Source organism: Gorilla gorilla, chromosome 22, assembly GCF_029281585.2.
Source record: "Gorilla gorilla gorilla isolate KB3781 chromosome 22, NHGRI_mGorGor1-v2.1_pri, whole genome shotgun sequence".
Lineage (NCBI taxonomy): Eukaryota > Metazoa > Chordata > Mammalia > Primates > Hominidae > Gorilla > Gorilla gorilla.
In genome coordinates this window covers 15,648,192-15,767,350 of record NC_073246.2, presented here as the reverse complement: position 1 = coordinate 15,767,350, position 119,159 = coordinate 15,648,192, and the positions used below count along the sequence as shown (strand labels likewise).

General features: G+C 42.2%; 1 non-coding gene and 1 pseudogene across 1 annotated transcript; both read left to right on the top strand.

Annotated features, from left to right (window-relative positions):
• Positions 1-16,105: 16,105 nt before the first annotated feature.
• On the top strand, positions 16,106-85,602 carry LOC101138104 (ankyrin repeat domain-containing protein 18A-like; annotated as a pseudogene).
• On the top strand, positions 25,094-25,200 carry LOC115933458 (U6 spliceosomal RNA). The gene has a single exon (XR_004069299.1). It is a non-coding gene; the product is annotated as a U6 spliceosomal RNA (small nuclear RNA).
• Positions 85,603-119,159: the final 33,557 nt, after the last annotated feature.

Sequence of the window (119,159 nt, the reverse complement as noted above, 5' to 3'; positions counted from 1 at the left end):
ACAAAAAATACAAAATAAAATTTAAAAGTTGAACTTAAAAAATAAAAGTACATATACCTAATCTCCCAAAATGTTTCTCCAGGAGCATCAGGATTCCACAAATCAATGCTATCTGACTGACGAAGAACCAGCAGAGCCTGAATTTTTTAAAAAAGAGAAAGGCAAAGAGAAGACTCACTCAAACATGTTTGGTAAACATAACGCTGGAGTACTTATTGTATAAATGCTAAGAAATTGAGCTATTTCATTTGTAGTTTCAATACATAGTAAAAGATAAAGAGAGATAAACTCTGGTGAACACAAACCTCTAGGGAATAATATAGACAGAATGATATCATTTTATTCCCATCATTCTTACTCTAACTGGCATAACCATATAAAGCTAAATGATGAATTCAGAACAATATACAACTGTAAAAATTCCTTTAAGAAACAAACAAAATAATTTCAACAGATATTAAAGAACTCTATGAAACAAAAAGTTAATCCCCAAGTAAGAAGGGCTTGCCAAAATTAATACACACAGCAAAAGATAAGTAAAAATTGTCTCACCTGCCACAAAGTCTCTTGTAACAGAAAAGAGCAACTATTTTTCAAAATCAAGAGAGAGGAAGCAAAATGGATTTTGTATTTCATAGCAGATTATCCATTCTAAAGTATTTCAATGGACCATAGAACTGAAATTGGAATTTGGTTCAGAGAATATTAACAGGAATTAAATAATTCACTTACAATATATAACATATAGATTATTACATAAATTAAAACCATCAAAGATATAAAGAATAAAATGTAAACTCTTCCTTCAAACTGATCCTATCTTAACTCCAATTCTACAATCCCAATTCACATTCCTCCCACCCCCCTCCACCCCCAACCCAGCAGACACTGTGAAGCTCTGGACATTCCTTTCAGTCCTTGGTCAACTTATCAACGTATAAAGGCCAGACCCATATTATCTCATTTCAAACATTGTTATTGTAATTACTTTGAGATATTTAATGAAAATTGCAATTAATTGTGAGAATCTCAAAAAACTATTAATTTAAAGCTCTCATATCAAAAAAAACAACACAAATTAAAAATCAAATTTGCTACTATTGTACCAAAACTTGGTACAACTTACCGGCAGTAGCTTTTTCAAGTGACAAATTCTCTATATTTTTGTTTGATAAAACTTTAAAAATACATATTGAAAGAAAATGTGTTAGCCGTTTCCCTGCTTTGATTTTCTTTTCATGTTCCCTTTTTTTTTGTATTTTCCACGTTTTAGCAAAGCCATAAACACAGTATACTCACTTGACGTATCATGTTTTTCCATATTGCTATGTGATCTATATAGGTTTTTGTTGTTGTTGTTGTTGCTATTCTTTTTTGAGACAGACTCTTGCTCTGTCATCCAGGATAGAGTGCAGTGGCGCGATCTTGGCTCACTGCAACTTCCGCCTCCCGGGTTCACGCCATTCTCCTGCCTCAGCCTCCCGAGTAGCTGGGACTACAGGCGCCCGCCACCGCGCCCGCCACCATGCCCAGCTAATTTTTTGTATTTTTAGTAGAGACGGGGTTTCACCATGTTAGCCAGGATAGTCTTGATCTCCTGATCTCGTGATTAGCCCGCCTTGGCCTCCCAAAGTGCTGGGATTACAGGCATGAGCCACCATGCCCCGCAGATCTATATAGGTTTTTTTTTGTTTTTTTTTTCTTTGAGACGTGGCTTCGTTCTGTGGCCCAGGCTGGAGTGCAGTGATGTGATCTCGGGTCACTGCATCCTCCGCCTCCCAGGTTTAAGCAATTCTCTGCCTCAGCCTCCCAAGTAGCTGGGATTACAGGGGTCCACCACCACACCCAGCTAATTTTTTCTTTGTATTTTTAGTAGAGACAGGTTTCACCATCTTGGCCAGGCTGATCTTGAACTTCTGACCTTATGATCCACCCACCTCAGCCTCCCAAAGTGCTGGGATTACAGGCGAGACCCACTGCGCCCGGCCCTATATAGGTTTTAATGAATGTTTATCAGCTCACCAAGTTAAAATACCATTCTCATTATTGAATATTAACCCATTGTCCTCCTAGTAAAGTTCTTCTAATATTCTCCTATTGTAATCTAGAGCAATAAGTACCTATGTGTGCAGCTTTTTCCTTTTGAGTTATATTCATAACATTTTTAAACTTATAGAAATTGAATTATTTGTACTAAAAAAATGAAATGTTTGTATAGCTCATGCCAAATAGCGTTCCAAAAAGACTGCAAGAAATGTATCAATTTATGGGATCAATAGCAATGTACACAAATATGGAAGCAATGACTAAGTAATAAGTGCTAAACCTTTTTTTTTTTTTTTTTTTGAGATGAAGTCACACTCTTGTCTCCCAGGCTGGAGTGCAATGGCGTGATATCAGCTCACTGCAACCTCCGCCTCCCAGGTTCAAGTAATTCTCCTGCCTCAGCCTCCCGAGTAGCTGGGATTACAGGCACCTGCCACCGCACCCGGCTAATTTTTTGTATTTTTAGTAGAAATGGGGTTTCACCATCTTGGCCAGGCTTGAACTCCTGACCTCGTGATCTACCCACCTTGGCCTCCCAAAGTGCTAGGATTACAGGCATCAGCCACTGCGCCTGGCCAACACCTGAGAACTTTCAAAACTGGGTTGTTCATAATTAGAATTTTAAAAATCCACAGTCCAAATCTGATAAAGTTTTGCTCTCTATTTAGTGTCACCATATCAGAGTTGAAGGTTTCCCAAGTACCTTTTAATGATTTCACTTATTTTGTTTGATATGCTTTTGTATCTTGTGAATACCTCTCTTAAAGTATGTTAATATTTTATTTTAAGAAAAATGAAATTTTACAATATGAATAAATTTAAGATCAAAAGGTTTTAAAGTACCATCAAATATAGTCCCATCATTTTGTCAGTGTGCTATACTGGACTACAACATAAATACTATTACTTTTAACTTAAATGGTAAGGTGGCAAGTCAATGTATCAAATGCTGTGAAAGGGCTAAGAGTATTCAAATAATATGTTTGAAAAGCTTTGGGATGAAAATTTTATATTTTCAGTGCCATTTTTCTCTAGGGCTTTTGATCTGAATAAAATGCTTTAGATTTATCTTTCCAAAGCATCTTATTAACTCCATCTTCCTTAATATGGGCCCTTCGGTCAAGGCTTACTATGAAAAATACAAGTATTTATCAATTATCAAATATAATCACCATGGAGAAATTTTCCTATTCCATACATCTAAATTCAGAACCTTTTTGAAAACCAAGAGTGTGTTTCATAAAAATAAATATGTAAAGAAAATAATGAAATTTTTTTTTTTAGTAGTTTAGCAATGCCTATTGGACTTACATTGGTGATGATTTGATGGAGTGAATTTACCAGCACATAGTGAAATGTAGAATGTGAATTCTGCACCAGGCAGATCTATAGAAAAAGAAAAAAAAGCAGATTATTTCTATGAGAAAAATACTCAGTAATACAAATGAAGTCAAAAAGAACAGCAAATAGAAAGTTTTTTAAAAAACACTAAGTTTTTAAGGTCTTGAAATGAACATCAGTACGTAATAGTACTGCCTATAGAGATAATGCCTATAGAGGTGAACCTGTTATCCCTCTAGTCTTTCCATTTATAAAGGATAACGGCATCAGTAAACATAGTTAGATAAAAACCAATGCCCTCACCTTAAACTGTTGGTTGTTGTGAGGGCTTACACGAAGGCAAGAAACAAGGCAGTCAATCATAAGATCCACATCTGCAGGCTGACTGCCCCTTGAGAATGGCTTACTTGGATTAAAAAGCAGGTTCTGTAAAAACCCCAACAGAAAACAAAAGCCTTTAAATACCCATGCAGTATTTCTTTACTAATATGTAATAACATCAACACATTATCCACATAGATGGCAGTAAAATTCAGTTGCCAGAAGCAGCACAAAGCACCAATACTGTGGTTCATCAGTCTGATACAATTCTTCCTGTACCATATATAGGTTCCTTTCAAGCCCTGATTGCCACATTATTTTAAACCCAAGTCTGTATATTTATGCTTATTTAAGAAAACAGTGTTTTCTTCATATTCTCAGTCCATTTAGACTGATGAACGCAGTAACAACAAAAGCAAGTCCTATGAACTTATCAAAGAAGAATCAGAACTTTAATGTTAGCAATTCTCTTTGACATAATACTTATGCTAGAAAATTAATTTAATTTTCTTAAACTTTGTAGTAGAGAAAGAATAAGCATGTTACCTTAAGATCAACCACCATGGACTGAACAAGTAGGAAAATGACAGCGTTATCTTCCCAATTGATGTAAGTACTTGCTTTACACAGTTTGGCACAGGCAATTGCAGAACTTTCTGTCAGCTGCCTACTTCCTCCGTGGCCAGCAAGAGCTTTTCATAGACTGTCCAGAAACAACTTCTACAGAATTCAAATATAGCGATAAGATAATATATGAAGTTTCTTCTATTCCAGATTTACCTGATATGATAGCAAATTAACAACCTCTAAAACTCATACTATAAAGAGTGCATAATTTATATTTCTGGTTTCCAATTTCACAATTTAAGTAGTGGTCATCATTTAAATGTTTCTCAAATTAAAAAAAATCTTTTTTCTATTTTCTTTATTGAATTTTTAAGGGTATATCAAAAACAGTCCTTCCCAAACAAGGGAGCTGTTTTCTGAACTTTTTTTTTTTTTTTTTTCTGAGATGGAGTCTTCCTCTGTCACCCAGGCTGGAATGCAGAGGCACTATCTCAGCTCTTTGCAACCTCTGCCTCCTGGGGTCAAGTGATTCTCCCGCCTCAGCCTCCAGAGTAGCTGGGATCACAGGCACCTGCCACCAGGCCTGGCTAATTTTTGTATTTTTAGTAGAGACAGGGTTTCGCCATGTTAGCCAGCCTGGTCTTGAACCCCTGGGCTCAAGTGATCCTTCTGCCTCAGCCTCCCAAAGTGCTGGGATTACAGGCATGAGCCACCATGCCTAGGCTTCAACTTTGAATTCAGCTGATCATATCTTCTTTTTGATATTTAAAATCTAAATATTATACTCTCTTGGCTCTGGTCTATGATAAACTGTTCCATCCTTTTCTAACACTCCAGGCTATATTCAAACTTCAGCCTTCTAAATAAGAATATATTCAAGGCTGTTCTATCGCTCTAAATTTGTTTCTCAAAAAAAAAATTACATATTCTTGTGAATGTCAACCCCTCTTTACAGTTCATTAACAAATTTCTTCCCTTGGCTTTTCTCCTAAATGAATATCTCACATCTCCACCTACATGTATGCTCAAATGTAACATGTCAACACCTAAACTCACCCAACATCAACACAATATATTCTTCTCAAATGTACATGGAACATTCTCCAAAACAGAACATATATTAGGCTACAAAGTAAGTCTTAATACATTTAAAGAAATTGAGATCTTACAAAGTATGTTTTCTGATCATAATGGAAATGAAAAACCAACAGCAGATGAAAAACTAACAAATTCACAAATATGGGAAAATTTGTGAATCATAACCAATAGATCAAGGGAAAAAATCATGAAGGAAATTAGAAACCATCTTGAGACAAATGAAAATGAAAACACAATACACTAAAACTTACAGGATGCAGTGAATGCAGGGCTAAAAGAAAAAATTAAAGCTGTAAACCTTTACATTAAAAAAAACATGAAAATTCTCAACTCAATAACCTAACCATACACCTCAAGCAACCAGAAAAAGAGTAAACTACACCAAAGCTAGCAGAAGGAAGAAAATAGTAAAGATTAGAGTGAGAACAAACAGAGAACAGAAAAACATGGAGACAAATTATAAAACCAGAAGCTGATTCTTTGAAAAAGTTGAGAAAACTCTAGCTAGTTCGATTACCCAAAAAATAAATAAAGAGAGGCAGAGAGAAAGAACACCAAATTACTAAATATAGGTAAGTGGTGACACAGCCAGGCGCAGTGGCTCATGCCTGTAATCCCAGCACTTTGGGAAGCTAAGGCAGGTGAATTTCTAGAGGTCAGGAGTTTAAGACCAGCCTGACCAATGTGGTAAAGCCCCTGCCTCTACCAAGAAGACAAAAATTACACAGGCATGGTGGTGCACGCCTGTAGTCCCAGCTACTAGGGAGGCTGAGGCAGGAGTATTGCTTGAACCCAGGAGGTGGAGGGTGCAGTAAGCCAAGATTGTGTCACTGCACTCCAGCCTGGATGAAAGAACAAGACTCCATTAAAGAAAAAAAAAAAAGTGGTGACACTACTTATTTACAAAACTAAAAAGGATGATGATATGATACCATGTAAAACTGTATGCCAACAATTTGAATAATCTGGACAAAATGCAAATGTTCTTGACGCAGAAACCCCAGATTTGGGATTCTAGTCTATAGAATTAAGAGCATCAGTTAACAAGAATATATGAACAAGATATTTATTAAGACTTAGCTATGGTGTCAAAAAACTGAAAACATCTGAATATCCACCCATTCAGTGAAATGGTCGAGTAAATGAGGCTCATTAGTGTAACAGAATGTTACCTAATATTGAAAGGAATGTGTTAGATCTCTATCAACTATTTTGAGGAACAGCTAAAATATTTTCTTAAATAAAGCAAGATGCAAAGTAATGTGCATAAAATAATTTCATTTTAAAATACAACCACCACCATCCTATGTATGTATGTGTATTTTGCATTTGAATGTATGAGTAAGTAAATGTGAGTGGAAGGATACACACCAGCCAATAGCACTAATTAGCTCAGAGGGAATGTGAGTAGAAAAGGGTGAGAATACTATTTTATTTTATTATTTTATTTTTTGTTTTTTGAGACGGACTCTCGCTCTGTCGCCCAGGCTGGAGTGCAGTGGCATGATCTCAGCTCACTGCAACCTCTACCTCCCAGGTTCAAGCAATTTTCCCTGCCTCAGCCTCCTGAGTAGCTGGGATCACAGGCGCCTGCCACTACATCCAGTTAATTTTTTTTTGTAATACACTTTTAAAAATACATTTTTTTAGCCAGGTGTGGTGGTTCACACTTGTAATCCCAGCACTTTCAGAGGCTGAGGCAGGTGGATTACCTGAGGGTGGGAGTTTGAGACCAGCTTAACCAACATGGAGAAATCCCATCTCTACTATAAATACAAAATTAGCCAGGCATGGTGGCACATGCCTGTAATCCCAGCTACTTGGGAGGTTGAGGCAGGAGAATTGCTTGAACCCGGGAGGCAGTGGTTGCAGTCAGCCAAGATTGTGCCATTGCACTCCAACCTGGGCAACAAGAGCGAAACTCCATCTCAAAAAAAAAAAAAAAAAAATTAAATCCAGAAAGATTTAAAAATCTAAACTTTAAAATCTAGAAAATATCAGAGAAAAATTAAAAAGTACACTTCAAAAATCTTGGCACATGCCAGACAAAAAGGTCACATGCTGAATGATTCCATTAATATCAAATGTCTAGTTTAGAATAAGTAAATCCATAGAGACAAAAAACTAGAATAGTGGTTGCCAAGGGCCATGAGGGGAGAGGGACAGGGAGTGATTACTGATGGGTTTCTCTTTGGGAAGATGAAAATGTTCTGCACTGAAACAGTGGTGATTGGTGACTGTACAACTTTGTTAATCCAGGGCCTGTGCCAGGGAAGGGCCAATGCAAGGACAGGGCAGGGACAGGGTGGCACAGGGCCAAGACAGGGCCAGGGTGGGGCCAGGGCAGGGCAGGGCCAGGACAGGCCAGGTAATGGTAGGGCAGGTCCAGGGCAGGGCCAGGGCAGGGCCAGGTCGAATGCTAAGGCCATGCCCAGAGCAGGGCCAAGGCAGAGGCAGGGCCATAACATGGCAGGGCCAGGGTAGCACAGGGCCGAGGAAAGGCCAGGGCAGGTAGGAGCCAGGGCAGGGCCAGGGCCAAGGCAGTGGCAGGGCCAGGACAGGGCCAGAAGCAGGGCAGGGCCACAGCTAGGTCAGGACCAGGGCCAAGTCAGGGTCAGGGCTATCGTAGGACCAGTGGCAGGGTAAGGGCCATGACAGGACCAGGGGCAGGGCCATGGGCATGGCCAAGGCAGGGCTCCAGCCTGGGCAGTGTTGGGCTGGGCAGGGCCAGGGTAGTACAGTGCCCAGTCAGGGCTGGGCCAGGGCAGGACCAGAACCAGGGCAGGCCAGAGCCAGAGTAGAACCGTGCAGGGTCACAGCCAGGGACATGACAGGACCAAGGGCAGGGCCAGAAGCAGGGCAGAACCAGGGCCAGGGCAGGGACATGGCAGGGCCAGGGCTTAAGACAGGGCCAGGTCAGGGCCAGGGCCATGGCAGGACCACGGCCAGTGGAGGGCCAGGGCACGGTGAGGGTAGCACAGGGCCAAGAAAGGGTAGGGTCAGTGTAGAGCAAGGACCAGGCCAGGGTATGGCAGGGCACAGCCAGGGAAGTCTAGGGCCAGAGCCAGGTCCGGGGCATGGACAGGGCAGGGCCAGAAACATGGCAGGACCAGAAAGGGGCCAGGGCAAGGGCAGGCCAGGGAAGGACCAGGGAAAAAGCATGGCCAGGGAGGGGCCAGGGCAAGGGGAGGGCCAGGGCAGAACCAGGGCCAGGGCAGGCCAAATGCAGGGCCAGGGTAGGGTGAGGGTAGGGCCAGGGCGAGGTCAGGGCCAGGGCAGGACTAAGATAGCACAGGGCCAAGGCCAAAGCCAGGGCAGGGGCAGGAGCAGGCCTGCATGAGGGCAGGACCAGGGACAGGGATATGGCAGGACCAGGGGCAGGGCAAGGGCCAGGGCTGTGCCAGGACAGAACAAGAGCAGAGCAGGGCAGTACCAGAGCCAGGCCATAGAGAGGGTAGGGCAAATGCCAAGGCAAGGCCAGGGTAGTGCCAGGGCTGAGGCAAGGTCAGGGAAGGTCCAGGGCTGAGTCAGGGCTAGAACCAAGACAGGGGTAAAGGCCAGGGCAGATCTAGGGCACAAGCAGCGCAGGCTAGGGCAGGGCAATAGCAAGACCAGGCCATGGCAGGGCCAGCCCAGGATAGAACAGGACACAGGTAGGGCAGGGCCAAGGACGTGGCTGGGACAGGACAAGGACCAGGGCAAGGGTATGGCCAGGGCAGAGGTAGGGCCAGAGCCAGGGTCTGGGCAGGGACAAGGCAGGTCCATTGCAGGGCCAGAGTTCAGACCAGGGCCAGAGCAGGGCCGGGGCAGGGCCAGGGCCAGGACCAGGAAAGGGGAATGTCAGGACCAGGGCCATGGCAGGACCAGCAACAGGACTAGGGCAAGCACAGAGACAGGGACAGGGTCAGGGCTAGGGCCAGAATAGCATGCCAGGGTAGGGCCAGGGCAAATCAGGGCCAGGACAGGGTCAGGCCCAGGGCTAGGCCAGGTATGGCCTTAAGCAGCGAAGGCCAGGGCCAAGGTCCATGCCAGGGCCAGGGCAGAGCCAAGACAGTGGCAGCTCCAGGGCAGGGCCAGGGTTAGGACCATGGACATGTCCAAGGCGAGTGCCAGGGAAAGGGCAAGGGTAGGGGGCAGGGTCAGGGTCATCTAAAAACCAGAGACAAAGCTAGGCCCAGAGCAGGGCCAGGACAGGTACCTGGCAGGGCCAGGGTCTGGGACAGGGCCATGGCAGGGCCAGGGCCACAGCCAGGTCTGTGCTATAGCCAGGTACAAGGCAGGGCTCAGGCAAAGCTAGGGTGAAGGCCAAGGTAGGGCCAGGGCAGGGTCAAAGCCAGGCTAGGGCCAAGGCAGGGCCAGGGCAGGCAGGACGGGTCTAGGAAAGCATAGGGCCAAGGCAGGGCAGGGCCAGGCCAGTGCCAAGATCTGGGCAGGGCCAGGGAACAGCCAGGGCAGGGACAGGGCCATGGCCATGGCCTGGGCAGGACCAGGTTCAGGGCAGGAGCAAAAGAAGGGCAAGGACAGTTCAGGTTCTTGGCACAGCCGGGGTCCAGGACAGGGTCAGGGTAGGGCCAAGGCAGGGTCTGGGCCATGGTAAGACCAGCGACAGGGCTGGGGCTAGGATAGTGACAGGGTCAGAGTCAGGGCAAGGACCAGAGCAGTGCAAGGCCAGGGTAGGGCCAGTATTTCAGGGTCAGGACAGGGTCAGGGCCAGGGCAGAACCAGGGTAAGTTCTCAAGCCAGAAAGGGCCAGGGCCAGGACAGGTCCAGGGTCTGTGTTAGGGCACGAGCAGGGCCAGACCAGGGTAAGGGTCAGGGCCAGGGCCAGGGTAGGGACAGGGCAAGAAACACGGCAGGACCAGGGGCAACACCAAGGCCAGAGCTGAGCCAGGGCTGAGTCAGGGCTGAGTCAGGGCAAGGCATGGTATGGCCTGTGCAGGACAGGACCAGAGCCAGTCCATAGAGAGAGCAGGGCCAATGTCAAGGCAGAGCCAGGCTGGTGCCAAAGCTGAGGTAGTGTCAGGGCATGTCCAGGGTGGGGCCAGGGCCAGGGCCAGAACCGAGCCAGAGCACGGCCAAGGCAGGGTAAGGCAGGGCAATGGCATGGCCAGGTCAGTGCCAGGACAAGGCAGAACAGGACAAGGCAATGGTAGGGGCAGAGCAGGGACAGGCCAAAACAGGGTCAAGTCACTTCAGGGCCAGGGCAGGGCCAGGGCCAGGGATATGGCAGGACAAAGACCAGGGCCAGGGTCAGGGCCAGGTCTGGGCTAGGGCCAGGTCCAGAGCAGGCCCTAGCCAAGACTAGGGTGAGAGCCAAGGTAGGGCCAGGGCAGGGTCAAAGCCAGAGTAGGGTGAGGGCAGGGCCAGGGCAGGGTGATGACACAGCCAGAGCACGGCAGGGCAAGGTGGTGGCAAGACCAGGGCAGACTACTGCCAGCTCAGGGCCAGGGAAAGGCCAGGGCCAGGACAGAACCAGGAAAGGGTCTGGGTCAGGGCCAGGAGCAAGGCAGAGCAGGGCCAGGGCCATGGCAGAGTCAGGGCAGGTCCTTGGCAGGATCAGGTTCCAGGCCAGGGCCAGGGCACAGGCAGGGGCAGGGCCTGGATAAGGGCAGAGCCAGGGATATGGCAACACCAGGGTCAGGGCCAGGGCCATGGCCCAGGCTGGGCCATGACAGGGCCAGAGCCAGGCCATAGTGAGGGCAGGGCAAAAGCCATGGCAAGGTCAGGGCAAGTCCAGGGAGCGGCCAGCGCCAGGCAGGGCCAGGGCACAACCAGTGCAGTGTAAGGCAGGGCAATGGCACTGCTGGGCCATGACAGGGCAAGGTCAGTGCCAGGAGAGGGCAGAACAGGCAGGGCCATGGTGGGGCCAGGGCAGGGACAGGCCAAGGCAGGGCCGGGACAAATCAGGGCCAGGACATGTCCAAGGCCAGGTCAGGGCCAGAACAGGACCAGGACCATGACCATTGGCAGGGCCAGTGCCATGGCAGGGCCAGGGTCAGGACAGGGGGCAGGGCCAGAGCCAAAGCTGGGTCAGCACAGATTCAGGGAAGGTCCAGGGCAGAGGTGGGGCCAGGGCCTGGGCCAGGGCCTGAGCCAGGGAAGGGCAAGTGCAAGGGCAGGACCAGAGCAGGGACAGGGCAGCACAGGGTCAAGACAGGGCCAGCGTGGGACTAGAGCAGGGCAGGGCTGAGACAGTCCAGGTAATGGTAGGGCAGGTCCAGGGCAAGGCAGGGCAGGGCAGTACAGAGCCAGGTCCACAGCACGGGCAGGGCATAGCCAGGCCCATCGTGAATGCATCGGCCCTCCCTACAAGGCTCCTACCACCTGGCCACTGCCACAGCCTGGCCACCGCTGTAGGCCTGCCCCCACCCTGGCCGCAGCCGCCTGCCCTCCTACTGCTCCAGCATGCTGCAGTCTGCATTGCCACCACCAGCCCACAGAGAAGCGAGCTGTGGTGTTGCAGGCTCCAGGTGTCTCCTCCTCCTCCTGGCACGGAGCAGCTGGGAGGGCAAAGCCAGAAAATCCTAGAGGAAGATGCAAGGGGCGGTAGTGTCAGAGCCTCACTTTGTCATGCCAGCCACTGGGTGGCAGGGGCCAGTTTCAGTGAAGGCACTCACACCCACCCTTCAAAGTCCAGACTCTCCTTTTGGCCCAAGCTGGCCAGAAACTGGGGCCTGGGGTGGGTGCTGGAGACACCATAGTGCCTGGCTCCCCACTCCACAGGAACTGCTGGGCCCACTTGGGCTGCACTCCTCAGGGAACAGGAGCAGCAGAAACTCAGACCCAGCCAACCCTCTGCACCCAAGTGCCACTTCCTGTTCCGGATGCCTCCATGTACAGGGCCCTGTCCCCAGTGGTGTCTGCTACTCCATACTGGGGGGTGCCAGGCAGTCTCTGTGGCACAGACCCAGAGTGCATGGGCCCAGGAACCACAGTGGGTGTAGGGGCTCTGCCATGCTCAGGATTTCCACAGAAACACTGCCTCTGCCACGCTCCAGTATGAGCAAGAGTAGGTTGCCCTCTGGAGTGTGGAGTCCAGGGAGAGGAGAACCGCTCCTTCCTTGGATGCCACCACTGTCGCTGCCAACTCTGCTGACCGTCGCCAGCAGTGCAGCCCCCAACAGTACCCAATTTGCCCCCCTCCATGGCTAATCCTGCCCTCAATAGCGCCCCCCACCTCCACCCCCCCCAACGCCACCAGGAGCGTATACCCGATAGTGCCCTAACCTATTCTCCTCTATGGGCATTGCAGTCCCAGAGAGCACCCATAACATGCCCCCCACCATGGGCAGTGCAGCCCCATATAATGCTACCAACCAGTACCCCCAGTGCAGACAGTGACACCCTAGATAGCACCCCCAACCCACCCCACACTGTGAAAAGTGCAGCCCTGATGGCCCCTATCCTATCACTCTGGTCATGCTGCAGTCTCTGTCACCACCACCACCAACCACAGTGAGGCAAGCCACTGGGCCACAGGCTCTAGCCTCCAGCAGCCGGGCAGGGAGCAGCTCTTGCTGATGGCTGCCTGCTACTACTCCAACCACGCTGCTGTCTCCATGGCCATCTTCTTTGACTACAAAAGAATAAAACTAGGTATCAATAAGAAGAATAATTTTGGAAACCATACAGTCACATGGAAGTTAAATAATACCCTCCTGAATGAATGACTAGTGGGTCATTGAAGATACTAAGATGGAAATTGAAAAATTTCATGAAACAAATGGTAATGAGGACACAATATACCAAAACTTATGATATGCCAAAAACAGTACAAAGGCAGAGATTCATAGCTATAAGTGCCTACCATCCAAACAGAAGAAAAACTTCAAATAAACAATATATCTTAAAGAACTAGTAAAGTAAGAACAAACTAAACCCAAAATAAGAAAAGAAATAATAGAGATGGTGGCAGAAATAAAGTTGAAATTAAAAAAATACACAAAATTAAACAAAAAATTGGTTTTCTGGAAAGCTACACAAAACTGACAAACTTTTAGCCAGGCTGACTAAGAAAAAAGAGAGAAAATTGAAATAAATAAAATCAAAAAATAATATAGGAGACATTACAACTGATACTTCAGAAATTCAAAGGATCTTAACTGGCTATTATATGCCAATAAATTAGAAAGCCTAGTAGAAATCCTAGATACATACAACCTACCTAGGTTCAACAGTGAAAACATCCAAGACCAGAACAGATCGGTAACAAGTAATGAGATCGAAACCATCAGAAAAAGTCTCCCAGTAAAGAAAAGCCCAGGAACTGATGGCTTCACTGCTGATGGCTTCACACCACACATTTACAGACCTAGTATCAATACTACTCAAACTATTTTGAAAAACAGCAGGGAATACTTCCACACTTATTCTGTGGGGCCATTATTACCCTCATACCAAAATCAGACAAAGACATCAAAGAAGGAAACTACAGGCCAGTATCTCTAATATTGATGCAAAAATCCTCAACAAAATACCAGCAAATCAAATTCAGCAATACATTAAAAAGATAATTCATCAGGATCAAGTGGGATGTATCCCTGGGATGCAAGGGTCATTCAACACTCAATGTGATACATCATATCAACCAAATAAACGACAAAACAGTATGATTATGTCAACTGAATCTGAAAAAGCATTTGATGAAATTCAGCATTCCTTCATGTTATAAATCCTCAAAAAACCAAGTACAGAAGAAACATACCACAACATAATAAAAACCACATGAGAGAGACTCATAGCTAGAATCATATGGAATGGGGAAAAATGGAAAGCTTTTCCTCTAAGATCTGGAACATGATAAGGATGCCCACTGTCACCACTGTTATGTAACATAGTACTGGAAATCCTAGCTAAAGCAATCAGTGCAGCACCTGATACGGTCCCCAACCAACCCTGCCCCCTGCCACCAGCAGTGTAGCCCCCCCCCCCATAGCGCACCCAACACACCCAAACTGCCCCCTCTCCCTGCACCGTGGGCATTGCAGCACCCCATAGCGCCCTCAACCCGAACCCCCCCCACCCGCACCCCCGAGCAGTGCAGCCCTGGATAGCACCCTTAACCCACCTCACTGCTGCCGGCAATACAGTCTGGGATAGTGCCCCCAACTAGCAGGCCTAGCGGTTTTCTCTCATCCAATCAGAACATGAAGTCCAGGAACCTGGCTTGCATAACCTCAGTATATAAAACATGCTAAGGGGGAATTGCGCCATTGCAGGCTGTTGTGCCTCAGCGTTCCCAACCCCTCCGTTCGCACCTTAAAGAAGGCGAAAGCGGAGTCCCCCGCCACACGCTGGGGGCTGGGGGCTGGAGGCTGGAGGCTGGATCCTGTGGCACCAGGGCTTGGCTCTGCATAGTGTGTGGCGGTGATGGAGACAGGCGACTGGCAGCGAGAGCTGCTCCTTGCCTGGATACAGGAAGGGAAAGAGGAGGCACCTACCACAGGCTGGAGGCTGGAGTCTGTGGGACTGCGGCTGGCCTCGCTGGCTCGCCTCGCTGCCGTGGGTGGCAGCAGCGGACACTGCAGCTGGCCAGAGCGTAGAAAGGCGATTGGGTAGGTGCGCTATCCGGGGCTACACTGCCCGCCGCCGGGGGCCGGTAGGGGTGTTATTCCGGGCGTCACTACTTTAGGTGTGCTACGCCGGGCTGCGCTGCCCGCAGCAGCGAGGGGGCGGGTTGGGGGCACTATCCTGGGCTGTATTGCCAGCAGCAGTAGGGCTGGTTGGGGGCCCTATTGGGTGCTACACTGCCCGCCACAGGGGACGGGTTAGGGCCGCTACTGTGGTTACACTGCCGGCGGCGCCGGGGTGGGGGGACTGGTCGGGGTGCTGACTGGTCTGGCTTCATTGCCCATAGAGGGGTGGGAGGTGGTTTGGGGGCTGCACCGCCCACGGCGGGGGACTTGTTGGGGGCGCTATCTGGGGCTGCAATGCCCCCCGCAGGGGATAGGTTAGGGGCAGTATCCGGTGGTACGCTGCAGGTGGGGGGGGGGGCGGGAAAGCGGGGGTACACGGAGGTGATTGGAGGGAGTGGTTTCAGGCGCTATCGCGGGCCAGACTGCTCATGATAGAGGGGGGCATTGGGTGCGCTACTGGGAGCTACACTGCCAGCGGCAAGGGGCAGTTTGGGGGCGATACCCCACCGGTGGCAGGTGGGGAGGTGTGGTGGGTTGTGGGCATCATTAGGGGGCTGTACTGTGGTCAGTGGGAGCGAGTTAGGGGAGCTATCAGCTGCTGCACTACCTGTGGCGGGGATCAGGTTTGGTGCGCTATCGGGACCATATTCTAGGTAGTGGCATACGGGTTAGGGGAGCTGTCGGGGGCTAAGCTGTCCACGGGGGGGGGTGCGGGTTGGGTGCGTTATCCAGGGCATCATACCCCGCGGCTGGGGGATGGTTGGGGGTGCTATCCGCTATCTGGGACGGCACTGCCCATCGTGGGGAGCGGGTTGGGGGCCTTAAGGATCCGTGGCTGCACTATTCACGGCGGGGATCAGGTTGCAGCGCTTTCTGGGCCGTCACTGCCGCGGCGGGGGGGTTGGTTGGGGGTCCAATCCGTGGCTGCATGGCCCACGGCAGGGGGCAGGTTGGGGGAGTTATCTGGTGCTGCAACGTCTGAGGCGGGGACGGGTTGGGGGCGCTATTCGGTTTCTACACTGCAGCGGCGAGGGGAGGGTGTTAGGGCGCTATCCCGGGTCCAACAGCTGGCGGCGGGTTAGGGGCGCTATCAGGGGATGCCCTGCAGGTGGCGGCAGAGGTTTCAGCAACACCAGTGGCCTACAAAGGAGCCTTCCTTCTCTCCCCAGGCTCCAGACTCTAGAGGGCGACCTCCTACTGCTCCTGCTCCTGGAGCGCAGCGAGCGCACAGCGTTTCCACAGGAATCCTGAGAATGGCAAGGCCCGCATACCCGCGATGGTTCCCAGGCCCGCCCCCTCTCGCAGCTGCAGCCCCACCTGCCAGCGCGTGCCGCCTCCGAGGGACTTCCGGGAGCCGGGCGGCCACCGCGGTGCGGGCGCGCGCCCAACGGCTTTGCGAGGCTCACTCGGTCTGAGAGGTCGGAGGCTGCGAGTGTCGCTGCTGAAGGCTGTGGTGGACCGGGCTGGATCGCGGATTTTGGATTAGATAATAGATTTGGGATCGCCGATTGGGGGTTGGATCGCGGATTTGGGGTTGGATCCAGGTTTTGGGGTTGGATAGGGGATTTGGGGCTGGGTCGGCGGGGGCGGGGGGGGAGGTGAAAAGGTGACAGGGAGCTGCCCCTTCTCAAGAGCCGGTGGTTGGGGGTCTGAGAAGTCACCACCACGAAGTTGTTCGGCTTCAGGAGCCGCAGGGGCCAGACGGTCCTGGGCTCCATAGACCATCTCTACACGGGTTCCGGGTACCGAATCCGGTACTCGGAACTGCAGAAGATCCACAAGGCAGCTGTGAAGGGCGACGCCGCGGAGATGGAGCGCTGTCTGGTGCGCAGGAGCGGAGACCTGGACGCCCTGGACAAGCAGCACAGGTAGCGGGGGCTCAGCCCGGGGTGGCAGGGGGTCCCCAAGTCCGGCTTTCCGGCAGCCCCTGGGACGGGGGCCTTGGAGGTCGCCGGGCACCCTCTGAGCGGCGGAGCCAAACGGACCCTCAGCTGTTTTCCATCCCTTATAATTCCCTGGCTGGAGCAGTTGGTGGAGAATTTGAGTGATTTAACTCACAAAGTTAAACATATACGGTGTTGTTAATTTTAACGTACACGTTTAAAACATGGTTTATATACATTATAGGAGGTGCCTAATGAGAGATCTCATTCCCCTATCAAAAATACCGTGAGTTATTTTCAGTAGGCGAAAAGTTCTCAGATAAAACTGTCCGTTTTACATCCGTATCCCGCTGTGTAGGTAGGTTCTTTATTGAAGGTTCTTAGAGAGAAACTTGGAAGTGGGAGGTGGGTTCTGTGTTCTTGAATGGGAAGGCACATTTTTCCCAAAATGTGAGCTCTTTCTGTGTTAATCAATTTTACATAGACCGAATGAAAATATCAAGGTTTTAACATTTTTGTATGACACCTGCTGTCTTTCACTATTGTGATGACATTTAAAAAAATTTCATAATGGAGTGAAAAAACACTTGCTCCTCTAGATATCAAAATGTGCTATTTCTACAATTAATTGTTTACTAACAGCTGAAAAGACAAACGCATAGAACAGAATAGGCAACCCAGAAACACTGAAATTATGTAAGATATACGTAAGGATTAATGAGTAGGAAAGGATGAATTGTTAACGAAAAAATGTCTGCTGTTTGAGGAAAACTAATGAAATTTTATGTCACAAACATGAGTTCCTGATGGAATACAGATTGAAATTTTTACATATGAAAATGAGTAAAGTACCAGAAGAAAACACAAATGCATATTTTACAGGTACACTTTATGTTGACAAAAGCCTTCCTAAGAATGACCTCATAAGCAGACATTCTGAAGGTTGATTTAGCAAACTAAAAATTAAAACTGCCTGTGTTTCAGAAAAAAATAACAAAAGAGAGCTTACTTGAAAAATATTAACTATATTATATATATATATATTCAGATGAAAAGTGTGTTTTCATTTTAGAGGGTATTCATTATATTCTTTTTCTTTTTTGAGTCAGAGTCTCAAACACTGTGTGTTTTGAGATGTCGCACTACAGTTTCCTAAAAAGTCCTCTTACTCTTGTAGAACTGCTCTACATTTGGCCTGTGCCAGTGGCCATGTGAAAGTGGTCACTCTCCTGGTTAGCAGAAAATGCCAGATTGATATCTGTGACAAAGAAAATAGAACGCCTTTGATACAGGTATATTAGAGCCAACTCTTTTAGCATGACATGGATTTGATTTGCATATATAGAATTAAAATAAATTGATCTCAATTAAATATAACTAGTTGGTGAAACCTATGGAATGTGTATTTTGAATTTCTTAGAATTTACTATCTGTTTCTTGGTCTAATATAGACAGGCTGTCCATTGCCAGGAAGAGTCTTGTGCCGTTATTCTGCTGGAACATGGCACCAATTCAAACCTTAAGGATATCTACGGCAACACTGCTCTCCATTATGCTGTGTATAGTGAGAGCACCTCACTGGCAGAAAAACTGCTTTTCCATGGTGCAAATATTGAAGCACTGGACAAGGTATAGATCAATCAACTTTCTTTCCAAAATATTTGTTTTAACATTGACATAGGTAAGGGTCAATTTTTTATATTTGGAAGCTCAACCATTCCCTGAATGCAAATGCAAATTATTTTGAAATAATTGTCTAAGATTTTATTTTAAATATTGATACTTTTAAAGGAGCATTAAAGGGTACAGCTTTATAAAACACACTTTGGAAAATATTTGTGAATTTGTTAAAGGTAAAACCTTTTCAACTTTTTTTCTATGCAGGGTTATCTTTCCTTTTTTTCCCCCTAATTAGCATAAAACAACACAGGAAAGAAAATATGCCCTGGAAATAGGCTTTATCTTAAAACTCAAACAAAACTAAAGCAACTTACAATAAGTGGACATGTTGCTGCTGCTGATAATTTTCTGAAAAACTGATGTATCATCTCTCAGTGGCACAGGGCTTAAGAGGGAAAAATGGGAAGGGAAAAGGGGAGCAATCAGAAATATGCAGGTCACTTGGAAATTAGGTAATGAGGGAAAATGCTATGAAGAGTTTTTTTTTTTTCTCTTAGTTTGCTGTTCTTCCAGTTTATGTGTTGAGACAAGGTGCTCCTTAGCTTTGGGTCTAATAATTTTTGGTTTGAAAATGAGAGTGAGTTGAAACTTGCCTAGAGATGAATTTTAGGAAGACTTTGAGGAAACCAGATTGGCAGTGAATATGTGGTGGTGAACTGAGAAACACTTCAGCAGAAGGTGGAACAAATTGTTAACTGACTTATTGCCCATCCTGGCAGAAACAGCCACTTAGATAAGAGTCTAAAGACTCCTCTCAAACCTAGAATGTCTTGGTGGGAAGGTGGGAGATAAGGAGCTTGTAAATAGCAAAATCAAGTGGGATTTTGAGTTTACTTGTTTGTGTTCTACCCATACCCAGGAAACTTAACTGGAGCTTTAATAAATGACACTATCTCTTACTCTTTTCTCTTTTTGGCCACATGTCCAACTGATAAAGGGAACTAGCCATGCGGGTGAGAGATGAGACTGAAGTGATTGCTGCACTAATTCTCAGAATTGTGCATTACAGCGACCTGAGGACATTTTGTTAAAAATCTACAATCGTAGGCTTTCCCCTGAGGATTCTGATGTAATAGACCTAATAAGGCCTGAACATTTTTAAAAACGTTTTCTTGAAGCTGGGCACAGTGACATGTTCCTGTAGTCCCAGCTTGAGCCTGAGTTTAAGTTCAGCTTGAGCAACAGTGAGACTCTTGCCTCTAACAACAATAACAGCACACACACACACACAAAACCCCTCAAGTTTAGGATACACTCCTGATTAAGAACCCCAGAACAGATAAGTGCAACATATAAATTTCTGTATCTCAAAAACGTAAGAAATCTCTAGAAGAATTGGCATTTGATAGGTGCTACTTCCTTCAAAGTTCTCCTTTTCAGTAAATTAGCCTGACTTATCTGTCTTTCTCTACATTTGTGACTGGGAAGTGAAAGGAAATATTACTGGCAATATCTCTCAGCTTACAGAATAACACCTTTCCTTCCCATCATTAATCATTCACTGACATTCAGAGTTTTTAGAAATTTGCTTATGCATAATCTTTCAATAAGTAGAGGCTGACCCTTTCATGATTTGATGTCCCTTTGCCACCATGCACGTGATTACGTGTCAACAAATGTTCATTACAAGTTGGGCTTTCTCAATTAGAATAGTAGCAAATCCTAAACTATTTTTTTTAGTTGAAGTTGTATTATGAACTAGCTCAGTACGTTTGTTAAGTTTATAGAGCTTTGGCATAACCAAAATGTCAGTTTTAAACACTGAAGTCCATGGAGTTAATAAAAATACACATATGAATTCTTTAACAATTTAGTTTTAGCAGTCCTATGAACCAATTATCTATTTGGTTAACAATCTGGGAAAATTATATACAAATATATTTTAAAGGAATAAATGTTGGAAAAATTCTTGAAGCAGGTATCATGAGTCTTTTTTTTAGCAATTTTTATTATATATGAGAGCCTGATTTTTTGGTAAAACATATGATACTAGAGAAAGAAAATATTTTACATGCAAATACTTGGACTATACACAACCATTTAGTAACATATTAATAGCAAATATAAAAACACAAGGGCTATATCCTAATGTGGTACACAGATTTGTTTGTTTGCCTCTATAAGTTGAAGCAACATGTAAAATTTAGAAGACTGGTGTAGAAATCTGGACTTCAGGCTTATTCTAAAAAATCAAATCTGGTGTCCCCTGAGTTTCTATCACTGTTTGGTCTGCTGTGCAGAGGTTGCCCCTTTAGAGAAGGCATGTATTCTCCAGTTTGCTACCGTGCCCCCCTTAGTATTTCCTTTACTCAGGCAACCTTCCTTTGTCCTTGTAAGTATTTGAAGTTTACAATTCCTATGTTATAGTATATTTTGATAAAGATTTCAAGGTTTTTAAGTCAGTGCATATTTGTTATAATATATAGTCTATAGAGTATACAAATCCCTCAGTTATGGAGTTGAATTTTAGAATTTAGAAGTTTTTAAACTCTTTTCTTTATGTATACACCACAAATAATTATCTGCCCATAAGAATGCCTAGAAGACTTTTTAGGTTATTCCTGGTTATAGTTGGATAATTTATGAATATTGCAGACATTACATCTTTCTCCTCAGTGCTCTTCCTTAAAAATGCAAGTGACTTACTGGCTTTTATTATGCCAGAAATAATTCATGTGGATCAGTATGAGAACTTTTATTGATAAGCCATTATGTTTTTAATTCTGATTTATATTTTGTCTAAAATAAAAAATAATTTTAAGTAGCCCTTTAAGTGGAAGCCAATAAAAATGGATTTAAAAAGTAGAGCTGCCCTGGGGTCCCAGGATTACCATTATAATTGAGAATAGTATTTCTTACTGAGCTTTGGTTTTTTAAATATTTGTTCTTCAGTTTTTTAAACCTATTTCTCTTACACAGAACATACTGAGCTTTCTATCAGTAAAGATAAAAATCCATTCTCTTGTATTAGGGAAAAAAACCCATGGACTATTTAATAATAAGGAAAATAAGTGCATTTGAAGCCAATCTCTCTTAATTCAGAGCTCATTTCCATAGTGACCCATTTGGAGCAGGAGTGCCTGACATTGGCATCTGGGATCCTGACACCATTGATAGAAGTGAATCAAGCAAGTTTGTACCACCCAGAAGAAACCTCAACCTGCATTGGGAAGCTCTGGCAACTGTACCCCTAAAACTCTTAATTCCTCAAATGTTAATGTTTGCCACAAATAGTATTGTCAAATGGGGATTAGGTAAAATTCAAGAGATTTCTTGATTATTGGACATAACATACAGTTTTATAATACTTCTCAAATGCAGATGGTCATGGAGTCTTTCTCTTGGGGTATAATACTTCTGGTAAAGCAAATATTCTTTGGAATATATTTTAAGAAACACTGCTTTAGTGAGAATAATTTAGATCATTAATTTATGTAAAAAACTTATAATGTTTCCTACTGTGTTTTAGGGTTTTGGGGCTATAGAGACAAAAGATACAGCCCTTGCCTCAAGAAGCTCTTGGTTTCAGTGGGAAACAGTGAAATGATTACAATGTACCATGCTAAGTGCTGTGATCAAAGCAAGGATTCTTGGGACTGGTAAATGTTTAAAGTGAGTTTTGGCAATGACCACAGTTAATCCGGGGAGACAGAGGAGGGTTGTTTGCAAGGCAAAGAGCAGCACATCAGAAAGCACAGAGGAGTGAGAAGGAAGGGACTGCTTTTCATTTACTTCCTTTCTGTATTGTATGTTGAAGTTCAAAGCACCTTAGAGAAGATTTTCAGTTCAGTTGAGAAATATGTAATTTTCTGAATTATGAATTTTTTCTGCTTTTTTATAGGACAATGATACCCCGCTTTTATTCGCTATAATTTGCAAGAAAGAGAAAATGGTGGAATTTTTATTGAAAAACAAAGCAAGTACACATGCCGTTGATAGCCTGAGATGGTACAGTAGTTCTTTTTAAATAAAACCTGAGTATTCTAGAGTGGTAACAGTCACTCAAGTTAGAAATAGTAATAAGAAGATTAATGTAATTATTGGCATATAGTGAAAAATATCACCATGAATAATCAGATCAGCAAATATTTGGACTAAGTAACATAAAGAACAATATATAGTAGGATTCATCTTCTCCTATAATACAGAGTGTTTGTTATTTATAATTGGATGTTTTTGGTACTGTAATCTTTTATTAGCTAAAGGGTTTTGTATTAGCTTTATTAAATTTTTTTTGAGATGCAATCTGGCTCTGTTGCCAGGCTGGAGTACAGTGGTGTGATCTTGGCTCACTGCAACCTCCACCTCTCAGGCTCAAGCAGTTCTCCTGCCTCAGCCTTCCAAGTAGCTGGGACTACAGGCGCGCACCACCATGCCCAGCTAATTTTTGTATTTTTAGTAGAGATGGGATTTCACCATGTTGGCCAGGATGGTCTTGATCTCTTGACCTTGTGATCTGCTCTCCTTGGCTCCTCAAAGTGCTGGGATTACAGGCATGAGCCACTGCACCTGGCCAGTTTTATTAATTTTTTAAGTGTGGACTTTTAGTTTATGACTACTAGTATTGTCATCATCATCATTATTGTTGTTGTTGTTGTTTTCAGTCTGCAGATAGCTCTTATCTGACCCCTAGCTGATATAAATTACAATATATCAGACTAGGAAAGCAATGGGGAAATCTTCATCTAAATCTTTACCTACTTTACATAAGTGACCTCAGCACAGTTTCTTGGCTATCAAAGGACTATGAGTTAGCAACTTGTATTATGTCATACCCCAGTGGGACAAGAGGGTTCCTTGTTGTCGTTTTCTTTTAGCCTTGGTGACAATTTACAAAGATGAACACTTGAGCACTCTAGATGTTTATAGACCCAAGCTAGTACATGCAAAATGTTATTATGTCTACACTGACAGGTGGATATTAAATTGGTAAACTGTATCAAGCTAGCTATTTAAAAAAGTCTTTATTAAAGTTCTTGAGTGGAGTGATTTCTTTGTTATTTTAGAACATCCCTCATGCTTGCTGTGCACTATGACTCACCAGGTATTGTCAACATCCTTCTTAAGCAAAATATTAATGTCTTTACTCAAGACATGTGTGGACAAGATGCAGAAGATTACACTATTTCTCACCATTTGACAAAGTAAGTGTTTATGTTAAAAGGCCAGTTAATATTGAATTGAAGTTTAAAATAATTGTAACTATTCCATCTTACACATTAGGTGAGAGTTCCTAGTTTGGTTCAGATGGTTTGAAATAGCAATGAGTTAGTCTACCTTTTAGCCAGAAATCAAGCAGAAGTCTAGATTAGTTAGAAGTAGAGTGCAAGATGTTTTCAGGATTTTTCAGACCTTTATCCCTAGGGATCTCAATGTTGTTCATTTTATTCTAAGTATAATCCCCATGCATGGGATAAAAAGAGCCACACTTTTGACTTCTTTTCCTTTCTTTTCTTTTTTTTTTTTTTTTTTTTCTTGAAACAAGGTCTAACTCTGCTGCCCTGGCTGGTCTTGAACTCCTGAGCTCAAGTAATCCCCCTGCCTCAGCCTCTGAAAGTGCTAGCCACCATGCCTGGCCTGACTTTTCTAATTAGTTATTGGGTCTTGAAATGTCCAATTTAGCAGAAAATCTTGTATTTTCCCCTGGGGCTATCTCCTGTGTCTTCCTTCTTTGAATTTTCCAAGAAGCTAAGGGGTTTCCTAAGTCCAAGGAAGGCAATCTTTCTTTACAAGTCAGAAGAAGGGGGAAAAAGGCCATTCTGATCATTCTGTTGTTTCCATGGACTCACTTCCTGTATTGTTGCCATTGTAACCAGTCCTGCAATCTGATAATGATTGACCTTTGCCACCAGGATGCCTTTACTCATTCAGACCCCTCAGTTTTTGTGGTGATTCATACATAGAGTTCAAAGCTACGGTGTTTATTAATTTATGTACTTATGTTAGTCATTGTTCCCAGCACCCTGATCTGGCAGCTAGGCCTCCTAGCTTTACCCACACAAGTATTGAGCAAGTTGATCCTCACCCTACACTAAAAACCTTATTTGGAGCCCACATCTTAGCTAGACTTAGCCTAGGCATTCATGGTAAGTTATCCTTTGAGACCTGTGTTTGTCTGTTCCTTAACCAATATTAGTTGGGATTGCTCTCAACAGTCAGGCATGTTCAAATAATGTTGCAGGAAGAGATTAGGGTTCCCTTTCCCTTTTGCTATCAGATCTGTACCTTGAGGCTTTTTTACATCCTGTGGAGCAGCTTTGGTTAGATAGCAGAAGGTTCCATGTTATCTTTCCACCGAGTAGTGGGAACCAACTTGCAATTGGCCCCTCAAGTAATGTGTCTCTATGATAATGAAAATCTGGGCTAATCACAACTCTTCTGGGAGTTTTAAATATATTTTCAAATTCGACCTCACAGGAAGCCATTCAATAAAATTCTCTGAATCTAAAGTAGGTGAGTTGGATTTAACAGAGCTAAGCCTCATCCATGACTCATGACTATCAGTGTATCAAACAGGGCTTTGTACTTGTTTCAGCAGCACATATTTTAAAATTGGATCAATACAGAGCAGATAAGCATGGCTGCTGCCTAGGGATGGCACATAAATTCAGAAAGCATTCCATATTTTGCATAGTCCTGGGAAGGTCATTTGACTGTTTGTTGAGTAGCTCCAAGGAAGCAGTGTGAGTGAAACCAAAACAGAAGACACCCAATGTTGAAATTGTGATTATCATTATAAAACTATTGATGTAAGGTGATCTCTGAAATAACAGCAGAGCTGAGTAATAAGGGGATGTTACTTGTTGCTAGTACATGTCTTGGAAATGACAAAATGTCAACTTGCATTTCCTTCATGGAACTGAAAAACAATAAAAGCAGGGTTTTGTTTTGTCTGTTAGTTGGAGAGGACCATGGAGATCCAGCGTCCTAGCACAGATCTGCTGGCTCAGAGTTTGAGGAGGTAGAGAAGGAGTGGTAGTTGTCCAAGCCCAGGTTTTGACACCTATTAGTTTTCTGTCTTTGGTGTGATTGATGAGCTTAGTGATGGAAGACAATTAGGTAATCTATTTTAATCAGATTAGTTATGAATTAGGTAAAATGCCCTGAATTACAAGCCACAAAGAATACAACTAATAACCAAAATTAGCACTTAATAACATTTTCTGAAAACTGCAACAATTGAATATTAGAACTTATAGAAAAACACACACCAAGCAATAAAGTTCAAGAATAAATCATTGCATTGCTTTACTATTTCCTGAACATTTAAACATGTAATCTTATTACAACTTCCTAACAACCTACTGAAGTAAGGTAGCAAAATCCTTATTTTTTAGAAGAAACCATGGAGCCTAAGAGAAGCAACTTGTCTGAAAACAAAATATCTATTAGTTACAGAGTGAGGACTTATTCTGAGTGCAGGACACGTTACATGATGTCCAGCTAACTAGAGTTAATTTACTGAGCTATGCTTCCTCCATTTATGAGTACTTCACTTTTTTTCTTCTTTAATTATAAGCTTAATAAGCTTGTAAGGTTTAAAAATTTGAAGTGTATGGGACATTAAAATTCTGATATTAGGTCTGATATTGCCTGAAATGGTTTTAGAATTTAATATGTTTGGTAAATATTTTTAATTTCAGTATTAAAATAGCAATTTTATTTATTACTTTTGTATACATAGAATTCAACAACAAATTTTGGAACATAAAAAGATGATACTTAAAAATGACAAACCAGGTAAGACTTCTGATAGTGTATTTCTTATTTCTCTTGGTGGTCCTACTCTTGATAAGAAAGTAAAAAGTAAGATGTAAGATTAAGGTAGTGTTAATAAAAAAAGACCAGTTTAAATATATATGTAAATTAAATGTGCATATATGTATATACATATGTAAATTAATTTTTAAAATTTAACTTCTTTAGTTTGAAATTCAGATTTATTTAAGAAGGTATTTGTAGCTAACTTATAATCTCAAACATTATTGTCTGAAAAAATTCCTTTATTTATGATCCCTAAAATCCTATATAATATTTTTGCATAAATAAGAAAGATTTTTAAGTTAGTATGTTGTATGTTTCCTCTATAGTCACATCATAACAAATTGGACTTGTTATACAAATGGATCTTCTATTTCATTTTTATAATAAATTATTTATATTTAGTAAACAAATAATTACAGTTGACCCATGAATAATGTGGGGGTGAAGGACTCTGATCCCTGTGCAGTTGAAAATCTGAGTATAACTTTTGATTCCTTCACCTTAGCTACTAATAGCCCACCACTGACTGGGAGCCTTCCTGATAACATAAACAGCTGATGGACACCTATTTTGTTTGTGCTGCATTATTATATACTGTGTTCTTGCAATAAAGTAAGCTAGAGAAATGAAGCCGTTAGAAAGAAAATCATCAGGAATGATATATTGAGTTTTCATAAAGTGTAAGTAGATCCTGACAAAGGTCTTCAAGTTCTTCAGGTTGATTAGGCTAAGGAGGAAGAGGAGAGGTGGATCTTGCTGTCTCTGGGTTGCAGAGGCAGAAGAACATCTGCATATAAGTGAATCGCTGCAGTTGAAACCCTTGCTGTTGAAGGGTGAACTGTATTACATATTGATTTGTGTCACTAAGAAAGTAACTTCTTTAGAACCAGGAACTCAGCAATCCCTTTCTGGTACCATAAATAAATGGCAATAAGAACTGTAAAGCTGAACCAGCATGCACCCATACAAATAAGAGATTATTGTTTGAGGATAGCTACTGAGCACAGAAGACAGAAAAGCAATTCCTTCATGAGAAGCACAAGTTATATTACATATTCTTACACAAGCAAAATGGTTTTATCTGTCATAGTTTATACACATACACATACACACATGCACATATACACATACATATGTGTGCACGCATGTGCACACAGACACCAAGTTAAAAGTCCTGTTGATTCTTAATGACCAAATCCAACTGTTCGCGGGGAGTGGTAGATAAACACATCCTACAGTTTGGATGCAATTCTTTTGACTTTTTGACTTGTTCTGTAATGAACTGCCTTTAATGGGTGAATCATGTTTTTAGTTTTATAAGAAACAAAGAAAAAGATTAGAAGCAAGTAAACAGGAACTCTATGATCAGTAGTAGACTATTATAGTATATTCAATAGTCATATGTTTTTCTCCAGTTATACAATTTACTTGAATGATGCACAATTAATCAATTATTATTGTTATAGGAGATGGGGTCCCTCTATGTTGCCTAGGCTAGAATAAAGTGTCTATTCATTGGTGCAAACATAGCTCACTGTAGCCTTGAGCTCCAGGGCTCAAGCAGTCCTCCTACCTCATCTTCCTGAGTAGCTGGGACTACAGTTTTGTATGGTTGTATCTGGCCTGATACACAATTGTTTATTTATTTTTGATACAGTGCTTCCCTCTGTTCCCTCTGTTCCCTCTGTTGCTCTGCACTAGAGTGCAGTGGTGCCATCTTGGCTCACTGCAACTTCTGCTTCCTGGCCTTAAATGATCCTTTCACCTTAACCTCCCAAGTATCTGGGACTCCAGGCATGCACCATCACACTTGGCTAATTTTCTTTTTAAGGTTTTTTTGTTTTTTTGTTTTTTTGTTTAATAGATGAGGTCTCACTATATTGCCCAGGCTGGTCTGGAACTTCTGGGCTCAAGTGACCTTCCTGCCTCAGCCTCCCAAAATGCTGGGATTTACAAGTGTGAGCCACTGCACCTGACTTGCACAATTATTATAAAAAGGAATTAAGCCCAGTTGAGTTACAGAAAATTGACCACCTTTTCATTATTTTTTTCTAGAAACATTCATATTGTAGAACATATTGTCAATCACCCAGATTCTCTATTTTTTATTCAGTTAAAATAGGATTGCTGCTTATTCCACATTATTTTCTGACATTATTGTGTTATTTATTCCTTTTATGGCTTTATTCATGTGGATAGATATAGAAATACAAGAATCTCCCAGTCAAATATCAAGGGAAAAAAAGAAAAGAAAAACAGTTTAGGGAAAATTATTCTGTGAAATAGCCATCTGATTACAATTACATATATCATATCAACTTAATACAAATCTTATACAATGTATTTGTGTCAAGGTTTCCCAAGACCACCCCAGGTTTGGTGGTTCACTAGAAGGACTCACAGGACTTAGCAAATAGTCATATTCAGATCTTTAATTGATTACAAGAAAGGGGACAAGCAAAATTAGTAGAGGAAAAAGGTGCTTGTGGTCAATTCTGGAGGAAACCAGGCACAAGCCTCCAGGAGTTCTCTCCTGTGGAGTGCCCGGGATCTGCTTAATTCTCCCAGGCTCACATTTTGACAACATATGTGCAGTGATGTCTACCAGTACCAGAGTCTCATTAGAGATGAAGTATCCAAGTTTTTCTGTGGAAGTTACTCTCCCTTACATGTATGCAAATTCCAGATTCTTACAAGGAAAGCAGATGTTCAGAGTAACCACACTGTTTCTATAAACAATTTAGACACAGTGAGCCACTTTTCTCAGGGAATGGTGGAAACCATCTCAATTCCAATTTCCTTAACACCAGGCAAGGGCCAGCCTTGCATGCAGGCCTTTCTAAGGATGGCAGTCTCTTGCCTGCTATATGAAATCTTTCCTGCACAACACTTATAGCCCCAATTTAATTTTTGGTGTTGTTCTAAATTTTTATTTTAATAACACATAATATTATAAGATAAGGTAACTTGGTACTAATTTCTGTTGTATGATCCATCTTAAGTTGCAATGCTGGTTACTTTTTGGCTTTTGGTGACTAACAGGTATTTGTATATAAGTTACCATAGCAACGTTAGGTAGTTATAATCTGTCCTTTTTATCTCATTAAGCTTTCAGTAAAATTGTTAAATTAAATAAGCATAATAATTTCTGAGTTAAAATTAGAATAAAAATTGTCTTTTATTTTGATTACATGAATAATCTAGTTTTCATATTGTGCTAAATCCCTGTTTAGAATTATGAAATAAGATAAAATATTCAATCACTTTTATCAATATTTTCTTACCTAAGCATGCAATTAAACTTATTTATTTTATATATTTCATATACTTCAATTTGAGAAATATAATGACCACACGCTGTTACTTTGGTCTTCAATGACCTGTAATTTTGAGGGTCACCATGTCTTGCTTAAATATATCATCATAACAGGTTCAGTGAATATCTTTATTTTTTATTTATTTATTAATTTTTTGAGACAGAGTTTTGCTCTGTTGCCCAGGCTGCAGTGCAATGACAGAATCTTGGCTCACTGCCACCTCCACCTCCCGGGTTCAAGCAATTCTCCTGCCTCAGCCTCCCAAGTACCTGGGACTACAGGCATGCACCACCATGCCTGGCTAATCTTTTGTATTTAGTAGAGACGGGGTTTCACCATGTTGGTCAGGCTGGTCTGGAACTCCTGACCTCAGGTGATCCACCCACCTCAGCCTCCCAAAGTGCTAGGATTACAGGCATAAGCCACTGCACCCGGCCATATTTCTTTTATTATTATTTTAATTATTGTTCTGGAGATCCTGGGATGCATAAACAGTGAATATGTTTTTTTTTTTTTTTTTCTTTGAGATGGAATTTCACTGTCTCCCAGGCTGGAGTGCAGTGGTGCGATTTTGGTTAACCACAATCTCTGCCTTCTAGGCTCAAGTGATTCTCCTGCCTCAGCCTCCCAAGTAGCTGAAATTACAGGTGCCTGCCACCTTGCCCAGCTAATTTTTGTATTTAGTAGAAGTGAGGTTTTGCCATGTTGGCCAGGCTAGTCTTGAACTGCTGACTTCAGGTGATCCACCCGCCTATGCCTCCCAAAGTGCTGAGGTTACAGGCATGAGCCACTGAACCCAGCTGTGAATATCTTTTTTAAATCAATAACTTTATTTCTTAGAGGAGTTTTAGGTTCACAGCAAAATTGAGAGGAAGGTACAGAGATTTCTTGTATATTCCATGCCTCCAACACATGCATAGCCTCCCCCATTATTAGTATTTTCCACCAGAGTGTAGTACATTTGTTACAACTGATGAACTTACATTGACACATTATAATCACTCAAAGTTCATAGTTTACATCAGGCTTCACTCTTGATGCTGTACATTCTGTGAATTTGGACAAGTGTATAATGACATGACATGTATCTATTACTGTAATATTATTGACAGAATAGTTTCACAGCCCTAAAAATTCTCTATGCTATGCCTGTTCATCTCTCCCTTTCTCCCTAGCAACTTGTGGCAGCCATTGATCTTTACTCTGTCTTCATAGTTTTACTTTTTTCAGAGGAGTCATATAGTTGGAGTAATACTGTGGATATCTTTTTGAATAGTTAAAAAAATTAAAGCTCCATGGCAATTGAAGGTAGTCATTTAAGATGTTCTTTGTCCTTTTGTTTTTCTTTTGCTTCTTTATCATTGTAAAGAATGATATATGCTGATGAGGTATGCTTTACATACTTAGAAAACATGATTTTTATAGGTATTTGGCACATAATGGAAAGGGTTGAGGAAAAGGACACCATGCCGTACCACACAGCACAAACTGGAGCATCTTGCTTTGTGAGGTGGGTCCAGATACACTGTCTAGCAATGGAAGGGGACAAGCGCAAGGGGTTGTACTTTATAAAACTGGAATCACACAGTCTTTCATACTTACCTTCGGCTGGAAGTAAGACCAGGCAGTGAATGCTATAGGTAAATACATATGTTCCTCACTGATCCTCTTCCTTTGAGGGATGAGGTTGACAACAGCCTGTATTATGATGACACGACTCACCCACAACTAGATTCTGTTATGAGGGATGGCAAGGGAGTTTTGCTTTATGTGAGGTGAAAAAGAATTTTTTTCTCCTACTAGGGAGAACGGCGAGCATTGGAACATTCTGGTAGTAAAAGGGCATTGATAGTTTTCTTTCTATATATTTTTTACATGAGATAATACTGCCCAGCAGCCTGCCACACCTCCCCAGTGTTTCTTCAGCTTCTCTCTGAATGTGGATAAGCTCTTAAAGGAGTGATCTTTCCAGTGGTTCTTTCTGTGGGAGGTAAAATGGCAGGTGAACATGGGCCTTGTTATATGTAGGGCAGAGCAAATAGCTACAACTAAGGAAACCACCCAGCACCTTCCCCAGAAGAGTATTAGCCAGAGTAACACAGTGATCTCTCTTGAGCTCTTCTCCACTGGCAGCTGGAAAGTTTTTGCAAGGATTCCTGTTTCTGGTCTGATTCCTATGTTTTGCTGGCTTCTGGTGATAGGGTGTTTTATCCTAAACTGAACAGTTTGAACTGAAGAGCTGGAGAGGCTGTGTTGTGTTATAACAAAATAAGTGCAGTAGTTCCCCCTTAATTGTGGGGGATACAGTCCAAGACCCCCAGTGGATGCAAGAAACCACGAATAGTACTGAATCACAAACTGTTTTTTTCCTATACATACATATCTATGATAAAGTTTAATTTATAAATTAAATCTGATGTAATCTGAAGATAAGGTGTGAGAATTGAACTGTGCCATCAGCAGGAATGATTGCTTGCTTGTTGGTGGGGAAAAACTCTCCACACATTTGGTCACAGAAGCCTTCTTTGTTGATGATTGTTTCTGTGGTGTGAGAGTAGAGAAAAACATGTCAAGTATGTCTTTCCTCACATATAGTGGATAAGGGGTACTACTGTATCCTCTGTTTTAACGGCTCCTCATATTTTGGTCCAGAAATCATTCTCTTTGACACTGTTGACTCATCACACCTGTTCTGCTGACAATAACATTTTTACTCAATCTCATAGGGTTTGGCTAGGATGACTTGTATACTGCAGTTCACTTGTAGATACCAAATTTTAATAAATTTATTCTTCTTTGCATCTAATAAATACAAAGGGAAGAGTTCTTACTGCATTAATTACCTACCAATAGGTAAAATTAATGTTAATTCTAATAAGGTCCCAGGCATGCTCCCAAAGGAATTCTTTGTAACAAAGCATCAGTCTTATGCTTTTAAAAAACAAACGAAAACAAAACCACCACCACCACCACCAACAACAAAAACAGGATCTAAAGCATACACACAAGTGTGCACAATTTTTTTAATGAAGGTAGTGTCTTACTATGTTTCCCAAGCTGGTCTCAAACTTCTAGATTCCTCAAGTGATCCTCCTGCCTCATCCTCCCAAGTAGTTTGGATTGCAGGCATGCATCACTGTGCATTCTTATGCTTTTAATATTCTGTACATTTATTATTGATTTAAAATGCATTCTACCTTTTTCTTTAACAGATGTTGGAAGTTCTGATGAATCTGCAGTCATGTAAGATTTTATAGATTTAAAAAATTATGTAAACTAAGAAAATACAGATGGAAGAAACTAATATCTGTTGAGTGTTGTATTCTGGGCTAGACATCCTAATATCTTGTATGCATTTATCATCTCATAAAGCCATCACAACATCTGTGTTCCTATAACCTACTGTTTATTAAATAAACAACTATGGATTAGAGCAGTTGATTAATTGCCTTATAATCTCATAGTTAACAAAGTAGCTGACCTACAGTTTGACCGTCAGTCTGCCTGGCTTCCAAATCCCTTCTCTTGCTCCTCAGCATAGATTGATAGACATCCATGCAGCACTTGGATCAAGGTATAGGTCTGAATCAGATTAATCAGATTCATTAATTTAATTAATGTCTAAATTAATGAGAGTTTAAATACCTTAAATACCTTAAACTCTCATTTAAGATTATTGTTAGAATGTGGTTAGTCGAAGAGTTTGTCCTAATAAATTTGACAATTTCAGTGGTAACCAGTATCTTATTTTTACCATCAAAGGCTTTAGGGCAGATCTGACTTAGCTTTGGCCATAGGACTGTAAGTTTTACAAAAGCAAGTTTAGGCAAGTCTTAGAGAGAAATTATTTGACTTCCCAGTTTGGTTTTCCATTTTGGCAAATATTTCTGCCTACTTCCATAATACTTTTTTTAGTCTTGTTTCTTTTTCCATGACTTTTCTATAATCTTGTCCTGATTTTTTAGAACTTTCTTCTCTGCTTTTCTTGCTGTTTCTTTTGTTCTATTATTTTTTCAAATTCTGCTGGGTATGTATTCCCAGTTTTCCTTTAGACAGAATCAAGAGGACATAGAATTACAGAATTTTAAAGAATCTTAGGATGAATTAAAATACTTTCTAGTATTTTTACCTGTATTGAACATTCTGGTCAAGTGATTCTCAGAGAATGTGAGGCTCAAAGAGATTAGGATGCTTTTTTTTTAGACATAGGAATTGGCAGAAATGAGATTTGATCTCATTTTAGGGCCCAGTACTCTTCCTTCTTTTTATATCCTATTTGCATGTGCTTTAATAATACAAATGGGAGTGAGTCCGGTGCACCCAGTGGATAGTATGAGAATGGAATTAGCTGGTGAACCCAATGGAAGTAGATAAGAATGGAATGAGCAGGGGAAGGCCAAATTTGAAGAGAAACAACACTGGATTGGATAGGAGTATGGACTCTTCAATAAGAGATCAAAATATTAGGGTTTATGAGAAGTTTGATAAAGAGTTCAAGGGAGCTCTAAAAAGTTTGCTCCTTTTTTTTAAATCAAGGACTGACAAACTTGAAGATTTTTACTGAAAGATGCTAAAACATTTTGAGACACTGGGAGGAGTGTCTACAGCAGATAGAAATGTGGTGTCATCTACTTCCATCCTGACTTTCAGAGGGGTGGCTTAGAGCCCCTGGAGTACTAAGGGGCTGGAGATTGCTGGACTACATAGGTGTGTGGCCCAGGACAGGTGGTCTCTTCACCTCTGCCTCTGTTCCTGATTCACTGATGTCCTTCCCATGTCCATGTAGGCTGGGTCAGGGGCATGATTGGCTGGCAAATCAGTCATGGAGTTCAGTTGGGTAGTTGGTAGTGTGTCTATGCTGGGTGCAGGTGATGGAGACTCCAGTTAGCTTGTTTTTCAGGAGCAGGGATATAGAGGGCTCCTACTGCTGGTCATTTGAGGCCATCCTTTCAGGAATCTGTGCTTTCATAGGCTGAAGATTTGAGGATTGGAGACTTCTGTGGAGCCCTGCAGAAGTGGAATCTGGAAGTGGGAGCCCGTAGGAAGACAGATACTTAGATAGTACTTAGGGAAATAGAGGTACAACAGCCAGGACTCTGTTTTTCTGGCAGTCTCTCTCCTTGGGTGTCTGAGTGCCTATGAAAATTTTTAAGGGCTTGCTAGTTTATGTGGACCTGAATAAACTAGGACCTATAGAGTGAAAATAATGGGATTTTATAATTGTTAATATTTTAATCTTTCTGGGAAAAGTATTCTCAATAAGAACATACACCTTTGTTATTTGATTTTTGTACATGTAGCTTTCTTACCTTTCAAATATTGCCTGGGATTTCCTGTACTGATTTAGGGCAAAGGAAAGCAATAGGACATTCCTAAGTGGGTTCCATGTTGAGGAATCAAGACTGCCATTTTGAAGTGATGCAGATTAGTCTTTTAACCAGAGATAGATCATGGAAAAGAGACAGTGGATCTTTCTAACTTGTTTTAGGTCATCAGTTTTCTTCCAGTTTAGGTAACAAAATTTATGTCATCCATTAATTGAGTTTTAAGTTCAGCTTCAGGACAGATAATTTGTGAGGCCAAATTATTGTCAGGCTCTGCCAATATATTGACTGTCACTATTTGTTATGAAGCTGAAGGTTAGTTTTCATTGAATATTTTATAGATTTAGACAGGTGGAGGCAGAAATAGGTAACTAAAATCTATTTTTAGAACAGAGGACATTTTAATTATATCAAGAATCATAATTTAATATATAGATCACTGACCTTTCCCCAGATTATGTTTTCCTTTTTTGAGGGGGAAGCTGGATATAAACTGGCAGTTAAAAAATTGCAAAGAAATCAACTTGCTCATTTTCATTGTGTATTTTTGCTTGCAAGCATTTTCCATGAACTGTGTGTGGATTCATTGCCTGCATTGGATGACGAAGTCTTGAGTCTTGCTGCTAAGGTAAAGTGGTCTCTTGTAAAATTAATTTTCTCACTCTGAATGTAGTTTTGCATAGTATTTCTTTTCAAACTTAACAGTGGTTTACCTGTCATTGTTTTATGGTGGTAATAGAAAGTGGGTCAGAGAAAAACATATATATGGCTAGTTGATTGAAAAAATTTGTTTAACTTTGGTAACTAACAAAGATTGATAAGTACTGTGACAGGGTAGGAGCTGAAAAAAAATGAGCTGGAAAATAAGTAGTGACAGGAAAATCACATTAGGAAATGCTTTCTCCAATTGAGGAAATATGAAATTTGATTAAGCTTTATTTGAATAAATACTAATACTTTGACTTTTAAATCATATGAGTGTGACGTTCATAATATTTATGCCTGTATAACTCTTCAGTGGGTCAAATTATTTGCAGTAATCATGGAATCCCCCTGGTAACTTTTAGTTGCAAAAAGGTTCAGCACATAGCATATAGCTTTTGTTCTTGGAAACTTATTATTTTGGTATCATATAGTTTTTAGGAGAGATTGTTTCTCTACTTATATTATTGGTTCTGTAGTGAGACTAAAATAATATTAAAAATTGTAGAAAAATAGCTGAGTGTGGTGGTGTACACCTGTAGTCCCTGCTACTTGGGAGTTTGATGCAGGAAGATTGCTTGAGCCCAGGAGTTTGAGAACAGCCTGAGCAACATAACAAGACTGTATCTGATTTAAAAATATAAACTGTGGAAACGTAGAAATTTAAATTTATGTTCTCAAAATTTGTATTGCAAAGGGATTTTTCTGTGTTTTATGAGTTGTCCATGAAGAGTTTATATAAAACACTTCATCTAATTGAATAACATGTATTTTGCTGCAAATAACCAGTTCTAGAAGCAGAGACTCTTAATACCAATATGGTAAGACTTTATCATCATAATTTTGTCATTGTAGTTTTTTTAAAATATTTACTTGGCCAGGCATGGTGGCTCACACCTGTAATCCCAGCACTTTTGGAGGCCGAGGTGGGTAGATCAACTGAGGTCAGGAGTTCAAGATCAGCCTGGCCAACGTGGTGAAACCCTGTCTCTAAAAAAAAAAAAAAAAAAAAAAAAAGCACAAAAATTAAGCAGGCGTGATGGTGCATGCCTGTAATCCCAGCTGCTCAGGAGGCCACGGTGGGATAATCGCTTGAACCTGGGAGGTGGAGGTTGCAGTGAGCCAAGATCGCACCATTGCACTCCAGCCCGGGTGACAGAGCAAGACTACATCTTAAAAAATAAAATAACCACTCAAAGTCCTTATATCCTATTCTGAAATTTTGAATGTCAGAAGGTTTTCTATTTAGTTGTTTAAATAATCATTGGAAGCTCCTGCATACTATAGGCTACTGGAGGTCAGTAAACATATTTGTGTGTATCCTGGAGTACCTAGAATACAGTCTTCCATGTAAGAAGCATTTTACTTGTTGTTTTTTGAGATGGGGTTTCACTCTGTCACCCAGGCTGGAAGGAACTGGTGAGATCTTGGCTCACTCCGATCTCCATTTTCTGGGCTCACGAGATCCTCACCCTTCAGCCATCCAAGTAGTTGAAACAATAGAGCTATGTCACCATAGACCTGTGTCACCATGCTCGGCTGAGTTTTGTAGAGACAGGGTTTTGCCTTGTTGCCAAGGCTGGTCTTTAACTGTTGGGCTCAAGTGTTCTGCCTGCCTCAGCCTCTCAGAGTGCTGGGGTTACAGGCATGAGACATTCAGCCTTAATAGTTGTTTAATCTGAATAAATAGACAAATGAATTTTTATATAATGGAATGTTATAAGTAATATAATATACCTAATGTATCTAACAATTAAATATTGTATTTAAAATATTGCTTACATTTGTATTATTTTTTAATATTTAAGGGTGTATAAGTTTTGATGTGTTATGTTGAGAAATTATGCCATAATTAAAAAGGAAATAAACTCGAAATAGGTCATCAGTAGCAAAGAGGGTTACAATATATTTTCTAGTATCATTGAACTGGAATCTTAACATTGAGATTTTAGATTAACATTTCTTAAGCTTCTTATTAGTCCCAACTCAGGTTCTATTAAATATACCTTTTCAAACCATACATTACCCTTTATTATTATTATCATTATTATTATTTTTATTATATTTTAAGTTCTCAGGTACATGAGCACAATGTGCAGGTTTGTTACATATGTATACATGTGCCATGTTGGTGTGCTGCACCCATTAACTCATCATTTACATTAGACATATCTCCTAATGCTATCCCTTCCCCCTCCCCCCACCCCACAACAGGCCCCGGTGTGTGATGTTCCCCTTCCTGTGTCTAAGTGTCCTCATTGTTCAGTTCCCACCTATGAGTGAGAACATGTGGTGTTTGGTTTTCTGTCCTTGTGACAGTTTGCTCAGAATGATGGTTTCCAGCTTCATCCATGTCCCTACAAAGGACATGAGCTCATCCTTTTTTATGGCTGCATAGTATTCCACGATGTATATGTGCCACCTTTTCTTAGTCCAGTCTATCATTGTTGGACATTTGGGTTGGTTCCAAGTCTTTGCTATTGTGAATAGTGCTGCAATAAACATACGTGTGCATGTGTCTTTATAGCAGCATGATTTATAATCCTTTGGGTATATACCCAATAATGGGATGACTGGGTCAAATGGCATTTCTAGTTCTAGATCCTTGAGGAATCGCCACACTGTCTTCCACAATGGTTGAACTAGTTTACAGTCCCACCAACAGTGTAAAAGTGTTCCTATTTCTCCACATCCTCTCCAGCACCTGTTGTTTGCTGACTTTTTAATGATCGCCATTCTAACTGATGTGAGATGATATATCTCATTGTGGTTTTGATTTGCATTTCTCTGATGGCAAGTGATGATGAGCATTTTTTCATGTGTCTGCCGTACATTACTCTTTAGAATTCTGGTGACCAATTCTTTTTCTGGGTGGAACATTGATGGAAAGTTCCAGTTTTCTGTCTCTGTTATAATAATGTTCTTTCAGGTAGTGGTAGATGACCATATTTAGCTAATTGAATGTCTTACAGTAATAAACTCTATCACAGAAGTACTTACAAAAAACTAATTGTAGCATAAATATTAATTAGTATTATCAGGGATATGAAAGACAAAAAGGCTCTGTTATAGATCTATTTCCCCATGTACTTTATTGTACTTCATGTTGTTTCTTTTCTTTCCTGGCTTAAGCTCATATTTCATTGACCAAGTAGGCTTCTTTTTTGTTTGTATCTCTCTTCATTCTCACATTTTAAATTGATATTTTTGGGGAGTCAGGATCTTGCTCTGTTGCCCAGGCTGCAGTGTAATGGCATGATCTTGGCACACTACAGTCTCCACCTCTCAGGCTCAAGTGATCCTCCCACATCAGCTTCCCAAGCAGCTGGGACTACAGGCACACACCATCATGCCTGATTCCTTTTGGTATTTTTTGTGTAGAGATGTGTTCTCATTATGTTGCCCAGGCAGGTCTCAAACTCCTGAACTCAAGCAGTCCACCCACCTTGGCCTTGCAAAGGGCTGAAATTACAGGTGTGAGCCACCATGCCTGGGCAACATTGAGATTGATTTAAAGAAATGGATTAGGGCTGGGTGTGGTGGTGCACACTGCTTATCTCAACACTTTGGGAGGCAGAAGTTGAAGATTTACTCGAGCCTAGGAGTTTGAGACCAGCCTGGGCAGTATAATGAGGCCTTGTTTCTACAAAGATAACGATAGAAACATTAGCATGGCATGATGGTATGCACCTGTAGTTCCAGCTATTCAGGAAGTTGAGGTGGGAAGATTGCTTGAGGTCAGGAGTTTGAGACCACAGTGAGCCATAATCAGGCCCCTGCATTGTAGCCCTGGGTTGACAGAGTGAGACCCAGTTTCATAAAAAGTGATTGATACGAAACTCTTGATGCAACTCATTATAATTTTAAAATGGAAACTAATTCTTGATATTACCTTAGCAATGTGTCCCCGAGAAAGTGTCAGAGCCTTTATGTGTACCTTATGGAAAAGGAAACAGAATAGTCAATGGAAAAGGAGAAGGTGAGAACAGTATTTTATTTAAAAAGTCATTTGTTGGAGGCTGGGTGCGGTGGCTCAAGCCTGTAATCCCAGCACTTTGGGAGGTCTAGGTGGGTGGATCACGAGGTCAGGAGATAGAGACAATCCTGGCTAACATGGTGAAACCCCATCTCTACTAAAAATACAAAAAATTAGCCAGGTGTGGTGGTGGGCCCCTGTAGTCCCAGCTACTTGGGAGGCTGAGGCAGGAGGATGGTGTGAACCTGGGAGGCGGAGCTTGCAGTAAACGGAGATCGCTCCACTGCACTCCAGCCTGGGTGTCAGAGTGAGACTCTGTCTCAAAAAAAAAAAGAAAGTCATTTGATGGAATGTTTCTTTGAAAATATGAGCGCTAATAGAGTCTAATAGCTAAAGAAAATGTCCTATTAACTGTATAATAAGTAAAGGAGAAGTGAAATGGTGATAAGTTGTGTCTCTAACCAAGGGTCAGCAGTTGATTCTATTGGGAGTACCACTAAAGGAGCTGAGTTGTGAGTTCCATTTTAAGATACTCTAAGACCTAAGGCAAGTCAGGAGAGAGGGAGGAGGAAATGAATAAAAGAGAAAGAAAGATGAGGAGGGCAGAGTGTACATGGAATAAATAAAAACACATATGCGGATGTATGTAATAGAGGGTAGTAAAGTCAAATTGATCTGTAGAAGAAGGAAGAACAGGGTGTTAGAAATAGGAAGGAAGATAAAGTGAGCTTCCAGTACCAACATGTGTCAGAGAATTAGAGTAACATTTTCCTACTCTTGCTGTCATCCTCACTACTGGGGAGGCATTAAGGATTGAGGTATTTTACCACACAGACCTGTGTTTTATCTACCATAGATGAACATCACCATAAATGGTCAGCCATGTATGGCTATAATTTGACTTAAAGAAAATGTTGTAACCTCATAGGATAGTATCATATAGGCCAAATTAACATAATTGAAAAGAATAGTGTTAGGTGATGTATGGAGAAGAAATTAATTAGAGAAGGTATTACCTGATTAAAAGTTCATTAGAAACATTATGGCTTATAATGTAGTATTAAATTCAGAGACATAATAGGGAAGAAATTGAGGCTAGGCCAAAAAGGGCAATTAGGGTAAACTAATATGGAATCACATAAAGTGTAAAACAGGGCATTCAGATCGTCATGAATTAGTTGAGGAGCTTCTGGAAACTGCACATTCTGATTTAGCAGGTATGGGAGTCTGCATTTCTCATGAGTACTCAGGTGATGTTGTTGCTGGTCCTTGGACACAGCTCTGAATAGCAAGAGAATAGCCTTCCTTTAGAGAAATCTGGAAAAAGAACCACTGGAGAGCAATTTGAATAATAACAGAATCCAGGGAAAGTATTACTTTCCTTTTATTTCTGAGCATGATTCTAGGCACAGGGGAAGGAAAATGAGATGAAAAAAGAGAGATTGCAGGTGTATACTACTGCTGAATACAGATGAAAAAAGTGGTCACAATTATCCATAAAAAGCAGTTAGGAAGGGAAGCATCAGGATGACAGATCTAAAAATCACTTTTTCAAAGGAAGAGGGATTGTGAAAGGACACAGAGGGAGGAAAGAAAGACATTTGCTGCGGTCTTGGGAGTTAAAGCCAAGTAAACTTGAGACAACTCACTTCCAGTTGCTTCAGCATATGCCCAGTCCCACAAAAGAGGTTATTGCTGTGGAGAGTACGGGAGGCAGGAGGGAGTGCTAGAGTTGGGGTAAACCACAGCAGCTCATTTCACTTCATAATTGTCAGGCCTCAGAGAGAGAAGTTTCAATGACATGAGTGAATAAGATGTGATTAAGTTGCATATAGAAGCTTTGGCTAATTTTTTTTGAGGCAGCCAGTTCTTTGATATGATAGCTGCTTTATAAAAGTCCTTTACAGTGTAAGATGATATACCAAACTTAGTTAATTTTAGAAGTAATTGTATTATAAAATTCATTCTGTGAATACCAAAATTCTCATTTTCAATAAATACTGCACTGATTTTGAAATATAAATGTGTATTCGTATCCAGCAAGTCTGTGGTCATTCAGTGTTTTCTTTTTTGATAAATATTTTGATATTGGAAGCTTATTCCACATGGTTTATTTGATGTGTTTTATGGACCACCTTACACAAGTGGATCAAAGAGCTCTAACTCAAGGCCAAATGAGGGGACAGGAGAAATGTAGGTGCTGCAGTAGCCCATGTGATCATGGGAAAAATGAGTAGTTTGATTAGCTGTTATTTCATAAGTGTGTGTCCTAGCTGATCAATGTAGAACACTTTCTTTGATGAGAGGTGAATCACACATTCACCTGAACTGTCATCCCAACTGTGTATTTCCTCAGCGACAGGACAAGGGGAATTTGTTTGTGCTGTGCTGGCAGCAATGCCTCTGATGTGTTGAGTTAAAATACTCTGTACATTCACCATCAGCTTTGACATCGATTCCCTCAGGTTTGATTTGCTCCTCTGTTTAGTGGTCCCTTTTCTTCTCATCAGCCCACATGTTCACGGTGATATCCATGCTTTTCTATTTTAGGTATAGGCATTTGAAACATAATCTCACTACTGAAATGTAAGCTGTGTATTTTAGGAATCCTATATTCCTATTTTTCTCATTAGGTTTCTGTCATGTTGCTGTCCTAGGCAATGAAAAGAAGAAGCCAAGAAGAACCCTCAAAACCTTAAGTAATTATTTTTGTAGCCAGGCAAGAGAATTCAGCTCGATAGTAACACTGAATGAATGTTTGGTTGGCCCTGTCATACTTACATATAATTGATGACATATCCCTTTTGCTTTGTAGGGTCTCCTGCAAAACATCCTTCCTTGAAGGTAATTAATTATGTATATTTTTTGAATCACTAACTCTACATTGTATAAAATATATATGATTTATGAATCATTTTCTTTTAAAACCCATTCAGCCTAGCACTGAAATGGAAGATCCTGCTGTGAAAGGAGCAGTACAAAGAAAGAATGTACAGACATTGAGAGTAGGTACATATTCAATACAAATGGAATGCTGGAAATAAGTACATCAAATGATTGGAAGTACTCACATTATTCTTACCCCTAATTCTGTTTGTTCAAAATTGAATGGAAGGCATTGACATAAATGTTATTGTTGGTATCCATATTTGAATAAAAGTAAATTTAGAAGCATAAAAATGATTTTAAAAATGTAAGCTTTAACTCAGATATTTCTCTTTTAATGTTTTGAATAGCATGAAGTTTTCAGTATAAAATTTTTATACTTGTCAGGGATTCAAAGCACTGAATTTTGAGACTGTAAGATATTTCCATTGATTTATGTGCTAGTTGGAGTTCTGATCTTTACATAGGGGAAAGCTTTACTTATTAACGTGTCAGTTTCTGTTTTAACTTTAGAGGCTTGCTGCTAGTGTTATTACACTGATGATCTGAAGCCAATCAGATGTTCTAGTGAGCAAGACTGTGTGTGGATGTGTATGTATAGGTGTGTGTATGTGTGTGTTTGTGGCATCTTTGACTATTAAAAATGAGGAAAGTAATTATTCATTTATAACTGGTAGACACGGTCCTTTAAAATGGTGATTTTGAGACTTTTTGGTGTTAAGGTTTTTAAAACATGATTGCATAGAGGCTACCAACATCATAAGTTGGTTGTTTTTCATTTCAATGCCCTTTTGAAATCTTTAACTATATTGTGATGCTCAGAAATAATATGCAGAATTTTTTATTTGTGTCCTACAATGGTATGTGAGTGGTTATACACTTTACATACCTTTCTGCCACTTTCTTTGGTGTATTTTGTATTATATTTTCCAGATGTATCCACATTGATATGATTATCTCTGGTTTAATTCATTTTACACTTTTCATTGTATTCCCTTATACCACTTTACCACATTTAGTTAGACTCTCCTGTTGCTGACAAATGAAGAAAGAAAGAAAAATAAAAATAACGTCAGAGTAAGAGGGCTTTTCTTTAATCAGTTTGTATCTATTAATATTTACTATATGAGAGTTTAAAGTTGAAAAGTTCAGAATACAAGCATGCACCACCATATTTTATAAACGTCCTTAGAAATATGACTCGTGAGCCTTTAGCCTATGAAGTTAGCACAATTCATTTCTCTGAAGAAGTTTGCTGTGCTATTCTCAGAAAAGAAAACTGAAAATAGCAAATGATATTGTCTTATATGACCTCTTGGACATCCTTGAATGAAACTGAAACTCCAGTGATACTCAGATCAAAATTCAGAACTAATGTTTTGAACAATATAGTTTGTGAATGTCCAGTGATCATGAGCCCTTGATGGGGAAATGACCTTTCAAGTTTCACTTTTGCATTTTTTGCTCTTTTCCTGGACTTGTCTTAAAAGCTTAAATTCAACCGTTTTATTTTTACAGAAACCAGGAATATAACTTTTAAAATATATGTCTGTCCTGTCTCACGGTGTTGTGTACTCTTCAGATCTTTTGTGAACATAGACTTATATGGGAACAATTATGTTTTTTGTTTGTTTGTTTGTGTTTTTGAGACAGAGTCTTGCTCTGTCACCAAGGCTGGAGTGCAGTGGCTCAGTCTTGGCTCATTACTACCTCTGCCTCTCAGGTTCAAGCAATTCTCCTGCCTCAGCCCGTTGAGTAGCTGATACTACCTGCACGTGCTACCATACCCTGCTAATTTTTCTATTTTTATTAGAGATGGGGTTTCAGCATGTTGGCCAGGCTGCTGTCAAACTCCTGACCTCAGGTGATCTGCCCACCTCGGCTTGCCAATGTGCTGGGATTACAGGCGGGAGCCACTGTGCCAGCTACAAATAAGATTTTTAAGATTATTATATTTTATACAATTCTTTGGTCTATGTGAATTCTGAAGGTATTCATGCATTGAGGGAAGATTATATCAGTTTAATGAAAGCAGTTTTTAATTTAATGTATATTCATTAAAATTTTTTTTGAAGTTTTTGTCCCTAGTACACAGAAACACACAATATTGTCATGGGTATTTGACCTTAATGTGTTTATGCACAAACTTAGTTATTCAAATATTTTCTTATCCCTGAAGAATCTTAATTACTAATAAACAAATTTGTCATGGAAAACAACATATATAATAGAGATCGTTGAGTTATTGAAAGTAAATTGTAGTAAATAACAGAAGCTTAGAACAAGTGAAGTAAACTTGTCTGAGTTAATAGCAATTACAGGACTTTTAAAATATGTTAGACCATGAGGGAGTGGTGTGTTTGTGGGGTAGAGGACAACATGGTACTGCTTCAGTGAAGAAAGAATTTTTACACCTTATTACAATTTGTATTACTATTTACATTCTAATAAATAAAAACTTTATTTTCAGATATTTTAGACTATGTTTCTACTAGTTGAACCATCAATAGTAAGACTTTTCAAAGATTTGGGAAGTTGTGAGTTGACGATAAATATCTGTATCGCCATCCGTGATCAAAAATCAGACAGCAACTACAGACTTTGGACACGCGAACTTCATAGTTAAAGAAAGGATTAATTTTGGAGCTGTGTTTCCATCAGGGAATTATGCTCTTCATTACCTGCGTGAATCGCAGTTATTAGAGTAGAAAGAGAGCAAAGAAGGGAAAGAAGCATAGAAAATTTTATTCTAGATTACCTCGGTTGGCTTCATGCTACCATAGTTCTGACTTTTAAAAAGTCATTTTGTGGTCAAACATACTTTGTGTTTACTCCCCTTATGCAGCCTACAACCAAACAGAATGCTTCTTAGCAAGGCATTTGTATTCTTCCCTTAAGGAAAGCAACATATAAATAACAAAGAGAATGAGGAGAAAGAGTAATTTCATTGAGGTTGTTATTTAAAATAAATTTGAGTGTGGGTACCATGATTATATTTAGAATTTTGGGACAGGATGGGAAAACCAGCTAGACATCTACAGATTCCCTACTCAAACACAATGTGCCTTTGTTTTATTTTTACATCTCTAATTTTGCAATTATTCAGTACAACTGTATGCAGTGTCACTAAAAATACCTTCCAAAACCAAATATTAAATAATGCCTATGGCTTTCTGTTTTATAGTGTTGATTTTCCCAATATTAATGGGAACCATTGAGCATTTGCCTTGTGGTGTCTCCTCAGCTGTATTCACACATTCCATCACCTTGTCTTAATGGATAATCATATACTAGGAGTATGAGTTTTCAGAAGAGCTGTGTCATTTAAAGATAACACAGGAGCATCAAATTTAATTCTGCTAGAACACCTGGTCTACTGATTAACTGCAGCTAATATGGGGTCTACTTCACATACAAGTTAAATTCAGTGCCCTAAATCAGTCATATGATCAGGCCAACAGTAATAAATTATGCAATGTTCCCCCCCACCCCTATAGTTTTAATTTCTTTTTCCCCTTATGTCTAGAATTAACATTTTGTTTTATAAAACATGATGATAATCTTCTAGAGTAGTGATGACAAGCTATAAATCCAAAGTTTCTTACCTATGCAAATGACTTGTTCGCTTCTATTTTCTCATGAGCTTGGTAGATCCAGGAAACAGAACTTTTGAAACAAAATCCCCATATGTGGCTGGGTGTGGTGGTTCATGCCTGTAATCCCAGCACTTTGGGAGGCTGAGGTGGGTGGATAACCTGAGATTGGGAGTTTGAGACCAGCCTGACCAACATGGAAAACCCATCTCTACGAAAAACACAAAATTAGCTGTTCATGGTGGCAAATACCTGTAATTCCAGCTACTTGGGAGGCTGAGGCAGGAGAATCGCTTGAACCTGGGAAGCAGAGGTTGTGGTGAGCTGAGATCATACCACTGTACTTCAGCCTGGGCAGGAAGAGTGAAACTCCATCTCAAAAAATAACAACAATGACAACAACCACCACCACAAAACCCAAATGCATTTCCTTGGCACAGTAAAACTGAAACAGAAAAAGTGTAAAGTAAATACAAGTAACTGAAACAGTTTGTGTATATTATCTTACTTCTGATTTGATAAAATTTGTAAAGTAATGAGCAGAGTGTATTTCTCCAGGAACCTGGATATATACATTTATTCATTCAATAAAAATTCATTCTTATAATGGCCACTGATACTTGTATCCTAAATATTTCTGAAAACATCTCCTCAGGCCTGCATCATCTTTGCAACATTGCCTTATATTTTATCTTTGTTCATTTATTTATAAGCCTCAGAATTTTTTGCTCCTCACAGTATTTAGAGTTAATTATCTCTAATGTAAATAGATCCATGAACGACTCCTGAATACCTAATGTCCAAGCATCTTAAAGCTTTATATAAGGATTTCAGAAACTGACTTCTGGGTTGGGCACGGTGGCTCATGTCTGTGATCCCAGCACTTTGGGAGGCTGAGGCAGGTGGATCATTTAAGGTCAGGAGTTCAAGACCAGCCTGGCCAACAAGGTGAAACCCCATCTCTAATAAAATACAAAAAATAGCAGGTGGTGGTGGCACACACCTGTAATCTCAGCTACTCAGGAGGCTGAGGCAGGAGAATTACTTGAACCCAGGAGACCAGGTTGCAGTGAGCCAAGATCATGCCAGTGTGCTCCAGTCTGGGAGACAGAGTAAGACCTTGTCCCAAAAAAGGAAAAGGAAACTGATTTCTGCCCATATCTCCATCCGTAGCCCTTTCCCCATCTGCCTTTTTCTCTGGAATTACTCAGCTGCTGGTAATGGCCCCCTCACCATTCCTCTTTTGCAGAGAAATACATACTCTCTTGGAGGCTTCTCTCCCTCTCTTGTTGCTGCCTGGCATGTGCTCACCCTTTCCTGCCCTCTGCCTCACTTAATCTGGCTAACCTCACTCTTTAAGTCTCAGCTCATGCATGATCTTTAGGAAAGCCATCCGTGACAGCTTTTATGTTCCTTCCTTATACCCCAGTGCCTAACACTTAGCAGGAACTCAATAACTAATTATTTAGCAAAATTAAGACTGTTTATACAAAGATTATTCAAAAGATTGTCCTCTACAGTCTAGCAGCAAAGGGGATTGACATGTAAATACATGATGTGCAGTTCAGGTGGTAAAGTGACACTAGGAAAATTGACAAAGTACTAAGGGACCGCAATGAAACAGACACCTGTGTGTGTGGAGAAAGATAGCTAGAATCAAGGAAGACTTCACACAGCATTCTGAGCCTTTTTTTTTTCTTTTTCTGTTGTTGGAGACAAGTTCTTACTCTATCACCCAGGGTGGAGTGCAATGGCGTGATTGAGACTCACTGCAACCTCAAACTCCTGGGCTCGAGGGATCTTCTCACCTAAACTTCTTGAGTAGCTGGGACTACAGGCACATATCACCATACCTGCCTAATTTTTTGTAGAGTCAAGGTTATCTATGGTTCCCAGGCTGGTCTTACACTCTTGGCCTCGAGCAATTCTCCCATTTTGGCCTTCCAAAGTGCTGGGATTACAGATGTGAGCTATTACATCCAGTCTACTTTCTGAGTCTTAAAAGATGAAAATAAATTTTTCAGAATAGCAGGGGAAAACATTTGCGATGTAAAAAATGGGGTGCACACTAATTAAGATATAAACAACAATAATTTTGCAAATTATTAGTAAGTGCCAACTCAATTAGTGTCTTGTTAAAAAGATACTGTTATGTACATTGTATATTTTGACTGTGTTTCAAAATTTTGTTTTGTTTCCAACAGTTTTGTTGATTTATGTTGGGTGGAACAATTTGTGAGTGACCCTGAGATTTTGTACGGCTTGAACCTGGTGATATCTAGTGTCTCCCCAAGTGGTTTGTTGAAGTTTTGGATAGCTAGAAGTATTTCTTAAAGAAGCAAATATTTCAGTAAACATTAAGCTTCATTTAAACCCTCAAAATATAAAATACAAAGAAATATTTTTTCTATTTATTTTTATAAAGATTATAGTCTTATCTAACTGTTCTTAGTTCATTTGAACTAAACCAATGAATTTGTCAACAGAACAAGCCTTACCAGTGGCTTCAGAGGAAGAGCAACAAAGGCGTGAAAGAAGTGAAAAGAAGCAACCACAGGTATATGAAAATTTAAGTTTCTTGTTTAATATTAGGTTTTTTTTTTTTTTTTTTTGCTTTAGTAACAAAGCATAGTCCAAATGACATGACCTTTTGGACTATACCATTAGAATCCAATAGGTCATAATTTTATATTTAATTTTTAAAACATTTTAACCAGTTATGAAACTTAAGATATTCTTACTATCTCTAGTAACTATTCGTTATTCTAGTAATTCTTACTATCTCTAGTAACTCCTAGCTGTCTTTACCCTTGGAATTGAGGCAAGAATTTTTCACAATTATCTTGCTCTTTTATTTGTGTAACCTTACTCATAATACAGAAGGTAACATGAAATATTGGGTCATATTACTAAGGAATAGAAATTATGAACAATTTAACAACGATGGCCACTGAGTTAAACTAGTGTTAAAGGAGTCATCATTGCCAGTGGTTCAAATGTTGCAGTTTTATATTGCTGGTCACCAGTGCCGAGGTTAAAGATTTATTCTTTAACCAGTTGCCAGTTGACTTCTGTGTCGGTGTTCAGGGAGTGAATGGGGTCATAAAAGTCAACCCAGTTGCCTTTTAAGAGAATCCTACCCTGCAGAATGGGACCTTTGGTATCAGGGTACAAACAATAACTTTATTTCAACATAAATACATAGTAAATATTACTAAAATTAAAAAAATCCAAACACTATCACTAGTGGAACTTAAAATATATTAGAAGTGGATATAAGCAGAAAATCTATTTAGATACATAACACTATCATAGTATATCATTTGAATTAGAATTTAAAATTTTGCTTCTCTTTCTTATTGGTGTTCAGTTTGGCTCTTAATAATTTAGTGTTTGCCTAGTCTCTAGTTAATCTTCAGAAATATACATGCACTGTAGGGGCTCACTCTTTCTGGTATGCCGAGGTAAAGTCTTTGTAAGAGAGGAAGCTTTTATAATACTACCTATCATCTTTGAATTCATTTCTGGTAGACTTTACACATAATGCATTAAGTTTAGTCCAAACAAACACTGAGAGTTCAGCTTGCTGGTTTATGTTTCTGTCCTATGTTAAGCCAAGGCAAATTATTTTTCACTTTTTAGTTACAATCCCATAATTTAAGAGTGGCAACACACAGATTAAGTTTCACAGATAAATTTTAATTATTTTCTAATATTTCTTTGTTTATACTTGATTAAAGCTAATTTTAGAACATGCACTCTGACAGAAAAGACATCTGAGAAACAAAACAAGCAAATTTGTTTTCCATTTTGCACCTGCCAAAAAAAAAAAAAAGTCTCAAGAACCAGAACTGGGTAAGAATTGTGATAAAGGGAATCTATCTGTATATTCACGACTTTCTTTAAAATTCATTACAAACAAGTTCAAGCTGAATATTGGTAAAAGTTTTGAAAACTCCAAAATTACTGCTTGCCCTGAGGAAGAGCTTCTACATAGTAACTCTAAAGAGGGACGAATGAAAAAGGAGTGCCCTCTAATCTGATGAATCAGGTCCCTGATTGTGAGGAGAAAAATGCATCTGGAGGGTCTAACTCTGTGGCATTCCAGGCAGCGCCTGAACAGAGGAAGCCCATGTCAAATGTCTTTTTATTCCATTCTCACTCCACGTCCCTGAAATACACTTACCAGTCATCTTCTAAGCTTCATTTAAATGAAAATAAATCAGACTATAAAAATGATAACAAACCACACACATAGCTTGTTTCTAACACAGATGATGGAAATTTTTGTAATGATACAGAAACTGGAACATTAAGGAACCCAGTAATTATGATTGAAATGAAAGATGATTAAGAGTTTCACATGCAAATGGCAAAAAATATAAACCCAAATACCACTAATTGGAAATTAGACATTAGGCATTGGCCTCAGTCTAGAGATCCAGAAAGTCTTTTTGATTTGTGGTTTACCCACCCCAAAGAAATGAAGCATATGATTCAGATAGAAAGCCACTGTATTTCTGCTGCTACAGATACTTATAAAAACAGAAAACCGATACAGTGCTTACTCCAGAAGCCACTATATGACAATCCCAGTGCTAATAACTACAAAAGCATGAATCTTGAATTATAAAATGTGGGTTTATTCTTTGCCACATAGTGAGAGAACATCAAAAATATAGCTAGAAGACACAGCAAGATATTCCAAGGTCACCAACATGGCACATGTATACATATGTAACAAACCTGCATGTTGTGCACATGTACCAGAACTTAAAGTATAATAATAGTAAAAAAGAATGAGGTAGCATGTTACAAGTAGAGTTCCTGGCTTTGAAGAAAGAGAAAGTCCAACTTCAAAAAGACAAAGGTTCACTTGCTGCTGCTTTTTTCTCTTTATCAATTATTTGATTTAGTCAGATTTTCTATTCAAGAAAATCTCATGTACAGTTACAGTGGGGTTATCTAAATGTGTAATTATGTGTCAAAGTAGATTAGTTTTGCTATCTAAATAACTGTTCTGGAGAATGTTCTCATAATGTTTGTTCATTAATCAACCTAAGTCTCCCTATCAGTCTTCCAAGTGGCGTATGAGCTGGGAAACTAATTCAGCCATATACCATGTAACCTTCTGAACCAGATCAACATAAAGAAATTGCTAAAGAAATAAGCTCTAGATTCTAGATTCTTTTTTCTGTATTCATTTAGAGATGAATTACATTTATTTAATGATAGAATGGTAATACAATGGGAGGGATTGAGACGAGCCACAAAAACATGTCTAGACTTGAGAGTTGCAACGAATATTCCCAGCCAAATGAGTCTGTTTAATGTGTTTTCATGCATGCAAGTTTATCTGCTTAGCTCAAACTGTTTGAACTTATAGTCCCATCATGGTTATTTCCAATGTTTTGAAAACAAATATATACTTCCACATATTTTAAAAAATCACCACTGTCCAATATTTCTGTTGAATCAGACCTTACATTATGTTGTTTAATAAAGTATGGTAAGTTTTGGCATGTATGATTTTTATCATGTAAGAAGCATAATTTCTTAGCCAAAAATTTAGCCTTTGACTCTTTAATAGAAAGTTGAGTTCTGTACATTGTGTTCTAAAGACAGACAAAAATATAGAGATTTTTTCTTTCAAAGTAAAAGCAGATGAGGCCTTTTCCCACCCTCTGAGGCATTAAATTGCTTTGCTTAAGTTAGACTTTTAATGTATCTGACTAATCTGATAAATTTATCTGGTAATTTATGTAATTCAGCAATATGGAATTGTATCATGTTATTTGGTGCCATGAAATGCTAGGGAATGCCACTTCAAGAGCTCTGGATGAAACATTTAATATGTCTTGGTTGGTTTGACTCCCATTATCAGTAGATAATGGGGCTAAAGTAGGTAACTGTACCATATGTTTCCCACCTATAAACTTTTGTGGTAATAGAATGTGAAATCTGGGAAGCATCTCATTTTCCAGAATTCTGCACTAGAAACTCAGGAGTTTCACTCTGCTTCTCGTGTTGTGGCAAACTTTGGTTCCCATAGTTCAGGGAGAAACTTTACTTTTTTGATATCCCAGGATTCAAAAAAAAAAAAAAAAAGAGAGAGAGATAAAAGGCACTGGGGAAAAGAATAGCTTAGTGCAGAAAAGGGAAAACTTCTTTACTGTTCCTAAAGCCCCACAAAGTCACATCCTTTTAATCTGGCTATTTCATGTAAAATCCAGGTGGTAAAGACAGAAGACATATGTTATGCCTGTGTCCTTTTATTTCTCTGTTTCTGCCAGTCAGATAGCATAAACATTTATGTCAGATAGCAAAGAGTGGATGGGAATAAAAGCACAAAATGGAGAAGAGGCCTTTTTAAAATTTTGGAAATTTCTTCTGTTCACTCAAACAGAAATGAGCAGATGACAAAAATTTCAATGATAAAATGATGAGCACCTTATAATTATAATAATTATGTATAATGATAAAATTAAAGTAAGCACAAAATACTTTTATCATTAAAATGGTGATAGTTAACCTGAATCAAGTGAAAAAATCAGCAAAAAGTTCTTTTTATTGAACAAAATAATAATTATTATTCATATTACTTTTATTAAGGGTCAAAGAATGAAATAATACATACAAAAGTGAAAAAATACAACTATCAGAAAATATATGTCATAGTACATCTTCTGCTGCTGCTGACAGATTAACCCAACAAAGAAAGATTGGGAAAACATATCCTCAGCAATTTCCCAAGAAAATGAAGGAAGAGCATGATAGGTAAGTAAGCCTATAGCAGTGTGTTTGTTTTGTTTTGTTTTGTTTTGTTTGGGTTTTTTTTTTTTTTTGAGATGGAGTTTCTCTCTTGTTGCCCAAGCTGGAGTGCAATGGTGTGTTCTTGCCTCACTGCAACCTCTGGCTACTGGGTTCAAGTGATTCTCCTGACTCAGCCTCCCTAGTAGCTGAGATTACAGGCATGTGCCACCATGCCCGGCTAATTTTTTGTATTTTTAGTAGAAATGAGGTTTCACCATGTTAACCAGGCTGGTCTGGAACTCCTGACCTCAGACGTTCTGCCCATCTCAGCCTCCCAAAGTGCTGGGTTTACAGGAGTGAGCCACTGTGCCTGGCAACCTATAGCAGTATTTCACAGGAGATAATTGTCATTGTGCTATAAACTAATTCAAAATTGGACTAATATTCCTTATGATTAACAAGTTTTATATTTTTACCAGGGATATTTAGCCCCGCCTGGTAATCAGAAAAATGTAAATTAACATAAAATAAGATATATTTTGTAAAGTCATGCTGATATTTAAAAAGTAGTTACTCGTGTTGGCAAATGTGAGGAAAAAGGCATTCTCATACACTGTTGGTATATGAAATTGGTAAATTATTTCTGAAGGGTAACTTAGTGCTGTGTATCAAAATTTCAAATAACCTGACATCCCTTTAACTCAACAAATCCACTTCTGGGACTAGATTTCCCAGGAAAACATAACTTGTGTAAACATACACACACTTATTAAGGGCATTAATTATATATTACACATAATGAACAATAGGCTAATAATATATAAATATATGTAATAAGAAGGTGAATTGAAGGTAGTAAGAAAGAATTATAAAAACTGTGGGGTAACAGATGTTAGACTCTTTAGCCTAGTTTTGGATGACCGTCATTTGCAGATATAGTTTTTGTGAGAGACATCTTACTCTGTAAATCATTTGGAGAGACACCCACAATATTTCTTAAAGATGAAAATTTATTTCTAGTGAACTTATACACTTGTCAATAAATAGTAACTTTAAAGGCTTTTCCTGAATTACAACAAACTCAAAAGTATAAATTAAAGCATTAACAAATTTGACTAAATTAAAATGTATCAAAAAATTGCATTTACACTTTGATATCTGCCCGGCCGCCACCCCATCTGGGAAGTGGGGAGCGCCTCTGCCTGGCTGCCCCATCTGGGAAGTGGGGAGCGCCTCTGCCCGGCCACCGCATCTGGGAAGTGAGGTGTGCCTCTGCCCGGCCGCCCCATCTGGGAAGTGAGGAGCACCTCTTCCCGGCCGCCCTGTCTGGGAAGTGAGGAGCGCCTCTGCCCAGCTGCCCCATCTGGGAGGTGAGGAGTGCCTCTGCCCAGCCGCCCCGTGTCTGGGAGGAAGTGAGGAGTGCCTCTGCCCGGCTGCCCCAAATGGGAAGTGAGGAGCGCCTCTGCCCGGCCGCCCCGTCTGGGATGTGGGGAGCACCTCTGACAGGCTGCCCCGTCTGGGAAGTGGGGAGTGCCTCTGCCCAGCCGCCCCATCTGGGAAGTGAGGAGCGCCTCTGCCCGGCTGCCACCCCATCTAGGAAGTGAGGAGTCCCTCTGCCCGGCCGCCCCATCTGGGATGTTGGGAACGCCTCTGCCTGGCTGCCCTGTCTGGGAAATGAGGAGCACCTTTGCCTGGCTGCCACCCTGTCTAGGAAGTGAGGAGCGCCTCTGCCCAGCCGCCCCCCCATCTGGGATGTGGGGAGCGCCTCTGCCAGGCTGCCCCATCTGGGAAGTGAGGAGTGCCTCTGCCTGGCTGCCCCATCTGGGAGGTGAGGAGCGCCTCTGCCCGGCCGCCCATCATCTGGGAAGTGAGGAGCACCTCTGCCCGGCCGCCCCGTCGGGGAGGTGAGGAGTGCCTCTGCCCAGCTGCCACCCCATCTGGGAGGTGAGGAGCGCCTCTGCCTGGCAGCCCCGTCTGGGAACTGAGGAGTACTTCTGACCAGCTGCCACCCCGTCTGGGAAGTGGGGAGCGCCTCTGCCCGGCCACCCTGTCTGGGAAGTGGGGAGCACTTCTGCCCAGCCACCCCGTCTGGGATGTGAGTAGTGCCTCTGCCTGGCAGCCCTGTCTGGGATAAGAGGAGTGTCTCTGCCTGACTGCCACCCCATCTGGGAAGTGGGGAGTGCCTCTGCCTGGCTGCCCCATCTGGGAAGTGGGGAGCGCCTCTGCTCGGCCACCCCATCTGGGAAGTGAGGAGTGCCTCTGCCCGGCCACCTCATCTGGGAAGTGAGGAGCACCTCTGCCTGGCCGCCCTGTCTGGGAGGAAGTGAGGAGCAACTCTGCCCGGCCACCCCATCTGGGAGGTGAGGAGCGTCTCTGCCCGGCTGGCCCATCTGGGAATTGAGGAGCGCCTCTGCCTGGCCGCCCATCATCTGGGAAGTGAGGAGCACCTCTGCCCAGCTGCCCAGTCTGGGATGTGAGGAGCACCTCTGCCCAGCTACCACCCCGTCTGGGAAGTGGGGAGCGCCTCTGCCCGGCCGCCACCCCATCTGGGAGGTGAGGAGTGCCTCTGCCTGGCTGCCCCATCTGGGAATTGAGGAGCGCTTCTGCCCAGCCACCCTGTCTGAGAGGTGAGGAGCACCTCTGCCTGGCAGCTGCCCCGTCTGGGAAGTGAGGAGCGTATCTGCCCGGCTGCCCCGTCTGGGAAGTGGGGAGGGCCTCTGCCTGGACACCCCATCTGGGAAATGGGAAGCGCCTCTGCCCGGCCAACCCATCTGGGAAGTGAGGAGCGCCTCTGCCCAGCTGCCCCGTCTGGGAGGAAGTGAGGAGTGCCTCTGCCCAGCCACCCCATCTGGGAAGTGAGGAGCTCCTCTGTCCGGCTGCCCATTGTCTGGGAAGTGAGGAGCACCTCTGTCCGGCCGCCCATTGTCTGGGAAGTGAGGAGGGTCTCTGTCCGGCCGCCCCATCTGGGAGGTGAGGAGCGCCTCTGCCAGGTCGCCTCGTCTGGGAGGTGAGGGGTGCCTTTTCCCGGCCACACCGTCTGGGAGGTGAGGAGTGCCTCTGCCCGGCCGCCCCATCTGGGATGTGGGGAGTGCCTCTGCCCTGCTGCCCATCATCTGGGAAGTGGGGAGCGCCGCTGCCTGGCCACCCTGTCTCGGAAGTGGGGAGCGCCTCTGCCCGGCCGCCCCATCTGGGAAGTGGGGAGTGCCTCTGCCTGGCTGCCCTGTCTGGGATGTGAGGAGCACCTCTGCCCGGCTGCCCATAGTCTGGGAAGTGGGGAGTGCCTCTGCCCGGCCACCCCATCTGGGAAGTGAGGAGCACCTCTGCCCGGCCGCCCCGCCTGGGAAGTGGGGAGCGCCTCTGCCTGGCCGCCCATAGTCTGGGAAGTGAGGAGCATCTCTGCCTGGCCACCCGTCATCTGGAATGTGAGGAGTGCCTCTGCCCTGCTGCCCTGTCTGGGAAGCGAGGAGCGCCTCTACCTGGCCACCCCATCTGGGAGGTGTACCCAACAGCTCCGAAGAGACAGCGACCATCGAGAATGGGCCATGATGATGATGGCGGTTTTGTTGAAAAGAAAACGGGGAAATGTGGGGAAAAGAAAGAGAGATCAGATTGTTACTGTGTCTGTAGAAAGAAGTAGACATAGGAGACTCCATTTTGTTCTGTACTTAGAAAAATTCCTCTGCCTTGTGATGCTGTTAATCTATAACCTTACCCCCAACCACGTGCTCTCTGAAACATGTGCTGTGTCAACTCAGGGTTAAATGGATTAAGGGCGGTGCAAGATGTGCTTTGTTAAACAGATGCTTGAAGGCAGCATGCTCCTTAAGAGTCATCACCACTCCCTAATCTCAAGTACCCAGGGACACAAACACTGCCTAGGAAAACCAGAGACCTTTGTTCACATGTTTATCTGCTGACCTTCTCTCCACTATTATCCTATGACCCTGCCACATCCCCCTCTCCGAGAAACACCCAAGAATGATCAATAAACATTAAGAAAAAAAAAGGTACAAGAAAAAAAAAGATAAGTTCCATAAGACAAGAGATACTCTCAGAAAAAAGTCATTGGCTTTAGAAACTGTACAAAACGACCTAAGCCAAACACAGCAGCAAATAAAGGAAATGAAAGAGATGTATCAAAGTGCAGAAGCTAAAGTCAGTAAATCCACTGGAAAGTGGAACTGTGTGGAAGAGAGGATATGTCAACTCCAACGTGAAAATCCATGGCTTAAACAGCAACTAGCTGATGTTCATCAGATAGAGGATCATAAAGAGATAGTAGTTAATGTCCAAAGAGGCTTTATTGAGAGTAGAAAGAAAGGCCTCATGCTAGAAGAGAAAAATAAGAAGCTAATGAATGAATATGATCATTTAAAAGAAAGTCTCTTTCAATATGAGAGACAGAAAGCAGAAACAGTAGTAAGTATCAAGGAAGATAAATATTTTCAAACTTCTAGAAAGAAAATTTAAACATTTGGTTCTGGATACATGTTGAACCTAGTTGAATATAAAAATCATTCTATAAATGATTCTATAAATTTTTATATAAATATAAAAATCATTCTATAAAAAATTCTATAGTATGTAAATTATATTTCAACAAAGCTTTTTGATTTAAAAAAAAGGAAAAATGTGTTTACTACATCAGCTTAGAAACATACCTTGTTTCCATAGAGGTGAGAGATGATTTACTTTGAGAGAAGACATTGTGTCACCTATGACATTTTATTAGGCACAGAGTCATATTTTAAGGTAGATAGTCCTGTAGTGCTGAAATAATAATTTTAATGTCTTTATGTTGCCACATGTTAAGACCATGATGAAGGTATAAATGGAAATGTTTACACCTGAAATGAGTATTTTCAAATTAAAATTTAATTGAGTGATTTGCTTCAACACTTAATTCTAGATTTCCCAGATGAACTGAAGTGTATTGCTGTGTCTTGTAATATCTTGCTTTAAGTAGTTTTTTATATATTTTAGTTGGTATAGCTTTATTATTATTCATATTAATTTAACTTAAATCTGAAAATATGTCAGTCTCAAATTACATATTTTTATGACCACGTAATGTTTTAAAGGCACCTACTTGTTATAAAATTATAATTTAGTTTAAATGTGGTAAATTTTAGCAAAACTATATTTGATTTAGTCTTCCCACTGGTATTCGTAATTTACTTTGAATATTTTTATTAATAATTAGCTCATAATTTTTATTTCAAGGCTCAATGACTATCATTTGAATATAACTTTGTCCAGTACAAAGATACTGTAGCTGCCTGTGATTTATGAGTTAGGCATTAGATCCCTATTTTCAGACTAAAGAGGGGTGGCAGGCTTCACATACAGTGGGAATGGAGTAATTACAGGAGGGAGTTGTAGGAGCTTGAAGTCAGAGAGGGAGGTAGAGGCCTGTTTACCTAGGGCCTCAAAGGCCATTGGAATTTTACTTTTATTCTGAGACAGGAATCTGTTGGAAGGATTTGAACAGTTGACTGAATATGTTAGGAACTTTGAGGTTGAGTTGAGCTTCTAAGATGATTGAATGGCGGGATGAATCTGTTGTATTAAGAGAATAACAATTTGGCAGGAGGATAACACATTCTGCATCCCTCACTGAATTCAGTAATAAATAAAAATATGTACCTATGATGAAAAGAAGGTGAATTGATGTGTGTGAGATAATTTTCAAAGTAGGTATGTCAGAGTTAAATGTTATTAACATAATTTAATAATAAGGCAATTTATAAAATCAGTAACAAAAATATTTTATCAGGTGGTTGTGAGACAACTTCAACAAGAAGTGGCTGATTCCCTTAAAAAATTAACTATGTTAGAAGTCTCCACTGGAAGGTACATCATGTTGTCACATTAATTTGGATGAGCCACAGGCCTCAAAGAAGAAATTATTTCAAGTGGAAAGTCAAGTATGTATGGAATTTAACATGTCGACAGTTATTCTGTAGCTGGATGAATTATATAACATGTCTTAGGATACTAATTTTGGCAGAAGCTTGATTTTGTACTTTCATTATAATTAATTATTTCCATTTTACTCTCTTTATAATGTACTTTTTTTTATATTGTGACTTTTGTTCTACCATTTTGAAAAAGGATTGCATACCTTTTCTCTTACAATATGTACCCTTGGAAAAGTTGATAATTATACATCATTCCTCAGAGAAAATTGACTTTTTTCCTGTTAAACATACTTTCAAGTAATTTTTGTATTGCTATGATGAGGCAGGACAGATTAAATCAGAGGACAATGTTTAATGGAATGTTCCAGAAAATTGTCTTATTTCTTCACTTTTGTGAAAGGACACAGAATCTGTGTCTATTTCACAGATTATAAGTTAACTTGTATAGAAAGGCCATTATACTATTCTTTGAAATGTACATGTTTTATGTCAATTTACAAACTATTTGAAAAGTTAGGCATTTTCTTTATTTATCTTTTATTTAAAATATACTATAAAAGTATAGAAATATTTAGATCTGATATAGTATGTACATCAAAAATTGAGAGCTGAGAAAATTATCTTGATCCTGCCGCTGGATTTTAAAAACAGTTTCACTGAGATATAATTCATGTATCAGACAGGTCCACCATTTAAAATGTGCAACTCAGTATCTGTTATTATATTCACAGCAATTTTCATCACCCTGGAAAGCAATGCCACATCTCCTAGGCATGACTGCAACCTTCCTCCATGTCCCTCCACCTACCCCTGTTGTAGGCAAACACCATCTACTTTTGTCTCCATAGGTTTGCCTGTTCTGCATATTTCATATACATAGAGTTAGACAATACATAGTCCTTTGTGACTGGCTTTTTCACTTAGCTTAATGTTTTCAGAATTCATGCATGTTTTAGCACACATTGGTAGTTTATTTCTTGTTATAGTTAAATGATACTCTATTGCATGGCTATACTGGTTTTCCATTCATTTATCAGTTGATGGACATTTAGGTTAGTTTCCACTTCTAGGTATTATGAAAAATGCTGCTGCAAACGTTCACTTAGGGGTTATTATGTGGACACGTGTTTTTATTTCCCTGCCATTGGACTTTATCCTCAGAGTTAATTGGGCAGATTTCAGCACTTGTCTTGCTCATGCTATCCTTTCTGCCTTCTCAGTTTCTGTTCATCTAGCCTCATTCACTCAGACCTGGCAGACAATTTTTTTTGTTTTTTATGAAGCTTTCTCTGACTGTTCTGACTCTCGTTGACCTTATGTGTTAGGAATTGTTGTCCAGTCTGTGCAGAAAAACTTAGTCCTTAATTTTACATGGCTTTTTCTTTTTTATGGAAGATAATTTTGTCTCAGTATAAATTTGCTTAATGGGAGAATAATATATAATATGTATGCCACCTATCCTTGCATAAATTGAAAATATTTTAGCTTAGAAGTTTTTAACATACAATTAAATACTTTATACCATACCAATTATTTGTTCTTTGAGACCTTGATACAGTAAGGTTTATATTCTAAATGTATTTTTAGCAATTAAATATCAAATCTAAACCAATTAGTCTAATAGAGGAGACTCGTTCAATCACATGTTTATGTTTTTCTCTCTATGAAAAAGAATCTAAATTGGCCTTTTTTCACTATGCAGCCATTACTGTATTTCTGGACTGCTCCCAGTTTGTCAGCTGAACAGTTCTGGCTGCAGCTTGTCTGATGAAGGATAGCACAGCCCCTCAATCTCAGTGCTCCACAGAGTGCTTGTGAAGGCAGCACCACAGCAACAGTTGCTCAGAGGGAACAGATTCAGGAGCCTTGGTTTAGCAATAGAGTCCAGGGTTTTCAGTTCAGTGTCTTTAGCCTGTCTCTGCTGGTCATGTCAGTTATGTACTATTCCATCCAGGAGGTGCTATTTACATTGTAGTACATACATAGTCATTGCCTACTGAGTCATACACAGAGAAAAGTAAGTTATAAATTATATGCCCCCCATTTGCTGCAACTCTCAGTGGTGAGAAGAATGATTCAGTGCAGCTATAGGAGACTACTTCCATTGGCATGCCACCTGCCTAACATACACAATTTTGTTAAGATATACAATAAAATTATTATGCTAATAGCAAATATTTTATGTAGCTCACTATGTTCCACGTACTCTTGTAAGTGCTTCATGTTAGTCCCCAGTTAAACACCTGGTTGGGGGAGGTGGCTCATGCAAGTAATCCTAGCATTTTGGAAGGCTGAGGCAGGAGGATCGCTTGAGCCCAGGAGTTTGAGATCAGCCACAGCAATATAATGAGAAAGTGTCTTTAAAAAATAAATAAATAAATAAATAAATAAATAAATAAATAAATAAATAAATACTTAGAGGCATGGTGGTGCATGCCTGTAGTCCCAGCTACACTGGGAGGCTGTGGCAGGAGGGTCGCTTGACCTTGGAATATTGAGGCTGCAGTGAGTGTTGATCAAGCCACTACACTCCAGTCTGGGTAACAGAGTGAGACTCTGTCTCATAAATAAAACATTTTGTATAGGTTCCCATAGAAGTGAGTTAGACATCAGGCATAGTATTATTAGCCACTTTGATGTCTGCCTTGGGAGTAAAACGTATAATAAGGGACAGCATTAACCATCTCAGTCAGTAGCCTCCAACTTCTCAAGAAGGTTCTTATCTCCTGAATTTCTAAGCAAGAGACTACCTGGATGAAGATATTTGGTGGACACCGTTTTGAGATGAAGAATCTCAGATGGGAAGAAGGGAGATGTCTACTTGACTGGAGCTTCCCAATGACATATTTGAGTGTCCCCCGAAAGAAACTTAAGAAACTTCAGAAACTTTAGAACAAGACTTTCATCATGCCATATCTCTATGGAAAAGGAAACTCTTTAAAAGAAAACAAAGGCAAACAATTGATAATCTGATTCTTATGGGAAAGTTTCTATTATAAAAGAAAAAAAGGGCTGGGTGCCGTGGCTCATGTCTGTAATCCCAACATTTTGAGAGGCTGAGGTGGGTGGATTACCTGAGGTCAGGAGTTCAAAAACAGCCTGGCCAACATGGTGAAACCCTGTCTGTACTGAAAATACAAAAATTAGCCAGGCGTGATGGTGTGCACCTGTAGTCCCAGCTACTTGGGAGGCTGAGACAGGAGAATCACTTGAACCCAGGAGGTGGAAGTTGCAGTAAGCCAAGATGGCGCCACTGCACTCCAGCCTGGATGACACAGTGTGACTCCATCTCAAAAAAAAAAAAAAAAGAAAAAGAAAAAAATGGACAAAGTATACTGGTCCAAAAAAGAAGAAAGAAAGAAAAAAAGGACAAAGTATACTGGTCAATATCGTAATGGTGAGACTGTCCCCCTTTGAGATTAGAAAATAACGGTATACTCAAAGTAACATCAATAAGAACCAACATAAAATAGACAAGATTCACTATCTACAAAAGTAATCTGCACCAAGTAGCAATGTCTGAGCGTGTGGTTGAGAATATTGTCTATAATATGTGTACTAGAAGGAAGAGGCCTCAAGAAAAAGGTCAGAGCTGGAAATGTAGATTAGGGAATCTAGGTCAAAGTTTTGAGATTTTAGGAGTCCTGAGAGAATTTAAAAAGTGGAATAGCAGCCAGGTGTGGTGGCTCACGCCTGTAATCCCAGCACTTTGGGAGGCCAAGGCAGGCAGATCATGAGGTCAGGAGTTCAAGATCAGTCTGGCCAACATAGTGAAACCCCATCTCTACTAAAAATATGAAAAATTAGCCGGGCATGGTAGCACACGCCTGTAATCCTAGCTACTTGGGAGGGTGAGGCAGGAGAATCGCTTGAACCCAGAAGGTGGAGGTTGCGGTGAGCTGAGATTGTGCCACTGCACTCCAGCCTGGGTGACAGTGGAGGACTCCATCTCAAAAACAAACAAACAAACAAACAGAAAGGAATAGGACTGACGAACAGAGGTTGCTGCATTTAGAAATGAAGCGGGGTCATAGGAGCAGAGGGAACATTCGGTCACTGCTCGCAGCTGCTGCTGAGTAAAGCAGGATAAAGTCCTTCATGACCCTTGGACTTTTTATTGGAATTATTAAAAATGAGATTTCCATATTAAAAACACAATAAGTGATGAAAAATAGATTTCTGGATGAGACCATGTGTCACAGAGTCCAGTGGAAGGGGAGAAACAGGATAATAGAAAAACCACAAAAAGTAGACAAAAGTTGTGATTTTGTTTATTATAGAAAAAAACCTTATTTAAAGAGAAAGGGTTAAGAGAAAGGGAAAAACTGAAACCTGTGGGTGAATACTTACAGAGAATGACAGTATTTAGCTCAACCTGAAGACAGATGAGGATCAAAAATGTAATGGGAAATAGATAAGAGTTTTCTAAAAATCGTCTTAGATGTAATTTAAGAAAACTTGGAATATCTTAAACTATTAATGACAATGTTTCTAGAGCATCTTTAAAAAGTAAAATGTAAATATAACTACACATTTTTTACTAACCCTTAGTATTTTATGTGTAAAAACCCTTGTTTGTAACAAACATTTTTGGCAGTTTAAATTTCAGAAAATATAATGAAAGTATGTATCATTTTTAGCAGTTTTAAAAGTGACTATTTCTGAAATCTGCCCTTATTGGCATCAGGCTTATAAAATGCACTTTATACCCCTGCCTAAATACATATTACTCATCAACTTATGAGAAATAATATTTTTAAGATAAAAGAGGGTCTCTAGATTTTACAAAAATAATTTTAAACACTTTTTTTAAGCCTGAAGAAAAAAATGAAGAATTAAGGAAACTTTTTGTGTTAGTATCATCACTGGAGTATAATGTGAATCAAATAAGAAAGAAAAATCATGAATTAGAAGAAGAGGCAACTGGGTATGGTTTTCATATTGTAGAGCATGTTAATCATTTATTAATTGATTTAGCTCTAATTTTACTTGACTAAAACTGAGATACAAATTCATTTTATGTCTCCATTTTCATAATTAAATGAATTCTATTTTAAAATGTATTTCAGAAACTCACAACACAACTTTATAGGCGTGTGCATCATGGGGTTGGGAGTCAGCTGAGCTGCTGGGGCAAGGTTGGGATGAAAAAATTTGTATTAAAATATGTATAAAAGAGAAACAACATAATCTGAAAATTTTTTGAATGCCAAAATATTATACTTATTTATTTATTTATTTTTATTTTATTTATTATTATATTTTTGAGACAGTGCCTCTGTCTCCCAGGCTGGAGTGCAATGGCACCATCTTGGCTCACTGCAACCTATGCCTCCAAGCAATTCTCCTGCCTCAGCCTCCTGAGTAGCTGGGATTGCAGGCATGTGCAACCATACCCGGCTAATTTTTGAATTTTTTAGTAGAGAGGAGGTTTTGCAAAGTTGGTCAGGCTGGTCTCAAACTCCTGACCTCGTGATCTGCCTGACTCAGCCTCCCAAAGTGGCATGAGCCACCGTGCCCGGCCGCTTATTCTTTAATGATTTTGAAAACAATGACAAAGCCTTGGACATATAATATCAAGTCCACTCTTCATTATCTAGTTTGAATTTTTAGTTCTGAAGATATTTTTGCTGTCTGTGGTCATCTTTTCTTCCTTTTGTAGTATCCTCTGCTGCATTCAAATTCTTTAAAGAAGACCTATTGTGTCATTCTTTAACGTCAAAATTTATCTTGATATATAGCTTATATTTTGTTTTTGCTTCTTTTTCTTTTAGATATAATACATGGAAATTTACTCATTTTACACAGATACCTCCGTTGTATACATGAAGTATATATGTTATTAAACTTCTGTTTTACAGAAATAAATTTCATAAATATAAAAATATATGTATAACTTAAAACTAAAATGAGCATTCATGTTTTGATCACATATTTTTTTTTTAAAAGTGGAAGGTGTCTTTGAAACCCTGAACACAGCTACTTTTCTATTTATTTACTGAGCACTTAAGTTGGTTTTCTGATTCTAATCTACATTTTTCTGTCATTGCCTTTCTCTACATGGTTTTGTATCTCTTTCATTTTGTTGACATTATGTCAGCAAAGATCTCTAGATCTCTTCTTCAAAGTCTTTAAATCGTCACACATCTCTCTGCCCCTTTCTTGGTCTTCTCTTTTTCTATATTGAATAATGTCCTTGATGCTTTTTGTGCGTACTTTTTTTTTCTTCTTATAGACTGTGAATGGGTATCAAAATGTAATTTTTTGTCTTTTTCAAATGTATGTGTTTTACTTTTTTATCTTGGTTACTCATTTCTAGGTTATGGCTTACATTTAGTAATAGGTTATTTTATCTTAGCATACCAACATGGATATGAATAGTTTATTTACAAAAAGTGTATGGTTAGGCCAGGTGTGGTGGCTCACACTTGTAATCACAGCATTTTGGGAGGCCAAGGTGGGTGGATCATTTGAGGTCAGGAGTTCAAGACCAGTCTGACCATTCAAGGCCAGTCTGACCAACATGGTGAAACCCCATCTTTACTAAAAATACAAAATGAGCTAGGCGTGGTGCTACATGTCTGTAATCCCAGCTACTTGGGAGGCTGAGGCAGGAGAATCACTTGAATCCAGGAGGCAGAGGTTGCAGTAAGCCAAGATCACAGCATTGCATTTCAGCCCGGGCAACAAGAGTGAAATTCCATCTCAAAAAAAAAAAAAAAAAAAAATTTATGGTTGTAATACCACTTTACCTGCCATATATGCCATAAAATTGTTCTTCATATTATTTATCTAAGATTATAATTTCATATAGAGTGCTCCCAAACTATGCTCAGTTGAAACTGAAAGGATCATAGTTTATAGATGTGTTTCTTTGATATGCTATAACATAATATCGTTTAAACAATTATTAAATATTTATTCTTAAAAATATTTGACTTACTAATTCTGTACATTTCTGCAGATATAAGAAACTCCTGGAAATGACAATAAATGTGTTAAGTGTGTTTGGAAATGAAGACTTCGATTGCCATGGAGACTTAAAAACAGATCAACTGAAAATGAATATTCTGATTAAGAAGCTAAAACATAAGGTAATTTTTTAAAAAAAATTATCTTAAGGTCTAGATTATATGTGTGAGATGTGCAGGTTTGTTACATAGGTAAACGTGTGCCATGATGGTTTGCTGCACCTGTCAATCCATCACCTAGATATTAAGCCCCGCAGGAATTAGATATTGATCTTGATGCTCTCCCTCTTGACCCCAACAGGCCCCAGTGTTTGTTGTTCCCCTCCCTGAGTCCATGTGCTCTCATCGTTCAGCTCCCACTTATAAGTGAGAAAATGTAGTGTTTGGTTTTTTGTTCCTGCATTAGTTTGCTGAGGATAACAGCTTTGAGTTCATCCATGTCCCTGCAAAGAGCATGATCTCATTCATTTTTATGGCTCCATGGTGTATATATACCACATTTTCTTTATCCTGTCTATCACTGATGGACATCTGGGTTGATTCTGTGTCTTTGCTATTGTGAATAGTGCTGCAATGAACGTACAAATGCACGTATCTTTATAACATAATAACTTATATTCCAACATAGGGTAATTTTAAATCAGTTTTGGGATTAAAAATCACGTAATTTGGGAACATATTGATAATGTAAAAACCCAAATTCTGCCAAGATATGTTGAGAAAATAGAGGGTAAATATATCTTTTCAGACTTTAAATGCATCAGCCTCTTAGTTAATCTACCCCAGATCTGGGAAGACATAGAAGGGGAGAGATTGGGCTACATTAATGAGGGCCATTTCAATCTCTCAGCCCTGCAGCAGCCATTTCAAAATATGTCAGAAAAATATATTTGGGGGTTAAATATTTTGATTTCCTTCAGCTTCTTCTCTCTGTGATGCTGTACCAGAATCAGGTGAGAAAGCCACATTATAAGAGTTAATAAAACCCATCTGATGAGATTTAATAGTTTGAAGTGTGTGATTCTCAGACCCTTTAGATATAAATTGGGGCCAAAGAAAACAAGGTCTTATTCCTCAATATAAATCTCTCAGTGCTTTAAGCAGTCAAAGAAAGATTTTTCATTTAATTTTACAGAATCGATACTAGTGAAAAGGATAGTTTTAAAAATATAAACCTTTTTTCTATAAAAAGGACATGCTGTTGATTCTCTTATGTCTTTAACTCTGGCCAGTGATCTGAAACCAAGCAGTACCTGTCTCCAGACCACTAGTACCAAATTAATTTGGGGGTGCTGGGTAACAGGTTTATTGAGAAATAATGAACACACCATGCAAGTCACTCATTTAAAATATACGAGTCATTGACTTTAGTATTTTCAGAGAGTTATGCAGTCATCATTATGATCAATTTTAGAACATTTTCATCACCCTGAAAACAAACCCCACATCACTTAGCCATCTTCACTAGTTTTCCCTTCCTCCCTCAGCCGTAGGGAACCACCAACCTCCTTTATATAGATTTGCCTATAAGCCTCTGAAATAAAAAGCAAGTGGTCTACTGTGACTGGCTTATTTCACTTAGCATAATTTTTTCATGCTGCATCTGTGCTGTAGCAGGTATTGATGTGGGGTTTTTCTCGTTAGTTCAGCTACATCTGGGTTCTTCTCTCATGACGAGGAAAAATTAAGCACGCAGACACATTGAAGGGTGAGGAGGACAGAATTTATTAAGTGGAAGGAAAGCTCTCAGCAAAGAGAGTGGTCCTGCAAACAGGTTTCCACCTCACAATTGAATACCAGAAGCACATAAGCTGAAGTGGCCAGGATCCTCCCCTGCATAAGGCATGAATTCCTGGTGGCTCCACCCCATCCCTCCAGTGCATGTGGGCCTCTGGTCTGCTGCAGGCATGTCCAGGCAAGACAAGTCCAGGTTCCCGGCCGGGCGCGGTGGCTTACGCCTGTAATCCCAGCACTTTGGGAGGCCGAGGCGGGCGGATCACGAGGTCAGGAGATCGAGACCATCCTGGCTAACATGGTGAAACCCTGTCTCTACTAAAAATACAAAAAAAATTAGCCGAGCGTGCTGGCGGGCGCCTGTAGTCCCAGCTACTCGGGAGGCTGAGGCAGGAGAATGGCGTGAATCCGGGAGGCGGAGCTTGCAGTGAGCTGAGATTGCGCCACTGCACTCCAGCCTGGGCGACAGAGCCAGACTCCGTCTCAAAAAAAAAAAAAAAAAAAAAAAAGACAAGTCCAGGTTCCCTTATCTGCACTTAACATCTGGTGTAAACACTTGTGGAGCTGGTTGGAGATTCTCCAGGGACCCTTCCATATCTGCCTAGGCATTTTGCTGTCTCCTCCTAATACAGTATCAGTACTTAATTTCTTCTTATTGCTGAGTGATATTCCATTGTATGGATACATCAAACAGTTTATTTATCCGTTCACCAGGTGATGGACCTTTGGGTTCTTTCCCACCCAAAGGTGATGGACGTTCTGGTTCTTTCCACTTTTTGACTCATATTAGTAATGCTGCTGTAAACATTTATGTATGAGTTTTTGTGCTTGCATGATTTTTATTTTTCTGGAGTATATACTTATGACTGGAATTTCTGGGTCGTATGGTAACTTCATGCTTAACCTTTTGAGGAGCTGCCAGTTTGTTTTCCAAAGCGGCTGTGTCACTTTACATCCCCAGCAGCATTGGATAAGGGTTTTAATTTCTTTACATTTTTCTTAACACTTATTTTCTCTTTTTTATTGAACAAAGATTTTATCCTGTGGTGTGAAGTGATACCACATGTGGTTTTGATTTACATTTTCCTAATGACTAATTACATCAAGCATCTATTAATGTGCTCATTATCCATCTTTACATCTTCTTTGCAGATACATCTATTCAAAATCTTTGCCCATTTTTAAAATTGAATTATCTTGTTACTCATGAATTGCAAAGGTTCTTTACATATCCTATATATGTAAGTCGCTTATCAGGTATATGCTTTTCAAATACTTTCTTCTACTTAGCGTCTTGCCTTTTCACTTCTTGATACTGTGATTCTGCTGTGTCTTCTCAGGCACAGCAGTTTTCAATTTTGAAGTCCATTGAATCCGTTTTTCCTTTGGAGTCATAGCTAAGAAAACACTGCCAAATGCAGTCACAAAGATTTATGCCAGGGTTTTCTTCTGAGGGTTTTATAGTTTTAGCTGTTACAGTTAACTGTTTTATTTTGAGTTAATTTTTAAAAAAGATATTTGGTCCTAATTTATTTATTTTTTGCATATGGATACCCAGTTGTCCCAGCACCATTTGTTGAAAAGACTCTTCTTTTCCCATTTTGTTCTTTTGTTAACTTTATATAAAATCAATTGACTGTAAATGCACAAGTTTATTTTTAGATTATCAATTCTTACTTTGTTTATGTCTGTTCTTATGCCAAGGCCAAAATGAATTTACTGAGAAGTTTTTTTCAATCATGTTGCATATTACCAGTTGTCTTATGTTGCAATAAAAATTAAATTTAGTGGAATATCTTTAATTTCACCTTTTGTGTCTCAAAGGAGTCTCTGGCCAGCTTATACCTTACTTACTCTAAGACATGATGGGAAGCCAGGCCTATAAGACACACTTTATTTCTTTTTTCTCCATTCAAATCTTTAGTCTCTTTTCCATTGCCTCCTGCTATAGTTTTGTTTTCAGTAAGTTTTAGTCACAGGATCTGCTGACATAGTCTAATATTTAGTGCATTATGTTTTGCTAACTAATTATAATTCATAGAATCTTCCATAGATGTTTACCATCCAGGAAGGAGAAGTTTAAGTCTGAGCTGCCAGCTTTCCTCGGTGGAAATCAAGTGAAGTCATCATCTTGCAGTTCACAGATCCTCTTTCCACCTGGTAGCTGGTTCTCTTGGGTAGCACTGTGGCTAATCCTTTTCTTGGTGCAGATCTTGCATTCTCAGAAACCACAGTTAGCTGTATTGACCGCCTTTTACTGAAAGAGAGATGCACAGCTCTGCTTTCTAGCTCAGTAGAGGATTCTTGGAATATAAATTTTGACTCATTCCAAGAAAAGGTCTTAGGAGTGCAGCACTTCAAAATCAGGTAATGTTCAGGCAATTTATCAGAGACACATAGTAGATTACTATTTTGACTTTCAAAATTTCAGAGCCAAGTTGTGTGCTATAGAGAAGTCTTGTGGTATAGCCTAGAGATGGGATGGTCTTAACTTCTCCAAACAAAGAAGCTTGAAGTAAGGTAAAGGAGAAATTGCATTTGATTGCTTAACACTCAAAGCACACTATGTTTATTTTACTTCTGTGAAGACTAAAAATCATTTCATAATGTTCTCCTTATTTCCTCATTGAGAAAAGGAAAATAAAAATTAAATACTAGATTGATTAATAAATACTGAAAGCTTATCTTTTAGAATTTTAGTTAATTCAAATCAGGTAAATGTCTGATTTTGATTGTGTAACCAAGTATTTCTAGTTTTTTTTCATACCATATGTCTTCTTCTTGCTTCCCAGTCTTATTTCCTAACTTGAGGGGAAACCATAAGGAGACACCCTTGCCTTGTTATCAGAGTTCATAATTGAAGGAGTTTTAGGAAAAGTTCCTCCTCAGCAGCTTATGTCTCTGTCCTGGTTATCTGCTGCTTCTCAATAATGTTTGCCATCAATAAATTAACCTCAACATTTATTACTACTTTAAAGGAGACTCTTTTCTGCTGCATAAGTTATGTTTCCTGTTGTCTCTTTTTAAAACTTATTTTTCTAACAATTACCCAGAGTTTTGTGGCTTAAAAGAAAAATATTTATTTTGTTAATGAACCTGTGGTTTGGAAAAAGCTTGTCCAGGAAAGCTCGTCTCTACTCCCCTCAGCTTCCCTAGGAACAGCTATCAGTTGGGGAAATGGAATCTTCTGAAGCGTTGCTCACCCACGTGTTTGATGGTTGATGCTGGCCATTGGCTGGAACCTTGGTTAGGACAGGTAGCATGAACACTGACACTGGCACTGCCAGGTTCTCTTTGTGGCCTGAGTGCTCTCACAGTCTGGGGGCTGGGTTCCAAGGGAAAACAGTCTGAGATAGGTAAGCCACATGGTATCCCTTTTACTGCATTCTATTCATTAGGAGGAAGTCAGTAAGGTTGGCCCATATTCTGTTTTTTTAAATGGGATCAATGTAACTTCTCTTTTGTTTTAATTGACACATATATACATAATTATGGGTTATAGAGTGATATTCTGATACATGTAAATAGGGTGTAATGATCAAGCTAACTAGCACATTTTCTACTTCAACCATTTTTCATTTCTTTGAATTGTGAACATTCACAATCTTCTGGCTTTTAAAAAATATACAATAAATCATATTAACCATATTCACCCTACAATGCCACAGAACACCAGAACTCATTCTTCTTATCTAACTGTAATTTTATATCCATTAACCAACCTACCTTCCCCTACTTCTTTGAGTTTTTTTTGTTGTTAAGAGACAGGGTCTTGCTAGTGTAGTCTGGGCTCTGGGCAACTGTAGTCACCCAGATGGGAGACAGTGGTTTGATCATAGTTCACTGCAGCCCCCAACTCTTGGGCTCATGTGATCCTCACACCTCAGCCTCCTGAGAAGCTAGGATTATGAGCATGCACCATTGCACTCGTCTGATTTTTGACTTTATAGAAATATCTCCCTATGCTGCCCAGGTGCTCTGGAACTTTTGGCCTCAAGTGACTCTCCTGCCTTTGTCTTTCTAAGTGCTAGGAAATTACAGGCATCAGCCATGTTGCCCAGCCCTCAATTTTTCTTTAGCTCCCACACAGGAGTGAGAATGTGAAGTATTTATCTTTCTGTATCTGCACTTAATATAACATCCTCCAGACTGATCCACGTGGCCACGATCACAGGATTTAATTCCTTTATATGGTGAATAGTATTCCATTGTGTATGTGTGCTACAGTTTTTTGTCTTTTCATTTGGCGATGGATATGTAGGTTGATTCCATACATTAGCCGATGTGAATACTGCTACAATAAACATATGAGGACAGGTATCCTTTTGATCTATTGTTTTCTTTTCTATTGCCTGAATACCCAGTAGTGGGCTTGCTGGATCCCTCAGCAGTTCCATTATTAATTTTTTGAGGAAACCTCATGTTGTTTTCTATAGTGGCTGCACTAATTTACCTTCCCACTAACAGCACATAAGAGTTTACTGTTCTTTGGAACCTCACCAGCATTTCTTTTTATCTTTTCAATGATAATAATTTATTCAAATTGAAGCAAGATTATATCATATTGTAAATTTGATTTGTATTTCTCTGAGGATTAGTGATACTGAGCATTGTTAAATTTATTTATTGGCTATTTGTATTTCTTTTTCCAAAAAAAAAGTACAGTTAGATATTTTGCCCAATTTTGAACTCAGATTTTTTTTTACTGTCAAGTTGTTTGAATTTCTTGTACATTTTGGATATTAGTCCCTTATTAGATTAATAGCTTGACGATATTTTCTCCCATTCTACAAGTTTTCTCTTCACTCAGTTAGCTGGTCAGAAGCTTTTTAGCTTAATGTAGTACCATTTGTCTATCATTTGTTTTTTGCCTATGCTTCTGATATCTTACCCATAAAAATCTTTGTGCAGACTGTCCTCAAGGATTTTCCCTATGTTTACTTATAGTAGTTTGGTAATTTTGGGCCTTACATTTCAGTCTTCAATTGATTCTGAGTTTATGTTGTTATATGGTGTTACACAGGAAGCTAGTATCATTCTTCTCCATATGAATATTTAGTTTTCCCAGTGCCATTCATTTGAAGAGACTGTCCTTTCCCCAGTGTATGTTCTTGGCACATTCATCCAAAATCACCTGGCTGGAAATATGTGGATTTATTTCTGGGTGCTGTATTCTATGGCCTTTACCCCAAGAATCATTGCTTCTTAAAATGCAACTCAAATTAGCATGAAACATTTGCAGTTTAAGGAAAGGCTTATGGCATCAGAATACTTATTTATAGGATTCATTATTTTTTGTGTTTTTTTGAGATAGGGTCTTTGTCTGTCATCCAGGCAGAAGGGCAGTGATGTGGTCATAATTCACTGCAGCCCTGAACTCTGGGTACAAGCCATCCTTTTGCCTCAGTCTCCCAAATAGCTGGGTCTACAGACATGAGCCACCATGCCCGGCTAATTTAAAAAAAAATTTTTTTGTAGAGATGGGGGCCTCACTATGTTGCTCTGGCTGATCTCAAATTCCTGGCCTCAAGTAATCTTTCTGCCACAGCTTTTTAAAGTGCTAGGATTACAGGCATGAGCCACCATGCCGAGTATAGAGTGTTATATTATTTTCAAAGTCTTATTCCTAGAGCCATTTATTGACTTTGGCCTAAATAACTGAGTGTGATATTTCTGAAACTTTTTTTGACATATTATGGGGAATGATAATGAGGGAAGGGGGATAGACACTTTTTACTAAGAGATAGCTTAGTGCCACTTAAGGAGGAACACAAATAAATTTTCAGAAAAATAAAAGTAAGATGAAGTGCAAAAGTTCTGTGGCAAAGATGATGATAGTTAAATAATGTACTTTTGTGACTCATGGTAGCTTTAACTTTGTTCTTAAAATTCTGAGTAATTTAAGCGTGCACATTTGAAGAATCTACTGCACTACAGATAACAGCTTATTCCAAGTAAATGCATTTCAAAATTTGCTATTGATTTTGTATTAGATTATTCTCAGCCTACTTCATTATCAAGCTATACTATTTTATTCATGCAGTTTGATGATCTTACAGCAGAGAAGGAAGCTGTATCTTCAAAATGTGTCAATTTGGCTAAAGACAATCAAGTTCTTCAACAGGAGTTATTATCTATGAAAAAAGTACAACAGGAATGTGAAAAACTTAAGGAGGATAAAAAGATGTTGGAAGAAGAAATATTAAATCTTAAGACACATACGGAAAACAATATGGTAGAACTTAGTAAACTACAAGAATATAAATCAGAGCTAGATGAAAGGGCAATGCAGGCAGTAGAAAAATTAGAAGAAATCCATTTACAGGTTAGTTTTTTAAATCAGGTAAGTTTATCTGTAATGTGCTTTCCTTTATTTCACTGCAAATTATATTTTGGATATGTGTATATTGTGTTCCCTCTGCCTCTCTTGTAGCAATTTGCTTTGTAGAGTTTTAGGAAAAAAATGGCATCTGTTTTTTCTTTTAAATATTTAAATTTCCATTATTATTATAACAAAATCAACCTTTCAGAGTAATGATTCTTACTATGGAGTCATTTGATGATTAAGACCAGTTGGCATAAGAAAAAGTTGTGATTTAGAAATTATGTGATACTTTTGAATTGGTCTTAAGCTACATTGTTCGTTGATCACTTTTTAAAGTTATGAATGGATTCTATTGCTTTTTATACGACCAGATTACATTAATACTAACATAATTATGATTTCAAATTTTTATGAATCAGACTTAATTCTGAATTCAGTTATTAGTTTTGATACTGCTGATAAACATTTTAAGCTTCAGCCTCTTTTTTAAACATATTCAAAATTGCTCTTTGAATCACTGGCTCAAAATGAAAGGCAACAAACATATAATAATTAGGTTATAATTGTTTTAAAAGTATATTCTTTTCATTTGTTTTAGAAACAAGCACAATATGAAAAACAATTAGAGCAGTTAAACAAGGATAATACGGCTTCACTAAATAAGAAGGAACTCACACTTAAAGATGTGGAATGTAAATTCTCCAAAATGAAAACTACTTATGAAGAGGTTACAACCAAATTAGAAGAATATAAGGAAGCCTTTGCAGCAGCATTGAAAGCTAGCAATTCCATGTCAAAAAAATTAAAGAAGTAAGTCCAAACATACACTCATAGAAAATGAATTCAGCTCATTAATTTGTTTTGAAAGCCTAATTTTTAGTGAGATGGCTTCAGGATATTAGTAGGAAGTGAATGCTAATTTGACAATGTAATTTTGGAAAATAATGTTAGTAAGTAATCTTACCTTTAAAATGTTAGTCAAGGATAGTTTCTGTCTCTCCTCTCATTTTTTTTTTTTTGCTTTTGTATGGCTTTTTTCCCCTGAAAAGTCTCTTGTAGTTAATCTGTTAGTTTTTTACTAAGTATTTTTGAAGATTTATAATTCATAAAGTGATCTTGTTTTAAATTACTTGTCAGAATTTCCCTAAATAGTAATATTAATGAGTTAATTTTTCAGTAGATCACGACCTAAACCCAAAGTGTCAAGTGGTACTGCTACTCTGGGCACAATCATTTTTGATTGTGATCTTTAGTATTATCACTAGAGGGTGCCTCAAGAAAGACTATTTGTGTAACATATTCAAGATGTTATAGAAAGGCATCCTTATGAAATAGGGAATAATTATCACAGGAATTTAAAGAAGTGTAATTCACAAAGTGGTTAAAAAATAACACCTTGTTCAGTCTGAAGGGGTGTGTGGAAGGCAAAAAGAACAAGCCCCACCTCCAGTGCCTTGGTCACAGTGCTGGGGGCTAATTGCCGTCAGAGATGCTTTAGTTCTTTTTGATCAACAACCAAACAATCTAGTTCTCCCCTAGGAGTTGTTGCTCTGAATTATTCCTCATTACCAAATGTTTAATTGGTCCTAGATAATTGGTGAAATGTACAAGGGTGAAACCTAAAACTGGCTTACTAAACACAAGTATTCCTAGATTTTTTTTGTTCATTTTAGTTTTCTTAACCTACATTAAGGAGTACAACATGATGTTTTGATATAATTATTTCTAGTGAAGTGGTTCTTATAATCAAGCAAATCAACATATTCCTTTTCCCATGTTGTTACCCTTTAAATACAAGTATTTCAAATGGAATCTTCAGAGTCTTACAAGTAGAGCCATTTTAGAAGGCAGCAAGTTTTATCTGTTGAGCCATACATCACTGGTAGCCATTTCTCTTCCCTGTCTACTTTGTTTGAGCTGCTTGTTCAGTATAAATCACCTTAAAAACACAGGTGCTTCTTTAGAATGATTTTAAAAGTGTAATTCCTTACAACAGGTATGCTCTCACACATCTTCAGTGTGAAAACACTGTTTAGTGGGTAATTTGGTTTACTCTCAGGGCAAGTTTTTAAAAACTACAAGTCATTAAGAATCATTTAAGGAAAAATGAAATACTAAGCATTTGTCTTTGCTATCTTTACAGATCTAATAAGAAAATAGCAATGATCAGCACCAAGCTTCTTATGGAGAAAGAGCGGGTGAAATATTTTCTCAGCACTCTTCCTACAAGGCGAGGCCCAGAGTCACCTTGTGTTGAAAATCTTACTAGTATAGGACTCAACAGAAAATATATTCCCCAAATGCCCGTAAGAATTCCTACTTCAAACCCTCAGACCTCAAATAACTGCAAGAACTACTTGACTGAGGTTTGTTATATGACCGTTTCTCTTTAGGGTTTCATTTCTCTAGCGTAATTCTTGTTTTTAATTTGGTGAAATACTCAGTTGTTCTGTTGACTTATGCATGTTAAGTAAAGATCATAATTAGCTGTGTTAACACAGAAAGGAAATGGGAACTTTACATTTTTTAATTCCCTGGAGCTCTCATTTTTGAGAGATATCCATTTGCTAACTTTATTCAATAAATGTGACTAAACTGACACGTTTAAAATGTCTTTAAAAGCTGCATTTAAGTTAGGTTTTAGGAATTGCATGTTATTGCCTTATAACTGATGATATACTTTGAGATACTTTGGCTTACTCTCTAATTGATTGTAGTTTAGCTGTGGTTCATACCACATTTTTTTTCTTTTTTTTTGAGGCAGTGTCTCACTCTGTCACCCAGGCTGGAGAGTCGTGGTGCCATCTCCACTCACTGCAACCTCCACCTCCTGGGTTCAAGTGATTCTCCTGCCTCAGCCTCCCAAGTAGCTGAGACTACAAGCACCCACCATTACACCCAGCTAATGTTTGTATTTTTAGTAGAGACAGGGTTTCACCATATTGGCCAGGCTCTTCTTGAACTCCTGACCTTGTGATCTGTCTGCCTCAGCCTCTCAAAGTGCTGGGATTACAGGCATGAGCCACCGCACCCGGCCCATGTCACTTTTAAAGTTTCTTTGCACCAGCCAGGCATGGTGGCTCATGCCTGTAATCCCAGCACTTTGGGAGGCCGAGGCAGGTATGTCACGAGGTCAGAAGTTCAAGACCAGCCTGGCCAAGATGCTGAAACCCCGTCTCTACTAAAAGTACAAAAAAAAAAAAAAAAAGCCGGGTGTGGTGGCGGGCACCTGTAATCCCAGCTACTAGGAAGGCTGAGGCAGAGAATTGCTTGAACCTGGGAGACAGAGGTTGCAGGAGCTGAGATCGCACCACTGCACTCCAGCCTGGGTAACAGGGCAAGACTCCGTCTTTAAAATAAAAAATTAAAAAAAAGTTTATTTGCACCATCTCAACTCTTCCCACCCATAATTACAACTGAATGATTGGCATCCAAACACTTTACCACATATGGATGTTTATTATTTAGTAGAATTCAAAATAATTGCATTTTATGAATTAAACCAAACACTAAAATGTTCATTTCCATTTTTATGTTAAAAGCTTTGTGCTTCGTCAGGCGCGGTGGCTCACAGTTGTAATCCCAAAATTTGGTGAGGCCGAGGCTGGTGAATCACCTGAGGTCAGGAGTTTGAGACCAGCCTGGTCAACATGATGAAACCTGTCTCTAGTAAAAATACAAAAATTAGCAAGGCATGTTGGCAGGCATGTGTAATCTCAGATACTCAGGAGGCTGAGGCAGGAGAATCACTTGAACCCAGGAGACAGAGGTTGCAGTAAGCCAAGATCATACCACTGCACTATAGCCTGGGTGATGGAGACTCCGTCTCAAAAAAAAAAAAAAAAAAAAAGGCTTGTGCTATTCTTACATAAGAGTACATCTTCTGACTATAAAAATCCTGGAAGAAAACCTAGGAAATACTCTTCTAGACATCATATTTGTCAACTTATGGCTAAGTCCTCAAAAGCAATTGCAAGAATAACAAAAACTGACAATTGTGATCTAATTTAGCTAAAGAGCTTCTGCACAGCACGAGAAACTATCACAGGATTAAACAGACAGCCTAAAGAATGGAAGAAAATATTCACAAACTATGGGTATAGCAAATGCCTATTATCCTATTATCCAGAATTTATAAGAGACCTAAACAAATCAACAAGCAAAAAATAAATGACACCATTAAAAATGGGCAAAGGACATGAACAGACACTTCTCAAAATAACACATGTAAGTGGCCAACAAACATTAACAAATGCTTACCATTGCTAATCATCAGAAAAATGCCAAACAAAACATCAGTGAGATACCATTTCACACCAGTCAGAATGACTTTTGTTAAAAAGTAAAAAAAAAAAAAAAAGATGTTGGGGAGGCTGTGGAGAAAAGGGAACACACACCGTTTGTGGCAATGTAAATTAATTCAGCTACTATGGACAGCAGTTTGGAAATTAAGAACTAAGAATGACCGTTGGATGCAGCCACCCCATTACTATACTAGGGGTATACTGAAAGGACAATAAATCATTGTAACAAAAAGATGCATACACATGTATGTTCATTGCAGCACTATTCACAATAGCAAAGACATGGAGTCAATCCACGTGCATCCAAGGTAGATTGAAAATCCAAGGTAGATTGGAAAATTCCATATATACCATGGAATACTAAGCAGCCATAAAAAGAACAAAATCACATCATTTGCAGCAACATGGATACAGCTGGAATCCACTCTCCTAAGCAAACCAATGCAGAAACAGAAACCAAGTATCTCATGTTTTCATTCATGTGGAAGCTACACATTGGGTGCACATTGTCATAAACATGGGAATAATAGGCACTAGGAAATAAGAGCAGGAAGGGACAGAGCGGGCCAGGGTTGAAAAACTACTTACTGGGTCCTATGCTCACTACCTGTGTGATGGGCTCAATTGTACTGAAAACCTCGGCATCCCTCAATATGCCTTTGGAAGAATCCTACAGAGGTACCACCTTAATTTAGAATACAAACTAAAAAAAAAAAAAAAAAAAAAAAAAAAAGAAAAGTTTACTATAAGTAGAGAATAGAAATTTCTTTTTAAGATAAAATTTATTGAAGTAAAAAATGGATTAAACTTTTATAAAGGGCAGAGTTTTCTAAGAATTTCAAAGCAATGCATTCATTGCAAAAGATGGCTTTAATTACTTAATTATTGTTTTTTTTTTTGAGACAGGGTCCCACTCTGTCACCAGGCTGGAGTACAGTGGTGCAGTCTTCGCTCACTGCAACCTCCATCTCCTGGCTTCAAGCAATTCTCCTGCCTTAGCCTCCCAAGTAGCTGGGACTACAGGTTCGCATCACCACGCCCAGCTAATTTTTGTATTTTTAGTAGAGATGGGGTTTCCCCATGTTGGCCAGGATGGTCACGATCTCCTGACCTTGTGATCTGCCTGCTTTGGCCTCCCCAAGTGCTGGGATTACAGGTATGAACCACCATGCCTGGCCATCGTTTAACCTTTGTACTAATAAAACACTACCTTTCTAAAATCATGTATATGCAATAGATCAATATTAACTGTATTTTTGTCCGATTAAGAGTAATCGGACAAACACATTACACATATACATACTCTGCTATCTAAACTTAAAATAAGTAGAAATTTTACTTTATTTATGTGATTATTTTTCTATTTAAGCAAACTTCAAGTTATGTCTAGTCACTAAAAATACTAAAGGCCACATTTTGTAAATGATACATTATTTTCATTAGAATGTTTCTTGTTTAACTTAAATATTATTATTATTTTTACTTATTTTAGGTGGAGCTGGACTGTGTAGAAAAAATAATTAGAGAAACAAAGAGAAGTATGTTGCCAAAATTTATTAATTAAATTTAGGTTTATTTTAGAAATAAAGTGTAAATAGCAAATGGCATTCCTTTTCATTCTTGGGTTAGTAGATACTACGTCAAGTATTTTTTTTCTTACACACATCTAATGAAAGGTGTGAAAACAAAAACTTTCACAGAGAAGACTGTACTTATGCACCATAAATTCATCATGTTCTGTAGCTTAAAAAATTCCCAAGAAGTCGGTGCATCTCTTTTTCACTGGCTCTACACTTTCTTAAGTTTTGCCATCCTCATGGAACTGTCAGCCAGCACACTGAAACAATTCTCAGAAAACACAGGCATCATCAAGTTCTCAGGGTTTTGGTAGAAATTGAAGGCCAACAGACCTCAGACTCATTCAGAAATGCTTAGTTGAGCAATAACCCTTCATAAGCAGTCTCTTGACAGGTGACATTTTAAATCTCCTGTCATTTACTGTGTCATTGGCTTACACTTGTTCTCAGAAAACATTCCAGATTTTTCACCATGAAATAAAAACACCCATGTCAATTTAATTGTTGTCAAGTTACTCAGCCTTGTCTCTCACCACTTACTGCACTCTGCCCTTTGCTGTAGCCCAAACTGGATGGAGTGGGACTCTGCAGGGCTCTTCCTCACCTCAGGCTCTTTGCCTTTGCCTCTTCCCTCTATCTGGCAAGCTTTTTCTTGTCCTTCAGGTATCAACCTATGTTATCTCCTCCATCAGAAAGCCCATGATATTGACATAAAAGTGGGTAGGTGTCCCTTCTATGTGTTCCAGTAGTGCCCTGCTGTATACCTGTCATGGTATCTATGACTCTATATGGACATTACCTACCTGTCTGTTTTTTTAGGTTATAGCATATGACTGTTGAGAGGTGGACCACACCATCTTCATCTTGTAATTCCAGTGCTGGTTCTAGTACCTTGGCACATGGCTGTTGATTACATGAATGAAGAATGAAAAAGCTCTGATATTTAAACACAATTAGAATTAATGCCATGTGTAAATTATTAAATAGTAATTTTGTATTGTAAATGTACATACATATTTTTCATACTTATTAACTCTGATAAAGTTCACAACTCTTTAGTTTTTAAACTCACACTTAGTTAACTGAAGTGTTTTAGGTAAAGGACATAATTCTTTATTTTTCTTTCTAGCTGTTGCTGTGTTGGACACTTGCTCCCATCTATTTTCTTCTCTAGAATCCACTGGTAAGCCACATCTAATGAAGAAAATATTTAACCATAAAGTTTTAAGGAAAAATTGTATGATTTAAAAGATTATAAAACTTTATTACTGGGCTATTTACACATTTTAATTGTTTCTCATAAAATATATAACATTACAATATTTACTGAAGTAGGATATTTTTGTATCATATGTACGATGATAATTTATAGGGTATTTTAAATGATGTTTTTTAGCCACCTTAAGTTTTAAGTGGATCTTGCAAATGAAAACAAGTATTATTGAGTCTGATATACTCAAATTGCCCAAATATCAGCTGTTTAAACAACCAAGTCATCACTGATACTTTAGTAAAGGTTAGTAAAGGTCATCGAAGGCTTATTTGCAGTTTACAGTTTTTATTACTTAGGAGACTTAAGTAGTACCTGCCAGGTTTGTCCATGCTAATGCTATGATTTTGTTTTTGTAGTTCAACCATATTTTGTATGGAGATACTTTGAGGCTCTGTAAATATCTGGTTACTCCTCAGAACCCACTAGATTTAGCATTTCATGGATGACTTGTGTTTGAACAATTATTACTATGGTGGTTGCCAGATGATTATTTTCTTATTCTCTTCTTTGTTCTACATGGAGAAATAAAACCAATAAATAAGGGAGAAGGAAAGCTCATGATTCTGATGCTCCAATTCCCCAAGATTAGGCCAGTGGTAGACATTCCAAGCTGACTTGATGTGTTTTTGATTTGTCTCCATTATTCTGTCAGCACTTTTTTACTTTCTGGCACAAGATGTTCTAAGCTCATCTTGTATTTTCTCTGCCCCAGTGCTGCAATGAGTAATTTTTTTTAGAAGCAGAGGTGGAGCCACTGAGAAAGCACAGGCAAGCCCTCCCCAGTGTGTACTCACTGGTCCCCAACAGAAGAACAGCTGCCGCATCCACTGAGGTACCAAGAAACTAGCAAAGGGCCTTCTGGCTCTCTGGGGACAGTCCTCATGTGGTCCCTGGCTCAGCCTCAGAGGTTCTGGATTAGTCTTCCTGTAGCCTCTGAGCTGTGTCTTTAGATCGGGGCTCTGTGGGAAGGGCCCTGGGAGACCCAACAGCATAGTGTGTCTCATCTGCCAAATGTCCTTCCCTTCCTCACACTTTGACACTCAGGAATAGGGTAGATGGCGTGTCCAGGCAGTGCCAGGCCACCTCACTGTCTCCTTTGAGATGGGCCCAGAGGGCCTTTGGGGTGAGTGTGGAGCTGGGAACCTGGAGCCTGAGGCCGACTGTCTCTCCCTGTGTCTTGGAGGAAAGGCCGTTTCCCAAAAAAAATCCCCAGGGCCTGACCTCTGGGCACACATGCAGGGAGGGAGGGTCCGTGAGCTGAGGGGGACATTGTAATAAGACTTTGAGCACGGCTGCTCAGGGGCCTGGTCAGTGGACCATGGTCAGAGGTGACCTGGTCATCAGGACCTAGTCATTTGGGACCTCATCAGCAGGTGCCTGGTTAGTGGTGGGCTCCTCAGTAAAGGCCTCATCAGTGGGTACCTGGTGACCTAGTCATTGGAAGCCTGGTCAGTGGGGGGACCTAGTCAGTGGTGGCCTTATTAGTGGGGCCTGATTGGATGGAACATAAACAATGAAAAACTGGTTGGTGGGGCATATACAGTATACCAGGGGCCTGGTCAGTGTGGGGCCTTGGTGGCTTGGAGCCTGGTCAGTGAGGGCCTGGTCAGAGGCGGCTTGGTCAGCTGGGGACTCATCCATGGAGAATTGTTCGGTGGGGGGTCAGGTGAGCAGCAACCTGGTAAATAGTGGTCTTTTCAGTGGGAACCTGGTCTTGTCCCTGGGGACCAGGTCAGTGGAAAATTGGTCAGTGGAGTCTGGCCCATGAGGCCTATTAAGTGCGGGCCTGGTTAGGAAGACATGGTCAGTGGGGACTTGATCAGTGGGACCTGGTCAATGGAGGAGTGGTCATTAGGGGCCTCATCACTGGGAACCTGGTCAGCAGCGGTTGGTCAGTACCTGGCCCACTGGCCACTGTGTGACCTCAGGTAGGGGGTTTGTCTGTGGAGCCTCACCTCCATCTGCAGGGAAGGTGAGTCAGGGCACCCTGGAGGGTGGCTGGAAAGAGAAGGTGAGGAGATGTGTTGAATCCAATACTGCTTGGCAGACCTACAACTTTACAAATGACCAGTGTTCCACCTAGAGAGGGTGCCAGCCCTCTCAGCATTATGCAGTGCCCCTCCTCTGTCTGCATCCCCAGGACCACCATGGGTGGGGAGGGCAGAGATTGGGGAGCACCTATAGAGGCTCTAATGCTCTAAGGTGACAGTGATGAGGACCTGGCTGCACCCATGAGTGGAGAAGCTAGGCCTGTCCAGAGAAGCAAGACAAACACACACATATGTGTGCACACACACACACAGGCACACATGCATACACAAACACATTGCATGCACACATGTCAGTTCAGGGGATAGAGGACACTGACTCTGGGCCCTGTTGACCCAAGCAGGCTTCCATTGTGGTGGGTTGTGTCACCCCACAATGTCACTGTTGCTGAGTCCCCATCGCCTCTGTGTTGTGGAGCAGTTAGAGACACACAGCAGTGTCTGTGAGTGGCTCTGTGTGAAGGACCGTTTTCTAGATGAGAGGCACATCTCAACACAGCTCACTGATCAGACTCAGGTGAGTGGGACCTGCTCTCTTCTCTTCCTCCTGGCTTGGGGACAGTCACTATCAGGTGGGTGGTTTTGGCCTCTGGGCAGCTACTGAGGGTAATCCCTGAACACTCACCGGGTGCCTGTTCTGTGCTGACAGTCATCTCATTCATCCTCGCAGCAATTCCATTCTCCATCTTTTCTGATCACCCCCGTGACCACCCAGGACAACCCCATCAGGGCCCTGTCACCAGGCCCAGTCCAGCTCCATGATAACCAAGACACAGGTCCAGAGACAACTGTCCTGCATCGTGCCTGCATCTGAACCCCCTTTGTGGGTAGTGACCAGCACAACATGGAAGAAGCCAGGGCAGCATGCGGCCAGCTGCTCTGCAGCCCCAGATAGCTCCTGGGCCTTGGGAAGTCATTCTTAAAGGGGAAGCTGGTCACTTTGAGGTCCCTGAAGGGAAGGGTGAATGAGCATCCCAACAGCCCTGGCAGCCAGCAGCATGCCATACATCTTCTCACCCAACCTGTGTGACAGAGACCCCCTCCTGGGGCACAAGTCCCATACCTAAAGCATCCTGTCCCAGTTGGACCTCATCCTGAGCCCTGGGAGGGGAGGGGCACCATAGGCCCCCCTGCAGCAGCCAGGATTACCACGCAGGGTCTTGGCCTTTTGTGGCCCTGGCCAGACTTAGAATTTGGCCCAAGACAAGACAAACTCACTCAGAGCAGCTTGTCAGTACCCGGGGCCTGTGTATGCCAGGCGAGGCCAAGCTGGCTCAAAGAGCAACCAGTTACCTCTGCAAGGGTGTGCCAGGAGCAGGTGGACCAGCCACCAACCTCCCCCACTCAAAGGAAACAGGGATGGCCAGGTTCCCACAGCCTGAGTTACCACCACCTGACAGCTGATGGAGTGGAGGCCTGAGGAAAAGCAGATGGCACTGGGGCTCTACCTCCAGAGCAGAATAACTGATTTACCCTGACTGGCAGGGAGTAAGGTTGGTGGCTGGTCCACCGGCTCCTGGCACACCCTTGCAGAGGTGGCTGGTTGCTCTTTGAGTCAGCTTGGCCTTGCCTGGTATGCACAGGCCTCAGTGCAACAAATGTGCTGCAAATGGAGCCACATAGAGGAAATGAGCAGCAGGCTCAGGAGCGGGGTGTGCACTGCCTTTGGGGCTCCATTCCATGCATCAGGGCTTCTACAGCACTGTGGGCTTCTTGGATGCCAAGAGGCAGACCACAGGCCATCTTGAGAAGGACTCTAGTAAGAGCTTACTTGGGTATGTGGATGATGTCCAGGATGTTGGCCTGGTGTCCCTGAGACAGCATTAACAGGTCCGTGACTGGGTCCAGGTCCTGCCTGGGCTGATTGGCACAGAGCTCACTGACAGTGTGGAAGGCATCTATGGTGAAGTGGTGTCTATGTTCAAGTGCAGAAAAGGCCCAATCTGGTGGATGAACCACACGGCCAGCTCTGCATGCAGGCACAGTGCCACATTTTTTGTCACTTCCTGATGCGCCCCACCAGCACTGAAGAGTTAGCCTGGAGACAGGGCAAGAGGAAGGCTGAGAAGGATGAGTTGATGAGTGCCAGATTCTTCCTGGCCCTGAGCCCACCCCCAGGGCGACACTCAACCTTTAGGAGTGGGAGAGCAAGATTGACGGCTTCAAGTGCTTCACCAAGAAGACGGACAACAGGGCACTCAGCTCAACTTCACAGCCAATGAGTGGTGATGGGCTTTAAGAAAGAGCATCAGAAGGCTGCCAGTACTTCAGCCTCAGCCAGGCCTTGGAGCTGGACCAGGCCATTGACTTCAGTATAGATGCCTTCCACACTGTCAGTGAGGTCTTTGCCAATCAGTCCAGGCAGGACCTGGACCCAGCCATGGACCTGTTAATGCTGTCTCAGGGACACCGGACCAACATCCTGGACATCGTCCACATACACAAGGAAGCTCTTACTAAAGTCACGGAGAGCAGACAACAAGTGGCAGAAGGGAAGATAGAGGTGCAGAGGCTGATGATGTCAGAATCACAGGAACAGGATTTCTTTGGCCACTTTGGCTGAAATTCACCACTTCCATCCAATTCCAGTGAGAGACATGGACTCACAGATGCAGCATTTCTTGCAACAAGAGATACTACTTTTTCAAAAAGTCACCCAGGAATTGATAGTGTTGAATGACTCGATACTCCATCGTGGACTGTTTCCAGTTCAAGGATACTTTCTACAGCAGAATAATAACACTAGCAAAGAGCTAGTACGAGCATGGTTTTGTGCTCAACTGAAATCCAGCTGAATACAGAATTGTATAGGAAACAGTTAATATGGTGATAGAATAGAAACGGTAGAAAATGTGAACTAAATCATGCTATGAATGCCTAAACTACCGCTGTAACTTTTGGAAAAATGATAATACCATTTTATTGCTTTTTGAAGTATGAATATTTTAGTGTATATGCTCTAGACCTCAAACCCTATAAAGAGTCTCAAAGAAGTTGGCTGGATAAAGCCTGCTGTGGACGGCTTTATATTCAAAGATTGATGATGCAATTCGAATATGTGTCCACACCGAATCCCATGTTGAGTTATATTTCCTAATGTGGAAGTTGGATCCTGCTATAAGGTGATTGAATTATGAAGGCAAATTTCTCATGAATGGTTCAGCACCATCCCCTTGTACCATCCTCACAAAAAGTGTGACTTCTCATGAGATCTGGTCACTGAAAACTCTATGTCACATCCTTACTCTCTATGTTTTCACCTTGCCATGTGAGAGAACTGATTCTTTCTTTGCCTTCCATGATTATTGAAAGATTTCTGAGGCCTCCTAGAAGCAGAAGCACTGTGCTTAGAACCATGAGATGATTAAACCTCTTTTTCAAAATAAATCATACAGAAAATGGCAAATGAAGACTGGAGCATTGCTATAAAGATACCTGGAAATGTGGAAGCAGCTTTGGAACCAGGTATGGATGGAGGTTGGAAGAATTTGGAGGGCTCAAAAGAAGACAGATAGATGAGAAAACTTTTGGACCATCCTAGAGACTGGTTCAATGGTTGTGACAAAAATCCTGACAGAAACATGGACAGTGAAGGTCAGGCTGAAGAGGTCTCAGAGAGAAATAAGCTTTCTGGAAAATGTCTTCCTTTTGGATATGGAAAGCTTACACAATGCCTGTACCATCATTGTACCTTAGAAGCTGTGAACTTGCTTTTTATTTCAGAGACTCATAGGCAAAGAGACTGTAGCCTTGACCCAGATGACACTTTGGACTTTGCAACTTTGAGTTAATGCTGAAGTGAGTTAAGACTTTGGGAGACTGCTGGCAAGGCATGATTGTATTTTGCAATGTGAGAAGGATATGAGATTCGTGGGGTCAGGGACAGAATAATATGGTTTTTCTCTATGTCCCTACCAAAACTCATGTGGAATTATATTCTGTAATGTCAGAGGCGGGGCCTAGGTGGAAAAAGATTTAGTCATAAAATGGTGCAGGTAGATCCTTCACGAATGATAAAGGACCATCACCTTGATAAAGGACCATCACCTCCTGATAGTGAGTGAGTTCTCATGAGATCTGATTCCTTAACAGGCTGTGGAACCTCTTTCCTCACTCTGTCTTCCTCCTGCTCCTGCTTTAGGAGGCATCTCATTTTTCCTTGGCTTTCTGATATAATGAGGAGGCTTCCTGATTCCTCCCAGAAACAGAAGACACTATGCTTCCTTCACAGCTTGCAGAACCATGAGTCAATTACACCTAACTTTTATTTACAATAATACAGAAAATTAGAACTGCAGAGAGGAGCTGTGAAATGTCTTCAAGGCCTTTTTTCCTTTGTCTTGGCTATTAGCACAGGGCTTCTTTACATGCAAATTTCTGAAATCTTCTTGAATTTTTCCCCTTAAATGGGATTTTTGTTATTGCTACATAGCCAACCTGCTATATAGATATCTGAAAAGTAGAAGCAGGCTCAGTAGTGGGTAGCAAACAAAGATTGGAAGGGTTTGAAGGGATAAGAGTATGAGAGGGAGTGGGAGGGAGTGATTTAATCATGGATGGGTGGGGGTGGATGTGGAAGGAAAAAAGGGGTGGGTAGGGTGGGAGGGAGTAGACTGGCTGTAGGGTGGTGGGAGGGTGGTGGGTAGAGGAAGGGGGAGTAGCCTGCTGCAGAGGCAGAGCCTCATGGAAAACCCCTACTAGGGCAGTGCACCTGTGGCTTTGCAGGTTTGAGAACCACGGCTGCTCTCATGGACTGGACTAGTATTGAGTGCCTGTAGCTTTTCCACACGGAGGGTGCAAGCTGTTGGTGGGTCTATGAATCTGGGGTCTGGAGGGTGGTAGTCCCCTGTGTGGGGGCTCCAAGTCCATATTTTCCTAATGCACTGCCCTAGTAGAGGTTTCCCAAGAACTCTGCATCTGCAGCAGGCTTCTGCCTGGAAACATTGAGAGGTGGGGGTGGGAGGCAGATCCTTCACCAATGGTTAGGCAGCATCTTCTTGACGCTGTCCTCATGATAGTGTGTTCTCATGAGATCTGGTTATATAACGGTGTGGCACCTCTTTCCTCTCTCAGTCTTGCTTCTACTCCTGCCATATGAAACATCTCCTTGCCCCTTGGCCTTCTGGTATGATTGGGAGGCTTCCTGATCCTCCCAGAAGCAGAAGCCACTATGCTTCCTTTACAGCCTGCTGAACCATGAGCCAATTAAACCTCTTTTCTTCATGATCATACAGAAAATTAGTGCTGTGAAGTGGAGCCATGAAAAGCCTTCAAGGCCCTTTCCCCTTTGTCTTGGCAACCAGCACTCAGCTCCTTTTCATGGAAATATCTGAAGCCTTTGTGAATTTTCCCCCTGAAAATGGACTTTTCTCTTTTACCACATTGCCAGGCTGTGATAAAGATAGCTGACAATGTAGAACCAGGTTCAGAAGTGGGTAAAAGACAGAGGTAGGAAGAGTTGGGAAAGCTTAGAAGACAACAAGATGAGGAAAATGTTGGACCACTATAGAGAATTGTTAAATACTTGTGATCAGAAGGCTGAGAAAAGGGTAAACACTGAAGTCCAGACTTGAAAGTTCTCAGATGAAAATGAGGATTTTCCTGTGAACAGGGGCCAAGATTACATTTGATTGGCCTTAGCAAAGGACGTGGCAGCACAGGGACCCTGCCCTGGAGATCTGTGAAACTATGAACTTGGGGGTGATGATTTAAGATGTATCTGGTCAAATGAACATCTAGGCAGCATAGCACAAGAGGTGTCCTGTCTGCATTGAACAGCCTGTGTTCTTATGTGTGACCTAAGAAATAACTTCAAGTTGGAACTCCAAGTGGAGATCTAAAATTTGGAAAATTTGGAGCCTGGCCAAGTGGTCAAAAAGAAAAGCTGATTTTGAGGGGGAAAATTCAAGAAGGCTTAGGTTATTTGCATAAGAAGGAACCCAGTGCAAACAGCCAAGACAGTGGGAAACTGGCCTTGAAGGTATTTTAGAGACCTCTGCAGCAGCCCTTGCTGTCAGAGACCGTGGGGCCTAGGAGAATGGTTTCCTGGGCCAGTCCCATGGCCCTGCTGCTGTGCTCAACCACAGGGCACTGCTGCCTACATCCCTGCAGCTCCAGCACCAGCCATGGCTGAAAGATGCACAGGTACATCTTGGGTCACTGCTTCAGAGGTGGCTCAAAGCCTTGATGGTTTCCACATAGTGTTAAGCCAGTAGGTGCACAGAGAAAGAGACTAGAGGCTTGGGAGCTCCTGTCTAGACTCCAGAAGATGTACAGAAAATCCTGGATGTCCAGGAAGAAGCTTTTCCAAGATGCAGAACCTCATGGGGAACCTCTACTAGGGGAGCAAAGAAGAGACTTATAGGGTTGAAGCCCCCACAGAGGGAGGCATCAATGTCCAAACCCCAGATTCACAGACCTACAAACAGCTTGCACCCTCAGTGTGGAAAATCTATGGGCACTCAACAACAGCCCTGTCCATGAGAGGCAGCCGCAGAGGCTGAACGCTGCCAAGCCACAGGTCAGATCTGCCCAAGGCCTTGGGAGCTCAGCCCTCACAGCCCTGTGCCATGGATGTGGGACAAGGATTCAAAAATGATGATTTTGGAGCTGTAGGATTGAGTGACTGGCCTGCTGGGTTTTGGACACTTATGTATCCTATGAGTCCCATCTGTGTTTTGTGCTTCTTTCTAGCAATTTTTTTTTTCTGTTGCCTGGGAATGCTTACCCATTGCCTGTACAATCATTTACCTTGGAAGTAGTAAACTTGCTTTATAAATCAGTGGGTCATGGGCAGAAGGGAGTGTAGACTTATCTCAGATAATACTCTGGGCTTTGGGCATTTGAGTAAATGCTGGAATGAGTTAAGATTTGAGAGACTCTAGGGAAGGCATCATTGCATTTTGCAATGTGAGAAAGACATGAACATTGGGGGACCAGGGACAGAATAATATGTTTTGGCTCTCTGTCTCTACCAAAATTCAAGCGGAAGGTTAATGGGAAATGTTAAAGGTGGGGGCTGGTAGAAGGTGATTTAAACATGATGGACAGTGGAGGTTGGATGGTCGGGCGGGTGGGGAGGGTTGGGGGGGATTGGGTGGTGAGGAGGGTTGGAGGGGATTGTGGTGGGGTTGGGGGTGTAAGGCAGGGGTGGGGGTGCATCCTTCACAAATGGTTAAACACCATCTCCTTAATGCCGTCCTTCTGATAGTGAGTTCTCTTCATGATTTTGGAGCTGTGAGACTGAATGAACACTGACCTGCGGGATTTTGGATGTCCATTGGGCCTGTGGTCCCATTTGTGTTATTGTTCTTGGAAATTTCTTCCCTTTGGATTGAGAAAGCTTACCCAATACCTGTACCATCATTGTACCTTGAAAGAAACGAACACCCTTTTAACTTCAGGGACTCATAGGCGGAAGAGACTGTAGCCTTGTCTCAGATGAGACTTTGAACTTTTTACATTTGAGTTAATGCGGGAATGAGTTAAGGCTTTTGGAAACTTTGAAAAGGCACGATTGTATTTTATTCTGTGAGAAGGATATGAGACTTGGGGGGGTCAAGGTCAGCATAATATGATTTGGCTGCGTGTCCCTGGAAAAACTCATGTGGAATTGTAATCCCAAATGTTGGAGGTGAGGCCTGGTGTGAGATTATTTAATCATGAATGGGAGGGGTAGGAGTGGAAGAAAAAAGGGGTGGGTAGGGTGGGGAAGAGTAGGCTGGCTGTAGGGTGGTGGGAGGGTGGTGGTTAGTAGGAAGGGGGAGTAGCCTGCTGCAGAGGCAGCGGCTCATGGAAAACCTCTACCAGGGCAGTGCGCCTGTGGCTTTGCAGGCTTTAGCCCCCATGGCTGCTCTCATGGGCTTGGCTGGTGTTGAGTGCCTATCACTTTTCCATACTGAGGGTGTGAACTGTTGGTAGGTGTACGAATCTGGGGTCTAGAGGATGGTAGCCTCCTGCATAGTTACTCAAAGCGCTTATTTTCTTTCTGCACTGCCATAGGACAGGATTTCCAAGAGGCTCTGCCCCTGCAGCAGGTTTCTGTCTGGAACGGTAGTGGGTGGAGCTGTGTTGGGGTGCGGATCCTTCACCAATGGTTAAGCACCATCTTCTTGATGCTGACCTAGTGAGAGTGAGTTCTCATGAGATCCGGTTATAGGATGGTGTGGAACCTCTTTCCTCTCTCAGCCTTGCTCCTACTCCTGCTGTATGAAACATTTCATTGCTGTTTTCCTACTGGTATGATTGGGAGGCTTCCTGAGTCCTCCCAGAAGCAGAAGCCACTATGCTTTCTTTACAGCCTGCAGAACCATGAGCCAATTCAACCCCTTTTCATTATGATCATACAGAAAATAAAGTACTGCAAAGTGGAGCTATGAAATATCTTCAATGACATTTCCCCATCTTCTTGGCTATTAGCACTGGACTTCTTTTTAATGCAAATATCTGAAGGCTTCTTGAAGTTTCCCCCTGAAAATGGACTTCTTTTTCTTCTGCATTGCCAGGCTGCAACAAAGATAGCTGAAAATGTAAAGCAGGTTCAGAAGTGGGTAACAGCCAGAGGTTGAAGAGTTTGGAGATCTTGAAAGAAGACAGGGAGATGAAGGAAAGTTTGGACCATTGTAGGCACTTGTTAAATAGTTGTGATTAAAAGGCTGACAGAAGGATGAACAGTGAAGGCCAGGTTTACAAGGTCTCAGATGAAAATGAGGAACTTACTGGGAACAGGAGCCAAGGTTACCTTTTGTTTTGCTGTAGCAAAGAACATGGCTGAAGGGGGAACTTGCCCTCAAGATCTGTGAAACTTTGAACTCGAGGGTGATGATTTAGTGCATATCTGGTGGAATGACCTTCTAGGCAGCATAGCACAAGGGTGGGGATCCTGTCTGCATCAAACAGCCTGTGCTCTCATGTGTGACTGAGGTTATGTGTGACCGAGGAAATGACCTCAAGTTGGAACTTATATTTAAATGACAAGCAGAGCTCAAAAGTTTGGAACATCTGTAGCCTGGCCAAGTGGTTAAAAAGAAAAGCTGATTTTCAGGGGGAAAATTCATGAAGGCTCCAGAAACTTGCATAAAATGGAGGCCAGTGCTAATGCTCAAGACATTGGGGGAAAAAGCCTTGGAGGCATTTCAGAGATGTTTGTAGCAGCCCTTGCTGTCAGGCTCTGGGGCCTAGGAGAGAAGAATGGTTTCCTGGGCCAGCCCCATGACCCTGCTGCTGTGTGCAGCCTCAGGACACTGCTGCCTGCATCCCAGCAGCCCCAGCTCCTGCTCCAAACTTGGCTGAAAGATGCACCGGTACAGATTGCATCACTGCTTCAGAGGGTACAGGCTATAAGGCTTCATGGCTTCCACATAGTGTTAAGCCAGTGAGTGCACAGAGCACTAGCCCAGAGGCTTCAGAGCCTTCATATGGATTTCGGAAGATGTATGAAAATGCCTGGGTGTCCAGACAGAAGGCTGCCAAAAAAGCAGAGCCTCCTGGGAAACCTCTACTAGGGCAGTGCAGAAGGAAAATATGGACTTGGAGCCCCCATACTGGAGGCCAGCATCATGCAGACCCCAGATTCATAGACCCACCAAGAACTTTGTACAGTCTGTGGGTAAAAACTACAGGCGGTCAACACCAGCACAGCCCGTGAAGGCAGCTGTGGGGACTGAACACTGCAAAGCCACAGGTAGAGAGCTGCCCAAGGCCTTGGGAACCCAGCCCTCATACCCTTGTGCCCTGGATGTGGGACAAGGATTCAAAAAGGATGACTTTGGAGCTGTAGGTTTGAATAACTGGCCTGCTGGGTTTTGGATTTTCATGTGACCTGTAAGTCCCGTTTGTGTTTTGTTCTTCTCTCTGGCAAAAATCTTCCTTTTGGTTGGGAATTCTTAGTCAATGTCTGGACAATCATACCTTTGAAGTAGTTAACTTGCTTTGTATTTCAGAGGCTCAGGAGCAGAAGGGACTGCATCTTTGTCTCAGATGAGACTTTGGGCCTCAGATATCTGGAATCAGTTAAGGCCTTGGGGGTCTTAGCCAAGACGATGGAGAAAAGTCATTGAAGGCATTTCATAGCTTCACTTCGCAATACTAATTTTCTGTATGATCATAACAAAAAGGGGTTTGATTGGCTCATGGTCCTGCATGATGTAAAAAAAAGCATAGTGTCTTGGGGAATGGTAAGTAAGGCATCAATGTATTTTGCAAAGTGAGAAGGACATGAGATTTGTGGGGCAGGTACAGAATAATAAGATTTGGCTGTGTGTCCCTGTGGAAACTCATGTGGAATTGTAATCAGAAATGTTGAATGTGGGGCCAGGTGGAAGGTGATTTAATCGTGGAGGGCACTGGGTGTTGGAAGGTGGGGATTGGGGAGAATGGGTGGATTATGGTGGGGGTGAGGGGTGAAAAGTGCAGGTGGGGGGAGGATCCCTCACAAATAGTAAACACCATCTCCTTAATGCTTTCCTCATGTTGGTGAGTTCTCGTGATGATTTTGGAGCCGTGAGATTGAATGGATACTGGCCTCCTGGGTTTTGGACTTGCATTGGCCCTGTGATCCCATTTGTGTTATTTTCCTGGCAAACCTCTCTCCTTTGATTGAGAAAACTTACCCAATGGCTGTACCATCATTGTAGTTGAAAGAAAAGAACTCCCTTTTAAGTTCAGGAACTTATAGGCAAAAGGGTCTGTAGCCTTTTCTCAGGTGAGACGTTGAACTGTTTACATTTGAGTTAATGCTGCAATGACTTAAGACTTTCGGCAACTTTTGAAAAGGCATGATTGCATTTTACTCTGTGAGAAGGATATGATATTCGGGGGATCAGGGTCAGAATAATATGGTTTAACTGTGTGTCCCTACCTAAACTCACATGTAATTGTAATCCCGAATGTTGTAGGTGGGGCCTGGTGGGAAGTGATTTATTCATGGATGTGACAGGGGTGGGGTTGGAAGTAAAAACAGCTGGGTAAGGTGGGGAGGGGTAAGCTGGCTGTAGGGTGGGGTGTAGCAGGTTGGGAGTAGCCTGCCGCAGAGGAAGAGGCTCGTGGAAAACTCTACTAATGCAGTGCACCTGTGGCTTTGCTGGGTTTAGCACCTGTAGCTGCTCTCATGGACTGGGCTGATGTTTAGTGCCTGTAGCTTTTCCATACTGGGGGTGTGAGCTGTTGGTGGGTCTATGACCCTGGGGTCTGGAGGATGGTGTCATGCGGGTTCCGAGCCCATATTTTCCTTCTGCACTGCCCTAGTAGAGGTTTTCCAAGAGGATCTGCCTCTGTCTCAGGCTTCTGCTTTGAAACAGTGGGTGGTGGATATGGGATAGTGGGCGGATCCTTCACCAACAGTTAAGCACCATCTTCTTCATGCTGATCTCCTAATACTGAGCTCTCATGAGATCTAGTTGTGTAACAGGATGTCACACCTCTTTCCTCTCTCTGTCTTGCTTCTACTCCTGCCATATGAAACATTTCATTGCTGCTTGGCCTTCTGGTATAATTGGGAGGCTTCCTGAGTCCTCCTACAAGCAGAAACCACTGTGCTTTCTTTACAGCCTGAAGAACTGTGAGTCAATTAGACCTCTTTCTTTATGTAGATACAGAAAATTAATGCTGTGAAGTGAAGCTATGAAATGACTTCTAGGCCTTTCCCCCAATCTCTTAGCTAGTAGCACTGAGATTTTTTCAATGCAGATATTGGAGGCCGTCTTGATGTTTCCCCTGATACTGGACTTTTCTTCTTTTACCACATTGGCAGGCTGCAACAGAGATAGCTGACAGTGTAGAAGCAGGTTCCAAATAGGGTAATTGCCAGAACTTCGAGAGTTTGGAGAGCTTGGAAGAAGACAGGAAGATGGGGGAAAGTTTGGACCATTGCAGAGACTTGTTAAATAGTTGTGATTAAAAGGCTGACAGAAGGATGGACAGTGAAGGCCAGGTTTGTAAGGTCTCAAATGAAAATGAGGAACTTACTGGGAACAGGAGCCAAGGTTTTTTTCTTTGGCCTTAGCAAAGTAATTGGCTACACAGTGACCCTTCCCGGGAGATCTGTGAAACTGAACTTGAGGGTGATGATTTAGGGTGTATCGGGTGGAATGAACTTCTAAGCAGCAAAGCTCAAGAGTTTTCCTGCCTACATTGAACAGCCTGTGCTCCTATGTGTGATCAAAGAAATGACCATAAATTGGAACTTATATTTAAATGAGAATCAGAGCTTCAACAATTGGGAAATCTGTAATCTGGTCCAAAAGACAAGCTGATTTTCAGGGGGAACATCAAGAAGGCCTTGGATATTTGCATAAAAGGATCCCAGTGCCAATAATTCAAGACAATGCGAAAAAGGCCTTGAAGGCATTTCAGAGACCTTTGTAGCAGACCTTGCTGTCACGGGCCCTGGGGCCTAGGAGAAAAGAATAGTTTCCTGGCCCAGCCCCATGGCTCCACTGCTGTGTGTAGCCTCAGGATACTGCTGCCTGCATCCCTGCTGCTCCATCTCCAGCTCCAGCCATGGATGAAAGATGCACAGGTACAGCTTGTGTCACTGCTTCAGAGGATGCAAGCTCCAAGCCTTGGTGGCTTCCACATAGTGTTAAGCCAGCAGGTGCATAAAGCACAGGACTACAAGCTTCAGATCCTTCATCAAGACTCCAGAGGATATATTGGAAAGTTTGAGTGTCAAGCCAGAAGCTTTTCCAGGAGGCAGAGCCTCATGGTAAACCTCTACTGGGGCAGTACAGAAGGAGAGTATAGGGTTGGAGTCCCCATACAGGGAGGCACCATTTTGCAGACCCCAGTTTCATAGACCCACCAACTGCTTGCACCTTTAGTGTTGAAAAGCTACAGGCACTCAACACCAGCCTAGCCAATAAGGGCAGCTGTGGGGGAAAGATTCTGCAATGCCACAGGTGCAGAGCTGCCCAAGGCCTTAGGATCCCAGCTGTCACACCACCCTGTGCTCTGGATGTGGACATAGATTCCAAAAAGATGATTTGGAGCTGTATGATGGAATGACTGGCCTGCTGGGTTTTTGCCTTGCAGGGAGTTTGTAAGTCCCATCTGTGTTTTGTGCTTCTTTCTGGCAAATTTCTTCTTTTTGGCTGGGAATGCTTACCCAATGCCTGTACAATCATTGCACGTTGGAGGTGGTTAACTTGCTTTCCATTTCAGAGGCTCGGGGCAAAAGATATGGCAGCCTTGTCTCAGAAGAGACTTTGGGCTTTGGATATTTGAGTAAATGCTGGGATGAGTTAAGACTTGGGGGACTCTAGGGAAGGCATCATTGTGTTTTGCAATATGAGAAAGACATGAACTTTGGGGGACCAGGGACAGAATAATATGTTTTGGCTCTGTGTCTCTACCAAAACTCATGTGGAATTTTAATGGGAAATGTTAAAGGTGGGGGCTGGTGGAAGGTGATTTAATCGTGGTGGAGAGTGGAGGTTGGATGGTTGGGAGGGTGGGGAGGGTTGGGGGGATTGTGGGGTGGGGAGGGTTGTGGGATTGTGGTGGTGGGGAGGTGGGGGATTGGGGGGTGGTGAGGGTTGGGGGGATTGTGGTGGGGTTGGGGGTGAAAGGCAGGGGTGGGGGCGGATCCTTCACAAATGGACGTTTGAGTAAATGCTGGAATGAGTTCAGACATTGGGGGACTGTAGAGAATGCATCATTGTATTTTGCAGTATGAGAAGGACATGAGATTGGGGGGGCCAAAGGAAGAATAATATGATTTGGCTCTGTGTCCCTACCAAAACTCATGTGGAATTGTAATGGGGAATGTTAAATGTGGGGCTTGGTAGAAGGTGATTTAATCATGGTAGAGAATGGGGGTTGGAAGGGGGATGTGGGAGAATGGAGGTTCATGGTATGGGTTGGAGCGAAACATGGGGATGGGTGGCAGATCCTTCACAAATGGTTAAATACTATCTCCTTAATGCAGTCTGTGTGATAGTGAGTTCTCATGATAAATGAATGCTGTCCTGCTGGGTTTTGGACTCGGATTGGGCCTGTGTCCCATTTGTGTTATTTTTCTGGGAAAATCTTCCCTTTGGTTTGAGAAAGCTTACCCAGTGCCTGTGCCATCATTGTAACTTGAAAGAAAAGAATTTTCTTTTACATTCAGGGACTCATAGACAGAAGAGATTGCAGCCTTCTCTTGGTTGAGACTTGAACTTACTACATTTGAGTTACTGCTGGAGTGAGTTAAGACTTTTCAAAACTTTTGAAAAGGCATGTTTGTATTTTTCTGTGTGAGAAGGACCTGAGATGTGGGGGAGTCAGGATCAGAATAATATGGTTTGGCTGTGTTTCCCTACAAAAACTCATGGGGACTTGTATTCCTGACTGTTGTAGGTGGGGCCTGGTGGGAGGTGATTTAACCACAAATGGGAGAGTGGTAGGGGTTGAAGAGAAAACAAGTGGGTAGGGTGGGTAGGAGTAGGCTGGCAGTAGGGTGGTGAGAGGGTGGTGGGCAGTAGAAAGGGGGAGTAGCCTGCTGCAGAGGCAGAGGCTCATGGAAAACCTCTATACCAGGGCAGTGCACCTGTGGCTTTGAAGGCTTTAGCCCCATGGTTGCTCTCATGGGCTGGGCTGGTGTTGAGTGCCTGTGGCTTTTCCATACTGAGAGTGCAAGCTGCTGGTGGGTGTGTGAATCTGGGGTCTGGAGGTTGGTAACCTCCTGTGTGGGGCCTCCAAGCTCATACATTTTTTCTGCACTGCCCTAGTAGAGGTTTTCCTAGTGGCTCTGCCTCTGCCTCAGGCTTCTGCCTGGAAACAGTGGGGGGTGGGGGTGGTAGGGGGCAGATCTTTCACCAATAGTTAAGCAACATCTTCTTGATGCTGACCTTGTGATAGTGAGTTCTCAGGAAATCTGGTTGTAAAACAGGGTTATACAATATGTGGCACCTTTTTCCTCTCTCTTTCTTGTTTCTACTTCTGCCATATAAAACATCCCATTGCTGCTTGGTCTTCTGGTATGATTGGGAGGCTTCCTGAGTCCTCCCAGAGGCAGCAGCCTCTATGTATTATTTTAAGGCTTGCAGAACCATGAGCCAGTTCAACCTCTTTTCTTTCTGATTATACAGAAAATTAGTGCTGTGAAGTGGAGCTATGAAATGCCTTCAAGACCTTTTCCTTATTGTGTTGGTAATCAGGACTCAGCTTCTTTTCAGGCAAATGTCTGAAGCCTGCATTAATTTTTCTCCTGAAATGGACTTTTCTTCTTTTACCACAATGCCACGCTGTGACACATGTAGCTGAAACTGTAGAAGCAGGTTGAGAAGTGTGTAATGGCCAGAGGTTGGAGAGTTTGGAGGTCTTGGAAGAAGACAGGAAGATGAGGAAAAGTTTGGATCAGTGTAGAGACTTGTCAAATAGTTGTAATTAAAAAGGTGACAGAAGGATGGACAGTGATCACCAGGCTTAGAAGGTCTTACATTAAAATGAGGAGTTTGCTGGGAACAGGAGGCAAGGTCACTTTTGTTTTTTCCTTAGCAAAGAATGTTGCTGCATGATGCCCCTAACCTGGAGACCTGTGAAATTTTGAACATCAGGGTGATAATTTAGAGTGTATCTGGTGGAAGGAAATTTTAGGTAGCAAAGCTTAAGAGGTGTCCTTTCTGTGTCAAACAACCTGTGGTCCTATACGTGACCAAAGAAATGACCTCATGGTGAAACATATTTAAAAATTTGGAAAACTTGCAGCCCGGCCAAGTGGTCAAAAAGAAAAGCTGATTGTCAGTGAGAAAGTTCAAGAAGTCTTCAGAAATTTGCATAAAATGGAGTTCAGTGCTAATAGCCAATACAGTGTTAAAAAGACCTTGAAGGCATTTCAGAGACTTTTGCAGCAGCCCTTGCTATCACAGGCCCTGAGGCCTGGGAGAAAAGAATGGTTTCCTTCTCCAGGACCATGGCCCAGCTGCTGTGTCCATTCTCAGGACACTGCTGGCTGCATTTCTGAAGCTCCAGCTCCAGCCATGGTTGAAAGATGCACAGGTACAGCTTGGGTCACTGCTTTAGAGGGCACAAGCTGCAAGCTTTGGTGACTTCCACATAGTGTTAAGCCAGCAGGTGTGCAGAGCGCAAAACTGGAGGCTGGGGATCCTTTGTCTAGACTCCAGAGTACGTATGGAAAAACCTGGGTGTCCAGGTCAAAATTTTCCAAGAGGCAGAGCCTCCTTTACTAGGGCAGTACAGAAGGAACATATAGGGTTGGAACCCCCATACAAGGTGGCACGATTCCACAAGTGGCAGATTCATAGACTAACTGCTTGCACCCTTATTGTGGAAAAGCTGCAGGTAGTCAACACCAGCCCAGCCCATGAGAGCCACTGTGGAGGTTAGACCTTGCAAAGCCACAGGTGCAGGGCTGCCCAAGGCCTAGAAAGCCCAGGCCTTGTACCCTTGTGCTCTGGATGTGGGATCTGCATTAAGAAAAAATGATTTGGAGCTGTAAGATTCAATGTCCTGCTGGGTTTTTGACTTGCATGGTGTCCATAAGTCTCAACTGTGTTTTGTGATTCTTTCTGGCCAATTTTTTCCTTTTGTCTGGGAATATTTACCCAATGCCTGTAAAATCATTGTACCTTGGAAGTAGTTAACTTGGTTTGTATTTCAGAGGCTCGGGGCAGAAGGTACTGCAGCCTTGTCTCAGAAGAGGCTTTGGGCTTTGGACATTTCAGTAAATGCTGCAATGAGTGAAGACACTGGGAAACTGTAGAGAAGGCATCACTGTATTTTGCAGTGTGAGAAGAACATGAGATATGGGGGCCAGAGTCAGAATAATATGATTTGGCTCTGCATCCCTACCAAAATCATGTGGAATTATAATGGGGAATGTTAAAAATGGGGCCTGGTGGAAGGTGATTTAATCATGAAGAAGCATGGGGTTTGGAGGTAAGAGAGTGGGGAGAATAGGGGAGATTATTTTGTGGTTGGGAGTGAAAGATGAGCGTGGGGGGCAGATGTTTCACAAATGGATAAGCACGCTCTCCTTAATGGTGTTCACATGATAGTGAGATCTCTTGATGATTTTGGAGCTGAGAGATTGAGTGAATACTGCCCTGCTGGGTTTTGGATTGCACTGGGCCTGTGGGCCCATTTGTGTTATTTTTCTGGGAAATTTCTTCCCTTTGGACTGACAAACCTTACACAATGTCTCTACCATCATTGTACCTTGAAAGAAAAGAACTCCGTTTTAAATTCAGGGACTCATAGATAGAAGGGACTGTGTGGCGTTGTCTCAGATGAGACTGAATTTTTTACATTTGGAATGAGTTAAGACTTTTGTAAACTTTTGAAAAGTCATGATGGTATTTTGCTCTGTGATAAGGACATGAGATTCTGGAATATCAGGGTCAGAACTTTATGGTTTTCCTGTGTGTCCCTATGAAACTCATGTGGAATTGTAATCCGTAATTTTGAAGTAGGTGACTTAATTATGGACAGGAGGTTGTTGGCAGTGGAAGGTAAAAGGGATGGGTAGAATTGGGAGGAGTGGGTTAGCAGTAGGGTGGTGGGAGGGTGGGGGGTAGTCAGAAGGGGGTGTAGCCTGCTGCAGAGGCAAAGCCTCGTGGAAAACCTCTACTAGGGCAGTGCACCTGTGGCTTTACAGGTTTTAGCCCCTCAGCTGTTCTTGTGGGCTGGGCTGGTATTGAGTGCCTGTAGCTTTTCTACACTAAGGGCGTGACTTGTTGGTGGATCTATGAATCTGTGGTCTGGAAGTTGGTGGCCACCTGTGTGGGGACTCCAAGCCCATATTTTCTTTCTGCACTTCTATAATACAGGTTTTCCAAGAGGCTCTGCATCTGAAGGAGGCTTCTGCCTGGAAACAGTGGGAGTTGGGTGTGTGGGGCGGATCCTTCACCAATGTTTAAGCACCATCTTATTTATGCTGACTTTGTGATAGTGAGTTCTCATGAGATCTGCCTGTGTAATGGGGCATGACACCTGTTTCCTTTCTCTGTCTTGCTCCTACTCCTGCCAAATGAGACATCTCCTTGCCCTTGACATTCTGGTATGATTGGGAGGCTTCCTGAGTCCTGTCACATGCAGAAGCCACTATGCTTCCTTACAGCCTGCAGAATCATTAACCTATTAAACCTCTTTTCTTTATGATCATGGAGAAAATTATTACCGCAAAGTGGAACTGTTAAATGTCTTCAAGGCCTTCTCCCTAATGTCTTCGCAATCAGCACTCAGGTTCTTTTTATTCAAGTATCTGAAGCCTCCTTGAATTTTTCCCCTGAAAATGGGCTTGTCTTCCTTTACCACACTGCCAGCCTGTGACAAAGATAGCTGATAATGTAGAAGCAGGTTCAGAAGGGGGTAGCAGATGGAGTTCGGGAGAGTTTGGAGGACTTCAAAGACAGGGAGATGAGGGAAAGTTTGGATCTTTGTAAAGAATTGTTAAATACTTGTGATCAGAAGGCTCATAGGAAAATAGACAGTAAGGATCAGATTGAGAAGCTCTCAGATGAAAATGAGGAACTTACTGCAAACAGGAGCCAAGGTGCCTTTTGTTTTGCTGTAGCAAAGAACGTGGCTGCACAGTGACCCTGCCCTGGAGATCTGTGAAACTTTGAACTTGAGGGTGATGACTTACTGCGTATCTGATGGAATGAACCTCTGGGCAGCAAAGCTCAAGGGGTGTCCTGTCTGTATCAAACAGCCCGTGCCCTTATGTGTGACCAAGGAAATGACATCTGGATGGGTCTTACATTAAATGAGTCCCAACTCTTATATTAAATGAGAAACAGAACTCAAAAGTTTGCAACCTGGCCAAATGGTCAAAAAGAAAAGCTGATTTTCAGGGGAAATCTGAGGAAGGCTTCAGAAATTTGCATGAAAAGGAGCCCAGTGTTAATAGCCAAGACAATAGGGAAAAGGCCTTGAAGCCATTTCAGAAACCTTTGTAGCAGCCCTTGCTATCATAGGCCCTGGGACCTAGGAGAGAAGAATGGTTTCCTGGGCCAGTTCCATGACCCCCCTCTGTGTGCAGCCTCAGGACACTGCTGCCTGCATCCCTGCAGATCCAGCTCCAGCCAGGGCTGAAAGATGCACAGGTACAGCTTGCATCACTGCTTCAGGGGTGCAAGCTCCAAGCCTTGGTGGCTTCCCCATAGTGTTAAGCCAGCAGCTGCACAGAGGACAAAACTAGAAGCTTGGAAGCCTGCATCTAGACTCCAGATTATGTACGGAAAAACCTGGGTGTTCAGGCAGAAGCTTTTCCAAGAGGCAGAGTCTCATGGGAAACCTTTACTAGAGCAGTACAGAAGGAGAATATAAGGCTGGAGTCCCTAAACATGGAGGCACCATTCTCCTGACCCCGGAATCATAGACCCACCAACAGCTGGCTTTTCCAACCTTAGTGTGGAAAAGCTACAGGCACTCAACACCAGCCCAGCCCGTGAGGGCAGCTGTGGGGGATAGACCCTGCACAGCCACAGGTGCAGAGCTGCCCAAGACCTTGGGAGCCCAGCCATGACACACCTGTGATCTGGATGAGAGATGTCCATTCGGAAAAGATGATTTGCAACTGTAGGATTCAATGACTGGCCTGCTGGGTTTTTGACATGTATGGGGTCTGTAAGTCCTTGGACATTTCAGTAAATGCTGGAATGAGTTAAGTCATTGGGGGACAGTAGAGAAGTCATCATTGTATTTTGCAGCATGACAAGGATATAAGATTTGGGGAGCAAGAGCCAGAATAATATGATTTGATTCTGTGTCTCTACCAATATCCATGTGGAATTGTAGTGGGGAATGTTAAAGGTGGGACCTGGTGGGAGATGACTTAATCATGGAGAAGAGTGGGTGTTGGAGGTAGGGTTGTGGGGAGAATGGGAGAGATTATTTTGTGGGTGGGAGTGAAAGATGAGGGTGGGATGGCAGATTCCTCACAATGGGTAAACGCTATCTCCTTAATGCTGTCCGCATGATAGTGAGTTCTCTTGATGATTTTTGAGCTGTGAGATTGAGTGAATACTGTCCTGCTGGGTTTTGAACTTGCATTTGGCGTGCGATCCCATTTGTGTTCTCTGGGAAATTACTTCCCTTTGGATTGAGAAAGCTTACACAACGCCTGTACCATCATTGTACCCTGAAAGAAAATAAATCTCTTTTAAATTCAGGAACCCATGGGCATAAGGGACAGTAGCCTTGTCTCAGATGAGACTTTGAACTTTTTACACTTGGAATGAGTTAAGGCTGTTGAAGTTTTGAAAAGGCATGATTGTATTTTGTTCTGTTTTAAGGACATGAGATTCTGGAATATCACTGTTAGAATAATATGGTTTGGCTGTGTGTCCCTATAAAAATTCAGGTGGAATTGTAATTCCAAATGTTGAAGGTGGGGCCTGGGGGTGATGATTTAATCATGGATTGGAGGTGGTTGGGGGTGGAAGGAAAAGGGTTATAACCGAGTGAGTTGTAGAGAAACGCCACACAATGAGACGACTTCAGGAGACCTTTATTGCCGGCAACTGAGAGACCGCTAGTGCTCAAAATTCTCTTGGCTTGGAAGAAGGGGCTAGATTTTCTTTTATACTTTGGTTTAGAAAGGGGACAGGGAGCCTCGCTGAAGGAATCTCACAGCAGCAAAACAGGCAAAAAAGTTAAAAAGATAAATGGCTACAGGAAAACAAACAGTTCCAGGTGCAGGGGCTTTAAATCCATCCAAAGGTGATAGATGTGGGGGCTTTGGGTGCTATCAACTGTACACAAATGCGGGGGTTTTGGGTACTATCAACCGGGCGAATTCCTGGGAACTGTGGATATAGCATGCCAGAGTATCTTATCAGTAATTGCATTCTTTGATGTGCTGGGAGTCAGCTTGCACAAGTTAAGTCCTTGAGGAAGGGGGGTGGGTAAGGGGCTGCAAGTGAAGGAGCCAAGATGGAGTCTGTCTGGCTCTCTCAGCTAAGGGAGAGTCGACCAGGTTAAAACAAGGATGGGTATCACAAAAGGGTTGTTTAGGGTGGGGAGGAGTAGGCTGGCAGTAGAATGGAGTGACGATGGGGGGTAGTAGGAAGGGGGAGTAGCCTGCTGTAGAGGCAAAGCCTCATGGAAAACCTCTACTAGGACAGAGCACCTGTGGCTATGCAGGGTTTAGCCCCTGCAGCTACTCTCACGGGCTGGGCTGTTGTTGAGTGCCTGTAGCTTTTCCACAGAGGGTGTGAGCTGTTGGTGGGTCTATGAATCTGGGATCTGGAGGTTGGTGGAAATCTGCATGGGGGCTTCAAGCCCATATTTTCCGTCCACACTTCTCTGGTAGAGGTTTTCCAAGAGGCTCTGCCTGTGAAGCAGGCTTCTCTTTGGAAACAGTGGGAGTTGGGGGTGGGTGGTTGTTCCTTCCTCAATGTTTAAGCACCATCTTCATGATGCTGACCTTGTCATAGTGAGTTCTCATGAGATCTGTTTGTATAATAGGGTGTGGCCCTCTCTCCTCTGTCTGTCTTGTGCCTACTCCTGCCACATTAATCATCTCATTGCCCCTGGACATTCTGATGTGATTGGGAGGCTTCCTGAGTCCTCCCAGATTCAGAAGCCATTATGTTTCCTTACGGCCTGCAGAATCATGAGCCAATTAAACCTCTTTTCTTTATGATCATAGAGAAAATTACTAGTGCAAAGTGGAACTATTAAATGTCATTGTCTTGGCAATCAGCACTCAGCTTCTTTTCATTCAAGTATGTGAAGGCTTCATGAATTTTCCCTCTGAAAATGGACTTGTTTTCCTTTACCTCATTGCCAGGCTGTGGCAAAGATAGTGATAATGTAGAAGCAGGTTCAGAAGGGAGTAGCGGACAGAGGTCGGGAGAGTTTGGAGGGCTTCAAAGACAAGAAGATGAATGAAAGTTTGGATCTTTGTAAAGAATTGTTAAACACTTGTGATCAGAAGGCTCACAGGAAAATGGTCAGTGAAAGCCCTACTTAGAAGGTCCGAGATGAAAATGAAGCACTTACTGGGAACAGAAGTCAAAGTTACTTTTGTTTCCTTAGCAAAGAACATGGCTGCACGGTGACCTCGCCCTGGAGATCTGTGAAACTTTGAACTTGAGGGTGATGATTTACTGAGTATCTGGTGGAATGAACTGGGCAGCAAAGCTCAAGAGGTGTCCTGTCTGCATCGCACAGCCTGTGCTCTTATGTGTGATGGAGGAAATGACCTCTGGATGAGACTTATATTAAATGACTCCCAGCTCTTACATTACATGAGAAACAGAACTCAAAAGTTTGGAAAATTTGCAGCCTGGCCATGTGGTCAAAAAGTAAAGCTGATTTTCAGGGGGAAAATTGAGGAAGGCTTCATAAACTTGCATGAAAAGGAGCCCAGTGCTCATAGACAGGACAATAGGGAAAAGGCCTTGAAGGCATTTCAGAGACCTTTGCAGCAGCCCTTGCTGTTACAGGCCCTGGGGCCTAGGAGAGAAGAATGGTTTCCTGGACCAGTTCCATGACCCCCTCTATGTGCAGCCTCAGGACACTGCTGCCTGCATCCCTGCAGCTCCAGCTCCAGCTCAAGCCATGACTGAAAGATGCACAGGTACATCTTGGGTCACTGCTACAGAGGGTGCCAGCTAGAAGCCTTGGTAACTTCCTCATAGTGTTAAGCCACTGATGGGCGGATCATGAGACTAGAGGATTGGGAACCTCTCTATAGATTTTGGAAGATGTATGGAAATGCCTGGGTGTCCAGACAAAAGCATCCCAAAAAGGTAGAGCCTTATATGAAACTTCTACTAGGGCAGTGCAGAAGGAAAACATGGGGTTGGAGCCTCCACACTGGAGGCCACCATCATGCAGACCCCAGATTCATAGACCCCCAACAACTTGTATCCCTAGTGGGGAAAAGTCACAGACACTCAACACCAGCCGAGCCCCTGAGGGCAGCCGTGGGGCATAAGCCCTGCAAAGCCACAGGTGCCAAGCTGCCCAAGGCCTTGGGAGCCCAGCCCTCACACCCCTGTGCCCTGGATGTGGGACAGGGTTTCAAAAAGGGTGATTTTGGAACTGTAGGATTGCATGACTGGCCTTCTGGGTTTGGAGTTTCATGCGGCCGTAAGTCCTGTCTGTGTTTTGTGTTTTTCTGCCAAAATTCTTCCTTTTGGCTGGGAATGCTTACCCAATGCCTGTACAAGCATTGTACCTTGGAAGTAGTTAACTTGCTTTATATTTCAGAGGCTCATGGGCCTGAGCAACTGTAGCCTTGTGCCAGATGAGACCTCAAGCTTTGAACATGTGTATAAATGCTGTAATGGTATAAGATTTTAGGAGACTGTAGGGAAGGCCTCATTTTATTTTGCAATGTGAGAAGGACATGTGATTTGGGGAGCCAGGGACAGAATAATAAAATTCAGCTCTGTGTCCGTACCAAAACTCATGTGGTATTGTCCTCAGAATGTTAAAGGTGGGGCCTGGTGGAAGGTGATTTAATCACGGTGGAGAGTGGGGTTTGGAAGATGGGGCATAGGGAGAATGGGGTATTTATGGTGCGGGTGAGGAGTGAAAATTGGGGGTGGGGGGTAGATACTTCACAGATGATTAAACAATCTCCTTATTGCTGTCCTTGTGATAGTGAGTTCTCTTCATGGTTTTGGAGCTGTAAGATTGAATGGATACTGGCCTTCTGGGTTTTGGACTTGTATTGGCCCTGCGGTCCCATTTGTGTTTTCTTCCTGGGAAAATTCTTCCCTTTGGATTGAGAAAGCTTACCCAAAGCCAGTACCATTATTGTACCTTGAAAGAAAAGAACATCCTTTTAAGTTCAGGGACTCATAGGCAAAAGGTACTGTAGACTTGTCTCAGATGGGATGTTGATTTTCTTACATTTGAGTTTATGTTGGAATGATTTAAGACTTCTGGAAACTTTTGAAAAGGCATGAATATATTTTGCTCTGTGAGAAGGACATGAGACTGTGGGGAACAGAGTCAGAATAATACGATTTGGCTGTGTTTCTTTACCAAACTCATGTGAATTGTAAACCTTAATGTTGGAGGTGGGGCCTGGCTGAAGGTGATTTAATCATGGATGGGAGGGGGCCGGGGGTGGAAGGAAAAGGGGTGGGTAGGGTGAGGAGTAGGTTGTTAGTAGGGTGGTGAGAGGGTGGTGGGCAGCAGGAAGTGGGAGTAGCCTGCTGCAGAGGCAGAGGCTCATGGAAAGTCTCTACTAGGGCAGTGCACCTGTGGCTTTGCAGGGTGTAGCCCCCATGGCTGCTCTCGTGGGCTGGGCTGGTGTGGAGTGCCTGTAGCTGTTCCACGCAGAGAGTGCAAGCTGTTGGTGGGTCTATGAATCTGTAGTCTGGAGGATGGTGGCCTCCTGTGTGGGGGCTCCAAGCCCATATTTTCCTTCTGCACTGCACTCTTAGAGGTTCTCCAAGAGGTTCTGCCTCTGCAGGAGGCTTCTGCCTGGAAACAGTAGGCGGTGGTGTGGGTGGATCCTTCACCATTGGTTAATCTTCCTGATGCTGATCTCCTGATAGTGAATTCTCATGAGATCTGATTGTATAACCTGGTGTGGCACCTCTTTCCTCTCTGTGTCTTCTTCCTGCTCCTGCCATATGGAACATCTCATTGTCACTTGGCCTTTTGGTATGATTGGGAGGCTCCCTGAGTCCTCCCAGAAGTAGAAACAACTTGCTGGCTTTATATCCTGCAAAACCATGAGCCAATTAAACCTCTTTAAAAAATAATATTACAGAAAATTTGTACTGTAGAGTGGAGCTATGAAATGCCCTCAAGGTTTTTTCCCCATTTTTTTTCTTTTTTTACTATTAGCATTTGGCTTCCTTTATATGGAAATATCTGAAGCCTTCTTGAATTTTCCCCCTGAAAATGGAGTTTTCTCCTTTCACCACATTGCCAGGCTGCCACAACGGTGGCTGAAAATGTAGAAGCAGGTTCAGAAGTGCATAACCACCGGACGCTGCACAGTTTGGGGGGCTTGGAAGAAGACAGAAAGATGAGGGAAAATTTGGAGTATTGTAGAGACGTGTTAAATTAAAAGGGTGACCATAGAGACTTGTTACATAGCTATAATTAAAAGAGTGACTGAAGGATGGACAGTGCAGGCCAGGCTTAGAAGGTCTTGGATGAAAATGAGCAACTTACTGGGAACAGGAGTCAAGGTTACTTTTGTGTTGCCTTAGCAAAGAACTTGGCTGGATGGTGTCCCTGCCCTGGAGACCTCTGAAACTTTGAACTTGAGTGTGATGATTTAGGGTATATCTGGTGAAATGAAGTAGACAGCGAAGCGCAAGAGGTGTCTTGTCTGTTTTGAACAGCCTGTGGTCTTCTCTGTGACTGAATAAATGACCTCAAATTGAAACTTTTATTTAAATGAGAAGCAGGGCTTAAAAGTTTGGAAAATTTGCAGCATGGGCATGTGGTCGAAAAGCGAAGCTGATTTTCAGTGGGAAAATTCAAGAAGGCTTCCGAAATTTGCATAAAATGGAGCCCAGTGCTAATAGCTAAGACAATGTCTAAAAGGCCTTGAAGTCATTTCAGAGACCTTTGCAGCAGAGCTTGGTGTCACAGGCCCCGAGTTCTAGGACCGAAAAATGCATTCCTGGGTCAGTACCATGGTCACGCTGCTCTGTCCATCCTCAGGACACTGCTGCCTGCATCCCTGCAGTCCCAGCTCCAGCTCCAGCTCCAGCCATGGCTGAAAGATGCACGGGTACAGCTTGCATCACTGCTTCAAGGGTGCAAGCTTCAAACCTTGGTGGCTTCCACATAGTACTAAGCCAGCAGGTGCACAGAGCACAAAACTAGAGGCTTGGGAGCCTTTGTCTAGACTCCAGAGTATGTACGGAAAAACCTGGGTGTTGAGGCAGAAGCTTTTCCAAGAGGCAGAGCCTCATGGGAAAGCTTTACTAGGGCAGTACAGAAGGAACATATAGGGTTGCAGCCCCCACACAGGAATGCACCATTTTCCAGACCCCAGATTCATAGACGCGCCAACTACTGGCACCCTCAGTGTGGAAAAGCCAAAGGCACTCAACACCAACACAGCCCATGAGGGCACCGGTGGGGGATATACCCTGCACAGCCACAGATGCTGAGCTGCCCAAGGCCTTGGGAGCCCAGCTATCCACCCCTGTGCTCCAGATGTGGAGTAGTGATTCAGAAAAGATGATTTGGGAGCTGTAGGATTCAATGACTGGCCTGCTGGGTTTTTGACTTGCATGGGGTCTGTAAGTCCTATCTGTGTTTTGTGCTTCTTTCTGGCAATTTTTTTCCTTTTGGCTGGGAATGCTTACCCAACGCCTGTGTAATCATTGCGCCTTGGAAGTAGTAAACTTCCTTTATATATAATTCAGTGGCTCATGGTCAGAAGGGACTGTAGACTTGTCTCAGATAAGACTCTGGGCTTTGGGCACTTCACTAAATGCTGGAATGAGTTAAGATTTGAGAGACTCTAAGGAAGGCATCATTGCATTTTGCAATGTGAGAAAGACGTGAACTTTGGGCGACCCGGGACAGAATAATATGTTTTGGCTCTCTGTCTCTACCAAAGCTCATGTGGAATGTTAATGGGAAATGTTAAAGGTGGGGGCGGGTGGAAGATGATTTATTCATGATGGAGAGTGGAGGTTGGATGGCTGGGGGTTGGGGAGGGCTGGGGTGGATTGGGTGGTGAGGAGGGTTGGAGGGGATTGTGGTGGGGTTGGGGGTGTAAGGCAGGGGTGGGGGTGCATCCTTCACAAATGGTTTAACACCATCTCCTTAATGCCGTCCTTCTGATAGTGAGTTCTCTTCATGATTTTGGAGCTGTGAGACTGAATGAACACTGACCTGTGGGATTTTGGATGTCCATTGGGCCTGTGGTCCCATTGGTGTTATTTTTCTTGGAAATTTCTTCCCTTTGGATTGAGAAAGCTCACCCAATACCTGTACCATCATTGTACCTTGAAAGAAACAAACACCCTTTTAACTTCAGGGACTCATAGGCAGAAGAGACTGTAGCCTTGTCTCAGATGAGACTTTGAACTTTTTACATTTGAGTTAATGCGGGAGTGAGTTAAAGCTTTTGGAAACTTTGAAAAGGCACGATTGTGTTTTATTCTGTTAGAAGGACATGAGATTTGGGGGGTCAAGGTTAGCATAGTATGATTTGGCTGTGTGCCCCTGGAAAACTCATGTGGAATTGTAATCCCAAATGTTGGAGTTGGGGCCTGGTGTGAGATTATTTAATCATGGATAGGAGGGGTAGGGGTGGAAGAAAAAAGGGGTGGGTAGGGTGGGGAAGAGTAGGCTGGCTGTAGGGTGGTGGGTGGGTGGTGGTTAGTAGGAAGGGGGAGTAGCCTGCTGCAGAGGCAGCGGCTCATGGAAAACCTCTACCAGGGCAGTGCGCCTGTGGCTTTGCAGGCTTTAGCCCCCATGGCTGCTCTCATGGGCTTGGCTGGTGTTGATTGTCTATCACTTTTCCATACTGAGGGTGTGAGCTGTTGGTAGGTGTATGAATCTGGGGTCTAGAGGCTGGTGGCCTCCTGCATAGTCACTCAAAGCCCTTATTTTCCTTCTACACTGCCGTAGTACAGGATTTCCAAGAGGCTCTGCCCCTGCAGCAGGTTTCTGTCTGGAACGGTAGTGGGTGGAGCTGTGTTGGGGTGAGGATCCTTCACCACTGGTTAAGCACCATCTTCTTGACGCTGACCTAGTGATAGTGATTTCTCATGAGATCTGGTTATAGGACGGTGTGGCACCTCTTTCCTCTCTCAGCCTTGCTCCTACTCCTGCTGTATGAAACATTTCATTGCTGTTTTCCAACTGGTATGATTGGGAGGCTTCCTGAGTCCTCCCAGAAGCAGAAGCCACTATGCTTTCTTTACAGCCTGCAGAACCATGAGCCAATTCAACCCCTTTTCATTATGATCATACAGAAAATAAAGTACTGCGAAGTGGAGCTATGAAATATCTTCAATGTCATTTCCCCATCGTCTTGGCTATTAGCACTGGACTTCTTTTTAATGCAAATATCTGAAGGCTTCTTGAAGTTTCCCCCTGAAAATGGGCTTCCTTTTCTTCTGCATTGCCAGGCTGCAACAAAGATAGCTGAAAATGTAAAGCAGGTTCAGAAGTGGGTAACAGCCAGAGGTTGAAGAGTTTGGAGATCTTGAAAGAAGACAGGGAGATGAAGGAAAGTTTGGACCATTGTAGGCACTTGTTAAATAGTTGTGATTAAAAGGCTGACAGAAGGATGAACAGTGAAGGCCAGGCTTACAAGGTCTCAGATGAAAATGAGGAACTTACTGGGAAGGGGAGCCAAGTTTAGCTTTTGTTTTGCTGTGGCATAGAACATGGCTGCAGGGCGACCTTGCCCTCAAGATCTGTGAAACTTTGAACTCGAGGGTGATGATTTAGTGCATATCTGGTGGAATAAACTTCTAGGCAGCATAGCACAAGTTCGGAGGGCCTTTCTGCATCAAGCAGCCTGTGCTTCCGTGTGTGAACGAGTTTATGTGTGACCGAGGAAATGACCTCAAGTTGGAACTTATATTTAAATGACAAGCAGAGCTCAAAAGTTTGGAACATCCGCAGCCTGGCTAAGTGGTCAAAAAGAAAAGCTGATTTTCAGAGGGAAAATTCATGAAGGCTCCAGAAACTTGCATAAAATGGAGGCCAGTGCTAATAGCCAAGACAATGGGGCAAAAAATCCTTGGAGGCATTTCAGAGATGTTTGCAGCAGCCCTTGCTGTCACAGGCCCTGGGGCCTAGGAGAGAAGAATGGTTTCCTGGGCCAGCCCCATGACCCTGCTGCTGTTTGCAGCCTCAGGACACTGCTGACTGCATCCCAGCAGCCCCAGCTCCTTTTCTGAACTTGGCTGAAAGACGCACCGGTACAGATTGCATCACTGCTTCAGAGGGTACAGGCTATAAGGCTTCATGGCTTCCACATAGTGTTAAGCCAGTGAGTGCACAGAGCACTAGCCCAGAGGCTTCGGAGCCTTCATATGGATTTCAGAAGCTGCATGAAAATGCCCGGGTGTCCAGACAGAAGGCTGCCAAAAAGCAGAGCCTCCTGGGAAACCTCTACTGGGGTAGTGCAGAAGGAAAATATGGGCTTGGAGCCCCCACAATGGAGGCCAGCATCATGCAGACCCCAGATTCATAGACCCACGAAGAACTTTGTACTCTCTGTGGGTAAAAACTACAGGCAGTCAACACCAGCACAACCCATGAGGGTAGCTGTGGGGACTGAACACTGCAAAGACACAGGTAGAGAGCTGCCCAAGACCTTGGGAGCCTAGCCCTCATACTCTTGTGCCCTGGAGTTGGGACAAGGATTCAAAAAGGATGACTTTGGAGCTGTAGGTTTGAATAGCTGGCCTGCTGGGTTTTGGATTTTCATGAGACCTGTAAGTCCCTTTTGTGTTTTGTTCTTCTCTCTGGCAAAAATCTTCCTTTTGGTTGGGAATTCTTAGTCAATGTCTGGACAATCATACCTTGGAAGTAGTTAACTTGCTTTGTATTTCAGAGGCTCAGGAGCAGAAGGGACTGCATCTTTGTCTCAAATGAGACTTTCAGCTTCAGACATTTGAGTAAATGCTAGAATGAGTTAAGACCTTGGGGGTCTTAGCCAAGATGATGGGGAAAAGTCATTGAAGGCATTTCGTAGCTTCACTTCACAATACTAATTTTCTGTATGATCATAACAAAAAGGGGTTTAATGGGCTCATGGTTGTGCAGGCTGTGAAAAAAAAAGCACAGTAGTTTGGGGAATGGTAAGTAAGGCATCACTGTATTTTGCAAAGTGAGAAGGACATGAGATTTATGGGGCAGGTACAGAATAATAGGATTTGGCTGTGTGTCCCTATGGAAACTCATGTGGAATTGTAATCAGAAATGTTAAAAGTGGGGCCAGGTGGAAGGTGATTTAATCGTGGAGGGCACTGGGTATTGGAAGGTGGGGATTGGGGAGAATGGGTGGATTATGGTGGGGGTGAGGGGTGAAAAGTGGGTGTGGGGGGAGGATCCCTCACAAATAGTTAAACACCATCTCCTTAATGCTTTCCTCATGTTGGTGAGTTCTCGTGATGATTTTGGAGCCGTGAGATTGAATGGATACTGGCCTCCTGGGTTTTGGACTTGCATTGGCCCTGTGATCCCATTTGTGTTATTTTCCTGGCAAACCTCTCCCCTTTGGATTGAGAAAACTTACCCAATGCCTGTACCATCTTTGTACCTTGAAAGAAAAGAACTCCCTTTTAAATTCAGGAACTTATAGGCAAAAGGGACTGTAGCCTTTTCTCAGGTGAGACGTTGAACTTTTTACATTTGAGTTAATGCTGAAATGGCTTAAGACTTTTGACACCTTTTGAAAAGGCCTGATTGTATTTTACTCTGTGGGAAGGATATGATATTCAGGGGATCAGGGTCAGAATAATATGGTTTAGCTGTGTGTCCCTACCTAAACTCACATGTAATTGTAATCCTGAATGTTGCAGGTGGGGCCTGGTGGGAGGTGATTTATTCATGGATGGGAGAGGGGTGGGATTGGACGTAAAAACAGGTGGGTAAAGTGGGAAGGAGTAGGCTGGCTGTAGGGTGGTGTGTAGCAGGAGGGGAGTAGCCTGCTGCAGAGGCAGAGGCTCATGGAAAAACTCTACTAATGCAGTGCACCTGTGGCTTTGCAGGGTTTAGCACCTGTAGCTGCTCTCATGGGCTGGGTTGGTGTTGAGTGCCTGTAGCTTTTCCGTACATGGTGTGTGAGCTGTTGATGGATCTATGGGTCTGGGTTCTGGAGGATGGTGGTATCCTCCATGGGGGCTCCAAGCCCATAGTTTTCTTCTAAATAGCCATAGTAGAGGTTTTCCAAGAGTATCTGCCTCTGTCTCAGGCTTCTGCTTGGAAACAGTGGGTGGTGGATATAGGGTGGTGGGCGGATCCTTCACCAACAGTGAATCACCATCTTCTTGATGCTGATCTCCTGATAGTGAGCTCTCATGAGATCTAGTTGTATAAGAGGATGTCGCACCTCTTTCCTCTGTCTTGCTTCTACTCCTGCCATATGAAACATTTCATTGCTGCTTGGCCCTCTGGTATGACTGGGAGGCTTCCTGAGTCCTCCTACAAGCAGAAACCACTGTGCTTTCTTTAGAGCCTGAAGAACTGTCAGTCAACTAATCCTCTTTTCTTTATGTAGATACAGAAAATTAATGCTGTGAAGTGAAACTGTGAAATGACTTCTAGGTCTTTTCCCCAATCTCTTGACTATTAGCGCTGAGCTTTTTTCAATGCAGATATTGGAGGCCTTCTTGATGTTTCCCCCTGATAATGGACTTTTCTTCTTCTACCACATTGCCAGGCTGTGAAAAAGATAGCTGACAGTGTAGAAGCAGGTTCTGAATTAGGTAATGGCCAGAGGTTATAGAGTTCAGAGAGCTTGGAAGAAGACAGGAAGATGAGGGAAATTTTGGACCATTGCAGAGACTTGTTAAATAGTTCTGATTAAAAGGCTAACATAAGGATGGACAGTGAAGGCCAGGCTTACAAGATCTCAGGTGAAAATGAAGGACTTACTGGGAAGAGGAGCCAAGGTTTTTTTTGTTTTGCCTTAGCAAAGTAATTGACTACATAGTGACCCGTCCCAGGAGATTTGTGAAACTGAACTTGAGGGTGATGATTTAGAGTGTATCTGGTGGAATGAACTTCTAAGCAACAATGCTCAAGAGTTGTCCTATCTACATTGAACAGCCTGTGCACCTATGTGTGATCAAAGAAATGACTATGAGTTGGAACTTATATTTAAATGAGAAGCAGAGCTTAAACATATGGAAATTTTGTAATCTCCACAAGTGGTCAAAAAGAAAAGCTGATTTTCAGGGGGAAAGTCAAGAAGGTTTCAGGTATTTGCATAAAAAGGAGCCGAGTGCTAATAATTCAAGACAATGGGAAAAAGGCCTTGAAGGCATTTCAGAGACCTTTGTAGCAGCCCTTGCTGTCATTGGCCCTGGGGCCTAGGAGAAAGGGATCCTTTCCTGGGCCAGCCCCATGGCTTCACTGCTGTGTGCAGCCTCAGGACACTGCTGCCTGCATCCCTGCAGCTCCAGCTCCAGCCATGGATGAAAGATGCACAGGTACAGCTTGTGTCACTGCTTCAAAGGATGCAAGCTCATAGACTTTGTAGCCTCCACATGGTGTTAAGCCAGCAGGTGCATAAAGCAAGGTCTAAAAGCTTCAGATCCTTCATCTAGACTCCAGAGCATGTATCAGAAAGCCTGATTGTCCAACCAGAAGCTTTTCCAAGAGGCAGAGCCTCATGGTAAACCTCTACTGGGGCAGTACACAAGGAGAGTATAGGGTTGGATTCCCCATACAGGGAGGCACCATTTTCCAGGCCCCAGTTTCATAGACCCACCAGCTGCTTGCACCATTAGTGTTGAAAAGCTACAGGCACTCAATACCAGCTTAGTCAATGAGGGCAGCTGTAGGGGAAAGATTCTGCAATGCCACAGGTGCAGAGCTGCCCAAGGCCTTGGGATCCCAGCTGTCATACCACCCTGTGCTCTGGATGTGGACATAGATTCCAAAAAGAGGATTTGGTGGTGTATGATGGATGACTGGCCTGCTGGGCTTTTGACTTGCAGGGGGTTTGTAAGTCCCATCTGTGTTTTGTGTTTCTTACTGGCAAATTTCTTCTTTTTGGCTGGGAATGCTTAACCAATGCCTGTACAATCATTGTACCTTGGAAGTAGTTAATTTGCTGTGTATTTCAGATTCTCAGGGCAGAAGGGACTGCAGCCTTGTCTCAAAAGAGACTTTGGCTTTGGATATTTGAGTAAATGCTGGAATGAGTTAAGATTTGGGGGACTCTAGGGAAGGCATCATTGCATTTTGCAGTATGAAAAAGACATGAGATTTAGGGGGACAAGGGACAGAATAATATGTTTTGGCTCTGTGTCTCTACCAAAACTCATGTGGAATTTTAATGGGAAATGTTAAAGGTGGGGGCTGGTGGAAGGTGATTTAATCATGGTGGAGCATGGAGGATGGATGCTGGGGGTGGTGGGGAGGGTTGGGGCTATAGGTGGGTGGGGAGGGTTGGGGGATTGTGGTGCATTTGTTGCTGAAAGGCAAGTGTGGGGGTGGATCCTTCACAAATGGACATTTGAGTAAATGCTGGAATGAGTTCAGACATTGGGGGACTGTAGAGAATGTATCATTGTATTTTGCAGTATAAGAAGGACATGAGATTGGGGACCAAGGGGAAAATAATATGATTTGGCTCTGTGTCCCTTCCAAAACTCATGTGGAATTGTAATGGGGAATGTTAAATGTGGGGCTTGGTAGAAGGTGATTTAATCATGGTAGAGAATGGGGGTTGGAAGGTGGATGTGGGAGGATGGGGGTGCATCGTATTGGTGGGGGTGAAACGTGGGGATGGGTGGCAGATCCTTCACAAATCGTTAAATACTATCTCCTTAATGCAGTCTGTGTGATAGTGAGTTCTCATGATAAATGAATGCTGTCCTGCTGGGTTTTGGACTCGGATTGGGCCTGTGTCCCATTTGTGTTATTTTTCTGGGAAAATCTTCCTTTTGGTTTGAGAAAGCTTACCCAGTGCCTGTGCCATCATTATAACTTGAAAGAAAAGAACTGTCTTTTACATTCAGGGACTCATAGGCAGAAGGGATTGCAGCCTTGTCTTGGATGAGGCTTGAACTTACTACATTTGAGTTACTGCTGGAATGAGTTAAGACTTTCGGAAACTTTTGAAAAGGCATGTTTGTATTTTTCTGTGTGAGAAGGACATGAGATTTGGAGGTGTCAGTGTCAGAACAATATGGTTTGACTGTGTTTCCCTACAAAAACTCATGGGGAGTTGTATTCCTGACTGTTGTAGGTGGGGCCTGGTGGGGGGTGATGTAATCACAAACGGGAGGTTGGTAGGGGTGGAAGGGAAAACAAGTGGGTAGGGTGGGGAGGAGTAGGCTGGCAGTAGGGTGGTGAGAGGGTGGTGGGCAGTAGGAAGAGGGAGTAGCCTGCTGCAGAGGCTGAGCCTTATTGAAAACATCTACCAGGGCAGTGCACCTGTGACTTTGCAGGGTCTAGCCACCATGGCTGCCGTCGTGGGCTGGGCTGGTGTTGAGTGCCTGTAGCTTTTCCATATTGAGAATGCAAGCTGTTGGTGGGTCTATGAATCTGGGGTCTGGAGGATGGTAACCTCCTGCGTGGGGCCCCCAAGCCCATATATTTTTTCTGCCCTGTCCTAGTAGAGGTTTTCCAAGAGGCTCTGCCTGTTCCTCAGGCTTCTGCCTGGAAACAATGGGGGGTGGTGGTGGTAGGGGGCAGACCTTTCACCAATGGTTAAGCAACATCTTCTTGATGCTGACCTTGTAATACAGAGTTCTCAGGAAATCTGGTTGTAAAACAGGGTTATACAATGTGTGCCACCTTTTTCCTCTCTCTGTCTTGTTTCTACTTCTGCCACATAAAACTTCCCATTGCTGCTTGGTCTTCTGGTATGATTGGGAGGCTTCCTGAGTCCTCCCAGAGACAGAAGCCTCTATGATTTATTTAAAGCTTGCAGAACCATGAGCCAGTTCAACATCTATTCTTTCTGATTATACAGAAAATTAATGCTGTAAAGTGGAGCTATGAAATGCCTTCAAGACCTTTTCCCTATTGTCTTGGCAATCAGCACTCAGCTTCTTTTCAGGCAAATGTCTGAAGCCTGCATTAATTTTTCTCCTGAAATGGACTTTTCTTCTTTTACCACATTGCCAGGCTGTGACACATGTAGCTGAAAATGTAGAAGCAGGTTAAGAAGTGTGTAATGGCCAGAGGTTGGAGAGTTTGGAGGTCTTGGAAGAAGACAGGAAGATGAGGAAAAGTTTGGATCAGTGTAGAGACTTGCTAAATAGTTATAATTAAGAAGGTGACATAAGGATGGACAGTGACCACCAGGCTTAGAAGGTCTCACATGAAAATATGTGACCAAAGAAATGACCTCAAGGTGAAACATATTTAAATGACAAGGAGAGCTTAAAAGTTGGGAAAATTTGCAGCCTGGCCAAGTGGTCAAAAAGAAAAGCTTATTATCAGTGGGAAAATTCAAGAAGGCTTCAGAAATGTGCATAAAATGGAGTTCAGTGCTAATAGCCAATACAATGTTAAAAAGGCCTTGAAGGCATTTCAGAGACTTTTGCAGCAGCGCTTGCTATCACAGGCCCTGAGGCCTGGGAGAAAAGAATGGTTTCCTTCTCCAGCCCCATGGTCCCGCTGCTATGTCCATCCTCAGGACACTGCTGGCTGCATTCCTGAAGCTCCAGCTCCAGCCATGGTTGAAAGATGCACAGGTACAGCTTGGATCACTGCTTCAGAGGGTGCAAGCTGCAAGCCTTGGTGGCTTCCACATAGTGTTAAGCCAGCAGGTGCGCAGAGCACAAAACTGGAGACTGGGGATCCTTTGTCTGGACTCCAGAGTATGTATGGAAAAACCTGGGTGTCCAGGTCGAAACTTTTCCAAGAGGCAGAGCCTCCTTTACTAGGGCAGTACAGAAGGAACATATGGGGTTGGAACTGCATAAAGGGAGGCACCATTCTGCAAATGCCAGATTCATAGACTCACTAGCAGCTTGCACCTTCATTGTGGAAAATCTATAGGTACTCAACAGCAGCCCAGCCCATGAGGGCAACTGTGGAGGTTAGACCCTGCAACGTCACAGGTGCAGAGCTGCCCAAGGCCTTGGGAGCCCAGGCCTCATACCCTTGTGCTCTGGATGTGGGATCTGGATTCAAAAAGAGTGATTTCGAACTGTGGGATTCAATGACCGGCTGTTGGATTTTTGACTCCTATGGGGTTTTTACGTCCCATCTGTGTTTTGTGCTTCTTTCTGGCAAATTTCTTCCTTTTGGCTGGGAATACTTACCCAATGCCTGTACAATCATTGTACTTTGGAGGTAGTTAACTTGCTTTGTATTTCAGAGGCTCAGTTAGAACATATGGCAGCCTTGTCTCAGAAGAGACTTTGGGCTTTGGACATTTCAGTAAATGCTGGAATGAGTTAAGGGATTAGGAAACTGTAGAGAAGGCATCATTGTATTTTGCAGTGTGAGAACAGCATGAGATATGGGGGCCAGCGTCAGAATAATATGATTTGGTTCTGCATCCCTACGAAACTCATATGGAAT